Raw genomic sequence first — 121,896 nt, forward strand, 5'->3', positions numbered from 1 at the left:
CTTTTCCGCTAGGAGACTTCAAATTTATGCTTCTAGTAGGGTTGAGAAGTTCACAGAAAGGTCATATTCATCTGCTTCTCTGCAATGTAATGTAATACCTCTCCCAGTGATTTTAATTAGGACCCTCACAATTAATTTGCTTCCCCATCACATTTGTATTTTTACTTCTTGTCACAAGTAGAAGAAATGCTGCTGCAGTCATTGCCTTCTCTACCAAAGGAAAAATGAAGATTCATTAGTTTTGTCAATGATAAAGGTTAATTCACCCTACTCCTGCTACACCCTGGCCTTTTTCAGGCAAATTGATGATAACTACTCATTTCAGTTGACTGCACAATGCCAAAGGATCTTTGATTTTGGAAGTTTTGCCTTGTTACCCCACTGCCTGCTATCGGAGTTCAAACCAGCAGGCTGCTTGCGTGCAGAGCAAACTTTGCACATGCCAAGGTTTGGGTAGGTAAGGGAGAGCAGGAGGGAGAAGAAAGAACAATTTTACAATATTTATATAATTTCTATGGTGCCACAGCTGAAAAGGACAAGCAGTGATATTCACATTTCCTGCTGAAGAGGCTGCACAGTTAAGTTTTACTCCTGATGAGTAAAAGCTGGAATATTTGCAGCTTGGAAGATAGAGTTACTGTGTTTGGGAAACTGTCTTCTAATAATGAAATACGTGGAGGGAAGATATTTCTTGCCTATTTTTCTGGGTGCAGAGCAAGAACATTCAGCTTCTAAAATGCATTCAGGGGTTTGTTTCTGCTTCTACACAAACACTGTCTTCTGACTTATTCGCTTTTCTCAGTGCATGGGTCTGTACAATGCAAATGGTTGAGAATATTGCAGAATTTGTCCTTAAATTAGCAGAATAGTTTCAAAACAATTTTTTTATTCAGTCACAGACTGCTTTTGTACTATCACCCTGATGCATAAGCCATATGCCAATTGATTTCAGGGAGATTTTAGATAAACCCCATATGCAGGACAAATAGAGGGTCTTTCTGCTCTTACTGCTTTGACTGGACAGGTCACCACTTTGGGATTCAGAGACACACCCATAAATTTGGCTGGCAGCATCCAGAGGCCTTCTGAGTTCACAGATAGGATTTAGGAACTGCCATATGGTGGTGGTGGCCTGACCAAGCCCTCTGTGAGTTTCTAAAGAGAGAAGGAGCTTTGAATAATTTAAAATTGAGCTGATACAATGTTGTCACATTATAGTTTTTCATCACTCTGTGCTGCCCTGTAAAAGCCTTACTCAGGTTTCTTTTCTTCTCCCAGATGAGTAATGTTGAGCTTTACAGAATGCTTTGGATGGGGAATAAGACGTCGTCAAAATTATGTGAAGCATGGTCCAAAATCTCTGAAACATGGGGGTAGAACAAATAATCCTTTCTCTTGTGTAAGCACCAGATTCACTCATCTGTTGAGGACTCATAAAAGGCATGAGCAGGCTGACTACGAGGCAGCTTTTTGGCCCTCTGCATCTACAATTGGGATATGCCCATGTGAAATCATACAGAAACTCCGGAGAGTTTTCCATGGGGTCACTTCAGAGCTGTCCTTACTGAATCAGGAGGATGTGTGAATTTTAACATTGCCAGTGTATACCTAATCTTGTTAAACATGGAACATCCTTAACTCTTTCTGGTAAAGAGACGTTTCTATACTGGGCAGTGAAGCAAGGAATGGCCATGCCTGACTGCTGCTATCGCGACAAGGCCAGGTAGTTTGGCATGGAACAATCTCTAAGGGGAAGAAGGGACCACCTAAGCATATTAAGTCATAGTGAATGAGGTTTTTAACACCATATATTTCCATATTTTAGGAATCCAAGGAAGGGAAAGGGACGGAACACAAGCAAACTCCTGATCAACCTACACAGATGATAAAGAGGAATACCTGCTGTCACGTTAACATTCAGAACCACAGAATCCTTTAGGTTGGAAAAGACCTCTAAGATGATTGAGTCCAACCATAGTTTGGACTACTTCCATACTAGTTCTAGTAAGAAGTCCATAGTTGGGATTTTGGTGGTAGAGGGAAGCAGACCACAGTCACTGCCCAGCACAACTCCTGCAGGCCAGCTGACACTAGCCTTCCCAACCTGAAACTGGAATTACTCAGTCAGCAGCAGAGGCAGTGAGTGCAGACAGATGGTTGGCCTTCTGGATGAAAGCTGATTCCTATTCTTTTAGACCAGCCCTTACCCATTGCTCCACCTGTGTGCTCTGCTGCATGTGTCTTCCAAGTCTTTTTTCAGATTTGGCTCTTTTACTGTATCCTGCTCTAGAGGCTCTTAAAAGGTATTGGCCCCAGGAGGTATCCAGCGCCAGAAATATAACAAATTAGCAGATAAAAATCCAGGTGTCAGTGCAGAAAACAAAAGAAAGAACAAGAAAACAAAGGAGAGCATTGTGACCGAAGCCAAGCCAGCCCTACCTCAAAGCAGTGGATGCAAAAAGAGTTCATATATGTTGATGTTATTACTCGTACTAATAAATATCAAAAGCCAAACACAAGTACCAGCTGTTGCAGAGGCTAGTTTGCAGCATAGTCCTTCATATACTTTCAGGATACATTCAGTCCTCCATTATCTGAGGCAACAAGGATTAAGGATTATCCAAACAAACTAAAAACATACATGATACCTACTATTTCTGGACCACCCCACTGGCATCCCACGAAGCCAATCAATTCTCTGAAACTTGCAGGTCTTGTGGTTCCAGGAAGGTTTATTAACTTTGCCATAAGACTACGGACTGCACACACATGGAGATGCTCCAGAGTGCCCTTGGACACCAGCTACCTCTGGAAGCAGTGGATTTGCAGGTGGGCAGTGCTGTTCCTGGGCTGGTAAGTTCTATAGAAATAAGGCCACTGTCTCAGTAAGACATTTTGTTGTCTGTGACTAAATATATTTTCAATTGTTACCTCAGTAAGAATTCTTTAGAGAGGTCTGTGTTCAGTGCTTGCCTGTCAATAAATGTATTTTGCTGCCTGGCAATAAATATCATCCCTATTGCTGTATGTGCTCAGGTTTGGCATCTCCAAATGGGGTGCCCCTAACTGTTGTGCCATCTTCATTACAGAAGGTCTCACAGTTCCAGGCGTGTACTGAGAACAAAGTTCATTTGAGGGGCTAGTTTGGCCTACAGCAGGAGCCTGAAATGGTACGTGACCTCTACAGAAGCAAAATGGGGTGTTCTGACACAGAGACAACGAGATGGAAAGAACACGATCATGTAAAGAAAAAAACATTGAAGATCAACATTCCCAAAGTAAAACCCCATTTGGAGGACCCAATGGGTCCACTGTCAATCAACAATAAAGACCATTTTCTTGCCCAGGGGAAACTCTGAACTTGTAACCTCCAGGCTCAGCTCATAAGCAAATGTTTGCACAGAAAGTACAATAACAATTGTTTAAAGGAAAGATGTAGCAATCTACATGAAACTTTGAGTAGCAGATAAAATTTGTTCCTAACTATTTGCAGTTCACAACACTTCAGATCCATTGTAACCACTTTATGACCATGAAAAATGTCATGTTGTCACTACACTAAGCCCTGCAGTCATATTCTAAAAGCACGATCCATCACTTGAGTTGAAGAAAAATATCTTTTAAGGTTTGGCACTACAAGATTCATGACACATATCCTGCCTCAGAGAAAATGGTGACACACACACTCACCAGCCAGTCCACTGCAATATTGCAAACAGTTTGACAAAGTATTTTAAGTCTTGTTCTTTTTCAAGTATCTGAGCCTGAAAGAGCACCAATTGAATGGTTCTTCTAAACTGTTTCCTCCCAAAGCAGTATTCAAGCAGCAACAGCAATGTGGCACTGTGACAGATTTTACCCTGATATTATTATTTACAACAGAATCACTCTGTGTGGCTGAGAGGTGACACTGGACAACAAACAGGGCATTTTGCTATGGGTAGGAAAGTGTCCAAGCAGGGTTTTACTGGTGCAGCAGGAATTAACTGGTCTGCTTTAGTGCCTTCAAAAAGAAGCACAATTTGAGTACAAGGAAAACATAAAAAATTGAAAGGCAAATTAGTCTCAATCCAAATCTAAAATTTTTGGTGTTGGCCAAACTCTCTTTCTCTCAAGCTTATTAATGCTGATGGTGCACATTTCTTGTCTCAGAATGTTACAAATCATTGAGCATGGCTTCAGTGGGAGGCAGCATTAAAATTGTGTAATATTACTGCTTTATCTTGCGTTGCCAAACTTTTCTCCTCCCTCAACCTTCATTAAAAGAGCTTCCAAAGACTTGTTTCTTTGAGTTCTCTTAATAGCTCTTCCCCACCCGTATGAAAATGCCAGGTTTGGGGAGCTGTTTTAAAGGCCTTCAGATTGGGGTGAGGTTTGAGGCTCAGCATTTGACAAAGCAAACACACCAGCATCTCAGGTATTTATTGCTTGGACGGAGAGTTCATTCCTTAGCAAACTCTCATTTGAACATATGCTGCTGAGCAGAAACTTTGAAGATACGCCTAAAAACTATAGTGATCTCTGTCCTTGAGTGACTACCAGCACCAAAGGTCATCCAGGACCTGGAAACTTTGCAAGACCTTCCTTGAATGACAACACAAAGGGGGGAAATACTCCTCTGCTTTTAAACAGATCAAATCAAGTAGTAGCAGCCTTAGTAGAAGAGCAACTAAGTGCCAGTTGTGCACAGGTCCCCTCATGGCCCAGCACTACCTGCATTCAGCATGCACTACCCAGCACACCATTTTTGGAAGAGGTGTGGGCTGATTTCTGGATTTAGGTTTCAAGTCAAACCCCACTGGAACCACAGGATAGATCCCACTGTGTAGATCTGCTGTGGCCCCTGACTGGTCACGTCATCTTTCCTGGAATACACCCCGTTAGAGGAGGGCTCAGGCTGGTGCAAACACACTCCCATTCTGCATGGGCTCAACACAGAACAGTCAAGCTTCTTAGGCAGCAGACGAAAAATAGTAACAAGTACTGAGATTATTCACAAATGTCTGCTCTAGTCTGCATCCTGCATTCAACTAAAGAAAGGCAAAGCTTAGCAGTGAAACAAGGACAAAACACAAGTGAACAATGTCAAAGCTCTCTTGTGAAATGCTTTTCTTTAAGTTGCATTGCATGCATGATAAACTAAATCAGCTCTGAATTCCTGCTCCAACTGGATACGAGGCAGGGGAGTAATTAAAACAGCATAGAACAGTAGACCATGTCAAGAGTAATCAAAATTTACAAGCTCAATAGATAAAGATTGTTTGTTTTGTTCGTAGAAGCTAAGAGTAAAACTATCAGAGCATTAGAGGATACCAACAAAATTCTCAGCATTCTCACTTATTTTACAAAAGAGAGCAGCAGAATTATTCAGAACTACCAAATGCACAGAGCTCTGCCCGACCTTCTTGGCAGATGGCCCATTCACCATGAAAAAAGAACCACACAAAGATCTCAGTGTACAGAGCCCAGACTGCAACGGTGTGAACTGGAGAAGCGCTAGGGACTGAGCTGGGGCAGGAACCCGTAAGACCTGTGGGTCCTTAGGCCATATTGCAGCAAGAAAACTGTTCAGAGGGACAAATCAGAGCCCGTGAGAATGAGGACTCTCTGTCTCCGTTTAATATATTTGTTCTAAGGCTGAGTCGTACAAACTGTCCCTCTCCTGCCTCTTTGGAAGTGCTGAAGCCAGCCCAGATAAATTAAAGCTAGCAACAGGGCAAAGGGAACATTTGCTGCCTTTATTGTTGGCTTCTATTACACAAATTAAGTCTTATGAAAGACAGTGTCATGCTGAGGATAGAAGATATCAAATGAAGCCAGCCCAAGAAGCAGGATTTTCCTAAAACCAGATTTTTCAGTTTTGAGGTTTAAAAGAACAAGTTTTGTTTTGTTGTTTTAATTAAAAATTCCATTTTACTAAGGATTTCTTTTCTTCTAGGGGAAAGTAAAAGCGCAAAATATAAACCAGAAAGAAACTGCAGGGAAGAACACAGAGCAGATCTATGGCACATATTTTTGTTCCCTGTTTGATTCCTGGTTGTATTCCTATTCCAAGGCAGGTGAAATCAAACAAGTGGGAAGGCACAAACAAGGTTAGACATGGAGTATGAATAATCATGGAAAACAGGTGATGTTCCTCTCCTGATGTCCTACGTTTGAGAAGATGCTTTTCTGGAAGTGACCCTTTTGCCACCACATAATCAGCTGTTCTCCACACCAAGTTAACCACTGAAATCTAATATCTACCACATTGAGGATATCAGCCGAGAAGGTCCAAGCTCTCTTTTTAGTCCTAAACTCTATGATTCAGATCTATAAATGAACTACTTGAGAGGAATGAGAGCAGTTCTTGGAAGTGCTACCAGGGCCATGATTTTGGCTGGCTCAATTTAACCACCACTGTGTCTGTGTTGCAGTAGCACCTAGTGGCCAGGGCTATGAAAACACACAGAAAAGGAAGCATTCCTGCCAAAAAAATCTAAATACTGCTAAGCTTAACCAAGAAACAACAGGTGGTCATATGTGACTGCTGCAGCCAGCACAAGGTAACTCAAGTTGACTCTAAAGGCCTAATTCTCATGTGAAAGTGAGAGTAAAAATAATTTACATCCTGTGCTTGCTGGCTCAAGAGACCTCAGTATAAATGAGAATCCAGTCCTAAATCCTCAATGGGATCCAGGCTTCAAGAAGGATTTCAGCTCAAGAAGGGGTCTGGGTTCTACTTCGTAGTGTGTGAACAGCTGAATGGGCAATTCATATTATTTTAAGAAATGTCATGATGGCTTTGGTATGGTTTTGTTTTTTCCTTTAATAATTACACCCCACTTATTAGGCTGTAACCAGGAGACCCGTAAAGCCTGTTGAGCTAAGGTCAGCACAAATCATCCCACCGGGAACACAAAGTGGAAAACTGAGAATGCAGGAGGAAGAGGTGTTGCTGAAGAGTATGAATCATGCAAAGAGAGCTCCCTCTGGGAAACAACCTGTTGTATCTTTTTTATAAAAAAAAGGGGAAAAAAAGAGCATGGTGGTTCTTTCTGACTGGCAGTACAACTGTCTAATTCAGGCCTGCAGAGTCTAAAAGCAAACTGAGGTCAAAGAGAGCATTAAGACAGGATTTTATCTGATGGCTAAATTTCCCTTTGCCTTTTCATTCCTTGGGCAGTGCTAGGGGAAATAAATGTCATGTAGAAACACATGGAAGCAGGTCCTGAAATTCCATCTCTGATCTCCAAAGATGTCTTGCTGAACAGGACTGGATTGAAAAATCAGGAAGTTTTCCAAGACAGTGCACAGTCCACTTGACACCATGAGCTCAGTCTATGCTTTTGGGCTCCATGTCCTGTAGAAATTCTCTGACACAGAAAAACAAAAAGAATTGATAATAGGGACTTGAAGAACGAAAAATAGTCAATGTCAAGGGCAGTTCTATCTTGAGGAGGGGGGATGAGCTGGGCTAAGAAGCACACAGGTAATTTCAGTTTTGGGCCCATAAGGGAGTTATGTAAAATGGACCATCATTGAGATATCTGGGAAATATACTCCAGAAATTATTGCAAGAATTTATTCTCTTTTGCTCTGGTTACCTTATTCTCAAAGAAAAGGAAATGGAGAGGGAGAAAACTCCACATTTCTACTAGGAGCTCTTTTTTTAAGATTTTTTTTTATTAGGAATGAAAGAAATGTTCAGAGGGAAAATGAGCTCATTTCTGTCATCTGCTGCCACCATCTGCAAATGCAGCAGCAACATCTTTGAAATAGTGAATTAAATCCACCCACTTCTCATTTCTGCCTTCCCTCACAGTGTGGTGGGTGGTATGAGCCAGTAATGGGGAAGCTGGCCTGGGAATAAGGACCCAAAAAGGGCCAGTACAGACCCAAGCTCCCCTCCCGTTGCTGTCATCAGTCTGCCCCACCAAATAAATTCATTTTTCCTCTCTTTCTCCTTCAGTAGGTTGGCTAAGTTAACTCTTCCTCTGTGCAAGGATGCTGTGTTACTTTTGAAAGATGGTGCTGGAGAGAGCTTGTGTCCCAGGGACTGTGGGGAAACAGAGCACAGGAGAAGAGCAGGAGCAGATCCTATTTTTCCCTGATGATCAGTGCTTTCTGACACATGAGCAGCTCTGTTGCTGAGTGCAGAGCTTGAGAAAGAAAGCCAAGATCACGTAACACTATGAATGTCCAGCCTGGGTTGGATCCTCCAGTAAAGGTTTCAAAACAAATACTAGTAATGCAGCATATTCTTTCACATCCCACTATTTCCAGCTAGGACTGGGACCAGATGTGCCAGTTTTCAACAAGAAAGGCTACTCATGCTATTCTTGGCACAGCTTGAAGCAGAAAGTACCACAAATCCCATTTAATATAGTGCCTAAATGCCAGAGACCTATTTGTTCACTTGGTTTTTCAAGCTCAGCTGGTTCCGATAACCATCTGACCCCCAAGGCCCAGTCACAACCCTGACTCCCACTCTTTACAACTGCACCCTTCGCTAACGTTTTCCTTCTGGAAATGGGTTTCTTCCTACGGCTAAAGATTGCCTTGCAAATAAAAGTTTACAAAATGAAGCAAGGCACATCACAATTTAAATTGCACTGCATTTTTAGTGGTGAGATACAGATTCTTCAGGGTTTGGAGGCATGTTGGCATTCCAAATTAGCAAGATGGGCATGGGTGCTACTGACAGATGTTTAGAGAACTGTTTGCATAGCTGAAGATAAGGGGCTTACTACTCAAAATATCCATGAAAACAAGAGGAGATACAAGCATATCAAAGTTGCATAGAGAATTCATCCTCCCTTGGATTCACATTATATGAGACTGATCTGCCAGAACTCAGATATTGAGCAAAGCTAATCCCTATCTCATACTGAGCTCTGGATGATTACAACATGTTACCCTGCAGTCCCATTACCCAGTTCAAATGGGATAAGGTCACTGAAAAAATGGCAATTTCTATGGAAGACAGCCCTCTGACAGCAACCACTTACAGCTTGAAAAACTCCCAAGTACTAAATATCCTTTTTTTCCCTTTGTCTTCACCAGTAAATCTTCCTTCTAGACATCTGCACAAACCAGAATTGCTCGGGAAAGAAAGGGACAGTGAACAGAGGAGGAGTAATATGTTAGAGACAACACAGGGTAGGTGGAAATATTCAGATCCATGCAGATGGGTGTGTTTCACTTCAGGGTACTGAAGGAGATGGATGCTGTGATGTTAGACCAGTGTTTATTATCTGCAAAAGGTCACGGTGACCAAGGGAAGTCCTTAACAACCAGGAAAAGGCTGAGCAATCATCTGCCCATCTATCAGAGAGGTGGGGAAAAGAATTTCAGGCAGCTGGGTTCCATCCACCCCCAGAAGAACCATAGAACACATCTTCTGGAGTCCATTTCCATGCATAGGATGATCTATAAGATAAATAAAGAATAGTCAACACAGGTGATCAATCTGATGATGAACCACCTAGGGAAGATCATGTTTTACCAGTCTGATTGCCTTATGTGATGACATGACTGGCTGTAGAGACAAGGTGAGAGTACTGCTGTAACATTCTTTGCTTTTAGGAAGACTTCTGGCCCTATTTCCCACAGTAGTTTCTTTTGTAAGCTGAGGAATTATAGACTGGACAAATGGATCATTTTGTGGGTTGAAAATGGGCTGGACAGCTGGACTCAAAGCGTGGCAATCAATGATTCAGCAGTTCATTGCCAGCTGGGAAAAAAAATCAGGGTACAGGAGCTGGGCTTGTACAGCCTGGTGAAGAGGAGGCAAAGGGAGAGTCTACATGTCCAACAGTCACATACAACTACATGAAAGAAGGTTACAATGGTCATGGAGCCAAACACTTCTAGGTAAGTAGAGGAAGTTAGTAAAAGGTGTAACGCAAATTGCAATATGGGAAGCTGAGCTTGAATATTACATAAACTTCTAATGTAACCAGATAATTTAGCTCTGGAAAAGGTTACCTAGAGGTGATCTTGCATCTGCTTCCATGGTGGTTTTCAAACCGTCGTTCATCTGATCTAGTTTTGATGAAAGTCCTGATCCAACTGAGAGATACCCTGCAACCAATTTTTCTATGACTGTCATTCAGACAAGTACCTCCACTGAGCAGGGAACTGAGTTAGGAAGCAAAAAGGCGAAAGCTTGTCAGGAAAAACCCTGACTGTAACTGCTAATCTATCACTCCATCTCCCATGCAGAAACAGGACAGGCCATGGGTACGTGCAGCACAAGTGGAGGATGAGATGCGGGAGATGATCACCTGGCTGCTTAATGACTTACTATTCCCTCCCATGACCTCCTTGTTCCCGCAAACCTGGACTTGACAGCTTACTGGAAAGAAACTCGTGAGAGGAGCTCCACTACACTGACATGAGATGAATAATATACAAAATGGAGAATCAGGGCCAGACCAGCTTTCATAGTAAATAAAAACAGTTCTTTGTTGTCAAAAGGAGGACTGGGTCTTTGGCAGGGTCTGGTGACAAAGCAAAGCTCCATATGTGGATAGACAGACATAAGAGGCTAAAAGCATCTGCTCAGATGTGCCTGAGAAATAACCTAGTGTTTTCATGGGCAAAGAGACCAGTGACCACTCAGGACAGAGCATCTCACTTCCCAAAGAGGCACCTTTGGTTTTTTTCTGGATGGAGGGGCCACTGAGATGCATAGCCTTGCACCCATGTGATTTCAATCCCACTTCTGGCACATGTATTTTGTCCTCTGCTGGCAGAGAAGTCACTCAGTAAGCCTGTCTCTGGTTAAGGCCTCCCTTCCCACTCCCCCACCCCCTGTTGTTACTAAGCAGGGCTTTTCTGTTTCGTCTCACTTTGCTTTTATTATGGCAAAGTCCTATAAAACTATCAAGTAGAACTGGCCGAAAAGCAGTGTTTCCAGTGCCTTGAAAATGTAAGGATTTAAATATATATATATAAAATTTGGGTTTTGTCCAAATCGAACAGAAAGTTTTTTCAGTTTTTTTGAAAACAGAGCAATTTCCAGGAAGCCAGAAGCTCCCCAGACTCTGCTGCAGCCTCCCAGTGAAATGCACGTCAAAGCTTGTCAGCTTCAGTGGGCAGCTGCAGAGCTCCCAGCATCCCTGGCCTTGGGGCAAATCCACCAGGTGCATCCGCTCGGGAGCCAGGGACTTGTACACACTATGTTTCTCCTGTCCTGGAAGAGATCTGCCAGGAGTACAGGTGGGTTTCCTCAAGCTTTCTTCCTCAGGCATGGGGAAAGTCAACTGTTCTCAGTGCAGTTCCAGCAAAATAAGCCAGGCTTAAGGAATGATGTTTCATGGGAACATTTCTGACCAGCTCAATTCTCTGGGATAAGCCATCAAAGAAGAATCTTGTTGGCTGAAGGAGCATTTTCACTGAAAGGATATCTGGTCCATCTGCAACACGACTTCCCTCACAGGAGCGTCCAGTCCTAGTGATCCTTTCTCGTTTAAGCTGGCTGCCAAAAAATGCTACTCTGTATGGGAATGACAAGACCATGACCACCCCACCAGTGCTAATGGTTACTGGGGTGATGTCAGAGGATGACAATTTCAACCATCTAAACTGCTGCTTTTAAAAGCAGAAGATCCTGGTACCACTTTATGACCTCGTCGGGTGTATCTTCCCTTCATGCACTCAGGCCTGGTGATGAGAACGCCCATAAATTAATAGTTTGGATTACTTTAAAACAGATTCCTCTGAATCAGCCCATATGGATGTGACAAGCTGGTGAAGCATACATCATGCTACAGCTTGGCATCATGCCTGCGTCTCTGTCCCATAAAGCGGGCAGCTTTTAGACCCATTTAATCACACTTAAACAAGCTTTTTATCTGATTTGTTCTGCGTCATAACTCTTCCTCCAAACACTATAAACCACTGTGGCAATACCATGAAGTACAGGCCAGCCACACATTTTAGAGTCATCTGCCTGGCTCTCACAGTTTGTTTAAATCAACGTTTTATGACAAATATCTGTTTTCTGCAGATTTTCTTTAAATGCAGCTCTTCTTCCACACACACCCCACAGCCCTTGAGGAGGCATTTCCATGTCCTAAGTTAATTTTCTCATGGTGAAATCATCATCCTTTTCAGCCACCACGTCCTTGTTGAAAGCTCAGGCTGCAGGTGCAATTCCAAAGCCTTCAGCTGTCTGGAAATGGTACCTAGAGGAACATGTTAGGATTCCCCCTGTCCAAGAGATTCCCAAACATGGCACAAATGGCTTTGAGTCACCTGCTGCTCTGCACAGAGGTTATGGGTAAGATGTAGATTGTTTTGTTTTGTGTCTTTCTTTCCATGTTTCAGCCTCTCTGTGCAGCACAAGTGTCTCAGCTCTCACTCGAAGAGATTCCCACTATTTGTTTAGATGCTGTGAGTGATACACAAAAGCCCCATGGTGATGGGTGCAGAGTGGGAAAAACACTTCACATTGATAAGCAAACCAAGCAAGCAACTCCATGAGAATGTCTGCCGTGGGGGCTTCAGAAAGGGACAATGACCCAGCCAGATAAGTATTTACACACTACGTTTTACCCTTTATTTACATTTAAAACCCCAAACAAATAAACCAGCACTGGCAACACCTCCCTTCCATATTTGTCACACTCTGTTTCACCCTGTGACAAGTCCCAAGAGGAAACAAGGATTAAATGGATGTCCCATCTTGCACCTGAAAGTGCTGGTTCCCTCTGTTCAATAGAAGTTGCCTGTCACAGGACTTCAGGAGTTAAAATACCCCAGTAGGCTTTAACCTCCTGAATGAGAGGGAGAAAGACATCTGCTTTTTATTTTCACAGCCCAGCATCTCTGTGCTCCAGTTTTGAAAAATCTGCATTCCATATCAACAGAGAGAAGTCCTCGTAATTTATGCAGTGATACACCAACATATTAAAAGGGTTATATTTTACTCTAATGAGAGAAATAAGATATCTTTTCATTCACACAAGGAAGGAAGAGTTGTTATAATAAATACCAAATGGGCACCTTTTAATTTCATTAAGGGCAAGGATATTATGACAGCAAAGATTTTGATTTGTAGCTACTCACTAAACAAATTTTTACCAAAACAGACGTGGACACTGTAAGGACATCTTGGGAGCTAAATGATGCAAACTTATTTGAATAAGATTAACAGGGGGAAAGCATGTCTGAAAATTTGTTGTCTTTGCATAAGGAATCCAACCAGGGCAGACGAGAAGAGCTCATCCTGACAGACAACTGACCACTAATGACAGAGGGAGCTGGGATATTCAGTCTTTTTTGAACATATCAACAAAACCATGTGACAGCTACAGTATGTAGATTTACCCACTACAGACACAACTCCGTCTCTCACTGAATGCATGGCAAGAAAATCCAGTCACGACCATGTGAAATCCACAGCTAGAGGCTGTTCTGGTTTTTTGGGGGTTCTTTTTGTTCTGAGAGAGTAGGAACATGAGTCCAACTTTGTCCTTTGTCCTAGGGAAATACAGTAAAGTCTCCAGTTCTGGCCATCTCTGGCCTGTCTGGAGCATCTCTATCTCCCTGCACCATCAGGTAAGTGAGGTTATGCCCAGTGAGGGTACATTAACCTTGCTTACTTGTGCTGCTTTTTCTGTAGCTGTCATCCTTCCCACACTCTTAAAGTAAAACTTTTTATTGGCAGCAGAAGGACCAAAATCTCCAAGAAGAAAGGCAGAAGTGTTTTCATCTACAAACAGATATGAAATTGCAAAAGATCTGTGTAAATACAAATGGTGGAAGAGCCTACAGGTGAAGAACAGAGATCGAACAGCAGCAACAGCAATGTAGGAGAGGATGTTCTGCTCTTTGGAAGATTTCCCACTGGGAGAATATAACTTTTAGACAGCAAAAATAAATTGAGATCTTCATTTCTGTTGTAGTGTTAAATGGCTTCTAACTACTAACTGGGCATTCGGAGAACCAAAAAAAAACAGTTTGTGTTTGAGGAGAGGGAACAAATTGAACGAAGTGGAAGTCACCCCACAAGATACCCTGTTCACGCTGCAGATTCTGCACAGCTATAGATAACATGCCAATCTTTTTGTGTAAAACCGCATTTGTTCATATATTTGAGTATTTAAATAATTTACCTAAAGGATACTAATTTATCTAAAGGATACTAATTTATTGATTTCAGAATTATTTATACTGACCCACAAAAGGAAACAAGTTAAACTACGAGAAGCCAGCACATCAAAAAGAAAGATAATTTTAGGAATAGTTAGAAATACCGAAATAAGGGAATAAAGGCAAGATGAAATTCCAGTACCACTCTGTGGCATTGTCTTAGAGATTTCTACAAAGGTCCATTTAGTGAAACATCACATTTGCATAGGAGGAAGTCCTCTTTATGCACTGTTAATTACTTCAAAAATCTATGAAATTAATGGTTAAATGAACCATGTTTATAGAGATTATATTTCAGATATTATTTACATTTAACAGAATACCCTTAGCTAGTAATTACCAGATTTAAGAACTGTTTGGAACAAAATGGGACACACCCCAGGGAATCTGCTTCAATCCCACAAACTCCACCACAGACATGGATACACATCATTCATTCACTTTGGTGGTGCAGAGCTGCACTGAGGCAGAGGCCTTTCACTGCCCTATGCAGCGTTCCTAAATCCTGCATTTTGTGCTCCTGCAAAGGGAGGACACAGCAGCCAAGCTCCCTCCCTGTGGCTGGGAGACTGGAACTGCTCCGAAGATTCAGTGCCACTCACTATTCCTACTTGAACATGTGGCACACCCAAAATAAAGATCAGGGTAGGTCAGATATGCTAAAGAACACTTCCCTGCCAAATGCCAAAGCCCAGGCAAGCCACATCTCCAGCTTCACCTAAGAGATCCACCACCCTTTTCAGTTTAAGATATTGATTTTTACAGGGCAGGGGGAAGGGGGAAAGCCAGTGGCGGGAAGGGGGGGTGGGGAGGGTGGAATTTAATCTGTCTTCTTTTTGAATAGAAATTTTCAAGCTATTAGGAACTTATTTTGCTATCTCTTCCCCCATCTGTGATACAGAAGTAAATCTTTGCCTTCCTTAAATCTCTCTCTCCCTCTTGACTTATCTCATACATTCCTTCACTTGGAAATCCAGATTCTCATCCGTTCCAGGCCTTTTTCTGTGCCAGACTCTTTATGAAGAATTTTGTCTTAGTAAAGAGCTGAATTTTTCTCTTCTTTTCTCCTTGCTTACCTTCCCAGTTCAAATCAACTCCTTTCTATTGGATCTAATAATGACTGTCCTGTTGCCACAATCTGTGTAAGTTCCCATTTGCCTTCTGTTGTATTCAGGTTTCCACCTACCAGGTTCCCATTTCTGCCAAGTTTATCTAGACTCTTTTTATTCTTTACCCATATTATCCCCTCTTTTATTTCAAGCACAGGCAGGTGTCTTACATGTTTTAGATAAATCTCTATGCATCTGTGTTTTTATGAATATAGATGTAGATACAAGCCAAAACTTGTGTTTCCAAGCAGGAGAAAAAGTATGACAATAAATTTCCCCCTTTCACATCCACTCAATACTAACTCCACCTAAAAATCAATAATTTAGGGAATGAATGCATAAATCAACTCCATTTTCTTCTCATATGATGGGCAAGTGGGGAAGGGGAGAAATAAAATTCCTCATTTCCACATTTGGGCACAAAAAATCATGGAGAAACATGACCAACACCCCATGCTTTGTCTGAGAACTGCTGAGGGGAATGACAGCTCTTCTAATGCCTTCTGTGGCTGAAGATGCCACTTGGAATGCTAGAACCTGATCCTGCAATGTCCAGATGCCTTTGGAGATCTGCTGGTTCTCCTTACCGTGGACGGGATCCAGTGAGCAGGTTACCTTCTTTCCAGTGAGTTTAAAAATCCCACTCCAGAAAAGTGTCAGCTGCATCCTGGACTCCAAGATTTCCTTTTGGTCAAAGATTACAAATAGCAGCAGGTAAATCAGTTGCCATTAATCATTTTTAATAGCACACAAGGATTTAAAACAGCAGTCAAAAGGAAGAGTAATTAAAGACATAAGTATATATGGGAACTGGGATAGAGTACAACTTTGGGATTAGCCAAAGATACTCATTTCATCTGGCTTCTTTGCTGGAGATTTCCTAGAGGACATGCAGTGAATCCAATTGATCTGGACTTCAGTTAAGTATGTCATACTGGGCCACATGGAAAATGGCTCTTTACAGGAAAAAACAGGAATTTGTACAAGTTATGAAAAGTACATGAAGTGTTGATTTGTATGAAAGGAAGCACATTATGTGAAAAGGAAATTCTTTTACTAAAGGGAATTACTCATGGAGATCTTCGGTGCTGGGTCTTGGGAATGTTGCCGGGTATTCTCATTAATGACCATGGAACGTAATGTAAGAAAAGTGCTAATGAAACTTGCTGATGACCTCAGTTTCAGAAATGCTTCAAACAAAAAGGAGAACAAGAAGTTTAACACTAACTGGATCTTGAGATAAGAAGTCACAGAAAATGCACAGAAATTTGTGGTGCAAGATGTGAGGCAACGTATCACTGCAACCTCACTGAGGTGGAAAGACCTGGGAGCGCTGGATAACACTTCCAGTAGACTGAGGGAAGTGATAACACTATTGTACTGGAGTATTTTGTCCAGTTGTGTATAAGGATGGTAAAGACACAGGGCAACAAATGAAAGAAAGGTCTGAGGGATTAGTATAGAGGGAAGCATTTTCAGGAGCAGAAAACAAAAGAGGATTTTTTGGCTTAAATTGCATCCCAAATTAAAGGTGTTTTAAATGAAACCTTTAAATTTAGTAGGCTTTAAGTGCCAGAAAATACCAGAAAACCTTGAGGAGGCTCATGCTCTGCCTGGGACTAATAAAGCAAAAGCTCCAACAGGCTGTTAACCTTAAGACTCTTGTTTTGATCACCAGCCCATCAGTGAAGGACCCAAATTTTCACCCTGACATCAGCTTTCAAATGGCATTTTCACAGTCATCTCAACCAAGGTATTCGCTGCACATGCCCTGTCTGTCAGAAATGCTCCAGGCTTCAAAGGTGAGAGGTAGCTCTGGGATAGGGCAAGCAGCACATGGAAAGGATGGGCAGGCTGGGAAGTAGGAGGAGTTCCAGACCTGGTTTCTTAAAGATCCTGAAAACAGTTTGTGAGAGGTCCCAACAATACACCGAGGCTCTGTGTCTGTGGGCAGGCAGGTCATGGAGCATCCAAACATCTAGGTGAACATCAGCAAGGGAGAGTGACAGCAAACATAGGGTCCCCCCAAAAATCATGAAGTACTTTAACTCTAGCAGGATGTTAAAATCAAAAGTAAGCAGCATCATAAAAGGAAGTGGTAAAACCAAAATTGGGTGAGGTTTCTACATATAGAACAAGATCAAATCCCCATCTTTCCATGATTTGACGTCTTAGAGGGAAACAGACTCTTTTTTCTGCTGAAAGTATAAACACTCCCTGCAGTGAACACGGCCTAAATATCCCAGTATCCTGTTGTTATATCCAGTCCAAGAAGTGAAACCAAGGCCCCGGGTCTGTAATTGGGGCCACATGGATGTCTCTGTGCTTGCACTGGAATGTTCTGACTCCTCCAGCCCAGCCATGCAGCTCCAGGTGAGAGCAGAGCCGAGGCACCTGAGCTGCCACACGGCCCCTTCACCGTGACCCTGGGCAAGTAATGCTGAGTCTCTATCTCAGTTTCCATCTGCAAACCTGGGATGACCATTCAGCTCCCACCTGCTTAGAAGTCCATCAGGGTAGGGAATGTGTTTTCTAGATGAATGTGCAAGAGGACCTTGACTGTGGTTAATGCAACTAAGTGCTACAGTAATTATAAATACAATAGAAAAAGACCCATATTATATGAATTAATATAATCAAGATTCAGTGGCTCTTCTCCCAAAAGGTCCCAGTACTTAAGAGTTTTCATGTTTTTGTTTTTGGAACAGACTAATCACTTTCACATCATAAACAAATAATGGTTTTAATAGATTCCATACTTTGTGGAGCTTTTACAGCTAACATGCAGCAAAGCTCTTGCCCTTCACAGGCTTGGGTTTTTTTTCTTCCTTTTTTTTTGCCTTTTTTTTTTTAAACAGTAAAATATATTCTGTAGTAAATTAAGTGTGATTCACATGGCATTTTGCATGAACGCGCTGTGGATGTGGCCTATGAAACAAGCTTTGTTGGAATTCTGTAGCCCTTATGTTCCATTTTTGTGCTTATAATTCTCAATATGTTTTTGCTGCAATTTCATATAAGGAACAACAGGGGAGCCTTTCTCTGTCTAATATAACACCTATGAATTCCCATCAATTCAATAACAGATGGGAGGAGTCAGATGCTGCCCTGCCATCCACACGGGCTGTTTGCCTCCACCCTGCTCGAGGGCAGAGTAAATGAGAGCAGAAGCCAAGCCTCGTAAAGGCACGTGCAATCTTTAACAGGCAAGTTCAACTCCTGATGAACCTTCAGGACTCATAAACAAACATCTGCTTTCCCAGGTTACCCTCAATTCCATGTTGTGCTCCTACCCGTTCTGGCTTCAAGCAACAGCTGAGGCAGCAATAATCCTCTGGTGGGATGAAGCTTGGAGATTCCCATGGCTGAGGTGGCATCACTACCTTGGAGCTGACTTATTACTTTCTTTTGCTGTATTTAGAATCTCTGCATCTGCTTGAAAAATGCAGCTCTCTGTAGAAAGGCTCAGCTAAGAGTGACCCAGCCCAAGTTGGGTGATCTTGCTTATCAAGCCCAGAAATTCAAGCTACAGAACCTCTGCTGGCATGAAAAAACTTTGAGTCATATGTGCCTAACATAAAACATACTGGACTGAGAGGCCCAGAGAAAGGTGGTGGGGACAAGATTAATGGTTTTAACTGGGAGTGAAATCCAGTAATGAAGTAGTGACCCATGACACTTGAGAAGCAGTAAGAGTTTGTTGACTACAAGAATGATTGCTCAGAGCACCTTCTTAATGTTGTAAATGTGAAAATGATTTACAGCATGACCAAGGAGGAAAAAAAAGCAAGTTAGCAGGCAGATAGGATTGACATTGGTAATTGTTCCTGACTGCATACATATGTGGAGGTAAGAAAGTAAAAATACTTTTGGTGTGTAGCATGGTAGCAATATATCAAAATTACTGACAGCAAAGGACTTGAAATCCTCGAGCTGAGATGATTAAAAAACATGCAAACACCATTCATAACACTGAAACAAACAAGAAGCCTGAAAGGGATGAAGGTTTCACTCCAGATTTCAGTAGGGCTGGTTTCTCTTGGGTCTGGAGCTGTGAGAGTATCAGAGCCTTGGAGACAGAGCAAAAACACAAATGAATAATGTCCAGGATGAGCCTCAGTGCACAAATGACTTTGCTTCTGAAGAAGAAGTAGGAAGACTTTCAGGGGATTTTGGCAGCATCTGAAAGCATGAGTCTGTTCAGATTTAGCAACAGTGAGATTTAACAGTGGAAGTCAACAGAGAACCAGCAAAATCTTTGAGAAGAACATGACATTTGTCTTCCAGTGAACTTTGCTCACTGGCACACTGAGGGTGGCAAAGCCCAGACTTGCAGTGGCACCTTTTGTGGTCCTGTGAGAAAACATGAACATCAGAATATCTCAGCTTCCTCTTTGCCTGTAAAAGAGGAAGACAATTGAGCCTTCTTCCCCTTGGCCTCAGCCGCACCTGCTGGTAGTTCACTGGGGCAGGGATGGTCTTCTACAGCATGGCCCAAGGTCTGACAGTCTCACAGAACAGGATGAAAGCATCTCTTTCATCCCATTTTTTTATGCTGATATCAGGGGAAAGAAATAGGATTTGTGCTGCCCAGGTGTAAAGTGCCAGGGATCTGCTCTGTGCTGATTTAAAAAGGTTCCCTTTTGGTTTTGTCAGAGAAATGGCTCTGCAGCTTACTAGAGGGTTTGGTAAAATGGTCATGTAAACAGCTAAGGGCAGGAGAACAGTCTCCTTTCCAGCCACTTTTTGTTTCCTTCCTGAACCCCATCTTTTCTTTCCTTTTGTGAATGATCACAATTTTCCTGGTCAGAGGGAAGAGGCTTTCTGAACAGAGCAGGGCTATTCATTGCAACCTGGGGAGACATCAAGCATCCCAGCCACACCCAGACCCCATCATATTTGGGTTGAAAATCAGGTACAAAGACCCCCAAACCTGGCACTGCTCAGACTTGATTTTATGCAGCCTTTAGCCAGACCAACACCAACTGATGACAAATGCACAATGACAATAAATAAAGAGGATCTCTGATCTATCACCCTGGTTTGCATTTCTTGTGCCTTGCAGTGCCAAGACCTCTGTCTCCCTCCCCTGTCTGTCAGTCCCAACAGCCTTGGATTGCCACTCAACAGTCCCAGCACAAAGCTGCTCTTCTCCGCCCTCCAAAATGAAAGGCAGAGTAGGAGATGTAGAAGTGACAAAAGCACAAGTCATCATGAAGCTGAGCAGAAGAAAGAGCAGGGCCTTGTTTCAAATGTAATTATTTTCATGCTTGGCTTTTTTCGGCATTCACTCAAGGCCTCTGTTCCACCATCTCCTGTTAAAAGCTGCTTGGTTTTGTTGTGTTTTTTAATATGGTCATAACCCCATTTTATATAGAAGGGAAAATGCTGGCTCCCTGTGGCTTTCATGGATTTTCATATTGGTGTAATTCAAACAATATGATGACTCAACTTGACGTCGTTTCCTGGCTGAAATGGGGCTCGTGGTAATCAAGAGTTTAAACTTTACTGGGACATGTGATGGAGCTGCAGCAAACACCACAGAGAGCCCTAACGAAAGCAAACAGAGGACAGGCTGGCCAACTCAGCCCAGCAAGGACACTTGCTACCCCAGGTCACCTGCCCTCTGGTCAGGTGAGCTACCCAAAAATCTTGCATCTCCACCCGATGAGATGCAAACATGCAAAGGGCCACAAGCACATGCACAGAAACTGAAAACAAACCAATTTCATTTTCATTGCAATGGGCAAGAATAAAGTAGAGGTACAAAACGTCTGTGCTACTGTCCCAGTGCCCTGGAAGTTGTCTTTGTGTTACCCCAAAGCCAGTCTGAATTCTCATCTTAATAATTCTCAGAGTCTGAGAAGAGTTAGTGTTTTGTTCCAGTGAGCACAAGAAGCATTTTCACTCTGGTTTTAATTATAACAGGAGGTGGAAGGACAACCCAAACTTGAAGAATGAGGATTGAGAAGAAAGAGGTGAATAAAAAGTGGTGTCATGGCATTTGTGCATGTTTCCAGTTGTAAGCATCTTTACACAAAAACATGTCTTTCTGTCGGGTATTTGCACATCCCCATACATGCACACATCTGAGAGGCAGGGCTGGTAGCACAACCTCTTATTTAGCTTGCCAAACATTTCCAATTATAAAGCCCTGTTTTCAATTGCTAATAACTTGGTTAAACTTAAACCACTTGGGCTTCAATTTTCCATGCCAAGTGTCTGCCTTGGGCTGAATTTTTTGTTATCCCTTCCTTTTTTTAACTGTCAGCCAATAAAAAGGTTCAGCTGATTCAGGGAAGATGGCTAGAGAAAATACTGGGGCTTGCAACACAAAAAAATCCTAGCATACTTGTCTTGCAAAGTTCTAGAGTCTTCCTACTGTACAGAAAGGACTGGAAATCTTCAAAGAGTGAAAAACCTTATCAAACCTAACAGAGCAAAATTGCTCTGAAAAGCCTTTTTATATGCAAGCAAAGCCTCTTACATCCATGGTTCCATCTTTCCTGGACACACTTCAGGCTTTCATCCTCCTGGACATGGCAGGACTGTTTGAACCACTCCAACACAGCCCAGCTGCACTGAGATGAGGGGCAGAGAATCTGGGTTTCTTTCACCCCAACTCTTCTACAAGCAGTCATCCTTCTCTTCCCAAAGGCAGCCATCCTCACTTTAATCTGCCACCTCTCTCTCTGTATTCCTCATGCTGTATTTTTCATTTCCAACAGGGAGTGCAAAGCAAGGTACAGTGTAAAAACATAGTCCTTCCTCATAAAACCCACGTGATAGCAAAGATGTGTCATTGCCCCTTCTCCCCCCATGCAGCAGTACCTTCAGGATCCCTGGGGTTTGCCCACTTATTAATATCCCCAACATTCACATCTGTTTCAGATCGGTTTATGTGGATGGGATTTAAAAACAAATATGTTCTCCATTAATGCTGGCCCTTGCCATGCCTACAGTTACTAACGGGCTTACGTATTTTCTGATCAGATCAGATGTTCTTTGTGGTTTGTTTGCCAGATTTTCTGTGTGGTGACTTTCTTCTGGCAAATCAGATCTGAAAAGTAAAACGTGTAGGGAGTAACATGGAGCCACCAACACCGGTGGGTTCAGAGGAAAAAAAGACACACATGCATCCTGAAGCTCCACTTCCCCTGGATCTACAGACTCCTGGCCCAATATATGGTTATCCCAAAGGGGAGGTCCACATTCCCCCTTGTATCTCACTCCTGTGAGATGTTGGACATGTGGCAAATGATACTTGTGTACTTCTGGGACTCAGAGAGGTCACAAAAATCATTCATACAGGCAGATGTGGGAGGATTTCAGCTTGGCAGGACTATAAACAGAGGGTGCAGAGTTCTCAGCAGTCGTGTTTCTTGAAAGGTGAAGGAATCACTGAAATAATCCAGGTCTAACTCCTCTAACATCTACTTAAAAGATCTAGGAAAAATGCTATAGTTCAGAGGATCATAAAACTGGAAATGCTGTGAAAAGCACAGAAAGGGAGGAAAAGAAAACAGATAGTTTGATATGGCTTCTCAGGTGGTCCTTCCCATGCACAGGTCTGGAAATAGAGCTGGACTGGAATGTCAGTGCGATGGTTGCTGGTATCAGGTGGGGTTTGGGAGCCTCGAGTCATTATAGCTCAGGAATATTAAAGATGCAAAAGAAGGCAGATATGGGAAAATCAGGAGTCCTGCAGTGGGGCCAGAAGCTGGGAGATAGGAAGTGATTCCAGCAAGGCTGACATGCTCTTATCAATGAAGAATAACACATCAGTGAGCCAAAAGACAGATACAGAAATACAGGTGCTATACCACTAAAATAAGGATAAAATAACAACTTTTATTCTGCTTTCTGGGGAAGATTCATCACCTTGTAATATATTAAATTACAAGTCTTCCTGTAATGATTACTTTGAGAGACATCACCACCTCCCCCAACAATCCCTTTCCCACAGACAATTCCATTTCATTGCTGAGAAGATAAATTTTCTATTAGGAACAAAAAGCCCAAAAACATATTTTCTGAACAAAAACCCACTATATTTTGGAGGAAAAGTGGCTGGCCAAAGCCTATCATCCCAGCGAGGGACACGCAGCTCCCAGTACAGTAGCAGCAGAATTCAGACCAAGGCAAAGCTATCAACTCCCACCTCATACATTCAAGAGGCCCAGAGGGGAACTCAAAGCAGGTTAAGACACTGTAATACTGTCTGAAAAAGATGTTTTCTTTTTTTTTCTTCAGAGTGAAAGCTGCTCTGCCCCAGAGTCAGCCAGTCAGATTCACAAAAGACAACAGTCCCAGTGACCCTACAGAGCATAGCCTGTGAACATGCACTTCTGTTCTGCTTTCAAGCAGCTATTGCAGTGTGGAGGAGGCAGAGGGACAGAGTTTGCACACTGTTGGAGCTGCTCAGCTTGCGGGTAACCCAAAAGAAGGAATTGGAGTAACTTGGAGGAGACCTTTGCTTTGACTACACTGGCAATAGCAAACAGATCCATATTGTCCCCTCTTGCCTTTTGAGCTGACCAAACAAAAGCTGAGTGATCTAGAACTCTTATAGCCATCATACCTTGGACCCTTTCTCAGCTGACTATCTCTGCCCTGGTCTGACTACAGACAAGCACACATCCCCTGGCCAAAGTTGTGCCGAACCCCAATTTCACAGTCCCAACCTGTGTAGCTGGGAGAGCTGCTGTTCCCCTGCAGGTATTTCAGCTGAAGACTTTGCACAGTGCAAGGTGGAGAGTGAAACAAGTTCCCAGAGCCAGATTATGAGCTCTGATGAGGAGCCAGCACTGAAAGCCCTGATGCTGGGCAGTGCAATGCGCATGGAGGTTCCCACCAAAGCCATGTGCCTCTGCAGCTTGGTCCCAGGGGAAGCATGGCCACAGAGTCATGATGAGCAGCCCATGGGGGTTGTGCAGACAAAAGAATGTGCATCACCACAAGGGAGAATTTAAACGGGCTCCCTCATCCTTTAAATGCCAGGTGGGAGGTTTGACCTTGGGCAGCAGATCCAGGGACTGTCCCACAGGGCAGACCCACATGTGCACATGCAGGCATAGATAAAGTGTTTTGCCTGTGACCCCAAGCAAGATGGCAAGCCTCAGTCGGCCAGGCTGTTCCAATACCCACTTTGGGTCTGTAAGCTGTCCTCTGGGTAGGATTTCCCGGCACACAGCATCATATCTTTCACACTTTTTGAGTAGGGTTATAAATTATGGCGAGAGCCCCTGTAACTCCAGTCCGATCCCTCCGTACTCCTGGCGCCTGCTGGGTGGTTGTTGTTGTTGTTACAGCTACAGCTCCGAATGGGGAACGCGTGATGTACAGCTGGGAAGGGACTTTTTTAACTGCTCAGTGAAGCGGTCACAAATAGGAAGAAACTGCAGTTTCCTACAATATTTAGCATTATATAGGCCCTCAGCAGTGCCACACTTTACTTCTTCATTTCTAGCATCCCCCTTTGAGAGTTCTACCCCACTTCATCATCATAAACATGTCAACAATCAGTCCCCATGGAGGGCTCTGCTGTTTGTTCTTCGGCTCACATGGAGAAAGCATGTCCCTGCTCCAGCCCCCAGCACACATTTCTCTATGCTCAAAGGGGCTGGAGTTGGAACGTGGCCATCTTGTGGCTCCCGGACCTTGATATATATATGGAAAAAAAAAAATAAAAAGCAAGGAACATGAACTTGATAAATACGATCAGCTGCCGGGAACGTGCCTGAAGCCTCCTGCTGCTGTTGTTGACATCAGAAAGCTGCAGAGCTTGGGAGACGGGAGGAAGTTTTATTGTCTCGATCCTACCAGGAGCACGCAATGCCGTTTCAGCTGCCTGGTGCTACCCAGCATGTCCCAAACCTGTCACCGGGAAAACAGGACATCAGTTCTCACCTGCCGAACCCAGCAGCTGGGGGAGGGCTTCCCACTGCCTCTCCCAAAACCTCAGAAGAACTTTTTCGTAGAAACCAGCACCAGCATGACATTTCCCCAGACTAATTTTTTATTACACCTGAAGTTTCCTGTCAGCCACCTGGCAGTTCCCTAGCCTCAAGGGCTGCTAACTGGCCCAAATTGTGTGGCCAGACAGGGAGCACCTGAGCCCAGGGAGAGGTGCCACTCCAGGGTGCAGCTGTGTGTTGGTTTTTCTAGAGTGGCTTCAACTGGTGAAGCAGGGCAGCCCCAGCTGAAAGTTGTTTCATGTTTTAGGAAGAAAGAGGATCCAAAACATGGTCAGCTGCTCCTTTGTTCCCTCTCAGCGCTTATCGAGGAAGTTCAGGCTTCCTTAAACTTCACTAACACAGCAAGTTGGTCTATCAAAGGACCAGGAGTGAATTCCCTTAAAATTGATGGAGAAGAAAGAAAGCTCATTCTAGTTAACAGATATATTATCTGAATACTAATTCAAGTAATTGAGCTGAAAAGAGATGGAAACTCCTTTGGGAAAAGGGAATATGAAGCAGTACAGTATTTTAGCAGGGGCATGATGAATAATTTTGCAGTCACAAGTCATGAACACATGTGATGAAGATAGAAATACCTGAGAAGATCCCACACAAGTGCCTTTTCAGAGCTTTTTCACCCTTTTATTTTCTTCCAGTGTGCAATGCTCCCTCACTCTTTCAGATCCATGGCATTAGATATAAGACAGGACGGAATTATTTTCTTTCATATAGAGAGTTTGGACCCCCTGAAAGGGGTTGGCTGGACAGTTATGAAGATGTAAGCCCTCTGTATAGACCCAGAACAAACCTCCCCAGTGCTTTGCTAAAAAATATGGTGCAATGCTTGGCTGGATGAAGCACAGTGAAAGAGCTCAGTTTTCATGGCTCATTTAGTTGGGGACTTTTCTTCAGGGACAGCCAGCAAGAGCACTGATTTTGATCGCTTTCTTCTAATGCAGACAAAATTATTCTTGGATTTGGGCTGAGATTGGCTTAATTTATAGCACTTTTAAGATGCTTCAAAGAAGTTACATGGAGACGACAGTTCCCAAATCTGCACCACTCCAAGACAGCCAAATCCTTTCTCACATGAACTTATAGCATGAATGCCTTTGGAAAAGAAAACCTCTATTCAGAATTTTTTTTTTTAAATTGCTTGTCATTCAGCTATGGCTGCATGGAAATGTTTCCTGGCCTCAAGTTTCTAACTCTTTTGCAAAAAATGTTCAGATCTTTCTTCAAAGTAGAAGAATGTTTTTAAGAAAATAGGTTTTTTCTTTAAAAAAAAAAAACAAACCAAAAAAAAACCCTTACATTTTGCAGAAACCAACAGTTCCTCATGAACACTGTGGGGTTTTAATGGCTGGAGCCCTCTTGCAGCAGCGTCCAAGCAGCCCTGGTGTACGCCTGTCAGGGGCACTCAGGTGTGAAGGTGCTGAGAGATTTCTAAGTATCTGGATCAAGAAATGGAAAGAAAATGCAAAATGAAACTTTCCTGAGTAACACAAAGGTTCCTCTTCTAAAATCACTAGAAAACCTTTAGTACAAACTCCTCCTCCCTGATTATCCCAGAGACAGATTTAAATAGCACTGTGCTTTGCAAAGGGAGCTGCAAAGAGCCCCAGAGCCAGTCAGCTGAGATAAAAGGCCACAGCTGAGTGTTTCTGTAAAGACAGCAGTTGCACCATGTGACAGATATTTCATAGTATCAGTACTACACGCCACAAGGTTCTTCTGTAAATGGAAGAAGAGGTGTCTTTGTGTCCCCTGTCATGGCTCTTTCTCCACATCCGTGGCACACAGGGATGCAGGATATGCTGCTATCTGGGATGGGCAGGAAAATGAAAGGCACACACATCTTACCTTTGAGCACACAGTCTCTCACTGCTATCGCCAGACTCTGTGAGTTTTAAGGAGTGAAATATGGCCCTATGCCGGTTCATATCCCAGGTGCACAAACCTACCCTTCACAACTTTATTACTTATGACCCCTCTGTGCCCCAGCAGCCACATTTGGGGAGCGTTACCAGCTCTCTGCACACTTTAATCCCTGTCTCTCAGCTCAGCACTACCTTAACTCTCCTTGAGTGATCTGATCTGTCCTGTGGGACAGACCCTCACACCTGAGCACACATTGGCACAGCACATGCATCAGGGTGCATGCAGGCACCTGCCCTTTTGGAAACGTCCCTGCAGAATCCTGCTGTTCTGTTCTTTTATTTCACATATATCCACTCCCTAAATTCTCTCCTAGTTCCTGAAACAGCCTTTCCTATCATTATGCAGCTGAAAGAAAATAAACTTTCACAACCATTTTTATTACTCCATTTAAAACCTGTTTACCACCTGTTCCGTTTCCATGTTAAAATATGACATTAATTTGGGCCCAGGCTAACCCCACCCTTGTCATCAAATCACTGCACTTAGATTAACCAAGACAGAGACTTTTTTTCGCTTTGTGTAAATCTACTTTCTTCTCCATGCTAGACATGATTCTTGGCAAAGATGCTGAAAAGAGGAGCTTGGAGGAAATGAATAATATTTTTTATTCTAAAGAAACCAATGCCAAAAGTCAATTTAGAAAAGATAATACAGCTTCGATTGACTCATATGTTTGTCAAGATGCTGTGACTCTGCAGAGCCCCGGTGAAAGGAAGAAGCTGTGATTTTAAGCTGCATAAACTATGGAACTTTTGCGTTGTTTGGACTTCTGCAATCAAATCTGCATTTCAGTTCATAAAAATAAAGCAGATACTCAACATATTTTATATTCAGGGCAGCAAGCAGACCAGTTTTCAGAGACACCAGGCAACTGGCTCCAGTAAAGCTCAGTTAAATGCAATCACCTGCAGCCACTCTCCTCCATCTGACAAGACAACATTCCTGCAAAAGTGGTTCTCCTTCACTAGTCCTGTCATTAAACCTGAAAAACAGATCTTAAGATTTTAATTCATCCGGCAGTAGCTCACCTCACTTCAATTGCACAGCCATGCAGATTGATAGGTCACTTTGGCCCAGACCAGGGGAACCCAAACTCCACCTCGGAGCTCTCAGCAAAAAACACACTGAGCATGTGTTGCACAGCCCTTTGACACACACTCTGTGTTATACCTGAGTCTCCAGGCCTTCCCTGAACACGCTTGCAGCATACTAGAAGGGTTTAAGATCTCCCTGGTAAAAGCTCTATTTACTCCCTGGGAAGTCCCACACAGGGTATTATTTTAGTGGTCTGTCAACGCAAAAGCTTCAGCCCGACTGGGGTTGTGCCATCCCAGGCATATATTAATGAATCACTCCAACAGAAGCATCTTAATGCAACCATCCTTTTAAAAAAATCAATCAGAATTAAATGTAAACCGCAAAACCAGTAAGTGGATGTATTGTTAAGAGGTTTTGATTAAAGCTTTTGAAATTAAAAGGATCAGACTGAGGATCACAGAAACATACCACAAAATCATCAAAAGAAGATGAGGAGCAGATTTTGTAGCCCTTGCTCTTGAGGGAGATAAATCAATTCTTTACATTTTATGTAAGGAAAGGGTTGCAAAACTTGGCCTTGGAGACACAGAAAATCTTCTTAACTGATCTTGAGTCCTTGAAGCCAGTTAGTCCTTTGGTGTCTCCCCTGTGAGGAGTGTCTGGTAGCAGGATAGCTGCCCCAAACAGAAATTTCTCTCCTGTTGCTTGGCTGGATGTGCCAGGGTGAATTTCAGCATACCACCAGCATGGTGACAAGCAGCAGATGCTGCAGCTCATCCACCACTAATTTCTGGAAGCAGAGAAAGCATTTTATAAAGCAGTGATATCACCAAGTGAGAGAACTGCTTGTGTTGCCTGATGGGTACAACTTAAACCTTTAATGTCATAAAACTCCTTGCATTGCATTTCTCATGGAATAACAGCAGTGTGCCATATTCTGGTTTTTACAGGAAATCTTAAACATCAATGTGAATTTTTGTTTCCAATCACACTAAAAATGAGTAAAGATCATTAAGCCTGTAGACACTTCAGCATGGTCAAACCCTCATCCACCCAAAATCCTTACTGAAACTTCATTCTTCTGTTTAACTACTAAGGCTTCTGTTTCTATCCTAATTTCATTTAAAATTTACCCCTTCCTTGGATGTGCAGGTATAGAAATTGAGTGTTGGATACAGCCTTTGGATGTGAGTCTGTATATGCACTGTCAGAGCCGAAGGCAGAGCGATATAACCGCCCTCTTGCAGTTATAAAGAGTCAGCAATTCCAGCACAGCTTGTGTGGTGAATAGAACCCTAAATCCAGATGCCAGATTACAGGTAGTCTTTCAGTTCAATTACACCCAACTTCTCCTTTTTAGGCTACCCGAAAGCCACAGAAATTAATCCCTTTTGCAATATGTCTCTGCTAAACTGAAACCTTGTTAAACACAGCCTTGAAAATTTTTTCTATATTTACCACACATTTAAAAGTAATATTTTTACGTGACAGAACAAAACAAAACAAAACAAAAACAAAAATAGGCTCTCTGCTGAGAATTTATATGTCAAGCTTTGCGCCAGCGTGTCTTTTTATGGCCTAGTTATAAACCCCTGGAAACAGAAGGGTATATAATGAAAACATTGACAGATCCTTACCTAGAATATTGCAAATGAGCACACCATAAAAATGACTAATTACAGATATTGTAAAACTCAGCTTAGCTCTCAGGCCCAGCTGGTGGGCTGGAGGGCAGAGATGCAGACAGTGATAGCAGAGGGCTTGGCCTCTGCTCCTGTTGGATTTGCCTACATACAGACATGGAACTCCTTGTTTTGATGTAATGAAAGGTCAAATGAACGGCCATGACCACAACAGGAAACACTTTTTATAATGTTGTGAGCTTAATGGCAATAAGAGTGCTTGTAGGTTATCTGACCTGCAAAAAACCCCTGCCCTTGTTCACTGCCAGCAACAAGTCTCTGCATATGTCCACCCATAGTGCCAAGAATGTTCCAGCTAAGTAGACCTTACCTGCCTACTTCAGGTGGGGCTTGAGGATGTGTTAGACCACATAGAAAACCTCCAGATTCCTGTAAGTGATTTTGTCTGGTTTGTGAGGGAGGGAGTCCCTCACAGGCTCTGAAGAACAGCAGTGGGACGAGGTGAGGAGATTGGAGCTGGAGTCTGTCCTCATGTGGGCACACAGGAATTAGGTAGTTATTGCACTGGAGCCAACCTCACCAAAATAAAGGTCAAAAATAAATGGAGACTTCATGACATGAGTACCCATGCATCAGCAGGGGATAGTTTATTTGGTTTACACATTTGGAGAAGTGTAGTTACTGCAAACAAGTTTCTGCATGATTGCAGGGATGGTACACGTGCTCTTCATGTCATGCCAGGCATCTGCTATTGCCTGCTAAACTGGGAAACTGCTTAGGCCAGACTCCACCACTCTGACATGGTCCTGAGAGATGATGTTCTCTGAAAGATGCTCACTTGCAGCTGTTGAGGAAAGAACTTGAGCCTTTTCCATCCATGTTGGAAAAGCTAATGTCAGCTAGCAAAAGTACCAGGAAGATGACTCTGGGCTTGGGGAGGTTTCAGAGGAAGACAATCTCCAGCATTTCTGTTTCTCCCTGTCCTTCTCTGTTCTGGTGGAGAAAAAAACCCCTTCATCTCTCTTTTGAGCCTAAGTACATCACCTGTATCCTTCAGTGCCTGGTTGGGCTAAACACATTTCCCTGCGTTCTGACCCTCCAATGGTTGCAGAAACCCCATCCCCAAGGTCACAGCAGGCTGCTCTGTCTGAGGAACTGACAGCTGTATCCATTAGGAAGCTGTAGTGGAGCCGGTGAGCTTTACAAGAGAAGGCTGAACACTTCTTAGCGGGTGCTGGAGGCACCCGCTATTGTAATAAAGACCTCAGCAACAGCAAGGGGACAGACCCTGGCCATGGACAGCCCGAAGGCCTAAAGATAAAGGGTTGGATTACACAAAGCAGCCTCTCATTATCCACTCCTTGATACTGGTTGGTAACAGTGTTTTTAAGGAATCTCTTAATTACGTTTTACAGTGCATAGGTTAGGCATTTTCCAGCAAGGGCTTTATTGTAATGGGTTGCATATGTTCTCATACTGTACACCAAAATGAAACTTAGCTACAGGGCATTTCCTTCCGCTGGTCTTGCTGGGGAGCAGCTTTAACCTCTTTGCAGACACAAAGCCATATTTCACTCCGGAGAGGTCGCAGCCGTTCCCTGCTCCCATCCCATCGGTTGAACCCTTAACTGTGCAGGGAACTCGCCAATGTGCTGCAGGGAGCAACCCTGAGGGGGTAGGGGAGAGGTGAGACACACATGGAAGAGACCCAGGAGGGTAAAACCCAGCAGTGCCTGACTGCCAGTAAAGCCCAGGAGTCTCCCAAGGAGGAGCCCAGAGCTGGCAGCCACATCACTGACCAGTGCCAGACTGCCATGGAAATCACCTGGGGACCCTACTCCAACACCAGCAGTGCTGTATGTCTGTCACATTTCAATGCATCAGAGTCAGGACTGTTGGAAAAAGAGAAAAAAAAATCAGTTTCATAGGAATGAAGACTGGATTCATAGGTAAAAAAAACAAAACCCAGATTGAAATGGCCAGATATTTGGATAGGATTTGTCCACAGTCATCAGCTGTGGTAAGATGTTCTCCTGACTTTGGACTCTCAACATGGTTTACATAGAACAACCAGAGCTGCTTTTTGGCCCGTAGGGGTTTTTTTCAGCTGGAGATTGGTGTGAGATCGAAGAAACGAAAACTGTATTGGGAGACAAACACTGCTAGGTCACAGGAATAACTCATGGATTCCTCTACTCATCCCAGCAAGCTGATGCTGCAGCATGACTATCAGAAAAAAATCCCCAGCTGCGGCTTAACTGTGCAGAATTTACTCCACATTTTGTGAGCTAGCCCAAAACTTGGAAACTTCTGACCATCTTCCAGTTTGAAAACATTGATATTGAAAGGGGATTACATGTGGCAGATTCAGATCAGGCAAAAGGACACACCTATGCACACAACATACAGGGAAGAAGTGTGACTCCTTGCCATGTGATGTAATAGAAAAAATACGTTTACATGGGTTCAAAGAGCAAGTGGACAAGTTTTTGAAAGAAAAAAAAAATCCTTCAAGGTGTTCTAAATACCTAAGTAACAACACCGTGATTGGTGTTCCTGAAAGTTCATGGCATTATTTAGACACCAGAGCTGCAGAAATAGTTCCTGTGACAGGTCCTCTGAGAAGAGGCCGACGACCAGCACAGTTAAGTGCACCTTAGCCCTGCCTGAGGAGTGTGGGTCCTGTTAGACAGGTCCCCAAAACCTCAGACTGCATCAGAGGATTCTGCTGATTTATCCAGCAGTGAAAATATGCGTTACCCTTAGAGCTGCTGAGGAGGGATTAAATCTCAGCCCCACAAACAGCCAGGGATGTGACAGCTCTGTGCAAACCAGGAGCCTGGCTGAAATGACACCTGCATGAGTGTTTCTGGTAACTGGAATTTGCAGCTGGGTTTTCCGTGGTACCCACTCCTGTTTGCACTTGGACCTTTGAAAATTTGACCTTTGAAGAAAGAAATTTATGTTGTCTTTATGCCTTAAGCCTGAATTTGTCCTGAGGGAACAGTAGCAGAAAAAACAGCTATTTATTTTTAATAGACACCAGCGTCATTACTTGGGTCTGGTGAGCTTAAAGGATTGGGAGGTGAATGATATCATCAAGGAAGCAACTTCTTTCTTTACTTTTTTTCATTCATCTAATAGAAGAAAATCCCTCACAAGAATAAAAGAGCCATGCTACAGTGTGCAAATGCTTCTCTTTAGGACAGCAGACCTCATTTGTCTTGTTTACTGTCCCTTCCACAAGGCACAAACTTCCCTTATTGTGCGGTCCTGGGGACAGCCTTCATCACACTCATCAAGAAATGAACCAGGTGATGGCAGAGGCGCCTGCAAACCCCCACATTCTTCTCTCCCTGAAGGACAGAGAAGCCCCTCTCAGGGAAGGAAAAGTCAGGATTTATCTACAGTGACAGCTCCCCGGCCCAGAGTGGCAGCAGGGAGCAGGGCCCCCCACCCTTGGACACCTCGGGGTCACTGCAGGCCAACCAGAGCACCTCCACTTGGCTATGACCTTGCAGCAGCCCTTGCAAATCACATCTGGAATGTGTTTCAGCTTCAAGAGCAATAAATGAAAACACTGAACACAACAGGGTCGAAGCACTGTTGTCTGAAAGAAAAGGTAATGCTTTGACCCTTATTTGGCCCATGACATGTCTGGTTATTCCACCAAGAACTATGAAAGTGTGGCTTGGGATGGGTAAAGGATAATAAGGTATTTTGTCATCAAATAATAGAATTCATTTCAAGCTTCAGTGGCACCCAAGAATGGGAAATGTGAATTCCCCACACTCCAAGCCACTCTTTTTCTTTTGTCCCAGATATACAACAAGCAAACAAGAGCTCCAGTGGATTCGCACAGAAGCAATCATGATCAGAAAAGTTCATGCCATTTTCCAAGCAGTTTGGCAAATCCAGATTTGAGAAAAATTAGAAAACCAGTAGTTTAATTTGTAAACAAATATCAACAAATGGAAATTGAACTTACAAGACAAAAATTACATAAGACCTCTCTGTCATGGTTTCTTTGCTTTTCACCACAGAAGCCATGGGTGTGATTTCAGCACCCTGCTCCCTAAAATATCCCTTTGGAGGATGTGGTAGTGTTGGCTGCAGGTACTTCCATAACTCCTCCTCTTTCACTGCCTGTAGCACCACACAGATCAAGTGTTCCTGGTCCTGTGGCCACCTCTAAGGACTATTGCCTGGGCCACAAGGAAAAGCACAGCAAGTGCTCACAGCATTCCTCTGAGAATATCCATAATCAGAAGGTATTTCCCATTTCCTTTTGTGGCAAAATCCACTTTTTCCTTAGGAAAGCATTTGCTTGCAGATGAAGTGAAAGGCATCCTTCTGGATGAGCCAATGCACATTTTATTTTCCAAATACAACTGGAGTAAAGCTATTTTCTCGAACCTGAAAAGTTCTGAGATTGCAGGTCTAGATTTGGAAGTTGGACCTTGCCCAGATGATGCCACCTATATTTCCATTTCTATTTCACTGCCAGCATTGACAGACAATCTCTTCTATAAGGTCCATTAATTTACTGCTCAAATGAATAGTTTTCCCTTTAGAAAGGCAACAGCTCCAAACTGTGAGCTGCCTGGCAGCAGGGCTCGTTTCAGAGCCCTCTGCCTTCTCATGCCCTCACTGGGTCCACTCTGGGGATTTCTGATGTTTCTCTTTGGACTCTTTTGGAGGCCTCACCCACCTCACATCAGCGAGCTATGGGGAATTTGAGCCATGGAAACTTCATCAGAAGGATTTTGGAAGTTAACTCAGAGTATATCACTGCTGTGGTTGCTGTCTCCCAGGAGCTGACGGAAGCAGAAGACAGGGATGGTCATAACTGCTGCTGGAGCCATCACAGCATGGCACCATCCAGCTGGAGGGGACAATTCCTGTCGCTCCTTTTCACAGGCTACAATTGCAGAAGGCTGCCAAGAAAGTGACGCCCCATCCTTTAAGTTCTTGGATCCACACGCCATGGTCCCTGGGTAGCCCTGGATTTCCATGGTACCATTCCCACCATGTGGCCAGGTAAGTTCATAGCCATGTAGCTCTCCTCACTCCATGTCTGCTGGAATTTCACCACATCCATGTCACAGTGTTGTGTCTGGTTATTATTTCACAGAAGGATTTTATATCTTGCCCTTCAAGCCTGGTTTGTTACTGCTTGTAGGGATGGAAGGGAGAAGACAAATGACTTGACAAATGACTAGACAAATGACTCGACAAAGGCTACAGAGTGAACCCAGCACACCACAGAAACCAGCTCCCTGTTTTCGTTGCAGCAGTTTCAGGCTGGCTTTTTCTGCCTGATTTTTAAATTAAAAAAAGCCCCAAGAAAAAAGCCTGACCACCCTCTTTCTGAATAACTGGCTTACAGAAAGCTGTTGCTTTTTCTCTGAAAGGATTGAGAAACAGGGGCCTTCAATAGCTTCTTTGTGTAATTTTATTTTGCAGCTTCCAGCCCAAGACAGCATTTCTCGACCTGTGAGGATATGCTGCCCTCTTCCCGTCTGGGACGCTGCAGCTCAGCAGTGCCATGGAGACACATCTTGGATCTGTGGGATTTACCCAGACAATCAGTAATCCTCCACTTCCACAGGTTTAGTCTCTCTTGGCATTTAGGTAATGGGTAAGGCAGAATTCATTAAAAGTGTGAGGGACCAGGATGGTGTTCAAACCGGCTCTTCCTGACCTCACATCCCCATCTGTCCTCCCTCCTGCCAAAGTCACAAAGCCGAGCCCCTCCACCACCACACACTAACTCCTGACATCTCTCTTCACCTTCCCCATCATTCAGGAAAGAGATCTCCTCCCACACCTAAAGAATCCCATAAAAACCAAGAAAATCTTCAAATGTCCTTTACTAAAATGCCATCATCTGTGAGCCTCCACCAGGAAATTGAATGTTTTAGGGGTGCACAACACTGATGAGGGCACCAGAACCCTACCTTACCCTGTTAAGAGCTGCAAACCTTTACCTCCCCTCTGAGCAAAGGGGACAGATGAGAACTTTCCACCTCCAGGTTGTGACTCAAGGTTGTCACACCTGCTGCTTTCACAGGTGCCTCTGTGACAGGAGATCCCCTCCAGCAATTCCCCTGTGACTGCTCTTATCAGCTGCTGAAGTTTAGAAGTAACTTGGAACAGAAACTTCAAGGAAAATGGGGAGAATTGCATTTCAAAGACACTGCTTGAAAGAATCCTTTGAAGGACCCTATTCAAAGGTTCAGGACTTGATAGAACCATTTAAAAAAGATATAAATTCCTGGTTGGGTCTCACCCCAGCAGGACAGAAAAGCTGCCTTCTTTGTGGGAACACAGTCCCAGCACAACACAGGAGATGAGATCCATCTGATAACATCTTAAATTACTTTCAACCTAAAACATCCAAAGGTAATACATAAAGGTGAGACCTACCTCACATATTCATGAATGACTTCCCTAAAAAGACATGAGCTTGTGCCCATGAGCTTGTAGGTGGTACAAAGAGAGCTAAATGTTTGCAGTACTGGCTGTATATGAGATACCCTACTGAAAATCCACAGTCGACATTTACATCACTTACTGCTGCAATGTTTCCATCCCAGGATTAAAACACAGCAGTCACTTCCCAGACAGAACTTCCACGGTCATGCTGAACTGCAGCCCAAACATGGGCAAACCTTGGGCACAGCTTATCTTTGTGCTTGTCTCTGAGGGCATCCAGTCCTCCCCTCTCATCCCAAATATGCACTTTCTGGCAGTAACATTGCCTCACAAGAGTCACCAGGCTTGACAGCACCAAGATACATTTGGGCTGGCAAATTGCTATTAATGGGTCAAATCAGCTCACGAGCACAAAAAAATGTTGTCTGTCTAATTTCCTGACGCACTGTTTCCTGGTAGATTTTTTGTGATGTTCAGAATTTTATTTCTCTTGGAAAAAAAAATATTTTATTTCTAGATGTACTGAGGAAATAGCTGATCTTATCTCCTCTATTATAGGTGACTTTTTAAAAATAATATCTTCAGTGATGCACAAACCTCCATTTACGCAAGCCTTGGTTCAGCTAAGCCCTTAGCCCCTGAATAGCATGAAGAATGTGTTTAAGGGGATTCAGCAGGATGTGTTTTTAAGGATATATTCAGCCAATTTGCTGACATGGGGTCAGGGTTCTTACCACTGCGGCCCTCAGCCCAGTCATCCTTTTTTTGCATCATGACTCCAGTTTGGCTGTATCTGAACCTGCATGGGAAGAACCTTTCACTTTCCCAAGCAACAGCCCCTCATCCTGGCTGTGACCTTTGCCTGTTCCTGCAATCCCTGTGAGCAGACACAGGAGTGCCTCAAGGATGCTGGGCAGTGACCCCAGAGGGAGGAGGTCTGCCTATGCTGCCCAGCATGAAGAAGAGCCTGAGGTCCCTGCTCCAGCCTTGCGAGCCAAGGCAGCACAGACACACCCAGTGCCCAAATGCTGGTGGAGAATTTGTGTTCAGGTGCTGGGACACAGTGGCAGTGCCAAGGAAGGGGTGCAGGCTGCCTGAGCAGGGGCCCGGCAGCAGCTGCAGTGATAAGGAGCAGACACTGAGTTCTTCAGCCTCTCTCCTGCAGCATCAGCATCTCACAGGGCTGCACAACTAGGGAACCAGGCAGAAAGCCAGGAAATCTTGAGTTATATTCCTGATGCTGCCATTAATTTCTTATATGGCCTTGGGCAACTTGTATCACCTGCCAGTTTGGGTTTTTCCTTAGATAAAGTAGGGAAAACAGTTAACATCATGGATTTATAGAGCTTAAAGCTCTACAAAGAAGAGTCTGGTCTGGCTTCTTTATATCAAAAAAACCTTTAATTTCAGTCAGTTGTGCCTGAATCAAGGCCAATTGCCTATGTTTGACCAATATATATCTCTCCATCTTTTACAGAAGAACAACTTATCTTCATCTAAAACATCAAGAGATGGAGAAAAGCCAGCACTTCCCTTGGTATTTTCCCCCCTGTGATTAATTCCCATCCCTTCTGAGCATTCAAATTTCATTTCCCATTCGAATTTTTTAGGATTCTTCTTTCAGCCACTACTTCTAACAATGCTTTTTTCTGCTAAATGAAAGTGTTTGCGTGATTCAGCATTTCTCCCCTTGGCTTATCCACACTCGTTGGTGGGCTGAGGGCAATAATGGCAAAGATAATTAAAATCTGCCCTGTGCTTTGAAATATTAAGCCCATCTCTAAGTCCCATTATCCTGCTCAGTGTCAGAGGTACCCCTGACAAGTACTTGACTTCAGCCTTTCAGGCGGCACGCAGCTGCCAGAGAAAACCAAGAGTGGAAAAGTACTATCCCTTCAAAAAAACAGATGTTGCAGCTCCAATCTGTCTTCTGCCAAGACAAAGGAGATGCACTAAATTGATCTTTTGTAAAGGATTTTGTTTTGCTTCCAAGATTAATATCACAACAAACTGGGAGGCACCATTCCTCAGGGTGCAACGCTATATTGCAGAACTGAGCCTAAATACCCATGCTGAGCATAATTTAGTTAGTCTGCAACTATGTCTGAGAAGGGGGAGATAAACTTTTTCCATCCAGTAGCACGTTATCTAAATAACCCCTCTGTCTCAGAACACAAAGGCTGACCACTCAGCTTCAAAGCCAGGCAGTATCTTCTAGGCTTGATGCTGCCCATCGTGGAGTGCCAGTGGTGTTCTCAGAGCCCTCACTGGTGGCCTTCATGGAACTGCTGGGTCACACAAAAGGAAAGAAGGAATGAAGGGATCGGAAGGACAACCTGGGACATCCTGCGATGTGGTTGGAGGGCTCTGACTGGAAATAACCCTTTTTACTTGCCAGAAAACCTCATCTCAAATCATGCAACCGGGTAAGGGACATTCAACACAGGATGTCACTAAAGTACACACAAGGTTCTAGATTACAGGAAAAGTGATTTCTTAACACCTTTCACACCTTTCATAAAAGAGATTCTCTTTATCCACAGACCAGAACACTGCAGCCTGTAAGCTGGCTTTTCCCACAGGAACATATCTGCTTGTCACCATAAATGACATTCTCCTGCAGTAATTTCTGCCCCTTACAAAAAGTGACAACCCCTTTCCCAAACACACCAGTCCCACACATGGTTATTCTTCCCTTGCTGATGTGAACCACAACACGTCTTCACCAGCCACTACTGGGTTTTCAGCAAAAGTACTTTAAATCCCTACTTGTACAACCCAATGGGGATGAATGGAAGTGTATAATTTAAACACATTGATTCAACGCTCCATAGAACAACAAATTGCTCCTGCCTTTTTTACATGGCATATCCAATTAACAGATTGAAACAAAAAGGATCACCAGGTTGTGGTATTCTTTCCACACTTCTTCATCCAGCTGAATAACTGCAAGTAAATTCCATACTAGTTTCACCAATGCCCAAATCTCTATGCTATGGCAATTTGTGAACAAATTCTATACATACACACACTCAAGGTGTGATCAACAAAAATGACTGGACAAACCAGAGCTTTTCAGATTACTTTTTTTTTGCACTGTGGGAAGTCTTTTACAATGGTGGAAAGCACATGTAATGCACTACCTCAAGACAACAGCAATTCTCACTGGTGCATCGAAGCGCCTCTTTTCTACTAGAATTAGTCTGCACAAGGAAGTTTTGTAAGCTCAATTATGCCAGCTAGGAGTGTGAAAAAACAAATACATCATCCCTACAAGAGAGAGAGCTATGCCAACAAAAGCGCCTGGTGCAGTGCTACCAAAGGAGGGATTTACTTTTTTCTTTCTAGTATAGTTAATTTTATTTGGGTAGCTCTGATAAACTACACCATCAAAAGAAACCTCTTGGCTAAAATAACTGTGTTTCCAGCGTAGGCTGCTAGTCGGTGATATCCGTGTGTCAGCACATTCCTCCTGCTAGAGAGGAGAGACCTCACACTGAATTCTCTGAAGGCTTTACCTGGGATAGAGGAAAGCTACAACAAGGATCAGGCTGTTCAATAACTAAAAGGAGGCTGAGACACAGTGTGGTGAGGGGAAAGCTCTGGCTGCTCTGGGCCCATCAGACAGGGCATTCCTGCCTGACATGCTTCCTCTTGGCTGCAAAGTGAGTTTCTTGGCAGAGATGATCCGCAGCCAGACATGGGATTCTGGGATTCTGACATGACCTGCTGCCCACATCTATGGCAAGCTCTTGCTTCATGTGGGGGTTTGTAGTTGGGCCTAAAGATTGGTCCTGACGGTTGTGGTCCCAGTGGGTTGTGAGATGGGTATCCCAGGTCATAGCTACACCACACTCTGGGGATGCAATGGCAGAAAGTGTTTCTTTTAACCTGGAATCAAAACAAGGTCTCTCGGGTTTTACCTGGAGGTTGCAGACAAGGTACACTGGACATATTCAAGAAATTCACCTTTCCCTCCCACTGTTGCTGAGCCTAATATTTGCCTCATGTCAGTCTGATGTAGTCTCAAACTGGCTTCCACCTGCTGTCATCGTGGGGCTGACTACAACACAATCAGAGCAGAGCCAGAGGAAGAGCCAGAGCCAGAGCCAAAGCTACCTCACAGGGAAGGTTAATCTGAGCAACCCCATGCCAGGTACATAACACCCCTCACTGCAAATGGGCACCTGTTGGGATGAGATGCATTCCTCTCCCCTGCAGTCTTCTGTCTGTAACCTGTAAATAACCTCAGGTAAGATGGTCTGAGACTCTCTCCATCCTTCCTGCTCTGATCTCCTCTCCAACACACTGATGAATTCAGAGTCCTGTAACACAGCTTCCAGTCTGTGGCCAGGGCCCCTTCCTTTGTATCCTCTGGAGCAGCGAGTCCCACCTTTTCCTTCTTGCCTTCTTGGCTCATTGCCCTCACTAATCCGGAGGGAGGTTGTTTGTTGGGCTTTTCTTCCTTAATCAATCCACAGAAATGAACTTGCATGAGGCTTTGTGTTTCTACAGAGTGAATTCCACAAGCAAGGTGTAAAAGTAATTAAGGCGCCAGGCTTCAGCGCTCCAACTCTGCCACCAGTGAGTGGTCCCCAGGCAGCCACCTGCACAATGAAAGCACAGTGAGGGGGGAATCTAAAATCCATGGCTTTTTAGAAAGCCACATCATTTCTCAGTGTAGCTCTCTAGGGGCCAACAGATAAACAGCACTGCCCCAAGGAATTTCCTTCCTCCAAAGGTGGGAACTGGCCGAGAGGAGCCAGGGCCTCCCATCCTCTGATGACATCAGCTTCCTCGGGCCTGGGGTGAGGGGACTTCAAAGGAGGAGTTAGGGGAAAAAACCCTCCTGTGAGAACCAAGAAGGTCTTATTTCTGGCCTGGAGGCCATGTGGCAGAGCCTCATTGCCAGGAGTTCACCCCAGCACTCTCAGGGAGACAATAAAACAAGTGGGAAAGCATTATCACGGCAGAGGCAGCCACGGAACAGTGACTGCAGGGTTGTGAGAAGCTGCTGTCCCAGTTACTCCAGCCAAATGGCCCCACCTCTGCCAATATCTCAGCTAACCCACGAATCTGCCTTGACAGAAGGCCACCAGTTTCCTGGGACCTGTGCCTCCAGGCTGAGCTCACTGTGGACTATTGCGTGCTAAAACCAAGTTAGCCTTCAGTGCAGACTCTGTAATGGTGCTACACCTATTTCCTTCTCCCTACAGCTTCCTCTATCGTTAAATCTTGAAGAACTGTAATATCTTTTTAGTCCCCAGCTCTTTCCTAAGTTTTGCTGAAATTTAGCCAAGAACTTCCTGGGGGAAGAGGAAGGAGAAGGGACTGGCAGGCAGTGACACTGTGTTCACATAAGCTTCATTTCCTTAGGAAACCAGGCTAAAAATAATAGTCAAAAATCTTGGGCAATTGCCTTCAACTCAACATCTCTCTCTAGACAGGAAGAAAGGAAGGAATTAACAGGCTGGGTTAGGTTATATTTCAAGGTTTGTCTACATGATTTGAAGCATAGAAATTAGGAATGAAATTAAGAAGATATATTAAGTCGCCTTCCCCCTCCCTGGGGGAACAAACCTACAGCTGTTTCCCGTAGCATATATTTTAGTGAAGTGTGCAGCCCAGTTTCAAATGATCCAAATGATGGAGCTTCCATCAGTTTTCAACAGGGACCAATTCCTTTCCCTACATATCTTTCCTTTTTTTTTTTTCTTAAAACAATTTTGACTTTTTATCTATTGACCAAGTTTCATCTCATGACTCCTAGCACACCTCTTAATTGTTTTATAAACTCACTGGAGTAGAAAGGTAAACAAAAGTTCTATGCCTACCACCTACATACTTCAAATAGCATCACAGGGTTCATTTCATGCTTTTGGCTGACTGAGACGTTCTTATTCAATACAGCTTAATGTTTTTAACTGCTTTTTTCTGGAAAAATAAAAAAAAAGTCTTTGATTAATAAATTCCAGGGGTGTTTTTTTTTTAGTCAGAGTTTTTCAGACTCCCCTCCCTGGCAACGTTTCAGCTTGAATTTGAAAGGCCCAACCCACTCAAAATATCCTTAAGAGGTTTATCTCACTCCTCTTGACATTTCCAGTTTAGTTTTCTGTTACATAATTAAAAATTATTGAAAGGGAAGGGTTGCTTTTATATGACATTATTCCAAGAAAATAGGTCTCCTTTCTAATGCTGTACATACAAGTCCTCAAGGGAAGAGGGTCGCAGTCTGTGCCAATTGTCAGTGCTTTCTGGAAACACTAGAACAACCACATTTCCCAGTTAAATTAGCTTTTCCTATCCAGCTATGTCTTTTGACCAAGTCTGAATTTTAGAGCAAAAATCCTGCCAGTGACCCAGTACAAAATTGAGAAGATACCCAAGGATGAATTAGCACTGTCATATAGGCATGACAGAGAAATATATTTCCTTTGCTACTTTGTATGAAAAAAACATCGTAAGGTGCCAACAGCTTCAGCTTCTCCACTCTAAGCACAAACATACAGAGGCTTTGACCAAAACCCCCATCTTTTACACACCTGTTCCACAGTCAGAAGCAGAAGACATGAAGATATGTGAGTAGACACAGTTTTCTTGGCCAAACTGCACTTGTCAAGGGCCAGTTTCAAAGAATTTTTTGAAACCGGGATTCCCCATCTCACAATTGCCTGACTCAGAAGAAGAGCTGGTTTCTGGTATTCTCACACCTCCCTAATGGATAGCAGCACATCCACAGCTGCCAGCAAACACAGTGGGGAAGTGTGCACATATTTGGGATTCATCCATTAGCAACTCCTGGCTTCCTCCTGCACCTCACAACCCACAAGAAGCACCATGGCACCAATGTTTCTGTGCCTGATCCCTTGCTTACAAATGCCCCTTGTAATGGGAAACTGCTGGGAAGACAGAAAGACCCGCTCTGTAGATGGGATGGAGAATATTGAGGATATTCCCCAGACCGTTTATGGGTCTCAAGGCCTCCAGAACCCTGCAAAGCAGAAGTCCCACGGGTCCACATCCATTCTCCATACACACATCTGACCCAAGACTAACTCCACTCTTGTCCTGAGCCTCCTGTTTCACAGAGCCTAATGCCACTCACATTTTCCATAAAACCAAGAAGTAGATTCAAGGCCATATTAGGCATAGTTAGATGATACTATATGGAGGTTCCAAGAAGTCTGAGCCTTTTCCTGAGCATTGACAGCTATGTCTGAGTCAGCCTTGCCATTCTATGCTGAGTCACTTTATCCTGAAGCATCAGCAGCAAGCAGAGAGTGGGGAGAAGGAAGAAGCAAGGGAGCACAGCCAGGACAGGGTATGTTACAGGAGCAGAGGGCACCAGGCTGGACCTCATCTCAGCTCTTCTGACGTTTGTTACTGGTGGGAAAAGTACTCTGAGAATGCAATTTTCGTGAGGGTTAGTCAGCCAGAGGAGAGAGAAGGACTGTGGTACTCAAACACAAGCAGGATACTCAGGAAGCAACAGTGATGTCCCAAACTGGGATTGCATTTTGGAGTGGTCTCATGCCAGAATATGTGTGTGTGAACATGTGCATGAGCACTGTGTGTGCATGCACACACTCCACAGAGTTTTGTTTGGACTAGGTATATTTTGGCAAAGTCAACAACAACTAATTGCAAACAAGCTGCATTTATATTCAGCCCTCAAACCAGCTGCTTTCAAAGCTGCACCAGTGGGAATTAAAAGCCTCACTAGTTGTTGCTACATGACCCAGTAATTTCGGATGCTATACCTTTTATTTCATCACAGTGCTTTCCCTTTTCTGGTCAAAATGAACAGTGAGGTGCTGAGAGTCTGTTCATCTACTTATTCAGGGCTCAGCACCACTTTTCAGGAGCACTATATAAATTCAGAAGTTGCCTGAAATAATAAATAACTGTGACAGGTACAGAAACAAAGCATGTAGCTCTTGAGCTAGTGTTTCCTCCTCTGGAGAGGTTTATGTTCCCTCGTGTCTGCAGAACAGAACATTCCAGCGATGTTTCAGCACTGATGGGCCCTGAAGCCTCAGCCAGGAGAAAAGTCAGCTTTCTGGCAGGAAACCCTGACTAGCTCCTGGAACCGAGTGAAGAAAAGGAGAAAAGATGAAATACTTTGTTTACGGTATCATGACATCACCATCATCACTGGAGAAAAATGCAAGTTCATCTTTCTTCCCTGGGATGGTCTGTATGACCCAAATGATTAGCCCTGCTGGATAACACAGCAGTGTCCTTCCCTTCCACAGAGAGCTCAGGGGCCGCAGCACAGGCACCAGCAGACGTGTTTGACCTTACGGCCACCGACTTCAACAGGTTGCATACGCAACCCAGAAAGCTCCCAACACTGAATTCCCTTTGCAAGATGTGATGTTTTTCCTCTTGAGTCGAGCCTGAACGTGCCTGCAGAGCTGTTGACTGCTTCCTGGCAAGTTGTACCATCACCCAGGACAGTGTATGGGCTCTGTGGGGACAGGGAAGGATTGCTGCTCCCAAAGTGTTTGCATCGTTCACTGCTTTAATCATTAGCATGTGCTGGCACTCAGAACAGGGGAGAACATGCCCAGGCCTTTACAGAGGGTAAACTATTTCATCCAGAGGAAACAGTTGCTTCAACTGGCATCTGTCACTCAGGTACACAGAGGAGTTGTGGTTCTCTGGAAAAAACCTGCCTCCAAGGAAACTTAATATGGCTTCATTCAAACACGTCTAGAATAGCAAAGTCTTCTCCATGGATGGTTTCATATCCCTCTTCCTTTTATTTCTCTTCTAATCCTGTCCCTCCACACTCCAATTATTTGTAAGTGGTCTGCTATTTTCTATATATCTGTTTCTGTTCTCTGGTAACTGAACAGTTGTTCAAGATTTCATGGACAGGAAAAGCCAGGATACCCCAGCACATCACATTTTACCTTTTTTATTTCTTCCTGGGTTTGCTCCTATAGCCTCCCACTAGATCAGGTCCACCAAAACCAGTTTTAGGCTTCATGACAAAGAGGTTGAAAGGAAAAGGGCGGGTTTTCTACCAGAAACAGGGGCCACTGCTCTCTTCTGGGAATGAGAAGTGTCTGAAAGCATGCAGAACTGCTATGACTGACAACCAGAAACGTACTAAAAATACAGTGGCAAATGGCAACATAGTCAGCTGAGACATCCCTACAGTGAGCCTTCCTCCACCTGACTGGAACTCAGATTGAGTTGTCAGAAAGCTCCAGTAAATCTTCATGCTCACACAAGACCAGAGCCAGGGGAGTGCTTTACTGCCCTGAGAAGGAATGGAAAATTGGAGCTCCAAAATCCTTGCAAAGGGATCATCTCAGGAGGGGAAATGGTGTGGATCAACTGAAATGTTCATTCTGGTTTTAGTACTACAGACAACAGCAAAGCAAGATAAAACTGTAAAAAAATCCAGATCTCATGCTTTATGTATTTGAAACCACTTGGAAATGTTTTCAGGACTGAGACATTTAATGAATTGGCCCTTGTACATACAAATACAAACAGGTTATCTTAGATCAACATTTTCTGATTACAAAAACCCAGTCAGAAAACTCCTGGCCAGACATTTTACATAATTACAACTCAAAAAAAATGCCAAATGAGAGCATAAAGAAAAAAATCCTGGCAAAATAAAAATTAATATTTTAAAACAGTAATTCATTAAGACAATGTGGAAGCTCCTGTGGAAGTCAGGGATCAGTCATTTCAAGGCACTGGTAGGAGCCCAACAAAAATGTGTTCAGTAGGAACAACATCTAGTGCAGAGATGCCATATCCTTAAGCCACGTGTGCCAGATATACTAAAGATAATTTGATATCAGCACTCTATTTTTTCATTATTATCTGGGGAAAAAAACTCTACTCCCACCCTGCTGCTGGGAGCTTTGTCCTGGATGTGAGCAAAGCACCCAAAACTGGAAAGACTCAAAGGATCTCAGTAGGCACTGCTGCACACCCTCCCTGGACACAGCCTCATACCAGCCCCAAATAACCCAAAATAACCTGACTGTGCATGTAGACAGGCAGAATAATTCAGAAAGACCAGCTGAAAAGGTCATTCCTTTATGTGAATTCAAGGGAATTTGAGGGACAGTAATTCATTCAAATGTTGACTCAAAAATGACATTATGGGCCTGTCCTTCACAATTGCTTCAAGAGTAATTTTAACCTCAACAGTTTCTTTAACTGAATCTGATTTAGATGGGAGTCCACCAACACTTCATTTTTATTTTAATTTTATGATTCAATTTAGCATTTAGCTTCATTTGCAATCTGATTTTATTATACTTGTTGCTAGTGGAAAATATATCCACCTATTACCAACACTACATAAATTCAGATGCTGTCTTAAGAAACATTCTCACACGTATGAGAGGTAACATTTCATATATAATATGCCTACTTGTTGATAAGACTTGTTGCACGACTCAGTGCCATGACCTTTCCAGAGGAAGTATTGTTTCATGCATACTATGTCACAAAGGCAAAGAACTGTGACCTTTCCTGCTGTAACTCGTGGTATCTTTGGGATGCATCCTCAGAGAGGTAAAGATGATTCAACCACGCACTGTGCACTTGCTCCAGCACAAGTGTTGATGTGAGAATATATTCCTTCACCAAAGAACTGGTATTCACATGTCTTCAGGACTACTCTTGTGTGAACAAAGGGCTCTGTTTCACAGATTTAATTTCCCTTCCCATGTATATTATAGACCCTGAAATAGCCTAGAAGTGGTTGCACTGCACTGTTTGCTAGCTAAAGGCAGTCAGAAGAGATGCAATATTTCCAGAAGACCTGAGTATTCATGGTGCAGTACCATAGTATCCACTGCAGTTTCAATAGGAAGTAAACCGAAGCCAGAAAGGCTGTGATTATACCTTGAAGGACACTTTCCAGGCAGTGGGGATAATACAGGGTTGCATCAGGCACCCTGGATAGTCTGCAGGGTCTCACATCACCAGCCATGAGCCAGAGATGATGTGGGTGCAGCCAGTCTAGCTCCACAGCTGAATGGAGGAGGTGACTTTTTAGGAGGGCTTTTTTAGCCCTCTGATTTTAGACTCACACCCAGAATTTAGGTTTCAGGATCTGTCTGTGGAGAGCATGACTTATCAGACACATCTTCACTGTTGTAAACCAACTGCAACTACTGCATGAGCTGCCTTACCTGATGCACAGTCTGGTTTCCCAAACCACGTGAAGCTCCACATTCTTGGTATCAGACAGGCATCTACTGCAGAACCACATGGCTTCAAATCAGACTCACTGTAATAGAAAACAAGTAGGTTAGTCCAGATTCGAAGGCCTGCAAGGCAGATCATTTTTGAAATTTAGATTTAATTAATTATCCTTTTTTCCCCTGCTGTAATCCAAGAGCTTTTGTAACATCTGAAACTTTTATCAGAATTGACAATGGTATAAATACCTCCCTGCCAGTTCCTAGAGTGCTAGCAAACAATCTTTCATCAAGCAAATGAACACTTACAGACAGAGCAAGATATAAACACCCATATGTAAAGCACATTCTCTGGACCGGGTCCACCACTAGCAAAACCCTCCTGCTCCCCTGGAACCAGCAACACAAACTCCCTTTATATGTCTTAAGTGTCCACAGTCCAAACAATAACACGTTAGCATGGTCTTGACACTGCTGTCAAAATAAACAGCTATTTATTAACATTCTACAAGGCATTATTTTTAAAAGAAATCAATCGAGCAAATATGTATCCTTCTGTTCCAGAAAACACCATCTCCCTTTTACTTAAGACAACATCTGGTCCAGATAAGAGCTGCCAAGGACTAGAGCTAAGAGTCACAGTGATTGCTGTTACTTGGTGGTTGCTTGAGTATTTCTGAGAACAACATTTTTTCTCTATATGGTATCACTGCCAACTATTCCCTGGGATCCCAGGAGGACAATGCATTCCCTTTCTGCTCTTACTGGGTAAACGGAATAAAAGCTGAACATGGTGCTTGCTCTTACCCATCAAACCTGCACTAAATATAAAAAGATATTAAAAGCTGCCTCCCCCTCTCTCTTTCTGAGGTGAAAACCTCCCCACCTTCACATGAAGAGACTTTTGCTGCCTTTTGTTCTCGTCGGTAAAGCAAATTTAAAGATATCAAGGAACCTCTTGAGAAAACCAAGAGAGGAAGTGTGAATGCAAAATGAACCTACAAACAAAAAGCTATTTTTAGTGCTGGGGGGAAACTCTTAGCATTGGACAAACAATACAAGGAAGTTTCAGACACTGACTGCTCGAGAGAGCTAATATCCCCTTGTCGCTGCCCCACCTAGTCTGGATACAGGAATGCTCCTGTATTCTCAGGCTTCTCACAACCCCCAAATTATTCACCTTCCCCTTAGCATGGTGCAAAAGTTCAGGGCTTAGGCCAAGAGCCACCTGGTTGGCTCATGCACACAACCCCACCCTCCCGTTGGCACAGGTGATCCAAGGTCATGGCGTGGCCCTGATGGGACCTTGGGCTCCGTGGTATTGGTGGGGATGGGTGGTGGGACTTCCATTTCCAGCATCACCAGACATGGTAGTAGAGCACAGCTGGGAGCTGAGGCCAAAGAGCAAAGCAAGTCTTGTGTACCCCAGGCACAGAATTAGAGCAGAGCAGCTGGGCAGAAGCAGAAGAAATTACATGAATAGCCTTGGAAGAATCCAAAAAGGACCCTCCTAAACACTGAGCAAAATATATATAAATGGAGTCCCATTGGTGCTCAACAGCTGAGGATCTGGCTGTTAATTCAGGACATAACAGTAACACTTTGGGAGCCCCCACTGACTCCTCTTTTCCTCCTAGAATTTCCACTTTCCACTCCCCCAGGCAACACAAATAATGTGTTTGTCAATCAATTACCAATATGCAAGTTCTTTGGGGTGGAAAGCTTTTACACAAGGGTTTGTCTAGTCTATTTACTCCTTGGTCCAGCTACATTCCTGTTTATTCATTTGCAACCAGAGTGAGTACCAAATGGTCAAGAATAGCCTGTCTTCCAAGATAGGTGAAATAAGAGTACACATGAAGGATGCTGTTTCCCTTGAAATTTCTCCCAGATCTTTGTATTTCCCGCAGACCTGAACCAGTGTTCAGGGAAGAGAAGATCCTGGGACAGTAATTTGATGGAGCAGATAAGTTTCTGCTCTTGCTGCTGAATTTGCTATGAGCTTACAAACACTTAAAGCCAGGCTTGACAGACAGGGTCAATCAGAAACTGCATGCAACGTGAAACTGCACAAAAAATAGAAGCTATATAGGATTGCTCAAGTCCTTATCTGGCCCTGGTGCCTATATCGACTCATGGGAGGTCAGTCAGGGACATTTTGCAGATATGCCTGCCAGTGGGAGAGAGGGATATTTACTGCATTGTAACAAACTGAGCCTCAGACAGGAATGTGCCATTCCTGGGACAAAGTTCAGCTTTGTACTGGGCCACAACAGCAAAAGTGTAACCAGCAGGTTGAAGGAAATGGTTCTTCTACTATTCAGCACTGGTGAACCCAAGTCTGGATACTCCATCCAGGTTTGGGCTTCCCAGGACACAGCCCTGAGGAAGGGGATTGAGCCGATGAGGCCGTAGAACATAGCATGAGAGGAGGGAACTGGGCTTGTTCAGGCTGGGGCAAAACACTGATGTGGAATCAGTGAGATAATGAGTGCTAACAGAGAAAATGAAGCTTGGTGTCTCAAAGACGCACAACTAAAATACAAGTTGCAGCACAGGAGGTTCAGATCAGCTACAAGGAAAAAACAATTTTGCCCTGAGAGTGGTAAAACACTTGGCCTAGAACCCAGAAATTTTATATCTATGTAGTTTTTCTACTAATCTTTATCAGTTATATAGGGAAAGTCCTCTACACCCATCGGGCACTCAACTCTCTTTGACCTGCTTAGGTGTGTCTAGTCTGCTCCAGGAAGCCTACTTGTTTTTTCAAATGTCACTTATGTCACTGCATCACTTGGTCAATTTTCAAAGAAAGTCACCTTTAATTTTGGATTCCAATCCTCTTCTGCTGGCTTTTTCAAATTACTTTGTTCCACAGATACTTTGTCCTTGTCTTGTTAAATACCCCCTGCTTGAGAGGACAGGGTTGCTGGTTGCTGCTTCTTTCCAAATGATTTTCACATGTTTTTTAGTGATGTAGGGGGCAGTGATTGCAAAAAGCCGTCAAAGAAAAAATAGGAAGAATTTATTTCTGATCTGGCTCTTGGTTCCAGTCCTTGGTTGCTCTGTATCTGCAAAGGGTTAAGGATTAGCTGATGGAAAACATTTGAGCAGCTCTGATAACAGAGCATAGCAAATAGTGGCATCAGGCTCACAGCACTGCTGGTCACACATTGCAAATCACAGGCAGTACCAGCCTCATACCCTGCATGTTTCTGCTTCTGGGCTGTGCTGACTCCTGCAATAAGTCACCCGTCACTCCCAAGAATGCTTTGGGATAATTCTCTTCCACCCACCAGCTGACAGATCTGTGGGCATGCATCTCAGTGTTCCCCCAAACCTGTGATATTACCCAAACAGGGGAACCTGCTCTTTCAGAGCAGTCGCTCCAAAGCCCAGCACAGCCAGGAGGTTTAATGGAAACTGTGCACTGACTCTGAAACACTTGGCTGCAAATTTGTTCAGCTTTTTGAGAAGAGAGGTTGCTTGATAGGGCAGCATGAGTGAGCTCTCCAAGTATGCTAGGGAGTGGTGCACAAGCACAAAGATGCTGCAGCCTGAAAACTAAAATACCCTGTGAAAGATGAGACACTCAAGGAATCATAAAATCAGAGAATATCCTCTATATTTTATCCTTGCTGTTTTCTGCCCAAGTCCATGGGTCTGTATTGTAGCACTGACTTGAGACACAGCAGTGTTCCTCATGCAGCATCTAAGACTGCCACATGCAGAGGCATATTTGGGCAGCCAGGACCAGCCTCGCACCCCGGGGAGCCCAGATGTTGGGCACAGCTGGCACCCACATTAGGAAAGGCTCTTGAAGTTGCTGAGGAATTTGACCACTGTTGAAGTCAAGAGTAGAGTGCAAAAATGCCTTCTGCTCAGTCTTATGCTTAAATTCCAAGACTGCACCTCACTCCTCTCTGTTCCAAAAAGAAATAGCAGTGCCGCAACCATAATTCAATGCAGCTGTTGTTAAACAATGCTGGGGATATGTAAAAATTGGTGTTACTATGCACATGCACTTCACCTCTGGAATTAAGCTGCCTAGTTTCTACCCACTAACATTCAAAACTAACTCTTTTCCATCTTCCTCCAAAGACAAGCACAATGGTCCAGGTACAAAGCAACCTAATGACATTGCTGTCAGTGGGAAAATCCTGACCCCCCCAGCACTGTGCTGATTCACAGGGGTTCACTAAGCTGTGAATCACACCCAAGGGTGGACAGAGCCCCTCTAACAGTGAAGTGACACCTAATCTCCCATGACACTATTCGCTGGTTAACCCAAATGGTGCCTCCATGTCCATGCCTACAGAGGCAGCAGCTGCTGCAGCATGGAAGCAGGAATTGTTAGTGTGGATCAGGCCCACTGCCCGTTTAGCCCAATATCTTGTCTCAGATGTTGGCCAGCATGAGCTGCGTCAGAGGAAGCTGTGAGGCACCCATGTGAGGCAGATGTCATCCCTCACTGCAGCCTGCCCGCCTTAGGAAAAGATGAAAACAAATGAGTTTATAACCTTTTGTCAGCCTGTCCCAAGGATGTAACTTCACAAATATTTAGGTCAAATGGGGCACACCCTGTGCTGCACAGAAAGACAAGAGGAGAAACCCCAGCACTTCAACTCTCGAATGCCACACTCTGTGTGCTAGATAAGATAAAGTAGTGACAGTTACTTGCTGTCACTGTGGCTGCTGGTCTACTGGCTTAGCCTGGGAAACAAAAGTGGCTTAGGACACAAGTGAAGCGAGTACTGCCAGCTCAGTGAGAGCCATCATTTTCCACATGACAGTCACAAAAAACTACAGTTTTTCAAAGAAAAACGAGGATGAAGGTAAGCTAAACTAGCTAAACTAGCATGTTTAAACAGGCATGTTGTAAATGCAAAAACCAGCTTCAGATGCATGTGGCTCCTGTCTTCTCCCAGTCTGCTCCTTGTTGGTGGGAATGGGATGTGGTGACTTATGTCAGGTCCCCAGCCAGAGCCAAGAACAACTGACAGCCACAGATTGGTTCTTACTTAAGTCATGGCAGGTTTTCTCAGGTGTCACAAAAAGTATCACCAAGGTTCCTAATCCACCTGGGACTCCATTTCCTCATGGCAAGGCCTGTTTGAGACGAACCTTATCTTTTCTGTCTTGGCAGTGCCTGGGATCTTCATGCTGCTTGTAGAAATGGGTCTCCATTGTCCATTCCAGTGCAATGCAATGGAGGGCAGACATCACCCGGCCCACAGAGATTTTGTCCAGGGCTGTCCTGAGGGCAGGGAATCAGTCTGGCTGCAGCTTCCCCAGTGCTGGTCCCTGCTGGTGCAAACCCCAAACCCTGCAAATCCTGATCTGAGCACTGGGCTGGGCAGAAACTTGCCCTTGCTCCAAGCTGTGTGTCCTGTTGGCAAGGTGGGATAGAGGCAAAAGCAGGTGAAAGTTACTGCTCTACCCCAGCCTGGGCAAGGGGAGAGGGAAATGTACTCTGTGATTTGGCACAGAAGACTGTCCCATGTCCTTGGTATCCCCAAGGTGGCATCACTGATGGCACACGAGCAAGTCAGAGACATCACACAGCTCTGTGAAGGCAGCAAAAGCCAGCTCAGAGGGCAGCCCTGAAAGCAGACAGCCTGGCCCACAGCTCTTTTCCTCCATCAGCTGTTCATCATTTGCCTCGGCTGTGTTAATTCACAAATTTCTTTCTCCCAGCCCTGCTCCCATTGTTTCCGAGCAGGGCATTGTCATGAGACCAGTTCTATATTTACGACAGGATGTCAGCCTACGCTTGCAGTTGCCTTCTTTGAACTGGATACTTTTACCTTCTAAGTTGGCAACGATGCAGTTCAACAAAAAAGTAGAAAAATAAACAAGTGTTTATTTAAGACATGCCTGGTTGTATCAAAACGCGTAAGTGGCACTTCTTCCTATTGGCTCTTCCATGATCCCGGCCAGGAGAGCACAGGTTTTTTCATGACATAAACAAAAGATTATTTCCTAAGAAGATTGAGCGTTTCCTTTAAAGGAAAACAAGAAAAGAAAGGAGGAAGGAATCTGCAGAATAGCCCTTAGGAAGTTACAACTCTGGAGGCCCTTTAGTCCCTCACCAGCAAAATGTATTTAAATATAGCATGGCCCGCCCAGAGCACAGCCTGAGAAATGCCATATACATGGCAAAGAAAACACCCTGCAGTCAAAGCCAGAGGGTGCCAGGCTTCAGGCCCATGTCCCTTATCCTTATAAGGGTCTAGAATCTGTGACCAGGCCTAAGAGCTGAATCTTTGATTTGAATTAGCTGCTTCAAAAGGTTTGATTCTGCATTACTGTGTTTTAATTTACACATGCAGCCTAACATGTTGTTTGTGCAGCAAAGCAGTCAGAGCAAGCATTGCAAAAGCCCTTATCCACTGAAGGATGCTGCCACCCAACTTCAAGACAGACCTGAGACATGAAGCACCCACCTGCTCTGATCCTCATCCAAGGAGCACCAATATTTGTCTGTGCTCTTCAGGAACAGGAGATGATCCCAGGAGATTTGCAGAGCGCCAACCTTATTCCCCATGAAATGCTTTCTCAAGACTGCTCTCAACTAGGTTCCTTATGAATAATTTCTATCTGTTGTTTCTTGAACAACCAGAGGGCTGTGATGTTATGCTTGTGTTATGCCCCTGTTCCTTGCTGAGATCGTGAACCTTCAAGTTCAACTGCAACAGGCTAGAAAGTGCGTCAGAAACTTCTTCCCAAAATAACAATCTTTTGAGGCAAAACTAAAATGTTTCAAAACTCAAGTTCCATTCGTGCCTCATAGGGAGATGCAGTTCTGTATCACATCCCCGTTTTTGCAATGGTGAGGAGTGTGATGGCCATCCCCTGTCACCATGGTCTCTCTTCTACACTGTACTTGCTCTGAAGCTACACAGTGACTTCGTGCTCCTGGACACTGACCTGTCTCCCACACACTTTCCAGAGCACACCAGAGTAGTTATTAACTGCATTCAGCTGTGAGAAGTCTGAAATAGTTCAGGCTCTCTGGCAAGAGACTTCTATTGTAACAACAGGCTTTGGCTGTGGATTTATCTGCCATGGATCCTGCTTCCCATACAGCACAGGGTAACTGCAGCAGGATGAACCCTAGAATGTAATAATATAAGCAGGAAAGGATGTAATTTGAAGACCTTCCCACATCAAGTGAGTAAAACAATCTCCTCTTTCAGAAGGCAACATAATTCTTGCATAAGGGTCCTTTAAAATAATATACAGTGCTCCTGAATGGGAGCCATAGGGGGACCCTCTCTGATCCCTCGTTCGTTCTCAGATTTAGCTGATAGTTTCTCTCTGACTGCTCTAATTCATACAGAGGAGCTCCAAGTTTTATTTTCAAATGCAGAAGAGGTCGCACATACCACTGACTGCTTTCTAAACATTTTGCAAGAATAAAGGTACTGACATAGAGCATGTGAGTTCACCCCTTGCTTCCGAATAATCAGTGTCCTGGTACCTCAATTGCCCCTCCCCACACGGAAGCAAGTTCTGCTCATCCTGCATTTCCCATTCAGAAGGACTACTTGGGGGACTCTCTTCAGATATCAAAGATCGATGTCGGAATAAGTTTTAGCTGTATTAGGTGAGCTTCAATAAATGACAGAGAACATTAGGACAGACATGATGATTTCCTTTTCACTGTCCAGGATTCATATCTGGGATCCAAAGGTAACTCTGGAAAAGACAGAAAGCCAGCTTATATTATTGTTATGTCAGACTAGCTGTTATCAGGGCAAGTAGGAAACACTATTCTCAGCCCTCACTGCTGTTTGCTCCCCATTTCCTTCTGTCTTCACACCTGGACATTTTTTAGATGTCCCATGAAATCTGAAAGGTAATAAGAGACTAGAAGACCATCAAACAAAAAAAAAAAGTGAATAATGAAATAATCTGGATATAAAGACACACCAGATAACAACTATTATGTTTTTTGCAAATACATTCCTACGGCAATATCTAGGGGCACCTTCCACCTGAGCAGGTGGCTCCCAGCCCCACCCAACCTGGCCCTGAACACTTACTTTTAATAGGGACTAAAGATTTGTAATTCTTGGCAGGGTGCAAGCAGCACCAACAGAGTGAAACTGTGTAACAGAAGCAGAACAGAATAAAAGGACCAGCACTTCTACAGGGCTATGTTTCATTGCTGCACACCAAGTTTGGAGCAGTGGAAACAACACGAGCTGTGCAGCAAAAATCGGTCACCATGAGCGCTCCTATTCCAGCAAGTGCTTCAGAGAAATTTATGGCTAATCAGGATCATGACATTATTGTGCCCAGCCAAGTGCAGATGTGTGCTTGCATAAACCTTTCCTTATCATTACTAAAAGCGATGTGCAGCAGCCTGTCACTCTTCAATAAACAATTCCACATTCAAGGTCTCAAGCGCTGCCACATCGTGTGCTGGTGATCTGCACTTTCCTTGTGATCTGCAGTTTCCTTACAGGGTGTCCGAGAAAGATGCAATAACAAACACATGGCCACAGCCCCTTTGTACTGATGCGTATCCAAAAAGGGCTGAATGTTGATTACTTGTTATTTATTACTATGTTATTTTGCCTACATAGTTAAGAGTCATCCGAAGTCTAAAGAAGCCACTGGAAAACCTCCTGCTGGATTCACTGTGCTTTGCATCTAGCCATTAGGTGTCCGAGTACTTTAGCCAAATTTATGCCTTTAGCATAAGACAGCCCCTAAACTACCACCCAAGTTTAGCCTATGGTTTGGGAAAAGACAGACAGCTAGAAAATTTTCTAATTCACAAATCTTTTGATTTTGGTTTATATTTTTGTTAACAAGTTTTCTCAATTACTATAAAAAAAAAGATGGACTAACTGACACACTCCAGTTTCTCCACCATTTTGAGAAAAAAGAGAGTTGCTGGTGTGCAGGTGCATTGCCTTTGCAGTCATTTTCCCTGTCGTATTTGTTTTGGTTTTGTTCACATTTCTGCAAGCCCTGTTTTCCCCATCCCTCATGCTTGACTGGTCAGCAGACTGGCTTTTCTAGGATGCCACACTCAGAATTTTCCATTTAGATGCAGGGAGGAGCTGAAGAAGACATCTGGTGATTTTCTTCCTGCAGATGTAAACACGAAAAGGGAATTGGGAAAAGAAAAGGTAGCCTTTCTCAGGCCATATCCTGCAGCAGCCAGGGACCCACCTGGTCCTTAGGGAGCATTAGAAAAACCTCAGTGTTTTGCTAACTTACAAGCTGCCTCACATGGCTCCTGAACAGCAGGAAAGAGCCAGAACACAGTTAACTTTAGTTAACTACACCCTAAACCCTCACACCACCAAGAGTCTGCTCCAGGCATAGGCAGACCAGGCAGATGCCTGGGGCATCCATCAGCTTGAGGCAGGGAATAGAACCAGATATTCCTTCTTCCCACTGCTAGAGCCTGAGGCAGGGGGAGCCAAAGGCACCTCCACTCACTCTTGGTGGGGTCAAAGCTCCAGCAGATGTGGGCAGAGGGAGCAGGATGAGGCCAGGAGTACATGTCCTGGAAGGAGACATGCAGAAGTGCTCCTGGTGTGCTGACCCCATCTAACTAAACCAATTTGGAAACTACTCCATCACTACCAACAAACTGTATTTCCTTGCCAGAAACAACCCAAGCAAAATAATTGCTTTTTGCCATGGAGGAACAAACTCAATTGTTACAGGACTTGGATCTCTTTCTACCCTTTCCTTGACAGACAAAGGACTTACACTGCATACATGCTCTGGAAGACTTTTGTGGATGATTTCAGATCCTGAATCTGGAGACAGTTAGAGCTCTTATTAGAACTATTTCTCTTCGCTGAAAGTTTATTCAGCTGTAACTCTGAAAGTTATGTAAGGAAACTAGATAAAATTAGAATATTGGATAAAAATAGCACTAAAAGGAATGTTCATCTTCCTCTAGCATTTTGAAACCACTTTGGGATCTTTCCTGCTTCTTCACCTTAAGCAGCCTTTGCTCCAAGCTGGTCTTTGGCTGGATGCCATGGCATTTTCACTGCCAAGGCAAAAAGTCACCCAGGATGGTAACAGCCTGATTTCACATCCATTTGTGGCAATGTCTATGGCTGTACTTCCCAGGCACCAGTCCTCACTGCTTTACTACAGAGCATAAACCCAGGTCCTGACAGTGAGTCAGCACCGAGCTGTCAAACCAAGCTGAAATCTCCAGGAAGCAGAATGTTCTCTCTGCATACTTTTTGTACCACTTAGTATGTTACATAAACTCCCAATAGGGAGAACCGTTGCAAGGGTTTGGAAGGATATATTTATTACAGCAGTAATTCTAGTGTTTAAAGTTTCTGACAGCTGCTGTGGACAAATATGCAATAAAAATCAAAGCCAATTCAAAGCTGATATTCAGAGGTGGGAGACTGCATAAGCATTTGGGTTCTGGGCCACGTTGTGCTTTGTTTAGCATTCAGACAGTATAGAGGACTGCAACATCCCTTTTTCCACACACAAGGCAAGCCCAAGTCACTTTGGTTTCATTTCCCAAGCTTGACTGCATAGAGTTAGAGCTCTGTCTCCCATTATTTGAGCATTTGGCTGCCATGGTCTAAAACGTGACTGGCCCATGACATGCAGCTTGCAGGAACAATCAATTTGAGCATCCCCAGCTGCTCTAGTTCACACCTTCCCTGCTGCTCCAAACATGATATCCTCTGTCAGAGACATGGACCAAGAGCTGAGGACAGTGAAACCTCCAGTCACTGCCAGGGCCTGTCTGTCAGGGCCCTTGGATATCCACACGACGCTCCTATCCACGTTCAGGAGAAATAAAAGTAGCCTGTGCTGCAGAGATCCTGAGCTCCCTTCCATTCTGTCTCAGAATTACAGAAAAATGTAGCTCGGGAGAGAATCCTGGAGGTCAGCTAATCCAGCCTTCCACAAGGGCAACTTGAAACTTTTTCAGATGAGCTCATGATGACACACTTTTCCAAACCTTAGTTAGGTTACACGAGGCCAGACCCTACAACTGCTGTACGGGTTCCTGTTGAGAAGCCACAGCCTGCCTCTACAAATTGCCCCTCTGATGCCCAAAGCAGAGATGGCAGTAGAACTGTCTCTGTTCAGAGCTTTTTGGGGAGGTCGGGGACATTTTTCATAAGCCATGTGCCTGCAGTGTCAAGCAGTAAAAGTGACCTCACACCTCCAGGAGCCTTATTGATTTTAGATCGCAGCATCTGTTTTAGTTGTGACTGACTCAGCAAGCCTGCATGGAACCATGATTGTTTACTGTTCTCAAATGATTCTGCCCTCAAAAGAGCTAACAATGTGGTATGTCCTCAGCCAGTAAAGTGGTTCTCGAAGCAGTCATCTCTCCACAACTGTGCACTCTACCCTTCAAGCCAACTCTTAGTTGTTTCCTCTCTCAGAGGCACATAACATTCTAGAGAAGACAGGATGATCTCTGCAGCCTTTCCCAGCATCAGCTAATGCATTAATTGTTGACCCTGTAGAGAAGGCTGTGCCTACCCAGCAGGACTGCAGAGCAGTCTTTTGCATTAGGCATGTACACCTTTTTCTGTTCCCACTGCTCCAGTTCAGGCTCAAATTAAACACCTTAGGCTAAGGAACAGCTTATTTCAGGATATCTGTGCTAGATCTGTCCAGTTTGAAAGATTTAGCTCTCCTTTAAAGATATTTTGAGTGTCACCCTGCTGCCCCTCCCAAGAGCACTACACCTGAGCCTGGTTTTCATGCCCATCTTAGCAGATTCTCAACAAAACAAAGCATAGTGCGCAGTGGGCAAAGATGAATTGGGGAATGAGCCACTGCCCAAATTCACCTCAACATACTCTAAAAACCAATCCTAAATTCAGAGTCTGTACTTGCTACACGACTGAATGACTCCACTGCACACAAGATCCCAAAACTAGTTATGGTTCATATAGCCACTGGATGTGCATTCAGGGAAGAATTAGCCTAAGTTCCTGATTTCAGGAACTCAGTCTGTTATAGGCAATTCACATTGAAGTTTATGAGAGTCTTTTGAGGATCTGTGTCGTCTGCAGGGGTAAATAAGGAGTCATAGACAGAAGGTCTAGGTATTTTGTTAAGTAACAGGAGGTTTGTACCATAGAGCCACCGAGGTGAACAATCTGACCCATTGCTTTTATTCAAGCCCTTCTTTCATTTACAGCAAGCAAGTCAAGGTTATCATGCTAGTTATGCCAGTAGTCAAGTTAATTAGTTCTCTGGAGAGATCTGTAAAAATAGTGGTTTCAGGACCTGCCAGGACACATGCACTGCAGCTGGTCAGCTGTGGAAATACTTTACTATCTTTGACAGAAAATGCCATTTTTATCTGTAATCTCTGTTACAGTATGTCTCAACAACCTGTAAAGGAAGAAAGAATTTGTTCGAGATCTCTTACTGTTGTGAGCTGCCTTGCCAGTTTTCACTACTTTTGCTGAGCTGGTCGAAAGAAAAATATACACAGCAGAACAGGATCCGTCAGTAGAATAGGGAGGAAATTGCATCCTGGAGGAGAGAAGGCTTTGAGTGATGTTGTATTCAGTCTCCTGTGAATCCGGGAAATTCATGACCCTTTCCAAGCCCACACTTTACTCACCTAAGCTATCAGACTATATTATAGTTGCCATCAGTTTTGGTCACTTTTTCCCTTAATCTGGTTCTTTCCATGATGCCTGTCAGCTCTCCCTGTCATGTTTGCCTCCTCTTGGACTCCATTGTTTGAGACTTGGCCTGTTTTATCTTTACGATGCATATTAGTAGAATCAAATAATGATACTAAAAAATCTGAAAACCCAGTAAGGCAGCAGACTTATCTCCTATGTTAGATTTCAAAATCCTCAGCAATTTTAAGAACAAAGGTCCTTGCTGAAATGTTCACAATGATAGGTCTTCTGGGACCTACATTATTGCAGAAGCTTCTGGAGGAAGTGCATTCATCTGTGGTTAAAGGCAAGATAAGCACAGCAGGTGTTTTCCCTGTCTCCAGCATCCTGGATCTTCTCCAAGCAGTCAGGTAGATAATCTTAAAGGGGAACTCTGAACTGCCCCTAAAAGTGCAAGGTAAGATTTTAAGGAAACTGGATAATAAAGGAATGAGGTGCAAACAGCACAGATTCACTCATGGCAAGAACTGAACAACAGTGGTTGACCACCTCTGAGTAGAACGTTACACACCCAGACACCAAAACATTGATGGTCACAGAATCACAGAAAAGCCCATGCTGAAAGAGACCTCAAAAGATCATCTGGTCCAAGCTTTGATGGGAAAGAGAGACCAGACAAGACTATCTAGCTCCCTTTCCAATCATATCTTGAAAGCCTCCAGTGATGAGGCCTCTAACATATCCCTGGGAAAGTTTGGTTGATGATCCCTGTGATTAATTCCTCTTACTCTAAAATATTTCTTTCTTATATCAAGATGATGGGGTCACCATGCCAACAAGAAAGGCCTTTTCCACTCCCTCGTATTTATTACTGACAATCAAAACAATGTGAGGGATTTTCTCATTTTTCTGCTGCTTTTTCTTACTGTCCATTTCAAGGTTGTGGATCAAGATATACTCAGGTGCAGATTTTAAAAGCCATATTAAGAAGGTCATCTCTGGTCACAGGCAGCTCTAATTGCCAGTCGTAGCGGGATGCAGTCTTTTCCTTAGTCACAAAACACAGCACTGGAAATATCCTGTAGGATGAAAACAATGCCTGCTACAGCATTTATCCCCTGATTTTTGGGAAGAGGGCCAGGTAAGCACCACAATTAGTCATACATTCCAAATGCAGTCCCCATTCTTAGTTTCAGCCTCTTGCCTGTCCTTATGTTAAGGATGAGGCTATGATCTCCACCTCGAGGAGGGTCTTTGCCTCAGAGTCACACACAATCAATCAGTCTGGCTCTCAGTAATGAGGAAAGATGCTTTCCTTTCTTCCACCTTCTATGTGGACCTTCGCCTTCCCAGTGGGATCATTTTACTGGGTAAAGGAAGACAGAAATAGACAGAAAGAAACATGTCAATATGCGCATTGAAGAGGAATTAAAAACAAAACATAATGAAATACCTGAAAGCACATGGGAATTTGCTGGAAACTAGAGGAAAGAGGAAAAGAAGCAGCTATCACACCTTTTACTGCTGCACATGGAGTTAGTTTTGGAAAGTTCCTTCTCCCTGTCCTACCTCCCTCCCCCTGCACGCTCACTCCCTTGGGGAGGGGAAGGTAGCAAAGGCATCATTACAATATTAATCACCTTGAAAAGGGTAGAAACACAAGATTTTAAAATCACTGCAAGAGGCAGAAGCGTCTTTAGGGGAAAGTTCAAACAGCTTCTTTTGCTTGACGACTGCTGGAAACAATATGGCAATCATTAGTTTCTCTCTCTCCAGCTCAGGATCGTCCATTTAATTCACACATGATGAACAACAGACATGCACATAGGTCCAACAGCAATATTAAAGTTGCCTCTCTTGCCAAGAATTATGCCACTAAAAAGCACATGTGTGAACCCATGCAAGTCTGGAAAGGGTTAATGGGCTGCTGGGGACTTCTTGGAGAGAGGTAAAGGAGGGATGGTAGTTCAGCTGGAGAATGTACTTCACTCTCACTGCATGACTATGCACGATCACGGGAAGATGAGTTGTCTGAGAGGGTGCACGACCCTCTCACCTTCAGTTTAGCCAGCTGCACTCACTATGGGTTGGCAAAAGCCTCCTGGAATGCATTTGAAAGGACAACACCAGACCTGGTGTGGAGGTGCAAGGATCCATGAGTCCTGCCTGATTTTTTGGGTAAAGCCTGAAGCCTCACAAGAATGTTCAGCTTAGGCCTCATTGCCCACTTTTTAATAACTCCAGGAAAAACGGGTAATTTTTTATCCTTATATGGGAATATCTCCGGTGATAACCAAAACCACCTTTGCTCACCTCAGACACGGTAGATTTCCAAAATGACAGCTCCCTTCCTACAAGGACCACCAAATACTTGGGGCAGTCAGCAGGATTTTCAAGACAACCCTGACTGCCAGAAGACAGTTCTGCACTCTGAATTAGCATTAAAATTAAACATGTCATCCAGCCAAAGTCTTCTGTTCTCTGGCATGAGACAGATTACTACAAAAAGAGAGGCTGCTGTCTGACCTGAATTCTTTTTTACATCTTCCCAGTGCCATGTGCTTGTTCTCCACATAAACAGTCCGTGCCACTGAATTCTTGATGTTGTGTCCACCTGGAGCAATGAGCTCTGTAGCAAAAGAGTAATTTGATTTTAGCCAGAAGCCACTGCATAGTGTAGGAGGATATTGTCCACTCTGGTGTTGTCTGTTTGGTGACCCTGAACAGGTAGTGTTATCTTTTTTTGTCTCTTTGTTAAACAGAGATACTGGCACTGACCACTCTTGTAAAGTACTTTGACGTCTACCGACAATAAAACGCCAGGTGTTGACATTATTGTGCAGTGAGCATTTACTCTCATCTGCTTTAAATCTCTGCCTCCTTCATTTTCATTGAATAACCCCTTTGTTCCTGCATTATGAAACACTGTAAGTAGACTCACAACTGCTCACAGAAGTGAAAACTGGACACAGACTGACAGAGAGCACCTCCTGCGGAGTAGGACTTCCAGGGGTGAAACCCCAGCTCCATTGACCTCAGTGGGAATGCTGCCAAGGGGTTGCCTGCTTTATTGCTGATTCACAGTAAATAACAGTAAGAAAAGCATTTCATAACATTTTCTAATCTGCTTCTTGAGGGTTTAGTCATCCCAAAAGTCACTATGAATAAAGATAATTCTTCCCTTTCAACAAATGGATCCTTCTTATAAAACTCTGCCCAGTTAATGACTTTTTCACTGTATGGTGGAATTTTTGTTTTTCTGGTGAAGTTACCACCATCTGAGGCCAAACAACACACTCAAGCTCAATAACCTTTCACAAAAATGAGCGATGATGTCTGCTGCTCATTTTGTGTGTTTTTTGCCCAGTACGGTCTCTGAGGAAAGGAAGAAGGTGCCAAAACTGAAATAAGAAAGATAACATTGGTAAATGTCAGAGCTCCCTGGTGAGTGCAGAGGTCTCAAAGACTTGAGAATGCTGAACAGATGACTCACTGGGAAGGGTTGCTGCACGTCCTGTTTTTGACAGATGGGACACTAACTTATTGTATCTAGGATCCTACATGTTTATGTTATTATAGGACCATCTAGAGGCTTTAATACTGAAGGAGATGAATTTTGAGGCTTTGTGGGGTAGAAGTTATCATGCAGGATGAGGGAACCGGATTTAATGTAAAACTTTGAGTCCAAATCTTTGCATGAATATTTTTGAGTTGCTTACAGCCAGATTCTGGCTTACAGGTGCAGAAGGGCATCTTCCTTACTGAAAAGACAGATTCTGTCATAGTTATACACACATACATGCCAGTTCTCCACTGAAATACTAAATATATGCATTGAGTTTCTTATGGAGCCTGCTACATTTCCTAATCATTTGGATTCATACTTTACACCTGTTCTGAGCTTAACTGGACAGTGCAGAGATTTTGCTGTAGTCCCATGAACAGATCCCAGAGTTATTTCTTTTCAGGTCAGTCCAAAAGCAATTTTTTTATTTTATTTCTGGCATTGAAAAGTATGTCGCATTGTAAAATTAAACATAATTTCCAAGTGAATAGGCAATGTATCCTCTATTTGAAATGCTGAAATAACAGTCCAACTTTCCCATATTTCTCTCTGTGTTTTCAGCCAAAGCCATTGGCTGAACACAGAAGTACATGAACAACCCTAAATCCCACCCTATTTTTAATTGAGTTCACTATTAAACAAATAAATAAAGCCCCACAGCTCTAATGTAATGATGCTTGTGATGACATTTTCCACATTCTGCTCCAGATCTCCACATCATTTATCCCACCATAAGCTAACGTAACATACCCTACAGCAGGATGAAGAGTTTGGAGTCTGCTACTGTCTGTGAACTAAAACAGACCTGGAGTGAAATCCTGACCTCAAACAATAGCAGCTTTGCCACCAGCAGAAGTGGGACCAGTTTATTAGCCCAGGATTTCTAACTCGGGCATTAGAGGCTTGTGTTTTTGACAATTTTAATCCAGAAGCCCTGAGCTCACTACCATCATCTGTGGATGTGATTACATGGGCAGACAGGATAAAGCTGGAGTACTCAGAGTATTTCAGCTCCACTTCTGCTTCCAAATGTGAAGCTGTCACTCAGCTGGTCCTGTCCAGCCAACTAATTGTTCTTTTGGGGACTAAGTCTTTTGGCAAACATGCCCCCGTGGTCTCCCATTTAACATGGTGCTGAAGGAATACAAATTTGTCGACTTCCCCCTCCCCTTCTTATCCAGTTGAAATAATAAATATTTTTCTCATGATTTATTGGATTTCAGTTTGTTGAAAAGATCCTCCAAACAAATGAAGTTTTAATGGCAACAAACACCAGCCGCAGCACATTAGAAAATATAAACAGCAGCGGAGACCATTAAACAAAAACCACTTTGGATACAGCTGACATAATGCTCAGCAATCTTCACCTCCTGAGGCCAGGGCCCTTGAGAGAGGGTCACAGCGAGTCCCTCACTGGAAAAGAAATCTGGAAGGATCACAGATTTAAGTCCTTTGAATGCATAAGGACTGCAGGAGACACTTCGGAAGTGACCAGTCCAGACTTTGGGCTATTCAGGACCACTGGCAATACTTTGACCATAGAATCATAGAATTTCAGAATGGTTTGGCAACTTTAAAGACTGTCTAGTTACAACTCCCCCTGCCATGAACAGGGAACCTTGCACTAGACCAGTTTACTCAGAACCCCAATCATCTTAGCCTCGATGAAAAGATTCATTCCAGAGAGGAAGAGCCAAGGCAGCCCCCACACTCTCTGCTCCCTTCCCCCTGTTTTCCTCACCGCACATCTCTTTTTGCCAGCCCAGTCCAGCCCTCCAGCTCCCCAGCTCTGTCCTGTGCTCTCCTCCTAACAAATGGTCTCCGAGTGGAGCTTCATCTCTGCACAGACACCTGCACAGCACCTGTGTTGGAGCCACCCAACACTGCCTCACACATGAGCATGTTGTTCTGAATGAACCTTACTGCAAGAAGGGCTGATGAGCACGTTTTCGCAGCCCAGGGAAAGTAATTTAGGTCATTTTGCTCTGCTTTGGAAGATGGATGTGCCACCTGTGCACAGGTAACAGGAGTCAGCACACGGCTGGGTACCACAGAGCAAACATCACCCACTCCAGGGAGCATCCAGTGTGCCCAGATCCCATGTCTGTCTCCTTCACACATCTGTCTCAGCATGGGTAGAAGCAAGTAAGTTCTGTGTGCCTGGGTTTCCTCTCAGTACATCCCTGGTTATTCCTCTGCCCTCCCATCACACCGGCCAGCACAAGTGATTGTGCAATCACTGTTAAAGCCAATGCTGCCAAAACAAACAGATCCCTCAACTATTTCTAGTGGGATGATTTTTTCTGACTCATTTTGACAGTATCAGAGTAGAGAGTGAGTACTGATACATCTGGGTACTCAAGACTGGGGCATGTAGAGATCAGGTGGAGAGACAAAACACTCTGTTCCTTCACAGCAATCACATCCAAGTTTAAGTGGAAAGAGACTAAGAAGAGATATCCAACAGCACAACTGCCTTTTGTCAAGCCAAGTCCAGGGCTGTTTTCTGCTGCACAAATCCTAGGGTGTCATCTATTCACAACGTTTTCTTAACTCATAGATGCTACTTTAAACAGCCTGGATGAGTGCACAGCTGGGTTTGCCACCTTTTATTCAAACAAGGGAAGCATGGACCAGTAATGTGTTCCAGAGACTGGAAATCAGGATGTTTTGATTTGAGATAAAGTACAAAACATGTGTGAGTGACCAAAGACACCCTGCCTGAGCCTTTCAGGAAATAAGTGGTTTAAGACTTTTTACCATAAGAGCAAGAGTTTACTGTCAATAAACCATTGTTTACTGTCTACACAAGAGCTGTGGCTACTACTTTATTCAAACATTCATATTTTGTCTACTTAATCCATTCCAAGTCACTGCAAACAATTTCCCTTTCATCAGTTGTGGATGCCTGGGAAAGAATCCTGTCTGTCTATAGGGAATCCGAACTGCACCTTGACATCCCAGCACGTCCAGGGCTCCAACCTGCACCTCCAGCCCTGCATGGGCACTGACCTGAGCAGTCACCTCTTCCCTGCTCCCTTCCTGGCTCCAAGGGCAATCAGCAGGATTCCTACAGCACTGTGCTGTAGGAATGAAGCCTACCTTCCAGGAGCATAGCCCCTGCCTGTACAGCTCATGCAAACTTCACATTTGAGCTCATCCCTGGAGGTCCCAAGCTAAACCCACGGAGTACCAGCATGGTTCAGATAGATGCCACTACCTGAAAAACACTGAGTTTCATTTAAATAAAAACAACTATAAAGCCCAAAACAATTCACAGCAAAAATCTAGTTCTACTCCAACCTCTGGGCTCACCAGAGAAAGACTGACCACACTGGGAAAAGTCATAATCCAGCTGATTGTAAACCACATTCCAAATACTCACAATCAGATTGATTTCATGATTTAGAAAATCACTAAGTCATCACTGTAAGCACCATGCTGTGTTGTGTACTGAAAGACACTATAATTAAACTGCAGTTGACCAGAATTCTTTTAGGAATAAACAATGTCAGGAGCACAAAGTGGCCAGTGTGGATTCCCAAGAGATCAGGCAACAACTGTTGTGAAGTAAAAAACATTCATTTGTTCCAATTATGAGCATGATAATTTTGTTTTTAACTGAAGATCAGGACAGGATTTGGGTTAAGGAGAAGGCAACAAGCAAGGAGAATGAGGTAGATAAATGAAGGTAATAAAAATAATCACTTATAATAGCAAGAGAGAAAAACAGAGAAATCAAAATACATTCACTGAGGATGATGTAGATATAACCAGAAAGAGCTGAAGGTTCTGCAGTGAACAATCCCACACTGGTAACAAGCCTAATCCAAAGCCCATTGAAATCAAGGTCTTTCCACTGACTTTGCCATTTGTAACTGCACGACAAGTAAAACTTTTCCCATTACAGACTGTCTGCTGCAAAATCTTTTCTGTTTCTCTACACATTTTTCCACTGTTCTTAATAAAGTAATTTTCTTACATTATGTTAATATTTAAAAAAAAAAAAGAAAAGAGAAACCCTTCATAAATACACAATCAACCCTGAGGAAATTTTCCTAAAATAATTTTTTAAATAAACTGCTCTGTGCAAACTTCAGTCACTTCAAAATGTGCTTTGAAACTGAAGACTGTGGAAAAGTTAAAGAAGTGATTGCTGATAAATAGTTCCATATGATTTATCGAATATAATATCCTTCCCCCCACAACAGAATGCTTTTTTAGATCTTAGGGCATGGACTTTTTGCCTGCTAGGAGATGTGTGCTAAGGTTTAATAAGGTATTTATATGCTAAAGAGATTCCTCCAGTTCCAGAACAACCTATACCTACCCAGCATCAGTATTACTGTCCTAAATGAAAATATCCTTTAGGATGAAACTGAACTAAACTGGTGGAGTTGTACAAAAGTGACTGCTAGAAAATACTTTAAGTGTTCCTCCTTGCTATTGGAGCAGGAAAGATGCTCTTTTTTACTTAGGTTATGGCAACACCCGAAGGTTTATCAGAATTTCAGCTAAATTGCACAGAAATTTTCCTGGAGTCTGAAGGACAATGGAAGTTGTCACTGCCTCGCAGCTGCATCAAATATATATGATATAATAGCAGATGGAAAGCTTTAGATGGTAAGATTACAGAGTACTATCTCTTGATAGCAGCTCTGAGTAGCCAGACCCCCTCCCCTCTTTCAGAACAGGTCATGTAGAGCATTTCAGTATATTGCTCTGGGCCTTAGAAATATGTGATCTGGAAAGACTCAGTGTGTAAAACAAACCCAAAACCAGGCACCTTTTCAGCTTCCCTGCGTGGTTGTATTGCACCAGTTGCCTTACAAAGCACTTGGAAGACATCCCTGCATAAGCTGTTAAACTCTGTTTTAACACGTGCATAGATACTTCACGCCGGCTGTACAGGATTAGTGCTTTCTGCCAGAAATTATCCAGGTTTAAACAGACACAGGCACATCCATATACAAGATCCTCAGGTGTAACTATCCTCTTTATCCTGCCAGAGCAGCACAACTTCGTGCTTAGGAAATGCCTTCAAAACAAACAGAGCAGGAACACAAACTTTGTGCTTGGGTTATTGCAAATCATGTGAGGAACTGGAGTATAAGGACTCCAAACTGGCTTTACTTAGGACACGTGTAAACCAACAGAGGCCTGATGTCTGATGGCCTGATGCCAGCAGCTCCAGTCCAGAAGCCACACACCTTAGTAGGATGAAATCATGCCATGTGCTAATCCAGCCTCTCACAGAGCCCTGGATCTGGCCATGATCCCCAACCCCACTCAGACAGAATGCAGGCAGGAACAGGCAGATCCATCTGTACCAATCTGTCAGATGTGAACTTAGATGCCTTTAGAATGCTTGGAAGGACACGAGGAGTGTTCCTTTCCAAAACCCTTGGCAAGGAAATGGATGGGCTGAGCTCTCTGAGCTCTAAACAGGAAACCAGTTCTTCACTCTCAAGTGGCTCTATGAAAAATATCATCCAGAAGTGACAGTAATGCCTCTGTTCTCATGCAGCGAGAGGATGCCAGAAATTCAGGTGAGAGCACTTGAAAGTCCCAGAGGCAAAATACTGACACTGAGCAGAATGGGGCAACTGAATTTCAGGTTTCCCTGGATCAGCACAGCTGCTACCCAACTGCTAGGATCTTCCACAGATACCAAATACTGGGCCGTTAGGAGGGTCTAGGAGGAGAAGTGAGAGGGAAGGGAAAAATACCATAAATGTTCACCCTGAAAACCTTCAAAATTACAATCAGCATGAAAACCCTTTCTTTAGATAAAGGTGCATTTGAATGGGAAACATTGTCTCATTGTGCCACACATCTCTGCAAAGGCACATAAATGTCCCCAGCTGTCCCCGTAGACCCAGGACTTTGCTACCAAATGCTCTTTCAGCTGAAATGGGGGGCTGGAACGAGAAGACCTTTAAGGCCCCTTCCAACCCAAACCATTTTGTGATTCTATGGACAGAGAGGTGAGGAAGAAGCCAGCTGAGTACAAACATGTGAGACTCACTCACGTTTCGTGTTCTTCTGTTTGTTATAGGAAAGAAAGCCTGAGTGTGGGTGGGCTGAGAGCCCCCCACTCACGCAATATGGAAACAATAAATCACAGGCAGCCCTGAAGAGCCACCCTTGATTCTTAAATGAGAAAAGCCCCCTTTCTCCTGACTCTATGATGGTATCTGCCATCTTAATCTCAACCCAGCACAGGCTTCTTGGAAAGGGTCTCACAACCCATAAAGCTCTCCCTGGGCAGGGAAGCCCATGGGTCGGAGAGAACTGGCTGAACCACTCAAGTCTGTTCTTGCTTGGATGATGTGGTTTTAGTCTTGACTCCACATTCACTTTTGCCTCTTGACTACTACATCACTAGATCCTGCTTTGGCTAATCCAAATTCCCATCACAACTCAGTACATGCAAGGAATGTCACATCTTTCAGCACACTAGTTCTGCTTCACTGACTACAACAGGCATCCTTTGAGGCAACTGCTGTCTCACCCTTCCTTGGCACTTTTTACCTATCTCTGCTTTTCACGTTTCTCTTCCTCCTGAGATTTCCCGGTGGGGACCTCTGAAAGTCCTTACTGCCCAGCACAGAGCAGGGATGAGAGGAAGATGCTAGAGTTCATTGATCTCATTGTGGCCAAACTCACGCTTCAGACAAAAGTTTCTATAATTCCTCAGCCATCCCTCCATTCCCTGGAAAGGGGTCACTATGTTGATTTATAAACTTAGGAACCAAATGCCTCTCTCAGGCCTGGTGAGTAAACAGGTCCAGCCTCCCCAGTAGCCTCGTAGAGCTACATATGGCAAGCAGAGCTTCACAAAGGCTTTTGTCTACACTTCCCATCAGTCAGACCCTAGGAAGACAAACTGTGGCCAAGGTTACCTTATCAGTGACCCCCAGCCTCTGGCCTTGCTTCAGTAGCCCCCAGAGATCTCAGAGTGTCCATTCCCAGCCACACACAAATACTCTCCCCTGCCAGGTTTTCTGTCCTGGTAAATATTTCAGTCCTTTTCCCTGGGAAACAGGGGCTGCAGAGCATGGAATTTAGCTGCATTAGCCTCAGGGGCATCCCCAGAGGGAGGACATTAACCTGGAATCAGACATTTTTCACTTTTCCTCTATGCTGTAGACTTTTCTAAGCCTACCTGCCAGTTTGGTCTCAGTGCCCAAGGAGGTGAATGGCATCCTACTGTCTCCATCACCCAGACACATATGGCATGTCCTCAGAGGAGTCAGTCAGGGACAGGGGACGTCCACCCTGTGCACTTCTACCATGAACAACAACCCTTGCTTGTATCTCCTTTCTGCCTGCCTCAGTAGGAGGCTTTTGCTGGTTATTTCTTGTAGATACAAGAGTCCCCTCTGCTATCCTTATAAAAATGAAATATGTGCTGCTATGTTTGCAATTATGAATGTTTAAATGAAATCTTAATTGCAAGAAGAAAGTATTTTTAGTCATATTTACACTACCTAGAATGAATAATGACAATTCATATTATGTCAGATGTCAGTGTTTGTTGTTGTTGCTGTTGTTGCTCTTTTGACCAGCTCTTAAACCATAATTGAAGCCATTTATAGAAAAAAATTACAGTGTAGTCTCTCTTTCTTTCATTTTTGCAATTAAAATCAAGAAGCTAAACTCTGCCCTAGCTACAAAAGAGTTAATGTAAAGAATAACAGTGGGAACCATGCTCTTCTCAAAGGGATATTTATTTGGTTTTAAAGAACTCGTTCTTCATGCAAAGAAAATGAAGGTTGGAAACAGAAGAGAAACATCTGCCTCCTCCAAAGTTATGAGAAACTGTGTTGCACATTCCTAACCTTTCTCCTGTCCTTTTGGCCAAAAATCAATTACTTTTCTTTTAAGGTAACATATACATCTGGGCAACTGGGCAACTAGCACATAAGAATCACTCTTCACAGCAAAACAGAAATACATTAACTGAAAAGAAAGGGCATAATATGTTTTCGCTTCTGGGAATAAATTTTTCAATTACCAGAGAGACATCTTTTTAAATGAAAGATCTGATTTTTTCTGTTCTTTAAGACCTGGGGAAGGTACAGGATAGCTGCAGCAGACACTTAATTGCTTTGAGGTTTGGAGCAATAGTCAAAAAAACCTCTTTAAAACTCTTTTGACATAATTTGCCACTTCACCCCACCTCTACATAGAAATACTTAGCAAAATGTTAGTTCCTTTGAGACTGATGTCTATCTAACAAAAGATTTCAGATTTTTACCCATTTCTGCTTGGACTGGGGGTGGACATGTCACCCACAGCCCCAGCAACACAGGTTTGAGCCTTGCTCTCAGTCATTTGGGCTGAAGCATCCATCTGGATATGATAAGAAATATGGAGGAAACTGAGCACGAGCTCACGTATTATTTACTAAATTCTATGGCCCTGGACATTTTAGCAGGGGAGAACTGGAAGAAAAGACTCTCAAGAAATTCTAGCATATCCAAAATGTATTACCAAAATATTTTTATGCTTTCAACAACTCAAACTGAATGGATATTTTCATTTAATCAAACTGCTTTTCCATCTTTTCAGCTGCCTTTCCTATCTATCTAGAGGCATTTTTCTTGACTGGCTGAATACAACTGTAAAAACATCAGACTAAAGCACTTAAAGACACCAAATAATGCTTTTGAGAACAGGTAGCTTTACAGAGTCCAGAAGGAAATAGCTGAAAGCTAAAATGTTTGGTTTATTCTGCAGGAGTGGGGCATAATGAAAACAGCTGGAAACAATTTTGATGGCAAGCTTCTTTTATACATCTCAACATCTCCCTAACCTCAGCATTCACCTTGAGTACAAATTGCCCCAGCAACTTGCAGTCCAGGATTAAGAAACTATTGCTTATTTAAATACAGATTTGCTGGGGATATCCACAGGAAATTTGAGGAGCTACTTACTGAATGCAGACCATTGTTTGTGTTACAGCAGCACGGAGCAGACTCCAGCAAACCCAACACAGTGTGCACGGTACTGTACAAATTTTGGAGGTACCCTCCTGAGCTCAAATTGCCATAATTTTCCACTATTACTACATCACCTAAGTGCTTAGATCTTCATGTTGAGTTGAAAAGCTCCTTTTTACCCCAAAGCTGTCCCAACCCCATGCAGCTAATACCAAAAAAAAAAAAAAGAGTTCTCATCAGCTGCAGCAGATGGGAGCTGCGGGCACAGAGGTGAACGTGACTGGTTCAAGGTTACACAGGCAAGCTCTGGCAGAGCCAAGAGTAAATCCACATCTCTGGCACCAAAGCCTGTGTCACAACCAAACCCAGTTATTCCCTCTGATCTTTCTTCTCTCTTGCTCACATAAATATTTGCATGGCTAGAATGAAACCACATTGCATTTTTGTCCCCTTAGGAAAAACAACAAGCACTTAAAATATTTCTGTAGTTTCCCCCTCAGCCTTTTAAAGGAGTTGGTGGGGAGAATATGTTTTTATTTTTCTTGGCAAAGAAGAAAAGAAGGAGTAGCGCAGGTGGAGTCAGATTCCCTGAAAGCCCTTCATTCTTCAGCTCTGCCTGCCCTGGCATCCCTGCAGGACAGCTCAGGTGAGGGGAGCAGGTCAGCAGCAGTAGGAAGGTTTCTGTAAGTGAGTAACATGAACATTTTCATGGGAAAGTTGTATAATCCATGCTGGATTACCCCTGCCAGCCACAGTTCATTTAAATTGACCCACATCTGATTATAGTACAAGCATACACTGAATGTCCTAAGCAGAATTGTCACGGAGGATGAACGTGATTAATCCATGCCTCTCTGTCTTTCCCAGGAGCAATGAGAACAACTCACTCCCTTTAAAAACCAAGCAGGGTCATCTCTGGCTCTGTCAGATGAATTTCACCGGCCTGTGCCAGCAGCGTGTTCAGCTGCAGTACAAATACCAGAACATGTTCACATCCACACGAAACAGCCCAAGGTGGAAAAACTTCCCACTTTGCTCCAAACCTGCCTGACCCCTCTCTTGGGAGGATGGCTGGCTGATTTCACAGAAACAACCAAGCCCCCTCCTAGCAAGAAGAGACATGAGATCTGCTTCACGGCTGCTTCCCTGCAAGGGTGCACAGGGGGAGATGGAAGGCATGTATGTCTTCAATATGTTTGCCCATTTCCAGCCTTTACTCCTAACACATGTTTCTTCTTTTATGCAAAACATGTCTCTCCTGTTTTCTGTCTCCCTGATTTCATTTTAAAACGCAATATTTTTATGGCATGAAGAGATAAAGATATGAGGAGGGGAGGGAAAGTGGTACAAAAAGCAATTAAGTCTGGTGACTGGTTATTGTAATGCACTAAGGAGCAACCAAAAACATTTCCTTTGAAAAAGGGGCCATTTCTCCTGCTGATATGCTCAGGATTTTCACAGCTCCCATTAACACAACTGGAAACTATCCACGTAACACTCTTGTCTCGGTCAAAGACTAGACTATCATGTCTGAGATTAATAGAAACCTTTAAAAGGAAGAAGTAGCATCATTGCTGGATCACTCCAGCCTTATCAGCCTTTTATTAATTCATATTTCTGCTCCAAAGTTCTTGTATTAATACATGAAGTTTCAAAATGGAGGCAATAAACTGCTTTAAGAACCTCTATTGAATACATCTACGCTGAGCAGCTGAGCAGAAAGAAATACAGGGGACCTTGGAAGTTCTGCTCTGGAGTAAATGGGTCACAAGGTCTGGGTTTTATAAAATGTACTTTGGAGATTTCTGAGATTTCAGGAAATTCATATCTGTCCATTGATCCAAACCCTGGGGCAAATACTGTGGCACAACACTTCCAGGATGGTATGTCCTCTGCTGTGTGACACATCTAATACTGCAGATGTCCCCACAATTTTAATTAAACCAGTTTTATTGGAAATAGAGAAGTCCTAGTCAACAAAATTTTCTGTGATCTATGAATTATACAGAAAAACTCAAACTAGAAACTGAGTTAAGTCTTTCTCAGGGAAAGCACTTCAGGCTGGGAGCATGTGATACCAGGACAACCTCTTCTTCCCAGGCTGTGGGCAGCTCCACTGAGAACGTGCACCTGTATCCACGATCATTTTTAACTCAGGTTCAGTCCAAGGCCTGCTACACTGGCCTAGACCTTGACACACCTTAAGGATGTGCTGAGCCACCCTGATTCCACCTGTGCAGGAGTTTTTCAGCTGCTCCTGTTTTCAAAAGCAGCTGAAACAAGAGCTTCCTCAGAAATCACTCTGAGCCGAGAGGGTCTACCAGACCCCTCATTGCAGCCACTACTGCACGAGGGTCATCTCCCAGGAACATCACACAACCTCAGCACAGGGTCCTGTTAGTGCCAGGAAGGATTCAGGGAGGTACAGGTCCCTGGATGCCATGGACTGTGAGCGCATTCCCGAGCACTGACAAAAGCCTTGGTACTGGTGATGGAAGTTAACACAAGCTGCTACAAGCTGGGACTACTTGTACTAATCTAAGTCATAACGTTAAAACAAACTATTTCCGGACTGCAATTATTGCACCTCATAGAGAAATTGCACAACACTGAAATTAACAACTGCTCAAGTGCATTTAATTACTAACAGATACCTTTAAACTTGTGGTTAGGAAACTGTTAGCCATTCCTGAAGCATGTGCCCCACAATTCAGTCCCACTCTGAAGCATTTTCAGAATCTGCTGATCCATAAAACGTACCATTGGAGAAGGTTTGTTTTGGCAGAGGTCTCAGTTCTGTCCAGCAAACTAACGGTGTCCGTTAACACACCATTACATACCTCGTTAACATACTTGGCAACTGGGATTTCCCCTCAAGAATAAAGAAATCACGTGTAAATCATAATTATTGTCCGCCTGGCAGTATCAATCATCACACACAAGGCACTTGTTCTAATTCTTTACCCACAAAATAGTTCCTTGCAAATGCAACTGGGGCTGTCCTTGCACATGGCACCTTACAAGGAAATCACCAGCCAAGCCCATGTGCAGTGAGTTTGTTACAGGCAGTTCCTATCAGGATGCAGAGCCATGGAGAAACAAATTGTGTTAGGATGACAACAACGTATTGTCATGATATATATGAGACAGGGATCACTTACAGAGCAATCCTTGTCCTTAATATGTGTTTCTTCCAAATAGCCACTGAAACCTATTTCTTTTCCTCTCTAGATGTCTTAGGAAAACAATTAATTAAAAAAAAAGCCTCATCTATATCCTTACAAGAACTACTATGTGAGTGTGCATTCCCCTTCACAGTTTTTGCACAGACCTGTTTTATTCCAGGTGCTGTTCAGCTCCACAGGTATAGATCAGGATTGACTCGCTTTCTTTGCTTAGTCCATAAGCTCTTTGGGATGCCTTTGGGGAAACCTTGCACAGAAGGTTCTCTTAGTAATGGATTTCAGCACTAGATTTTTGAATGAGTTCAGCTCCATGCTGCGACACACAAATTGCAAGCTGGGCTTTCAGGAAAGCTCAGAGCTGGTCCTCTGCTGAGTCTGGTGCTAAGAAAGGTGGCTAAAAGATGACAGTAAAAACTAGTCCTTCTTTAAGGGTGTACACAGGAGGGTTTGGTCTCCACTCCTAGAACTGAGATTTGGGACTGGTGGGTGAGATTTCATTCCTTGAGTTGACACGCCTAATCAGGTAACAAAGATTTTCTCACATCCAAAGTCATTCACAAGCCTGTGGGTTGAACATTTTAAAAACACAGCAGTGATAAAATAATAATACCAACAATATCACCAGCAGAGGTGGCTGCCAAGCAACATTATCTACTTCATGGTTTATGACATACATTTGATAGAAAACACTTGCAGCAAGAGAGATTGGCATTACAGCCAAGGAAAAAATTCCACTGTGCAGTTAGTACAAACTGAGGGTGGGAATCTCAAGGGCCGCAATTTGTCAGGAATGGGACAGAATAACAACCATCACACACCTCTCAGAGCAACATTGTACTGGGGCAGAGACAATCTGGCTAATCTTGAGATCCTGCTTTCTAGAACTCTGATTTCCACTCTCTGACACAAAATGCCAGCATCATGAAGTGCACAATCCACTGCCCTGCTCCTCCTTCCCTCGACAGGAAAGGGTGAATCAGTGTTCACATCAGGTGATGAAACACCATTCACAGCATGCTCCTGTCAGTCCCTGGCCTTCAGGGAGGAAAGTAAAGCAGTCTGGACTCTCCAACTCCGTTGCCTGTGCTTTTGCTAAAGAAAGAGAATTCCAAGAGAATTCATGCTTTCCCCACCACCCCTTGCCCTGCAATGTAATGATGAGAAGTTGGAGACAATATTTAGACGTGAAAACAAAACAACAAAAAAGAAGAAACGGGGAATCTGCACTGGAAAGATAAAACTTCTTTCACAATTTCAGCTCAGGAGTCTCATGACAGTAAAGAATATATTTGTTTTCTGTGCTTGCATTTACACTTCATCTCTGATTCCTTCCCAATAGTCCCACCTTGTACTGCTTGTATAAAAAGAGATGTACTAGAGACTCCAACTAGAATGTATAGTATTTTCAGGCCTTGATGGAAATCTGCAGTATATTTTCCAGGCTCGTAAATCTCAAGAGAAGTGTTTCATTATTCTGTTCAGGCAGTGTGGAATATCTGAGCTACAGATCCTCTTGGACGTTTCTTCTCTAGGCCATTCCATAGACAGGCAACATTTTGCATTTCAGAAGTGCCCTTAAATTCTTTCACCAGCCCATTCCTCTTTAAACAGGTTGGAACTGAAAATTCCTCTTTCAAGTCCCTTACAACAAATTGCAACCTCAACATTCCGGTCTGAAAGAACCATTTTTCCTCTTCAAGCACTTTGCCTTGTAGGGCAATGAGGACAAAAGCCATGACCTTCTTCAGCAAATTCAGGACACCAGAAGACAAAGCAAACAGTTTTTACAGTGTTTTGTTTTGCTGAGGAGGAACATAAACAGTTTTCTTCAAGAAAAAGCAGCACGGATTCTGATACCTTCACTGTAAGTTTATGGATACATTAGTTAGCAACAGGTCAAAGTTGTGAAGCTTTTCTATAGATCCAAATTAGCTTTGTATTTGGTAGTCCTCGGTTCAGGACCACCTCATCTAGGCACAAGGATCTGTGAGATCCTTTAATACTTTCGTATAAGTGTAAAGAATATTAAATCATCTTTGCTATTAAGCCATCTGGAAAATGTAAGCTGCATTTTAGGAGTGACCGTATGAATTGTCCAAATGCAATACATTTTTCCAAGCTATTCTTGCTTAGGAAACAAAGGAGACATAGAAATATCTCCTAGGGAAACAAAGTTCTTTCTTATGACCTAAAAATCAAAACGGTTTGGCCAAAGAACACCAAGAAGTTGGTGCAGAAACCAGACTCCTCGCTCAGTGCAATACATTATCTCAGAACCAGTTCTGCAAGAGCCATGTTGTTCAGATAACCACCCTCTTTCTTTCATCTGTGTCACAGAAAGGCATTTCAACCTGGGAGGAAAGTATTCCAAACTTCTGAGTAGTACTCAGAAAAGGGTCCAAAATGTCAGCCAGAAAGAAGTGGACATGGAGCAATTTGCACAGTAGTCCAGTGCACTTTTGGACCTGCAAAGACACAGACTGCAATTCCGAGGAAACTTGTGAGCTAATGGGAAGCAGAAGCAGTGCCAATTTGCTCATAGAGGAAGACAAGTGAGATGAGAGAATCCTCTTTTATGTCCTTGCTATAAAGCTTCTGTCAGAAGAAGGGAACTAGGGGAAGCAGGGTAAACCAATTAGGACTAATCATCAAGCAATAGATGAAGATTTGCTACACCTTTTCCATCTGCCTTTTTAGAGAGGGCAGGCCTATACTCAAAGATGAAGTCTTTGACCTTAAGTGATGAATGAAAACATAACTGATAATTCAAACCTGCCATGAGGGAAGTTTAAAGAAGGGTTGCCCCAAATGGTTTCAGTATGTTCAAAAGCTACTGCCAGGAACATGGATACTTTTTTTCCTGTGTTTGTTGGTTGCTCTGCATTTAAAACATCTCTGTATGTTTGTTTTTCTTCCGGTCTTTTGTGGTTGCTTTGTAAACATCTGGGCTGGTTTTTCAGTCCTTTGTACAAGAAGAGTGTGTGTGTTAGTTTTGCCAATGGCTCTTATGTAATGTTTGTGGGGATGAAGGAATTGGTTAAAACAGTTCCTTTGAAAAGCCATCCCAACACAAAACCATTACAGGAATAGCTCATAAAACATTCTCTTCCCCCTTGCATATTGGACCATCAATTTCCCTGACTAGGTTTAAAACAGAGCCCTCTATTTTGGAAGTGATCAGTCAATATGACATTTACTTCTCGTAATCCCATGTTTCTGCTGAGTGTCATGGTGATTATAAGTCACTAAAGGACCTGTATGCACTTTCAGTCTAAATGAGCTGGTACAGAAGAGTACATTTACCAAGAAGGTGGTCCATGCATGTCTTCTCTAGCATGGAACACCTTAATCCAGCACAGAAATGTTAACCCCTCCCAGTAGTGTAAGACTGAAATTTAGCAGCAGAAAATAAATAGTTCAATTGCATTTTCCTGCAACAGTATGATGAATTGACAGCAAAGTTCCTAATTCTTTTAAGCTCCCCTGAAAGCCCCTGCAGTTAACATCTTTATGATACTTCAAGCTAATTCTCCTCCAATAAGTAAGGAGTTTTGGAGCTTTTAAGACCCAAGGAAACACTTTGTCTGTCAAACTCTACTTTCCTGTACAATCCAGATCATAAATTTTTACTGGAATTTCCTACTGTAAACTCAAGGATTTTGGTTGTTCTGTAGCAGGTTTTCAACAAACATTTGGTGTGAATCAGACCTCCCTTGCTGGTGCAGAGGTCCAGCCCATCGTGGCAGGAGAGCTCTGGACACTGAGAGAGAAAGCTCTGCAGGAAAGGGGAGCTGAACAGGCTGAGAGTAGACAGGGGCTATGTGGCTTGCACATTAAAATCTGTTAACAGGCTCTTTCCTTAGGAAAAAATAATCTCATTTCACAGACTTTCATGATTACAGTGTTCCCTCCTCCTCCATTCATAAATACCCCCACAAAGCTCAGTCTTCTTAATTTGCTTGGTCACAAATGGGAACAAGCTGCACTTTCTAAATAAATATTTTATGGGGTTTTTTCCCTTCTCTTCAACAACAGAGTTCATGTAACAGATTATCTGAACCAAATGGGTTTACAGTTCCCTACTTCCCCAGTTCTTCTGCAGTAAAACTACCACAGCAGAGACAGATCACACTTCAGTTCCAGCAGTGGAGTTGAAGGAAAATGTGGGGTTTACTCCACTTTGAATTTGGGTCATTTACCCACATTTTATGTACTGCTAGACCATTAGGCAATAGCAGACACAGCCCTGTTTCTCAGGAGCTCTACATGCTTTCATTTCACATCCATGTCCCAAACATTATTCAGACAGGTACAGTTTTAGGGGAAGAGATGTATTTCTACATGGCCTGATTTTAGAGGACAAGTGTGAACACAGAGCTCTGAGACAAATCAGTGGTTACCTAAGCACAGCCACAGCTCAGTGCTTTACACCTTTGCTGGCTCCCTGTGGCTGGGGTTGCAAATTGTATTTGTCAGATACACGGAGGAAAGAAGAAGTGAAAGCAAGAAATGAGAAAATTATGCTGTCACCAAGAAAATGTTATTCTGATTGTTACTGAAATAAAAGGTAGCAGATAAATCTGTAATGATGAGGAAGGACAATTATGGAGTGCTACAATCCTGACCTGAAATTTCCTGAGTTCATACAACTTTTTGAGCTTTGTTCCAGGTCACCGCATGATGCAGGAGGTATCTATTCTGGTTTCTTCCATTATTTCCCCCCCTTTTATACCCCAAAAAAATTTTAAAAAATTAGGGTTATGATTCAGACTGAATATTCATAATAGAGTTCTATTGAACAGGGAGGTTGGACCAGATAACCCACTGTGGTCCCTTCCAACCTTACCCATTCTGTGATTCTGTGATTTTATAATATCCCAGCCAACATACAGGAGTTGCCCATAAAAGACTACATGACTTAACTATCATATCTATACTTGTCCATGTGTGCATGAATCTAGGCCTCACGTCTTCTTTCTCACTGTGTTGGAAAAATTCATTAAAGAATTTCAGGATCAGTGAAAGAAAGTGAAGGTAGTGGAATCAAAACTTCTGGTTCTGTCTCAAATTAACTTTCTTTCTGTTATTTGACTTATTATTCATACAGGTGAAAAGGCACTTTTAGACAGCCAGGCATTTCCCTGAATGAAGAATAAAAACACATCAAAAGGGAAATTAACACACATTGGCAAAGACCACACAAAACTAAGACAGCAAATATTGCAGGAGAAAAATCCCCCCACCCTCCTCCATGATGCCCTGTCTAGTTCATACCATAGATGCCAGCACATGAGAGTGACAAACATACTATTGTAACTCCCTGATGATGGAAATTCTCACTCTGTTTTGGAAAAACCTTGGATGATAAACATCATGGCTGACAGACACCCCACAAGTGACCCCTGCAGAATTCCATCCCCAGGTAGCAAAAGGTTAGAAAAACATCCCTTCATAATCACTGTGTGAGACTGATTTGGTAAATAACCATGAATCCCTTCAGTTTCTTGCTTGAAAGATCATTACTTTCCATAGTGAAGGTACCTTACAAATCCAGAACCATGGGCTGGCTTAATTTGCTCATGTGCTGATCACAAAGTGATGTGATACTCATAGGAGCAAAAAGGAAGAAAGAAAGAAAAAAGCTTTGAAGGTTTAAGCATAGAGCAACGAAGAAAGATATTAAAATGAATATGGCAATAAATTACAGGAGATTAAAGGACTGTTAAAATCAAAGAACTGAACTTTGGAGAGTGCTGGTTAAAAATGCAAAGCAATAGTCTTGCACACCAGTCACGAGGGGTCATAACTCAACAGTATGATGCAAAATAATCATGAAGAAGTAGAACTCAATGAAGTAATAATGGTAATAGTGGCAAAACCCCTGAGGTCTGTGAGCCAAAATGGGAATTTTGCTCCCATAAAGTCAAATTTATAAAAATATACATATGGAAGTAACTAAGCCAAGCTCCACCTTGAAGAGTGAAGGCTTTTTAAGCAGGAAGCATGTTGGACTCCTTTCAAGAGAACAAGTGAATCTCTCTACTTCGAACAAGGTCTTCAGGAAAGTCTAACCTGTAGATTCTCTGTTTCCACTTTTCTCAATTTCAGATCTGTTTGCAAAGCACAGAGAGATCAAACGTGGATCAGTTCCCAATTGCAAGACTAAAACTCCAATTCTTCTATCTGTATATAAATTCAAACTTTGACAAAATCTGGGGGAGCCTATATTTCACTTTTGTTCATCTCTGAAGATCTCAAGGGTAGAACAAACACTGCATCTTCGAAGTCTGGAGTGTGTCCACAGTTCCAGAAACAAGGCGAAAACATGTCTGTGTCCAGAGCTGAGGGAATGGCATTTGAATATTTGCCAACGGGAGAAGGAATATGAAATTCCAAAAGGTAATGTTTTTATCTTGCTTTTAGGCTGAAACCTGAAGTTCCATAGTTTATTGCAACAACCAAACACAGGTTTGTTGTTTAAAAAAAAGGAAACAAAACTCTTTGATCAGATCTTTTGCACATAAACTCTGTTTCCACAGAAGAGACTAGTTTGTTGAAAGCCAAATGACTATCAAACAAAAAGTCTGGATTATGACAAGAGGTCTGATTTAGTACCTTGCCAAAGCTGATCAGATTAGCACTGTTCTTTCACACAGACAGTGCAGACCCCAGATAAGGCCTCAAATATTCTCGAGGGGACCCAGCACCTGGAGATAACTAATACAGAGCCATTCCTGTGGACACAATCATGGTGGAGACACCAGGTGCCTGCTAATCCTCCCACTTCCACTGTGGCTGTCTGAGTTGCTCCTGATGTACATGGGCACATCTTTGACCAATTGTTACAAAAAACATGACAGTGCACGGGTAATAAAACTAATCAGGCCAGAGGTAACTGAATAAAACATGACTTCATACAGAGTCCCTCTTGGTTTTGAACTGTCAAGTAGCCAAGGCTACAGCCTGTAGCTGCATGAGGTGCATAGCTGAGATAAACAACCACTGGTGACATTTTAGGCCAGCTGAGGTAATAAATGAACATTGACCTCCATCACTATCTCAGATGAGTGGAAAATACTGGTCAATTGGCAACAAGTTTCCACGAGCTGACTTAAGATAACAGATCATGCCCTGCTTTTTCTGTGTTTTCATTCGGAGTTTTGAATAGCTTTTTGTTGCAGAAAACCTTTAAACCATAGAGCACACACAGAGCTCCAAGCCATCAGAGCCAGAACTTGAGTCAGGAATGCTCTGACCTTGATACAGGACAGATACAGGGCTGTAGATTACCATTTTTTTTTCCATGCCAAAATGAGCTCCCCATGCTGTGCTCACAAGAGAGGAAGTCATGATAAGCAATGTTTACATGCAGTGCAAAGGTCTTTAACGTGAGGGCATGTCCAGGGTCTGACACCATTGTCTGACCCAGCACAGACAAGATCCAGAGATGCTGGGCGGGCCACTACAAGACAATTTTCCCTGAGGGATGCAATGCACTCTTTAATGGAGATGTAGAAAGCCCAGCATGCCAGCTCCCTGTGGATACCTGCTCCAGCCCTTGGGGCAAAGCTATGGACCACAGAAGTGCCCTCAGCCCACAAAACAGAGGTCAAACAGTCTGTGGGTGAAGCTGTAGGTGGAGAGCTCAGCTGGGAAACAGATGCACACACACACAAAAGAAAAAGCATGCCAGAGGGTGAGGAGGGGAGGGCTGTTTGCCTCCCACCAGAACAAGCCTGAGTGTCTCTGAAAACCAAATGAAGCCAAGAATTGCTGTTGCATGCCATGGTCTGATCTGCATTGACAGCCTCTTTTCCTCAAACTGGGTACCCACTGGTGAAACAAAAGTTTTACCTAGAGCAACCTCCCTAAAAGTTGGGGCATCCTCTTGTTCTGCTAAGCAGGGTTGACCAGAAGTGACATGTAAACTCTGTTATGTTCACCTGCTGCAGGTCTGTACACCAGGAAGAGGAAATCTAAGGTCATCCAGATGAAGCCAGGGGGATAAAAAGGCAGCATTTACCAAAATGGCTGCAAAATACTATATCAGACACTGGAATATCAATGTGAGTTGCCCAGTACAAAGAAATCCCTGAGGCAAAAGAGTCAGGGTAAAGAATTATCCAAATCTGGTCCAAAGGGTCTTTCAAACACCCATGTGGCTCTTCAAATAATAAACAGGTTTGCCTACAGGTTTATGGATTGGACAAGAGTTTCAGAACACGACTGTGCTCAGGTATTACCCAGCCATTCCCTCATACCTGGTCCGCATAAAGCATTTCTGCTACAGTGATAGTCCAAAGAGGATTCTGTTCCTGCCTGCTCTAAACCCTTTCAAGGATGGGAATATTTCCTGCAGATCCATCTTTCTTTTCATTTTGAAATCACAGAAACAGAAATGGGATTTTCTTTGGCAGAGTTTCTTGATTTGCCTTGCTGAAGATGGAAGAACCAAAGCAAATGAATCAGGAGCAGGATGAGTAAGTCCATATCTATCCAGTTGATAACCATCTTGCAAAGCTGAGGGCAAAAAAGTACATTCTCCTGTATTGAATCAGGACATCATAACTACAAAGTGTTCCAAGTTAAACACATTCAAAAACTGTTTGACTCATGTTTCACATTTAATTCTAGATCTCTAAAAAAGTTTACAAAAGCAAAGCTTGCCTGGACTAAACAACTGAACTGCACGAGGCACGTGGCATTAGCTCAGGCTTCTTTGGCCAGCTTTCTAAATGAAGTGTTTGGAAATAAGAGAAACACACAGATTTGGAAGTGGAATGGATAAGAGATTTAGTTTCTCCTTTTATAACAGAATCCTGGGTAAATCTGAAGGAGCCTGCAAAGCTTCAACAAGACATGGCTTAAAAGCAGCAGCAGCTCTGTCCACATAGACTAGAATTATTAAAAGCAAGGCAAAAGAGAAAGGTTCAACACACTGCTGGAGAGCTGCCGAAAAGCCCACAGTTGTAATGTAGTGTTTGGACTCAAATCATGTTAACAGGGCAAAATAAATCTGCAGAGAGTAAGACAAAGTCTGAAGAGAGGGGATGTAGCCAAGAAGGCCCAAAAACTGGTCACAGATTCAAGTGGTAGGTGGTTCAAAAGGGAAGTATTTGAAATAAAATTCTATATAGTAAAAGCTGGCTGTGCTTATGGTTTATTTTGAAGGTCATACATGCATTAAAGTACCAAGGGAGCAAAATCTGAGTGATCAAGAGAATGGCATAGCAAAGAGCACTGTAAAGACTTCATTTCCCTCACAGGTTCTACAATGGGCAGCTCAGTTATTGGCAGTGAGGATGTTATTTCTAGTGTAAATATTTCACTTTCAGCACAGCTGAACTGGGAGGGATTATAACAAGTAATGAATGAACCTCCAAATACTTCTCCAAGCCAAAAAAACCCAGTGATGGCATGCAGAGCTGAATCCTTCCAATCATCCAGAAAGAGATGGAGAGGATTTTGCATGACTCTTAGTAATTACTACTTCCAAAACTGCCAGAGATGCCTTTTCCCACACATCTTGGTCAAGGCAATTATTCTTCCAGGTTCTCACTCTTGGCCCACACCTCCATTGTCAAGTCAATGGAAGAATGACAACATCCACCAGCTGCCTGGACAACATCCAGCCTGGATTATTACAATGAGCTTGCATGAGAAACAGGATTAGAAAAGCAGGGAAAGTCTACTGATAAAGCTGCCCCATTTGTTTTGATTCAAGATATTAAAGTTGTTCAGTAAATATCTGTGGTACGTGGGAGACTTCCCTGCACCCTGAACAGATCCATGGCATTTGATCAGTTTCTGCTTTATTGTAAAATCGGAGAGCTCAGGGGTGATGGCTAGGTCAGCCTCAGTGAAGGTTTTCTAGGCTTAGCTTTTGTAGGATTTTCTCCTTCGTGCACTACTAAATATTCCTAGAAATCACCTACAACATGGTGGGGATGGAAAGTTCTTTGTGTAGGATATCACTTTTTAATTTATGGCACATCATAATGTTCCCATTCCTTGTAATAACATAACCTAGCATCCATACTCTCTTAAAATATGGTCCAGCCAGATGGCTTTGCATATTTACAAGTCTAGCAATGAAATATTCAATGTAGCAATCGCTTATATCACATCCATTTTGTTAAAAGCTCTCAGGCGTATTCTTCCGAAAACTGAAAACATCCCCCTGAGCTGAAAACACAGGATAACACTGACTGTGCACAGTGAGTTGGGCTTGAAGAATTTATGAATGAAATTGTAGAGCATGGCTGTTCATCCTGCAGTGTGCAGAGAATGGACCCAATGACCTGGGATATTCCCATGAGCACTGCTTGCCCATTTCCCTGCTGAGTTCATACAGGATCACACCTTAGAGATTAACCAACTGAGATGTGTCTGGTTGCACCTGTGGAAAAGGACATGCTAACAGCTGATGGCTGGCCCTTGTGACAAATGAGATAGTAGCAGACAACATTCTCTGTTTTATTATCACTGTCATAATATGGCCACCTCCCTGGCCTTATGGCCATCGCTTTGGTCTACTTTTAGAACCGTTGTGGTCTCACTGATGTCACATCCAGGCAGAACCTGAGCTCAGGAACTCCTCTTTTCTATTCCGTTCTGCTTCTCTTTCTTATTTGCTTGCAGGCCCCTAGCAAAACAAATTCTGGGGAGCAAATTTTGGATGGCGAGATGTGAAGAAACAAAGCAACGTAAGAGAAGTTAATTTTTAAGAAACCCAAAGACAGTGCTTGGATGACCAACAACCCTCCCATGGCTCACAGTACAGCCTATTTTTGTGAGAGAACAGAGATACTTTCTTCTGTCTTCCAAAGGTGTTTTCTGATCTGCAGAATCTTGTGACAGATGTGGCTTTTGTTCCCATGCAAATAAAGCATTTAATCCTCACCTTTAGCCCTGGTTTTGGACATGAGGCAGGTGAAAAACTGAAGCAGTGATTACAAACTGTTCCCTGTTCTGGGCAGAATAATGGCTGCAGAAAACACAATCGCAAGTGCCAAGCAAAATGGCTAAGATTAGTATTATTTGTCATTACAAGTGCAGAAAGAATACTAGCTGCCAGAAGCTCTGTGCAAGGATGTGAAATCCATATTTCTTGCACTTTTTTTTTCTGTTTTGACAACTAGAAATAATATTTTTCAATTGCTGGATCAACCCAAAAGTTATGGCAATGCAGCCTTAAAGGGATTCACAGCCCGCAAGACCAGCAGAGAGGCAGGGCAGTGAGCAGCTCCACACACCAACTTTGACCATTCCTGTGGACCCCAGGCCAGGTTCTGACCTCATTCAGATCCAGATAAATCCACAGCCATTTCAGTGGGGCTGTGGGGATGTGAGATCAGAGTTTGGCTGTTGTGTTGGCTGAGCTGTGGCTGGTGGGCACTTGCCAAAGAGCTTCGTAATGGATCGTGTAAACACCAGGATTGTTCACAACAATTATGTAACCTGCAGTTCCACTGCTTTAGAGAAGGATTTGGAAAAGGCAATGATCTCCATGGCTCCACCCATGTGCCATCACAGAGATCCTGTGTCAGGTCCACTCCTTCTGAACACAGGTGGTGTTGTTTCTGAAATTACACATGAACACTCTGTCTCCTGGCAGAAAGGGCAGTGCAATAGCCCAGAGTGAAGCAGTTCTCCTGACCACACAGCCACAGTCCTTACCCTTTCCAGCTCATCAGCCTCATGTCTACTCATTCATCCTGGCCAGCATGGAGCTGTATGGTTTGGGAAGAGCTCTGGACTCTCTGGAGTCAGCTCAGCTCAGCTCAGTTCAGCTGAGCCTGACACAGCAAGGGAGAAAACTCCTCATGTAAAACAGAGACAAAGGGATTCCTTAGGCCACCTGGCACATGGGTCAGCAGGAAGTGAAAACAATGAGACTAGGGACGGTACTTCTTGAGTATGGTCTCAACAACCATCCTTGTTCATCTACTACACCAGCAAATTCATAGCTATCTAATCCTTACATGCTACTCCTGTCTTCTCCCTCCCATTCATACACATCTTTATCACCATGTCAGACCCTGCTCCAGTCTTCTTCCCTCTCAGTTTGTCCCATTAAGTCATGGCTGGTGACAATAACTATAAGAAAAGCCCAAATTAAGAAAAACTATATTCTCATCATCATCATCATCATCATCATTCTACTCTGAAAGAAAACTGTCCACGTGCCTCAAAGTTTAGTCTGATTCCTCAACCTTTTGCATTCTTCAAGAAACATGACTATGTTGTAACATACTAGAAGATTTATTTCTAATATGAAACTCATATTTAGTATTGGTTTGGCAGTGGTAGGAAGGAAACCACAGGCAGCTGGCATGGATTAAGTGTTAGTTGCTTGATAAACCTGGAGTTGTCAGAACTTCCAACTTCCCTACTGAATCTGCTGCCATCCAGACCTAAACATTTGAGAAGGATGCCTTTTGATGAGCAGGGGTTTGTTCTTCACATCTTAGCTGCAGGGATACCAGCAAGAGATATATGTTTGCACACATAAAATTTCTATTAAAAACAAGAATTGCCTGCAGCTTCTCTAGCATTCTCACTGTCAGCTCCCTGGAAACAGCTTTCGATGCATCAACAGTACCCTTCTGAATCCTTTCAAATTATGAATATTACAGACACAGTAGCTCATTGTTTCCTGGAATAGCTTCACTATCTGAAATTTCCACTGTTTCAAATTAGGGAATTCTGAGTCTTGTTCCTCATAATGCCAGAGTCTGATTATTCACTAGTATTAAACTGTTCTCTAAGGGAAATGCAAAGAACTGAGGTTCATGATGCTGCCACCTGAATGACTGTGGTGTTTAACACAGTGCAAAATCTGAATTGGATATTCCAAATTACCAAATTCACTTCCAGTGACTCACTGCAAGTATTGGAGCTTTAAAACCCTCATTTGCTAGTAAAACACTGGCACCCAAGTGTTTCCACAAAGCTGACATGCAAGGCTTTTGAACATAGGCCAAACAAATTAATTTTGGAATTTGAAATAACATCCATAAGGATTTTTTCCTATTTGTTCAGTTCTAGTCACCATTTCTTACCGACACACCTTCTGACTTGAAGTAGAAATTAAGACTCTTTAAAATGTCTTGCAATTATTCATTTATGAAGTGTGGGACAGAAAAACAAAAATTTATTGCCTTAAAAATGTCAGTGCAGGTGTCTTGACAATCTCCATTCTCTACCATGTATCCAAAGAACAGTCTTTTGCTATCCCTCTAGTCCATGAAGAACTGCTTTGTCAGCCTTGGAAACTCCAAGCACTCAACCATCAGGACACTTTATCCTTCAGCAACTCCCAAGGAAATTATTCCATTTATAGACCAACCAAAAACAATAACCAGAATATTCTCAAATCTTGCCTTTTGTTATATATGGCTCACAGGGCTTGTACTTTTAAGCTTTTTCCTGTAACTCTGAGTTCAACAAACTTTTAATTCCAAAAGCACCACAGAATCACTTGATTCCAGGAGATGGTGCTTTAAGAAAAGAAACTCCAGAAGCAGTAAGGAGACCCAAATCCTTACCAATAGCATTGAGGTGTGTCCACTACATTTCACAGCATAGTCAGGGCTTTCTGTGTCTTTCTCCAGTGAAGTAAGAAAGCAGATTTACTACGAACAAAGTCACCTCTGACAGATAATCACCACAAAGCAAAGATGATTAAACAAAATCCATCTTAAGAGATGTGGGAGGTTCCAAACATGGCATACTGCTTGCTTGTCATGGGAGAAACAAGTCAGAGAATAGGCTTACATTTACCAAGTAATCTTGGATTTCACAGCTTTAAATGCAATTATATGCCAGATTTTTGTCATCCAACCTTCCATTAAACCTCACATACTAACAGCGTTGTATGCCAACCCTTGAAAAGTGACTGCCACTAAACAGTTTGCTTTTCCTGGCAACTTTACAAGTGATTCCCACGAGAATGGAGCTGCTCTGGGCTCATCCACAGCAGCTCCAATTCACTGAAGGCTAGTGAGGAATTGTGCATACAGCACCAGTTTTGCACTGGAATCTATGGAAGGACCATGAACTGAACATGATTTAGTTATAAAGCTTTAAACCAGTCCTAGGAAGGCTCAAGATTAAAGGAGATGTGAGCAAACCCTATTAGTCAGGGATTCAGTGCCTTCAGCAATATTAGACACAACCAGTCCTTGCACACTCAGCCTCTTGCAGCCTGAATTCTGTGAGTGCAGACTTCACCCACCAGCTGCCAAGACAGATGCAGGTGGTCAAAAGAAAGTTGGTTTGTGGGCATCCATTCTTCAGGTGTCTTTCCAGCAATAAAGTCACTGCACCAATCCTCTTCCAAATATTTCGGCCTTTGGCTCACTCCCCCACACACACCTTTCAGATGGCACTAAATTCAAAGTGAAAAATATGACTTGGAGAGCACATTTAACTTAAGTAAAGAGATTAAGGAGTTTATCTGTCAACACTGAAGTCCAGATGTTTTAAAATTAGAAGAAAAAGCAGGAGACTGAGAGAGATGTTAATTATAAGCTCTTTTCTTCCCTTTAAAATGTTTTATGATATTGGTTAAAGTACCTAACTTTTCCTGTAGTTTTTGGAGAGGGTTTAAAAATAATACCAGCATAGATTTCAGACTAAACTTCAATGTCTGCACTGAAGCTTGAATGTGCTTCTCATGCTACATAACATTAGAGTTTCTTTGCACAACCAACACCCATAGAGGAGTTATTTCATAGAAATCTCTGTGTATGACTTCAGCACTACCACAGTTCAGGCTCAGAAGGATATTGAATTCCACTGGTTTTCATCCTTGAGTTTCCATTTCAATCCTTAATCCAGTTCTAGGAGCACTAAAATAATGTACCTACAGCTGGACACAAAGCAAGGTCCTGTGACACAGTGGATAAGGTTTTTAAAAAAAATCTGGGAAAGGGATGGGACTCCTTTAAAAACACACATATTCTGGTAGTGGTTAAATCCAGCCCCTTCTGTTTTACCCATCTTCCATGTGGAGCACGTCTATTTTAATGTTCCTTGAGAATGCACCAGCGGCTTCTGGGATTTATTTGATCAGTTTGTGCTGAGTTCTTACTGCCAATTTCTCCAAGAGGAAATCTTGATTAATATCCCATGTCTACTACAGACTGCGTTCCTGTAGCCTTCAGATGCCCTGAAAGGGAGAACAGAAGACAAGACAGAACTGACTGACTACTTCACCGGGATTTCCTTTTGGAGATTCCTATGTCAGGCACATCAGATGGCAGTTACTACCTTCCTCTTGGATATAAGTGTCATCAATCAACCTGATAAAAATGGTGGAAAAAGTTTATGCCAGCATTTCATAGTTGAAAGGATCTGATGCTGAAGCACCAGGAGAGATGGTTTTGGATAATAATAAAAGAATTCAAATCAGTGGGTTCTTCTAGCACAATAATTCCATTGAGACGGGACATTCTGAAAGAGCAATCATTAATTCTGTGACAACACAACCCTATTTTGATCAGTTAATGACCTGATACAAAAGAGTTGAGGAGCTAATATGTTTGGGGGTTTTTATTGCAATAATTAATTTTAACGGGAAAGAGTCCATTTTATTTCCTAACTCTAGATTTAGATGTTAATGCCCAAATTTGGGATGGGTAAAGAGAGGTACAAGCTGTATGGCAATGCCATTATTCAGAGTTAAAGTGGATTGTACAGAAGACAGAGATGTGGTACCTGGCCCACGTTCCTTATGAATCCATGTCTAGAAAAAAATCTTTGTTTTTTCTGACCAGATTTTTAAAAGTTTTCTAGGTTTCCACTTACACAAGTCAAGGCTGTCACCCAGACAAGTACACTGAGGTAGCTGAACATTTCCAAGTGCTGGGCCATTGGAGCCTGTTGGTGATGGAGTGTCTGAATCCTGCACCTGTTGCACACGCTGTTCATTGGGTCAACATTGCAGCGAGGTTTCATTAACAGGACAGTTCTACTGACTGTAGCCCCCCCTATAGTTTATTTCTATCCAAATCAATGATCTGTGCTAGATAATGTCTCACCACATCTCTCTCTAGCAGAGAATTCTCTGAACTGGGGACATATTTATCTCCACACATTTAATTTAATTCCTGCTGGTTCTGTAAGCTGGTACAGAAAAAGAATTTTCATTTTAATATGTGTTTTGGCTCATATGACCCTTTTCTTTTGAGTTTTAGTGCCTTCCTGTCCTCATTTTATCAAACTTCTAAAAATATTTGTTAAAAATTTTTTATTATTGAATCTTTAAAAAATAATATTTTTTTAATCTATTAAAATTCTTGGAAAACTTAACTGTATTCTGAATCTTTTACCTTTGGATCTCCTTCCAATTCCATATTCTTTTGCACAAACCAAGTAACTCTACCTCTCTTCTTGGCCATGGACACTTACTGAGTCTCTATATCAGAAGCAGCACAGAAAAATGTTTAAGGGTCTCAAAAGCTGATCAGCAGGAGTGATGAGAGGTGACTACAAAGTCTCCAAATCAGGTGATCCAATAGCACTTGCCTTGGAAGAAGGGATGGTAACTCTGAGGACACTTTCTAGCAAGTCCAAAGTAATTCATAGGTGTTTTGGAATTCAGGATTCATTCTCTCACAGAGAAGTGCCATTTATAAAAGGCAATCAATTTCTTTTACTGTCAGTAGTATCCCACAGTAATTCTGCAACATCCCTCATATGTCCCTTAATGGAGTATCTTTAACTTGGCCAAAATCCATCTCCCTTTTTCCACAAAGCCAGCTGACATCTTGAGTTCATATGAGGCACACTGTGCTTTCTCTGGCATATTACTAGGCCTTACTTCATTATTTTATATTTATGTGACAGCAAAAAAGACTTATGCCATATGGATATGTTGGTGCAGCAAAAAGCAACCAAGCTCTGATGAAATCAATGGAGTGAACTGGAATACAGCATCGTGTATGAAGTTCTGGAGCACCCCAGGAATATGAACTCAGAGTGAAGACTCGGAGCTGGGCAACTAAACTGCTTTGTGAGAAGCTTTGGTTGGAGTACAAACACTCCTATGTGTGTTCTCATGCCTGACAAATCTATGAGTGGATTTGCCTTTCACACGTGTACAGCCAGAAGAAAACTCAGTTTTTAAATCTTCACTTATTACAAAAAGTGGCCATCGTTCTTGCTATTCCTGAACACATCCACACCATTTCAAACTGAACTGAAAGAAGATCTTTGCAAAACTGCCACATCTCATCCTCACTCACTGTGTTTGCAGTGTGACTACTTAGAGCCATCTCAAAGTAGGAAGTTGCTGTGATATTTTCAAACTCAAAGCCACTCAAAGGTGGCTTCAGCTTTTATATATTTGGTCTGCTGTAAGGATCAACTATAGCCTGAGAAGGCTCCAATGACTACTTAGGGTAAGGAATACATCCTGACTGCTATGCACACTCCAGGCATGAAGGACAGCAGTGCAGGATCATGTCTTAAGGGCAAAAACCTTATTCTCCTCAAGAGTTGAAGCCAGAATGAGAAATGGGAGGATCTCTATGTTTGAGAATGATGCCTCAAGTTCAAGTCAAATCAGTGCATTAGCTCCTGCCCTTTTTAGCCAGACACATTAGAACAAAACAAACCCAAAAACTGGAACCATGTCTCCCGGACAAAGAGCATCCTGTGAACTGGAACCACAGCACATCTGGGAGCCTCATGTTGCTGCTGAGTAATGCATGACCTGGGGACACTGTCATTTTGTGCTTAACAAGTCTCCAGGGGGAAAGCTGACATTTGAAAGAGACAAAAAAGCTTCTTCATGTGATGCCAGCGCACCCTCTCCTGTTTCACTGGAAAGTGGGAGCATGTGAACAACACAGACATGAGCTCATGTAGCTACACTGATGTGAGCCACAGCCTCCCAGTCTCAATGCCAACAGCAAAAGCCATGTGCCAACATACATGGCATCTCACAGCACCTTTTATTTTCTATTTCTGTTCTGCCCAGATTTCCATCAAATTCTGGATTAAAATGTCAGTCAAGGTAAAGGGACGATCAGTGAAGCTTCACAATCCTGGCTTGGGAAGGCACCTGATTAGTTCACTTTTTAATCAAGAATTTCCCCATAAGCCATTCTTTGCTATCTACTCACCAGGCACCAGGTACCCATCATGGAAATCTGGCACTGAAAAACTATAATATCAGTAAGATTTTCTTGAGAACTCACAGACCATCTATTTGCCAACCATCTGTGTTACACAGTGATCTAGACTTATAACTGAGGTGTGAAGGTTCCTAGTCTCATGAGTAGTACATGTCTCTTGATACTGGGCATGGAAGAGGGCATGAGAGAATATGACAGGCTGGGTAACTTGCTTCTTGATGGCAGTGCAGCACCTGCAGTGATGGCACAGGTCTGATTGAGAAGATCCTGAGTTTTGACCACTCAATGCTGCAAAGTAACAAAGTAGTATCATAGAATCATTAAGGTTGGAAAATACCTCCAAGACCATCGAGTCCAACCTTTGAACAAACACCACCTTGTCAACTAAATCATAGCACTAAGTGCCACATCCAGTCATTTCTTGAACACTTCCAGGGATGGTGATTCCATCACTTCCCAGCACAGCCTGTTCCAATGCCTGGCCAACCTTTCAGTGAAGAAATTTAATTGTCTGAGGCTAGAAGTGGGAAAAAACTCTCCCCTCAATACGTAGGGGCAGGCACAACAAGATTATGTGTGGGTGATCCATCAACATTGGAACTCCTTCACATCTTCCTTAATATTATCTAAAGTATCTTTGGGCATGTTCTAGATCACCAAAATGCTTTTTTCCATATCTGCATGGTGGAAAATTTCCATCCATATGCTTAGACCTGGACTTTGTCAGAGCTGCTTACAATTTGTGGCATCTGTGTACAGTGACTTAAACACAACACTGAGCCCTCAGGCTGCCTTGACTGGCTGCATGAACAACTGATCAATTTTCTGGAGCAGGGAAACATCCTTAAGACCAGCTAAAGCTCTTTTCTGTCCCTGTCAGTTCCAGATGAAGCACTGGTAAGAAGAGGTTTCACTTTTTAGAAGGAAACATGTTCTCAACACGGCTTTTATAAATGAAACCACATCACTCTTTCAAGAGACGACAAAGGAACTGCATGCATGATTGATGAAATATCCTAAACTCTCTTACAGGAGAAAATTAACAAACGCCCAGACAGATCATAAGCAACATGCCCCAGAACAAAGCCTGACAAACAGCACATTGCAATAATAGGCATTTCGAACTCGACAGTGAATATTTGCTTACTGTGTGTTTATTATAATTGGAAATAAAGAAAACCTGGTGATGAGTCTTTAGGTACCAGTACAGACATTTTCAAGTGTCACACAAGCCGTGCCAGGCTAATTATTATTTGGTGTAAAGCATGAGAGCTCCCTGGATCTGACTGTGGACAGCAGTAGAGGAAGCGAGCCATTGCTTTGGTTACAAAACCCATTTTGAGGAGACGATCAGGTTTCAGCAGTGCTGTGCAGACTCCCTCTGGCTCACTGGGAAATCGGCCGCCAGCCTGTGTGTCACAGCGAAAGCTGTGAGGTGGTTTGTTCCATGTGAGGGTGGGAGGCTGCCAATCTTAAAAAGACCATTTTTGTTATTTGCAAACACAAAGATTGCTTTGGGCTCGCTGGACATGCCAAGGCCTTGATCAAAATCACATCCCTTTCATGGGGACAAAACATATGTTCACATTATCCCAAGAAGAAACAAGAGGGCATGGGGGAGAAAGGGGAGGGAATCTTTTTATCTTAGTTTAGCATGAAAATACTATGCATGGCTGCCAGTTGTTTATCGGCTTTTCCAGATCAACAATATGTTCTTCCTTAAGGCCTTTCATTGAAGAGCTTTCTGTCAATCTAACTTGTATTAAATAATGAAAACCAAATGGGGAACAGTCTCAGGCTCTGTGCTTGTCACATGACACTGCTGTTTAAAGAGCTTTTTTGGTTACCACCTCACAGCAAACGTATTCTGGAGAATCTAATTCATAAATTCTCACTGCCTTTGCTTTGGGATACTTCCCATGTGATTTTCCTTGTGCCAGAGGTAAGATCATGCTTGTTGCTTGGGTCAGTCGTCTCCACTTCTCCACTAGGTAATTCTGCTGTTGGTCTCCTCTTTGCATGGTTGGTCCCAAAAGAGAAAGAAAATTCAAAGTATAACAGGGAGGATTTCAAGTCATGTCATGAAAATCTGATAATGGCAGAAGAAGCATCAGGAAGAAAGAGATCAGGGACCTCTATTTCAGCATTGGAGTCAGGGAAAACAGCTAAGCAAAAGAAAACAAGGTCGTCTTATCTTCTGAAAAACACATTTATCCTACAGCTTCAAAAGATCTACTGTGAACAAATACCACGAAGGAGAAGACAGTAGTTTGCACAAGAAGAGTGAACCAAAACAGGCTTTTAACAACTCTCTCCTCTGTTCCAGTGAAGGAGAAAAACTGCAAATACAAACACAGAGGATGTATCCCAGCTGGGGGTAGGAGAGAAAAGTACACAGGATATCAGCTTGTGTAACTAGGATCACAGGGACTCTGTCAATCATTAAGGCAAAGTATCTGATATTCCTTCCTGCCGAGGTGAATTCTCACACAAATTGTGGCAGGTCTTTCCAGATGGATGAGCCCTAAATTGCCATGGGCAAAGGAAACCATCCATGCTGTTAAACTGATGCTAAGATAGAGCAGGATAAGGCTGTGAAGGGTTGGCATTTGGAGTGACAATAGCAATCAGAACACTAAAAAAGGAGAAAGCCATCAGTCATCTCTGTTTCTCTCCTAACATCATTTTCCAGGTGGTCCCAAGCCTCAGGCATTTTTATAATTTAAGGGTCACTGGAATGTGTTCTTTTATACTATCCATCCTTCTGGCAGTGGCTTCACCTGATAACAGCCACAGATAACACGGGCAAAGAACCTTCAGTTCCTGACAACACCTGCTTTTCACAGGGAGGTGTCAGAGCTCCAAGCAGGGCTGTCTTTGGGCATCGTCAGCACCCACGGGCCCAAGCCCTGACACTCTGCCTTCAGATGCAGAGGCAGAGGAGCTTTTCTTCATATGTCCATTCAGGGCCTTGAACTATGTTGGATGGAGACATCAGAGGCCCTTTCAAACTGTGCCAGACACATCCCTTCGCCAAACCTGCCCCAGGTATTCTGACTGGCCAGCACTCCAGCAACATTTCACATCTTTAAAGCATTATTTATCCTTTGCATGATTGTCCATATTCCCCTTCAGGTCTACCTATTTTACCAAAATGGTTAATTGAGAAAAAGATTTCCAAGGCACAACATCTGCAATCACCTTCTGACAAAGACCACTGGAAGTTGCCAGCATTCAATTTATCTGAAAGAAACAACCCACATTGAATTTATAGCAAGTGAGGAAGTTAGTTCATGTTTTGAGCTCCTTTTATCTTTTTTACCAGAGCTGTGGCTTTTTTGTCCTTACAGCTGTCTGTCAGCAGTACTCCAACAGAGGCCCCTCCCTTGAATTTCAATCCTATATTCTGTTTCTTGAAAGAACTTTTAAAACACATAGCCTAAACATATTACTTAAACCACATTATTTAAAAATAAATAGCCAAATAAATATTTAGAGTCAGTACAATTTAAATGAACTCACATAAAGTAAGGACGATGGAGAGACTTGGATTTTTAAAAGCAAGATTTACCATGTCTTAGAAAGTAGATGGAAGTCAAAAGACCTGCAGTTCTCACTGTGCCCTATTCATCCCCCACCACCACCTTCCTCTGTATTTCTATGTCCAAGTACTTGCTAGCAGAGAAAAAAGATTTCTTTGAGCCGCCTTCAACTCTGAACTTGGCTCTCAGTCTGCTGGTGAGCATATGAGCATCACTAGCTTCTGCTTAGAACAAAAGCTGTAGCAAGTGAAACTACAAGACAGTTCAATACACCTAAAGCCATCACATCCAGTTATTTCTCTATCAAGCTGGCAGTCCCAAATTAGCAGACACCAGAGTGGAAGGGAAATGTGAACAGTCTCCATAAGATACAGGATGAATGGTCACTTCATACATTTAATTTCTAGTCTGAAGTAATCTACAATAGATATACTCAGTTACTGACATAAAAGGTTTTCCACCATAACAATAATCCAACTACTTTAACATCAAGTGTAAACATAATTTTCAGTTTTCATCAACGAAACTGAGGGAAGGATAGAATAAAGTAATTCTTTCCCTCTGTCTCTGTACAAGGCTATAAAAGTAAGTATCAAAAAGAGTTAGCAATAAAGCTGTTGAGCTATTTTCTTACTTACTCCAGACAATCACTGCTCTGACAGACAACTGATGAAACCCCACAAAAATGCTGCACCATGGCTGACATTCTGGCCTTCATTCCTGCAGCAGTGCCTATCCACACCGAAGTTCTGGGCAGATCATCAGCCTTATCTTTGAGCTTCCTGCCTCATGTCACAACCCTACTGTTATTTAAACACAGTTTTGTATTTCATTTAATTTCCTTGTTTTTGTTTAGCTTTGATAAAGAAAAGGAAATCTTTTCTAATCGGCTCAAAACAAGACCATTGACTCAAGACCAAGTTCAGTGAGCTATCAGGGGCAACAGGATACTAATGGCTAATGCAAAAGTCTGAGAAAGAGTCATGGGAACAAAAGCCATTGGAGGGAGAACAACTTGTCCTTTAAATCTGTAAAGAGGAAGTGGGATGTGGAGAAAGCTCTGAATTGAAAAGCTATTGCAAGAGGGGCTGAGGCAGAAAATAAGCAAAGGGCCAGGGTGAGCTGAGAAGGGGATCACAATGTAATGAACTGAGCCTTTTGTGCATGTATATGTGCATGTACATATATACTTTTGTATATATACAAATATGCAGCAATACATATATACATATAGTTATCTTTTTTTTACAAGCAAGGATACTAGGAAGGAGTACTGACCTACAGTCACAGCACTTCAAAAATTATAAACTGAAGTTTTCCTCGAGTTGGAAATGTCTATATCAGCTCCCCAAAGGTGTAATCACATGTATTCTCAGGACACCAAACAGTCACTTAATGTTGACTTGATTACATGTCAATGTAGAATAAAAAGTTTTGAGAAATGAAAAATACAAAGGGGTCAGTTCTAGCAATGTATGTCAGCATCTAGAGTTTGAACCTGGCAGAGAACTGTGAATATCTTTGGTCCTGACAAACAGCCATATGACAGCCTCATCCACAAGTGTTTCCATGAGCTTCGGAGAATTTTGGCTCGCATCCCAGAACTGCAATTTTCAGGGTAGCTAAGGACAGAAGTGTTCCTACAAGTGAGTAAGTCCAAGTCACAAAACTATTGTGCTAGCAGTCGAGAAGGTTAGAATACAAAAGCAAGTGAAGAAACAGATTAAGGTCAAGCAATCCTATCCAAATTATCCCAATGTCATGAATTTACAGCTCCTTATCTACAGCAGAGACTCCTTTTATCTAAGAATTCACGTGAAAACCAAAACTGCAGCCAGCAGAACCCTCCTAATAATCACCAAGCAGACTTTCAGACAAACTGCTTTCTTTCACAGTTCTTGGTCCAAGAGTCCTAACTTTTTAAAATCTTCTCAAGTATATTTGCCCTGATTTTCACATCTCCATTGTACAGTAATTAGGTCAGGTCTACCCTCCAACCTACTCCATGCAAAACTCCCAGTGAACTTTTACTGCACCGTATCTGCTGTTATAGAAACACCGTTATGATATCCGGCTCTTAATGCAGTGCTAGTTAGTTATTTACTAGCTCTACAGACCCAAAAATTTTCAGGCTGTTTCCCTAGTTTGCTAATACTGTCCAACGGCATTTTTTCTCCATTGCTACTAATTCATATTAAGGGCCCTTGGTCATGCTCAGTAATAGCTGCCTCTTTGATCAGCACCCAGGTCCAAATACCATGAGAACAGCCTTCCAAGAAATGTTCAGCTGCTCTGTCTTCCATCATCCTAAGTGTAGGTTCTGCCAACAAAATGGCTAGGGATTTCATTACCTTGACTATATTAAGTTCTTTATAGACTTCAAGCTCATCTTTATTAAATCTTCTCCACACATTTTCCTTTACATTCTCCAAAAATCTATCCCAGGACTTTGTTCAAGTTTTTCAGTGGCCATTCTTCCATCTAAGAAGAGATCCAACAACTTGGAGCTCTGCAGCTTGATCTCTCTCACTGTTTTGGACCTAAATGTTACCTGCAGAAAAAGTAACATCACTATTGCTCTTAACAAGCCTTAGTTTCCTCTGACGTGTTCAAACCATTTAACATCAACATAATCTAGAGTATTTATTGACTCCCAGAAAAGCATTCCCAAGATGATCTTAAGCTAATAACTGGGCTTTATTTTCTTCAAATTTAAGCACTGTTTGGAGTCTAGTATTTTATTTGCAGTACCTTCTGGTCTACAGCTCTCTTTTGAGCTGTATTTCTTCTCTCTCATGACAGTTAACTCACCACCACGGTCAAAAAGGAAATGTAAACCATTTAAATTTACACTATTCTGAGAATTTCACAATGAGTGTAGCAATCCCTACCCAGTCATATTAAAAGTAACAGCAATGATACTTAAGTATCTATCCAGCTTAACCCTTCACTTTTGGATTTTTGACCCTGAGGTCAAACAGAGCAGAACATCTAACCTTTGTCATCACAACCAGTTCATATTTACACCTTTCTAATATTTTTTTCAAGCTATCCAGACACTTTTTCAGCTAAAAGTCTCTTTGTGAAAAATACACAAGCTTTCTTAAATCTCCCTATAAGCTACAGATCAAACACATACACATACACACAGAGATATATACATCCTGATCACATTCCTGTCCTCTCTTGAGTATCTAATGAATGAAACCTCTCTTCCCCATGAAAAAAGCCAGGGTTTTTTATAAAGCAGTTTGGACATATTAGGCAGTACAGAGGAGGGAAAATTACGCAACATTTCTTCCATTCTGGTTTCTCCCTTCTAGAGAATTGAGCATATTCACTTGGAATTTATTCAAGGTTCCAAACCAAATCAGTTTTGAAAGTCTTTGAGTCCATGTAGGCCCTCCTGTTTTCAATAAGGCAGCAGGAACACCATCAGCTCCTGGTGCTTTATTGGTCCTGAGAATTGTAATTGTCTCTCAAAGCTCCCAAAATGTGGTATTTCTATAAAACAGCTGAGCTGTCTGGATTATAGCCAGTATCTCTTTTTTTCACCTCACTATTGAAGAGATCACAGTATTTTCTCTATCTCTTTAAACTTACACTATAATTTCCACTTTCGTCCTTAATCATGCTCACTCACTCCTCCACACACGGATATTCTTGTAGAATGTGTTCACATTATTCAGACTTTTCTTCTCTCTTGTCATGTGTATTGTGTTTCATTATCTGATGTGTCATTTAACTCATCCTCCAGCTCTATTGTAATTCTCAGCACAAGGTGGCTTCTCATTCTGAAGACAAATAATTATCTCTGCAATAGCCCTTTAGCCTCTATACATAAAGTTTCAGCTGCAAGTTTCCTCTCTGTGTTTCTAAAAAAATCTCTCATTCACTATCAACAGGTTTCCAAAACCTCAAGCCTCTCTCAGTTATGATCAGCAATATCTGGGTTTTCTGGATATGTCAAGTATTTTGTCTCGCAGGCTCATGCATTTCATTGTGTTGGGTCATTCTCAGCATTGTTTCTTTGAGGTCATACACTGAGCAACAATCTGAAGACTCTCTGAATATAACCTGGCCCTTTGAATAAATAAATACAGTGTCAGACTGACTGACATCAACTCCATTTAATCTTACAAATGTTCTGGTGCTCTTCCCAGTTTTCAGATATTGCAGAACTAATTCATCTCTAGTACTTAACAACATTAGAAGATCATTCAGAATTCTTTCATATTCCACAGAGAATCCAGTTTTAATTTCATTGTGTGCTTCTAATGTAGGTTCATATAAATCATTATGATCAAAATAAACTGTATGTTATCCTTTTATTCCGAGGGGAAAAAAAGAGACATTCACTGATAACTTCAAAACCAAGAACTTCCGAACACTGTCAATGACAAAGACTTTATCCATTTCATCCCTTTGAGTCTTTACAGCTCAGTATGTTTCTGGACAGAATTATGCACTGTGCTTTTTTGCAATGACAGGATACTATGGAGGTACAATCTCAATGTTTCTTTCCTGCATTATAGAAATAATTTGGAGATACGAATTTTTCAAACAAGGCAATGTATGAGACTTACTCATTTCATATAATTTGGAGACCTTCTGGTCAGATTAACTCAGAAGTTCCATGTTTGCAAATTCCTGTCCTCTCTCTGTGGGTCATCTATCCATAGAATCAACTGACCGGGACTTTGTTTGTTTGAGGGGATTTTTTCCAGTATTTAAATGAGCTTTATTTGCCCTTTGTCCTTCAAAATATCTGACTTATGAAACACTTCTGGCCCCACCTCTCCTACCAACATTGTTCTTGCAGTTACAGGATCACCTTCCAGAACATCAGGGGAGGTAACTCAGAGATGCCAGGCTACGAAGTCTGCAATGCATCTTTAAGGATTTTGATGCCAAGTGTTTATGAATGCCAACTTGGATACAGCCTGAAATGCTACATGTTTGAGCCAAGGTTCACAAAACATTTGAACATGAAACAGTCTGAAGCAAGAAAGTGACAACCTTGATCTAAAGCCATTTTCACATAATTCTCCTTAGATGCCAGAAATACACCGAGAGTCCTTTATTCTCCCTAAGTGAAAAAGGCACAGCTCTGCATCTCTCTCACAAGAGAGAGAAGGGGATGTTTTAGACCACTTTATACATGAATCCAGGTTTAAAAACACCATTACAATGAACAACTAGTGCATGCCTATGCCATTGTACTCAGTTGAATGGAAGCAGAGCAGTTCATTTCAGTATCATAATAGATCCTTTAATGCTCATTACTGAAGTAGTTGTTTCTATTTCAAAGGACAAATTCCTTTAGTCTCAGAAAAAGAAGTTTTATCCTGGCATCAAGAAGTTCAAAACATTAGTTTTCAACCTGTCCATTTTCTTAGTACAATCATGTTCTGACCAACAAAAAACACATAAAATCCTGCAGTTTATTTTCTTGTCTTTATAAGACTATTTTTTGTTGTTGTTGTCCTGGTGCTTCAAATGAGAAAACTTCTGTGAACCTTGTTTGGAAAGAGACACCGTGTGCTTAACGCATTCCAGGAGTCCAAACTGTTCTGATGCCACTCTTAGGATTCTTCATTAAAAACAGCTGAACACAAGCAGAAGGGATTAATATCTTTGTTCCTTAATTATTAGATCAGTATCCATGTATAGCTGAGATTACTAAAGTGGGGAAAAGACACTATTTTTTAAGACTGTAAAAATGCTTTTAGCCTTAAATTCATCCAATCAGAGACACTCACAAATCAGTTTGAATAATTTCTGTTTATAGTTGGTGTCACCTCTTATTTTCTGAGTTTTGGGCAGGCAGCATTTACTGCAAGAGGACAGTTCATTCAAAATGTTCCAAATACTTTAAATCTACAGTTGTCTGAGTTTGTTATGTTGCAGAAAAGCTCAAGAACAAGGATTTTCAATTGTGTATTTTACCTTAAAAAGACTTGGGCAAGACCCCTTGAATACTTCCTTTCTTTTCATCAAGATATAAAACAGAATTATTATCTGACCTATTTGTATAAAAACAATAGAAATGGTGTAATTCTTTGCTCTCTTTGTAAAAAGGCGGCCTGGGATCCCACCAAAGCCAACGGGTAATTCACAGTGATCTCATCGGCACGAACTGTGCTGACACTTTCCCTGCCAAGAGCAATTCTCTGCAAAGGGACTTCCTGGACAGATAAGGGTAAAAGAGCCTACTGCATACATTGTTATTCCAAAGGCTAACTGGTGAAACATATGGATGTTGAACAACTCCTGGAGACCAGCTCAAGTGCACGTGGCAGCTGGAAAGAGATCACTTTAGAATCGCCACCTCAAGCTATTGTTCCAAGCACATGCAACAAACTCAGATTTTCTCCTTTCTCAGGGAAATTTTTCCCTTACAAATCCATTTCTCTGGAATGTGAAGAGAGTTTCTACGAACAGGCCTGAGCAAGATAGGCCATGATGAAATAATTATTAAGTTCACGATGTTGGTACAATTTTTCTTATATATTTTTAAGGCTACCTAAGCAAGATTGTATAGTGAGAAGTTGACTTATAAAAGTGTCATTTAACTGCTCTGTATTCACTGTTGTGATCAGTGTTAAGTCCTTGACAAAGACAGAACTGAAATACTGTGGTTACTTTGTGCCCACAGCCAGCAGTTTTCTTTAAGAGTTGTTTTTGTTCAGTAAAGTAGAATCAGGAAAAGGGAGGCTCTGAAAAAAGCTGCAGCAGTTCCTTGAAAATAAGAGTATTTTCTCTTCTAGAAAGCTCCTAAACATCTTTTTCAAAAAGAATTGTACGGTCTATTAAAAGTTTAACAGGACTTTGGATAGCAATTACAAATGCTTATAAAGTTTCACTATCTGCCTAGATCTGAGGGATTTTGGGACACTTCTTACTCTCTTCAAGTTTTCATCCACAGGTTTGCTAAGGATGGCTTTGTCCTTCCCAAAGCCCTCTCTCCTTTAAGCCAGCCAGCCCCCATTTGCTTCTGCAAGCATCATTTTCCTATTAGAAAAGATGTTTTTATTACTCTCCTATCATGCTGAGCAGTGGGGGATATTACTTCTCCAACAGCTGGAGTGCAAGGCCTCTTACCCTGTGGGGATTTGGCAAACCAGTTGCAAACTCAGTGGAGCAGTGAGCAAACTCTGCAGAGAGGATGCCTTGACTGTGGGCTAATAGCACACAGATCGCTCCATTCCTGCAGAACTAAAACCAGGCCACTATTTTGCTTTTTAAGAGACAATAGGTCTCTTTTTCCCCTCCTCCCAAACAGGCCAGGCACAATAGCTCCAAAATGAAAACCTTTTGTGCACACATATTATTTGGTTTCAAGCTGCCTGGAGTATAATGATGATTTTTTCAGCTCCTCACAGCTGCCAGCATTTCTGACAGCCTGTGCTAGGAGATGGGAGTACTGAATATCTTTGTGTGTGTTATTTGCTATGATTTTTAATTTATTTTTTTTACGAACTTTCAAAAGGTTGTTTAAGAAATTGCTGCCAGCCCTCCTGGTAACCCCAATGCATTTTCCTTATGGAAGGAAGTTCAGCAAGGAAAGCCACCATTCAGCTTTAGAGAACACTAAGCTATTCTGTGCTAAAACAGAAATTTGCAAATCCTAGGGAAAACTCTGGTGAAAGAATGAGGAGAGGGAAAAAAGTCTCTCAGAAACAATAGAAAGGCTCTTCTCAGACTCATATAAGAAATAATGTTATTCAGAAAAGAATAAAATTCACAATCTATTTATCTTCTTCTCATCCCTTTCCCCCATCTCAGTCCTTTTCTAAGAGAGGAGCTCCTGGAACTCACCTTTTATACGTTCCCTGGCTGGGGTTACAGCCAAGTGTGAGTAAGCACTAATGCAGTTTCAGATATGTGGCTACGTAAGTGGCTCTGCAGGACTTAAATTACTTTTCAGAGGGGAAGTGGGGTAGCTTCAGTCCTCTTTTGACATCTTTGGTAAGTACTAGCTAGGAAAGAAATAAAATATAGTGATTTTCTTTTGCTACTGTCCATTTTTACTTAAGAGTTTTTTATAGAGACTTTTCAAATAACTGAGACTTTGGGTGTCCTGAACAAAACCTGATAAACTACTAGATGACTACATCCAGACAGACCACCATGTGAACAAGCAAGGTTTTGTCTCAAAGGAAAGGTTATGGAGGTACTGTAACTGCAGAGAACTTTTCTCCCTCAAGGACTGCTAGTTGTGTGTATGGTATCAAGATGCAAGATTTCACCTTTAAACTTGTTCCTAGGAAAGCCATTAATCATGACACTTCCCTCCGTGACAGAACAGAGCAGGGACTTCACTGGCTCACTTTTCTGCCATGCCACAAGTGTGGAATAGGAGTGATTTTGTTTTCTGGCATATGAATCCTTTATCAAAGACTAGACATCCACCTTTCAGGTTGCTGACACTGAATTCAAGGGCTGCCCCTCTACCCTATCTGCAAAGGCTGAATTGGAATCTTCCATTATTCAATACTTTTGAATAAATGATCTCATTTTTCTATAAAAAACTTTCCAGTGAAACTAAGGCCATACTTACAGCGTGACATAGGGATCTGTATTCCTTCTTCAGGTGAGGCTGACCCAGGCTGGTGACAGAGTGCACCTCCAGAAAGTATACATCTGTATTTTTTTGGCACTTAAGGTTTGCTCTTCCTAAGGCTTGTATACCCATTACCTCAATTTGGTGTATGGAGGGGAAGCAGGACTGATTCATTCTGGGGAAAGGAAGAAGATGCTTGCAAAGGGCTTTTGGTTCTAGGTTTGTCCTGCTTGGAGAGGAAAAAGGAGAGAATCCAAACTCAGAGTGTTGCAATGACCCATCTTTCACAGCAAGAACAGGATCTGAGCGAGTTCCGGCTCAGAGCACTGCAGTCAAACTCTTGAGACCTTGTCAAGACCTGGGCTCTGGTGGCTTTTAGCTCAGGCCTATCCCCAGCAGCCATTCCCAGTGTTGGCAAGGAAGGGAGCAGAGCTGCTGCTATTCACAGCACACTGTCACAGCCTAAGCCAGGGGCCTCCTGCCTTGTGATTGCTGATTTCAGTTCATTTCTCTGATTTACAGTTTCCTGATTTGCAGGTTGTTAAAATACTTGTAAAAAACACTAGTCTGGAAAATGTTCCTAAATAATTACGTTGATGACTAAAAATCAGGCTGAAAGGGCTTTAATTCATAGCAGCTTATACAATAAGGGAGATTTAGGGAGAGCTTTTATTCTCAACTCGTATTTTTAATGTTTCATTCATGTTCATATCCTGTACTACAGACCCCAAAGTGAGTTTACACGGCTAAATTCTCATTCTACAGTTGGGAACTAGTTCATTCTCTGGAAAAGCTTTCTTAGGCAAGTAAATTTTTCTATCTGGAGGTTAGTGTTGTGTTTATGTCCTGGAGAGCATGTGGGGAAATAGAGCATTTTCCCATTTGGAAGGGATTGTGGGAATTGAAAGGTTGGTGTTAAAACAGGGAGTCCAAGCACCAGTGGGAAACTGAGGTCAAAAAGTGCCCCGTTCACTTGCTGCAAGTAAAGATCACAACTGAGGCTACGGTCAGGGATTCATGCAGTACAGCCTTAAACACCCTGGATCTGCAAATGAACAAGACACATCCAAGACTATTTTGATTGTTACCTTTGGTGTTGAGAGCAGAGAGATCTGTTGTCATTAGCCCGGGCTAATGTTTAGGCCTGCAGTAGTGTCATCTCAAGTTTCTTATTTAACTAGTCCCAGCTGTGTCAAATCCTGCCTGCAACAGAACTAGAAGTTGGAATTAACCATTGAACCTCCCAAAATGTATTACTGACTGATTCTATTGTAAGGTCTGGTTAGGACCACTTTGACATGTCTTCTGCTGGAAAATGTCTTAGAAATGTCTTCTTCAGAAACACATCTGCTACTTAATACCAAGACAACCCAGAATATCCTGAGTGGGGCCTGGCCAGGATGGAAGAAGGGCTTTACCACATCCCAGGGGGATAAGTTTAGGGTATTGTGAGCTGTTTCTGGTTTTGTAATGACTCCCAGCAGGGAAGAAGCTTGAGATTCACAATTTTTAGCGGATGAGATAAACATTCTCTGCTCAACTCTGTTTGCAAGTCTTATGTTATTTAAAGGCCTCAAAGAAGGTAACACAAGTACCTGACTACAAGCCTTCTTAGGTGGGGTGGAGTAGTTTCTGCCTTAACGTAATGTAGACTACGGGATTTTGCCCATCAAATGCAGTAACAGAACATCTTTATGCGGAACATTGTAAGCCAAGGCTGTTCATGTGCTCCCATCAAATACAACAGGCACTGCTCCGAGGTGCCACAGGCTCAGTTGACTCATTTACAGAAAAAACAGAACTTCTGGAAGCCTTGCTAATGCAGAATTTCCTAAAAGTTTGGAACTTGCTTAATGTATTAACAGAAGTATTGAAAAAAAAAAAAGGCCTTGGTTAGTTAGTGCAGGTGTTTGCTTGTTCTGCCAAGGGGCAGGCATGAGGGAGGGCAGCTGTTTTCAGCTGAAACCAATTACCTTGATGAGTGAAGTAACTAGGGCTGTAAAAACACTGTCTCCTGGTGCACTGGAAAGCTAGATATGCCCAACATCTGCCTTTGTCAGGGCAGAGCTAAATGAGATGACCTTCCACCTGCCATGACTCGACAGACTCCTCTTTGTGGAATAGTGCATCCTTTTTGTCCTGCTCTCAAGAAATATTTGTCAGCCAACATTTGCTTTGTTTCATCCATCTACTCCTCATCACACCTCCTTGTGCACAACAAGGACGTGCTAAAATACTGTGCTAGCAATCAGCTTGGAAAATGGTAAATTGAAGGAATGTCCTTTGGTGCTGTAGTGAGTTACCAAGAAAAAGGAATTATTTCATCTACTAGAGGAATTGATGAAGCAAAGAGGAAACAACGTCTTGATCAAAAGTTTTCATTGAATTTTAAGGTGTAAAACAGCAGAATGGTGGAAGATGGCCTAGCTTGGAGAAGAAAGAAAGATGTTTCAAGAGTTGCCATATCATGGCAACATGGTTATTATGGCTACAGAGTGGAAGAGAAGAACTTACTAGTAACTCAAGGTGAATTTGCAAGCCAGATGCACATACTTCCAGTGGACAGACATATAACTTTTAGTGCCAAATAAACTGCAAACACCTGAGATAAGCAAATTCTACCCTCTCCTTTAGCAATTTCCAGAGCAGCAAGCAGTTTAATTTGCAATTAGCTCCTTGTGGTTTAATTTGCAGTTATCTTCTTGTGTGCAACTACAGGTGAGAATATAGAAAGGGTCAGTTTTAGGATCAGGTCTGGGTCTTACCACTGAAGTAGAGAAGTCTACTCTGCTCTACCACAACTTTTGCCACTTATATCCCTTAAGGGACCCCTTAAGGAATTCCCAAAGATGCAGCACAGACTGAGGTTGAGAGTTTTTAAAAGCCATTTCCACTTTCTTCACACATGTTAATAACGTGTGTGAATATTGGATTTTATTATTTCCTCTTTGATTTTATGGCTATTGCAGATTATTCAAAAGCAAACTAAAAAAGCCATTTATTGCCTGGTTTTGTTTTGTTTTTTAAACCTGTTACACTTTAAAGCATCATGAAGAGTTCCAGATCACACTCATAACAGCAAGAATGCTTTATGAATTAAAAGAATTTGACTGCAAGTCTGAACACCACCATAAATGGAGGGGTAGGAGTCCATGTGGAGCTGTAAGGTCAGTAATGGTTCTGAAAACCCAGTGAAATTGTGCTGTAACTATTGACTGAAGCACCTCAAAAGTCTGCCAGCTTTTCTAGGGCTGCCTTCCCTCCCCAGATGATCCTCTATGACTAGACTGATGATCTCCTGATAACAAGATATCAGGATAACATCTTCCTGATACTTTGGGTCTTGCTAGAAAACAGATGTTCTTGGAGTACTTGACAGTCTCACTTTGGACACTGGCAGGAAGCAGAAATTGGAGAACATAGAAATAAGAAACCATCTTATTTTTTTTTAATTCACCTGATTGTTCTTGAGCCTTGATACTGGGGACTAAGATTTGGGCAAGAATCCAAATTGGCTCTTCCCCATGAAATCCATTCTCTTGTCCCTGCATGCACATTAAGGTGAGTATTAAGTCTAGTATTTCAGTTTTAAATCTCAAATCCCTTGCTTAGGTTCCAAGCCAAAAATTTGCTGGGGGAGACACCGGCACAGCAGATGAGCAGCCTTCTTCCAAGATACCTGTTTCACTAAGTGTGTGATGAAATAACAGATTGTACTGAGTGGTTCTACATGTTTTGTCCAAGACTGCACGAAGGTTATTTTCCTTCTACTGCCCTGTGGAAAAAGTGTCTCACAGATCAATTTATAGTGATGGGTCCTTCTGGGGTGGTGGTTGGGGTTTTTTGACTTTGTCTCACCCACTAGACTTAGGCCAGTACCACTGTTGGGGATGGCAGGGTGAAAACCATCCCAGAATACTGATCCACATGACAAAAACAGATTTTCTTTTGACAGCAGACATCCCAAATGTTTGTACTGGCAAATATGAGAGGCAATGTTGGAATGGGCTCACCAAAGCCTGTGCTGCTGTCACGGGCACTGCTCGTCACCTGGGGGCCTTAGGTTTGTCACTCAGACAGTGACAAGTAAAGTGGAAGAAATATTCTGAAGTAAAAAGTGCTTCCATTGTTTCAGGCCACTCCTGCAAAAGGAATTCTGCACAAATCATGGCAGTGCTCTATGCCAAATGCTCTGTAGGAATAAAATCAAAATAAGTACTAAGTGACTTAAATGATGCTACTGGCTTCCTTCAAATTATTCCAAATTAAGTCATTTTTGAACTTAAAACCTTCGGTTTAAAATAAACCAGAGAGCCATCAGGGAAGAAAAACCTGAGTGCCATGAAAAGTGAGCTCTGAGTTCATGGATATGATTCATTTTCCCCTTTCCTTTCCATCCATTTGAGGGCCAGCCAAATTCATCTCTTACCTGGCCTTTCTTTACCCTGAAACTCAGAGTAATGGGAGGAACAGAAGAGCTGATGTGACAGTATGTTTGTAGAAGGCTCTGCCATGGGTGTCCTGTGAATATATATACACACAGACAGGTATAGCGTAGCGATAGAGAACCTGGGCCTAAACAGTACATCTGGATGGTATTAAATGGGATTTGCACAAAATTGTGCCTCTTCATTTCTTCTAAGCTAGAGATGGAGACATCCCTCACACACACACATCCACATAACCCCTCCAGAGTATGGCATGAACATCTGAAGACCCTGCGATCACAATTTTTACTATTGATGCTTGCTTTCACCACGTCTAACATTTCCTCTGAACTGACTACTTCTAAGAATGTCACTCTTCACAATGTGCATGGATATTAATCTTCCAAAGAGGAATTTAAATGGCAGGGTGGACCCTTCAAGCTAATATAGGGGAGGTGATGCCCTGCCTGTTTTTAATTAGAGCCCGCTTGCTTAATGAGGTAATGTTCTGTTGTGTTGGGTTATCTCCTAGAAGACAGGGCAGCAGGCGAGCTGTTGGGGAGGGACACTTGAAAAACATCACAGGCAGGCTGTTTAATGTTAGCACTATCATTCATCACCCAGGCTCTTTGGAGAGCCTGACAGACGGAGCACGTCCTGTGGGGACTCCGTCAGCCGCTGGCGTGCTGCTTAATGCAATTTAGCCAGATGTATCAAAGCGGCAGGCGAGACCCTGCTATTTGGACAGCATTTATAGCATCCCGGGCAAATAGTCAGGAAATGTTCAATAATGTGCCTTGCACAAGTGTGGCAAGAAGCAGATTCTTAGAGTGACGGGTTGCCAAGAGAAATCATGGCAGTGCCTCATTCCAGCTTTTAGTCACATGCTGGTTTTGTTGTTATTGTTTGAGGGCTTATTTTTGCAAGGGCTGTCTCAGTTTGAGGTTACCAAAGACCGGATTTAAGGTGTCTTGAGTACGCCCATCTGGTTCCTGATCAAGAGGACGAATGTGTACAGCAGGATCCCTGTCCTGCTCGTGCACAGCATGGATCTGGGCACAGGGCCGGCTGGAATGCTGCAGCCTTCCCAGCAGACAGAGCCGGGCAGAGCTGGCTGCTCCAGCAGTCCAAACACTCTGCTCCCAATGCAGAAGCAGTCAGTGATGTTTGGGCAATCAGAGAGCAAATACCAGTACAGACAGGGAATTTAGTGGGGCCTTTGGCTACATCTTTAGGCTGCAGACTCCAGTCTGGTACACTGACAGCCTCTGTTATGGAATTTAAGAGGGGTTCTGCAGAGTATAGTTCAAGTGCACCTAGTTGTTTGACACTCAGATAATAATGATTCCCAAATTTTGCCATCTGGACCTTTTCCTGAAAACTTCAGTATACTCACAGACCTGTCTTTGGTTCTCAGTGTGGAATGGGTGTGTCAGATCTCTCCATCAGTTACACAGTTGGAGGATTGCTCCCTCGGGAGAGCAGAGCCTGCAACGAGGACAGCAGATACCCTTGGGAAAATGGGTTTCTTCTCTTTCTGCTCCATGTCCTGGTGCCCAGACAGATTGCCACTGCCACTAGCTGCCAGAAAAACCCTAGCCATAAGCCGTGTGGATTCTGAAAGCAGATGTGCTTTGTGGCACTGGTGTTTTGCTATTTAAGTCTAAAACTTCTTTGCCAGCAAATGAAGATAAAAACATGGTTAAAGCACTGCCCTATGGGCTGCTGGCAAAAGACATGTAGCTTCTACAGAGGGAAAAGTTCCAATGGGCCTGGAAAGGGAATAGTTGTGATGTGTATTTTCTGCCTAAAGGCCAAAGCCTCATTAAATTCCCAATGTAGAAGCAAAGCTGTCCTTCGCACCAATTTTTTTAATTACTAATGTTATTAACAAAGCTCTCCTCAAAACCACTCTTCTAAGGAGACCCCACACTTCTCCTGGGAGCCAGAACTGCAGTGAGGGTGAGGGACAGACACGCAACCCAGACACCTCCCCACATGCTGTGGTGTCAACTTCACCTGCAAATTCAGCTTTGGCTCAGGGTTGGTGTATAAAAATGTAAAATCCATCTGGGCCTTGCAGCCTTGGAAAGCTCTTTGATGATGTTTCCAGCAACAGAAATGTAGCATGTGCAGAGCCTTGCATCCTGTTGCTAATAGGTCTGCTTTTACACCACTCTGCTACACTTATTAACTTTCATTTACATATTTTTCCAATAATCCTTTTTACATGTGACTAGATGACCATAAATCCTGGAGAGTGAGGAGTGGAGAGTATGTTGGAAGAACAAGTGTTTGGGCTCAGTTTAACCCCTCAGTCCCCACTAGAAAGTCCAGGACCAGAGCAGCAGTCTCATTCCATGCGCCCAACAGAGACAAGCTGGCAGGGAAGGGAAAATGCTTGGAAGGGAACAGAATTTCTTCTTGTGGTATCCCAAAACAAATACAAAACTTGGTGTTGCTGCCAAGTTCCAAAATGGAAATTAATGCAGAATGGGGCATTTGAAATGTTTTGCTAGCAAGCGCATGCCATGGTTCTGCATCAATATTTAGCTGTTGATGAAATCCCACCTGTGGATTTAGCAACCAGGTTCACTAAACAAAATGGCCTTCCATGTTTGATGATATATCATAAACAAAGGAAATCTGGTATAGCTTCTTAAGACAGGACAGAACGGGGTAGTGTGTGTGAAACACCAGCACTACCCAGAGCCATGTCCTCCTATTACAAAACAGGGGATAATGGAGGTGGTGGGGTAGGAAAGCACCAACACTAAATTTCTAGGTTTGAGTTCTTCCCCCTGCTACCCTTGGAATTCAGCCTTCTCACTGAGAGAAATGGTGACAACTTGAAATATTGTCATATATATATATTATTATTGTTTTAATACATATATACACATAGTTGCTTCCAATTACCCAGGAATAACTGTTTCCTCTACTGAGCCAGCTGCATAGATGGCTGAACAATCTGTCTGTTCAAACACACTTCAGTCAACTTTCTGTAGCTGATTTGGCAAGAATTTTTCTTTCTACAACTGGATCTCCTCCAGTAACAACTTAGACAGCCTTTTGACTTTAGGTCACGGCTGTATGACACTGAATCCTTTCATTTGTCTCTCTGCAAGTAATGATGGGAAAACCAAAGGAATGCCATGTCTCTAGCTGAAAATGGGCCATTTAATTCTTTGTGCCACACACCTATGTGTCAGCTGGTTTTACACCACAAAGCAGGACAGATTACCTCAAAAACAGGCACTTTGGACTGGCACTTAAGAGTTCAAGCCCTGACATATGTCCTGAACAATCATACATTTTTGCATCTGATTGTGTGGAAGTAACTTCTCACCTCAAAATGTATCTGTAGGGACAATATCCTGTTATGACTGGAGGGCTCAGCATAGTGATGAGCATTTGGGGAAAGAAATCTAGTCCCAGGAACCCAAGCAAGATCTGGAATAAGATCTGCCAGCAGCAGTGAGGGCAAGCAGAAACGGGTGATGTTGCCATCAGGAAGCTGAGGTCCCCTCCAACTTTCCCAGTCCCACCCTTCTGTGACAACTCCACTTGGGCTGTGGCCATAAAAACTATGAAAACCTCTAGGTGGGTTACAGCATATGCATTTTACATGTGCAAATTTGCCCTGCACTCTAAAACTTCAGCTTGGATTGATGATTTATAAATGTTTCACATGCCCCAACTAAGAGGTCAGAAGGAAATGTGGCCTTGATTAGCGACTGTTAATCAATTTCCCTCTCAATGAAATCTTGTTGTTCCAAATACTGCATGAGACCACTCAGTTTGTAATGTCCCAAACCTTATGTTGCTGCTCTGTGCGAGGAAACCAGACCCCAGTCTCCAAGGCTGTCATCCTAGGGACTTTCATTGACAGTAAAATGCTATTTTGACAAGATCAGCACTTTTCTGCGGCCATTTCCCTGATGACTTAAGGCAGACTGCTGGGACTGAGTTTGATAAGGGCCCCTGATCTCAATAATGCAGCTTAATCTCCAAAAGCTGAATTTCAGCACTACCTAATCGCATTGGGCTCCTTTGCCTTTGCCAATCCATTATGTTGCTGCAGGCTTCAAAGATTTTGGTGGCATAATGACATCTTCAGACCTATCTTTACTGTATTTCCAAAATCTTCATCGAATCCCGTGTGCCAGAGTGTATAATATTATTTTAATTGCCGGTTTGCTGCTTTAGGGGCACCTTCCTTCATAACTTCTGCTTTCCTTGTAATGATGAGATCTCTTGCAGATGCAGTTAATCAAAAAGATTACAATCACTCCAGAAACACCTGCATTGGAAATAAGTCTGGCTTTTATTACTATGAATTCCTACTGCTGACAAGCTCTGGGAGGAGAGAATGGGGGAAAACCCAAGATCCCTTTGCACAGCTGGAATATAAATGTGAAATTTTCTTCCCATTTATTTTTCTTCTGTAAATGGTTTAGCTGCTATTGATCAAGATTACCACCAAATAAAAATCAGAATCTACTAGCTTGTGGTGTTTTGTGTAACACATTCATAAAACAAATTTATGCTTCCACGACTGCAACAGGCCATACTTTCTACTAGGATATATACAAGACTGGAAATAGTGTTCATTGTCAGGGCTCAGCAGACAGATATTCAAGAGCAGAGAGGATCCTGTATTGGGACTCCATATTGCATGTGGAAGACAAAATAATTCAGCTGTTCTCAAGGCCTGCATCCTCTTTATCATTATGAAATTCAGGATAAATATAAAAGATTTTGCTCATTAGTTGTAGTGGATAGGTACAACAGGAAGCAGAGAAGTCAGAAGTATTAAGGGAGCAGAACAAATATGTGTAATTCACTGTAGGTAAAAAGACATTCTTACAACTGTTGCAAATTCTTCAATTAATATTTCTATTACTACTAATCTCTGCTCTCTAACTGTTGGGGAAGCACCGGGACATTGTGTTCAAGAAATACAAAGTTTTTTAAAAAACCCTACAATGACAAAGGTCATTAGGGCATTGTGTCAAAAAAACAAGGTTCAGATAATAAAACATCTTGGAATCCTGAAAACTGGCAAAACAAAATAAAATGCTATTCCTTACAGGAAACTGGAGGACATTCATGTCCTTCGAGGACAGGCTGACAACAATCTAAGAAATAGCTCAAAGCACATTTATTAAGGAATGTTAATCTACTAAAGCCTGTAATTGTCCCAGGCTCTGGACACAGAACTGTTTGAAAATTAAGTATTACATTCAAAAATTGTGAAGAATGTTCACATTTATTCTTTTTTTTTGAAGAAGCTGGAAAATGCTGCTTCTACAGTGATCTACCAGCACAGGAAAAAGAAATATGGAAGTGTCTCATGGTCTCAGGACTGAATTCTCACTCAACACAGAGTCAGTATTAAATGCTTCTGATCCACAACATCCTGCTCTCTCTTGCTGGATAACAACTCAAACTCAATATATGCTCAAAGGAACGATGCAGTGGGAGATAATCTGTCCCACTGCTTCTGCAAGACTTACAGGAAAGAATCACTAATGCAGAAGCAGAAAATGTAGCCCTGTTACTGACTCCTGATAATATGTGCTTTTACCTTCTCTAGGTTCTTAGCTCAGCTACCTTTTTAGATCCAGAAACCATCAGAGACTGGGCTGGCACAGTTACTGCCTCATTTTAAATGAAGGTATTTATCATGCATATCCACATAACTTCTATTCATTAACATAGCCTGGAATTGGTATTAGACAACTAAGAAAAGGAATGGCCTTATCAGGGAAGATGCTCCATTTATAGCAAGGTGAATTTTCATATTTTGAGCAGAAGAAATATTTAGGGCCAAATCCAGTAAATCACTTAGGTACCTACAGTGCAAGCTGGATGGGTTACAGATATCAGAATCCAAGAAGATAAGACACAAACCCCATGTAACTAGACATTTCTGAATTTAGCATTAAAGATTCACGCAGTAAAATATGTAAAGAGTTTTAAGAACAGAGACCACTGGAAAACAAGGGAATGTCTTCTGTGACAAGATCAATGCTCCTTCTGGCCATGGTAGCTTCTATGAGAAAGCTGAAGAATACCCTTCTCTCATCCCAAGTTGTCTTCCAGTATGAAATTGGAAGAGATGGATCAGAAAACCTCTGAGCTAAAGAAGGTTTAAAGTGTACCTCTTCCACTTCCCCAGGTGTTATACCTTGAGGTCTGTTACATAGGAGGCTGTCACTACTATGACCCACCTGGCTGCATTTAGGAACAAGCCTGTCCGTAGGAGCAACACAGCACGACAACCACCAGGGCTTTGGGCTGCTGAGCGCTATCTCATCAAGTTGGTTGAATCCAGTTTGCAGGTACTTTGAGTAATTTGAAGAAACAAGAAGGGAAATATTTCAGACACCCTTTCCTCTTTGATATTTCTCCTGGTAGTCTTTCACAGCCCCTCAGCAAGTTTGCTGATGTCAATGCTGAGTTTGGGTGCTCAGCTCTTCACTTGGTGCACAGCTGAGTACCTAAAGCGCATTAGAAATGGTGACACAGAGTTACTACACTGATAAGTGTTCAGCTGCCACAAATAACCACTCATCCACTCACAACCAAGCTTCATTTCTTCTTCCCAGAGCACTGACAAGGTTGTATTACTAAGGAGTTTCTAAACACGGGCTGCAGAAACAGAAGGACTTTGCCTAGTAGGAGATAGGAGGTCACCGAGGTAACAGTCGTTGCTGACTTCAGTGTACTTAAGTCAAACTTAGCCTGTGGTTAAATATACAAGTCCTTTGCCCTTTAAGGCTTAAAATAAATTTGCCTTAAACTACTGCATTGGCTTACATTACAAGATAAATTATGAAAAATAAGTTGGCCTCAAAGCATAGTTTTGCTTAGCTGCTCTGGGCATGAACCATTTCACTTGGACTCTGTTTTCCAGACCACCTATCTCCCTCACCAGGAGGATGAAGAGAAAATAAGCAAGAGGGGCTGCAGCCTATTTAGACAACTGGCCAGCTCTTTGCAAAGGGCTCATTCTCAGTTAGAAGAGAGAAGATCCACCACAGAGGAAAAACAAAGCCTGCTAAGGGCTGACCATGACGGTGATGCAATGGTATGATGTTATGGGACAGAAAGGACTGGGTTCACAGGGTTAACAAGGAACATGGCAAATAGCTAGAATCTACACCTTCCTTTTTCCTCTCTCCTCCTCCTCTCTTTCTCTGGCTCTCACCTTGCCTTCTTCCTCATCTTTACTACCACATTTATGTAAATGCTGAACACACACAGAGTATTGCACACTACAACTCTCATCACACCAATCACTTAACAGTGATGATCCCAGCACCCTTTATGAGATCTGCAAACAATTACAGTTGAAATCAATATGAATCCTTCAGTATAAACTCTTGAACTTTATAACCAAGGAACAGTGACAGGTACAGCCTGCATCTTGTCTAATAGCACGATCCAGCTGACTCAAAAGGGGAACTGTATTAAAATACAGTACTGGTACAATATGTCATATATAAGCTCTAACAAGAGGGAATGAACAAACTACAAAGACACCTCTGTAAAGGCATTATTGCAAGGTTATTGAATAGTGCCTTTCAACAGCAAATCAATCATCAGTTCCCTCAGCTCCAGGAATACTGTATTTCTAATTTCTATTCCCAAACTTGGCCCAGGATTGTGCTGTCTTCCCTAGCTTTATGACAGCTCTGCAAAGGTAACCCACTCCTCTTGATCACATCAGCAAACTTTCATTGACTGCCTTGCTGCTACCTCTGTTGGTCAACACAGGCAACTCTGAAACAGCGAATGGGGCTGACTGCGCCTCACTCACATTTAATATGTGCCCTGCGTTGGGTTCGTGCCTAGACTTGAACTAAGAAGAAAAGAAAAATTAAAAAAGAATTTATGATCTCATGAACCTTGAGAGCAGAGGCCCTTGAGCATCTTGTGAATGACAGCAGCACTCTTAAGTCTGGATCCTAGCCCGCATTTTCCATCCAAGAGGACTGAACGATGTTTGGAATTACATAGTGAGGAATCTAAACTAAACCAGGTGTCTTCCCAGTTTTGCCAAAAAAATAGTTTGACACATACTAGCTTATAAATAGATGGTTCTGCCAGATCAAACAATGATATATTACACTGACCACTCAAACAGCCCAACAATGAAGCAATTTTCATGAGGATGCAATAATTTTTTACTTTTTAAAATTGAAAATAATAAACAGATTGGTTTGTATTATCATGAAAAATGTGCTAGAGGGTAAGGTCTGTGAAGAAAAATCTGACAAGTCATAGGTCATAAAAGTTTCAGTTCAAGCTTGTTCATATTATTGTGAAGTAAATTATTGCTGAAAACTTCTTTCAAAGAGTTCCTTTTTGATTGGGTCTTGGTTTAAGATGAGCAAGCACTTTAAATGTGAACTATTTCCATTGTTTGTGAGCAATAGACAGCAGGCTGAATAGAAAAGCAGAGACCACGGGATCATTCCCACTGGTGTAAAAGGAAGGCTACACAGTGTTTCCTTCCAGCCACAGGACATCCACTATCTAACTATGACTGCACACATCACCTGTCCACATACAGGCACCTAATAGGGAGTTCTCAGCATCATACAAGGTTTTTCTTTCTCATACAGGTACAGCGTATAAAGCTAGCTGGCAGTTAGGAAAATCCACCTGGCCAATCCAATTCTGACATGACTGACTCCAGCACAACCTGACAGCAGTGAGGCGCTCTGGGAGCATAAGTCTATTTTACTGAAACTGTTTGCCAATTAATTCTCCTTTTGTTCTTTCTAGAATAAGGCTGTTTTGATCGTGATGAGCAGTGTCTCACTCAGGACAAGAAAGATTTTGAGAGGAGATGTGATGTAGATCAGTACAGCTGCACAGGACTAAAGAGTGTCTGGCACCAATGGTGTCTGCAGCAGAACTACTCAGTGCAAATGATTCATTGAGAAATCTCTTTTTGCTGATAGGTTCTGGAGAGATGCCTGGATACAGTGATAAGGAGCTGACAGGGAACCAGACATGCTCAGTTCACCTAAAGATGCAGAGAAAATCTCCTCCCCACATTTAATGTCTTTGGGACCCTTCCAGTTATGTCTTTCCCTTCTGACAGTCTTCCAACTCCCTGGGACTTTCTGGCCCTCCTCAGTATCCTCTTTTGTCTCCTTCTCCTCCCCCCAGGACAGTTCTCTTCTTTTCTCGTCCCATTCTGTTTCCTCCCAGGAGGTTCCGGGGGAAGAGGCTGCAGGTGGTGTAGAGTGTGTATGGCTCAGCCTGTGCTGGGACATGCTGCCATCAGCTGCCATCACCTCTTCCTCACTTGGATGCTTTCAGACCAAGATTTCATCCAATGCAGCAGACTCAACTCTCCCCCAGTGGTAGTTTCAAGCAGGAGCCCTGTGCTCCAGGATGTGAAAGTGCTCTGACACATATCACATATTTTTGCAGGCTCCACCGCAGTGTCAGACTTAATGAAACACTTAATTATCAGACCTCAAAGCTCAGGATTTCTCAGCAAGACAAATGGATGATCTGCATCAGGGCCTGGCTGTGCAATCCTTCCTCTGCCCAACACTTGCTCCTGGGGACAGGTAAAACCAACAGGCTGAGAAACAAAGAAGCTACGTAGAGCATGGCTACAGATAGGAATGAGGCCATGATGGTAAATTGTTCTGTCAGCCAAAGGAAAGCCTGGTTACAGGATCCAAATAGCTGCTTGGCATCTGAGAAACAAGAAACTAAATCAGAAACCAGAGACCTCAACATTAGTCCAAGACTTAGAATAGGAAATACTGAAATCATTGCATTCCTTGATTGAAATAGTCTCACCTGGAATAGGCAGATCTAGCTAGAAGAGCAGAGCCTGGGGCAATGGGACACAAGCAAAGGTTGGAGACAAGGAGACACCACTGAAAGTGTGACTTTTGCTCCTGTTTCCACTTTCAGAGCAGCTCAGTGAAGCCCATCAGCAGTCTCCCCTAGTGCTGAGACATGGAACCAGGCACACAGGGAGCACTCTAAATCCTTAGGGACCAAAAAAAGGTGCATCTGCTGGGCCAAAGTACAAGCACATGAAAATTTAGTGGCAGCATGAAGGTTTCACAGTACCCACGTCACAGAGAAGCACAGGGGATTTTGTAGCTCCGGTCATTTGTTTTGTATTGAACGCAACAATTCATCCAGAAGTCATTTCTCCCTCACAGACTGTCAGGCACAAAACACTCACCAGCTTTCTTTTCCATTACAAATTTCAGATCTACCTGCGAAGTATAAAAAGCCTCCAGCAGGACAAACATATAGCATAAGAGCAAGAGAGCTTAGGGCTGTCACCAGTGTCTGTAAATCTCTTTGGTAACTGGGAATTTGTAAGGTGGCAGGTTTTCAGTACTGATCTGCTGTTATCTGAAATGTATTGGATGGCTCTCTGGATTTTTTTTATCAAATCTGTAAAACCAGTAAAACAACAGTTCTGGTTTGAAGAACTCTTTCAGGGTGGAGTGAAAAACAAGAAACTGTTGCTGGAGAGTATCTGGTGTTGATCACAAGGAGAATAAGTGCTATTTGCCCAGAGAAAGCAAGATTTTTCCACTAACCTCTTCTTCTGCTTTCTCAGCAAATTTTTCTGTTTTCTCTAGTCTGCAGCCCTTCTCTAGCCAGTAAATTCAATATCTTGTGAGATCTAGAGAGAACAAAGTGAGCATTAGACAGACAAACAAGGAAGGGGTCAATTATTGTATTAAAAACCCCAAGTGCGTTGTTCTAGCACAAATTTCACATTTGCTTGCGCATGCTTTTAACTGATTCCTTACTTTGTACCTTATAAATGGGCACCAGATGCCAGAGAGAATGATTGAAATTGCAGTGAAACTCGAGATCAAGTGAGTTTTCCCCTGACCTAAACCTACTTTAAAAATATCCTATATGTTTTCTCCCCTGAAGACTGAGCAATAGAGAAGCCTCTCTCCTAATTTGTCACCTTAAGATGCATAAAATAGTTCTCTTTTCAAAGTGCACACAACTTTCAAAATCTCAAAGTTTGTGACTCCCAATCACTTCTCTATTGAGGCACTGGAAGGACTGGAATTATCCTTGTCTTGAAATCACAAATTGGCTTTTCTTTCCCAAATACAAACATCCAACAGCTGTAAAAATGGCATCCAATCAACTGCTGACTCTGCCAGTTTTGCAGAGTTCTTGCTCACGTCCATCTGTCTCCTCCTGCCACGCTGCAGCACATTAGCAGTGCAGTGAGGAGGTAGGACACAAGATGACTTGCTCCCCATGTGTGTGGGCCAGTAGCCAAGTGATTGCACTTAACAAAGTTGGCCACAGATCCACCTTTCATGTTAAAACATGGGGAGGATTAGGAAACTTTTTAAATTAAATAATTCTACAATTGATGTTTTCCTGCCAGTTTTGGATTTTTTCTTGCAATTTTTTTT

The 121,896-nt window shown here is 42.7% G+C and overlaps 1 long non-coding RNA gene across 2 annotated transcripts; it reads right to left on the minus strand.

The window, feature by feature from the left end:
• Window positions 1–26,382: 26,382 nt before the first annotated feature.
• LOC135419058 (uncharacterized) lies at window positions 26,383–121,430 on the minus strand. Of its 2 annotated transcripts, none has more exons than XR_010432806.1 (3): window positions 121,048–121,430; window positions 47,445–47,542; window positions 26,383–26,664 (listed from the first exon to the last, which is right to left on the minus strand). It is a non-coding gene; the product is annotated as an uncharacterized LOC135419058 (long non-coding RNA). The 2 variants fall into 2 exon arrangements; XR_010432807.1 differs by lacking the exon at window positions 121,048–121,430 and adding an exon at window positions 81,737–81,865.
• Window positions 121,431–121,896: the final 466 nt, after the last annotated feature.

This window comes from Pseudopipra pipra, chromosome 9 (assembly GCF_036250125.1).
Source record: "Pseudopipra pipra isolate bDixPip1 chromosome 9, bDixPip1.hap1, whole genome shotgun sequence".
Taxonomy (NCBI): domain Eukaryota; kingdom Metazoa; phylum Chordata; class Aves; order Passeriformes; family Pipridae; genus Pseudopipra; species Pseudopipra pipra.